At 42.8% G+C, this 143,505-nt stretch overlaps 3 protein-coding genes, 1 long non-coding RNA gene and 11 other non-coding genes across 21 annotated transcripts; 4 read left to right on the top strand and 11 right to left on the bottom strand.

Moving 5' to 3' along the window:
• Positions 1-10,659: 10,659 nt before the first annotated feature.
• Positions 10,660-15,496, bottom strand: RNASE9 (ribonuclease A family member 9 (inactive)). 2 transcript variants are annotated; one of them, XM_063651292.1, is made up of 5 exons: positions 15,439-15,496; positions 14,902-14,936; positions 14,145-14,196; positions 13,104-13,214; positions 10,660-11,647 (listed from the first exon to the last, which is right to left on the bottom strand). In XM_063651292.1, coding segments are annotated over exons 4-5 (630 nt in total). In that variant the 5' UTR covers positions 13,105-13,214; positions 14,145-14,196; positions 14,902-14,936; positions 15,439-15,496; the 3' UTR covers positions 10,660-11,018. The 2 variants fall into 2 exon arrangements, with proteins under 2 accessions (XP_063507362.1, XP_063507363.1); XM_063651293.1 differs by lacking the exon at positions 14,902-14,936.
• Positions 15,497-38,754: 23,258 nt separating this feature from the next.
• RNASE11 (ribonuclease A family member 11 (inactive)) lies at positions 38,755-65,467 on the bottom strand. Of its 6 annotated transcripts, none has more exons than XM_054449061.2 (4): positions 43,610-43,887; positions 43,430-43,492; positions 40,852-40,982; positions 39,550-40,350 (listed from the first exon to the last, which is right to left on the bottom strand). In XM_054449061.2, exons 3-4 carry the CDS (start codon positions 40,863-40,865, stop codon positions 39,729-39,731), a joined length of 636 nt encoding a protein of 211 aa, XP_054305036.1. In that variant the 5' UTR covers positions 40,866-40,982; positions 43,430-43,492; positions 43,610-43,887; the 3' UTR covers positions 39,550-39,728. The 6 variants fall into 6 exon arrangements, with proteins under 6 accessions (XP_054305033.1, XP_054305036.1, XP_054305034.1 ...); XM_054449059.2 differs by having other exon boundaries at positions 40,852-40,986; XM_054449060.2 differs by having other exon boundaries at positions 39,556-40,350; positions 40,852-40,986; positions 43,636-43,887.
• Positions 43,525-63,082, top strand: LOC129012890 (uncharacterized). The gene is made up of 5 exons (XR_008493735.1): positions 43,525-43,590; positions 46,466-46,604; positions 52,506-52,654; positions 58,523-58,642; positions 61,708-63,082. It is a non-coding gene; the product is annotated as an uncharacterized LOC129012890 (long non-coding RNA).
• TRNAP-AGG (transfer RNA proline (anticodon AGG)) lies at positions 65,166-65,237 on the bottom strand. The gene has a single exon. It is a non-coding gene; the product is annotated as a tRNA-Pro (tRNA).
• Positions 65,468-65,930: 463 nt separating the features above from the next.
• On the top strand, positions 65,931-66,012 carry TRNAL-AAG (transfer RNA leucine (anticodon AAG)). Its single transcript has one exon. It is a non-coding gene; the product is annotated as a tRNA-Leu (tRNA).
• Positions 66,013-69,189: 3,177 nt separating this feature from the next.
• On the bottom strand, positions 69,190-69,261 carry TRNAP-AGG (transfer RNA proline (anticodon AGG)). Its single transcript has one exon. It is a non-coding gene; the product is annotated as a tRNA-Pro (tRNA).
• Positions 69,262-69,580: 319 nt separating this feature from the next.
• On the bottom strand, positions 69,581-69,653 carry TRNAT-UGU (transfer RNA threonine (anticodon UGU)). Its single transcript has one exon. It is a non-coding gene; the product is annotated as a tRNA-Thr (tRNA).
• An 11,564-nt stretch (positions 69,654-81,217) lies between these two features.
• On the top strand, positions 81,218-81,299 carry TRNAL-UAG (transfer RNA leucine (anticodon UAG)). The gene has a single exon. It is a non-coding gene; the product is annotated as a tRNA-Leu (tRNA).
• A 5,672-nt stretch (positions 81,300-86,971) lies between these two features.
• On the bottom strand, positions 86,972-87,044 carry TRNAT-UGU (transfer RNA threonine (anticodon UGU)). The gene has a single exon. It is a non-coding gene; the product is annotated as a tRNA-Thr (tRNA).
• Positions 87,045-88,828: 1,784 nt separating this feature from the next.
• Positions 88,829-88,900, top strand: TRNAP-UGG (transfer RNA proline (anticodon UGG)). The gene has a single exon. It is a non-coding gene; the product is annotated as a tRNA-Pro (tRNA).
• Positions 88,901-96,517: 7,617 nt separating this feature from the next.
• On the bottom strand, positions 96,518-97,511 carry LOC129012089 (olfactory receptor 6S1). Its single transcript, XM_054447406.2, is given in 2 exon segments — positions 96,518-97,357; positions 97,359-97,511. Coding segments are annotated over 2 exon segments (993 nt in total).
• A 20,413-nt stretch (positions 97,512-117,924) lies between these two features.
• Positions 117,925-118,018, bottom strand: TRNAY-GUA (transfer RNA tyrosine (anticodon GUA)). Its single transcript has 2 exons — positions 117,982-118,018; positions 117,925-117,960 (listed from the first exon to the last, which is right to left on the bottom strand). It is a non-coding gene; the product is annotated as a tRNA-Tyr (tRNA).
• Positions 118,019-121,260: 3,242 nt separating this feature from the next.
• TRNAY-GUA (transfer RNA tyrosine (anticodon GUA)) lies at positions 121,261-121,354 on the bottom strand. Its single transcript has 2 exons — positions 121,318-121,354; positions 121,261-121,296 (listed from the first exon to the last, which is right to left on the bottom strand). It is a non-coding gene; the product is annotated as a tRNA-Tyr (tRNA).
• Positions 121,355-123,750: 2,396 nt separating this feature from the next.
• TRNAY-GUA (transfer RNA tyrosine (anticodon GUA)) lies at positions 123,751-123,844 on the bottom strand. Its single transcript has 2 exons — positions 123,808-123,844; positions 123,751-123,786 (listed from the first exon to the last, which is right to left on the bottom strand). It is a non-coding gene; the product is annotated as a tRNA-Tyr (tRNA).
• Positions 123,845-126,997: 3,153 nt separating this feature from the next.
• TRNAY-GUA (transfer RNA tyrosine (anticodon GUA)) lies at positions 126,998-127,091 on the bottom strand. Its single transcript has 2 exons — positions 127,055-127,091; positions 126,998-127,033 (listed from the first exon to the last, which is right to left on the bottom strand). It is a non-coding gene; the product is annotated as a tRNA-Tyr (tRNA).
• Positions 127,092-143,505: the final 16,414 nt, after the last annotated feature.

Genomic DNA, 143,505 nt, shown 5'->3' on the forward strand with positions numbered 1-143,505 from the left:
TGTACATCCTTGGTTAAGTATATCCCTAGGCATTTTATTTTTTGTAGCTATTGTAAAAGGGATTGAATTCTTGATTTGATTCTCATCTTGGTCATTGTTGATATAACAGTGCAACTAATTTGTGTGTATTGATTTTGTTACCTGAGAAGTTACTGAATTCATTCATCAGATCTAGGAGTCTTTTGGAAGAGTCTTTAGGGTTTTCTAGGTATAAGATCATATCAAGGTATAAGATCATATTATTGAAAATAGAGATAGTTCAACCTCCTCTTTTCCAAGTTGAATTTCCTTTATCTTTCTCTTGCCTGCCTGCTCTGGCTAAGACTTCCAGTACTATGTTGAATAAAAATGGTGAAAGTGAATATCCTTGTCTTGTTCCAGTTCTTAGGTGAAATGCTTTCAGCTTTTCCCTGTTCAGTATGATGTTGGCTATCATTTATGGCTTTTATTATTTTGAGGTGTGTTCCTTCTATGCCTAGTTTGTTGAAGTCTACTCTGTACTTCCATAAGTTCAACTTTTTAGATTTCTAGGCTCCTGGGCTCAAGGATCCTCCTACCTCAGCCTTCTGAGTAGCAGGGACCTCAGGGACACACTATCATGTCCGGCTTGGATATTTATTTTATTCCGAGTTAAAACTCACAGCAGTGTAGACTTCATGAATGTTAATTCTATTCTGAGTTTACATTCAACACTGTTTTTTAAATGTATTTATTTACACTTAATCTCCAATGTGTTGGTATTTTAAAATTTATTTTGGTGCTAAAGTTGTTCTAGCTTTGGTCATTAAGTGCTCCTTCAGGTCCTTATCCTTTTTAGAATATTTCTGTATTTTCCAGAATTACAAGATACTATAGGTTCATCTCACATTTTTCCTTCCCTAGTCCTGAGATTAGTTTCTGTCAGGAAAAAATCGGGCCAGTCACGGTGGTTCATGCCTGTAATCCCAGCATTTTAAGAGGGATTACAAGGAGGGCAGATCACCTGAGCCCAGGAGTTTGAGACTAGTTTGGGCAACATGGTGAGACCCTCACCTCTAAAGAAACAGAAAAAAAAAAATCTAATTTCTCAATTAAGTTTGTAGAAAAGCTTACGATAGCTAGGCCATGCGGCTTACTGTTACTTTCAAGTAAAAGAATTTGACAAGGACAAGCAAAAGAAAGCTTTGCCCCATTTCCAGCCAAAACCAGAGGGATGATAGTAATGAGAATAGAAGGAGAATACGAGAGCAAAACCATTAGGCATACATCTCTCAATTTCGTCTGGTGAGGCTTAGTCTTGGAGAATGAAAAGTTTCATTAGATAAACTGGAGATGACATTGAGGAAAGAGTCCTTAGGTTACACCCTCATCAGAATAAAAGATGAGGCACATCACAGACAGTCAGAGGGGATGCTCAGGCTTCTTGGAATGCATTCAGCCTCCATGTAGCCTAGATGATGAGTGGAGAGGCAGGTAACCTCTCCGAGATAACCCTGCACAGCAGAGGCTGAGCTGGACTTCCAGATGTAGTCATGTTACCTATGAATCTGCAGTCAAGGGGAGCCAGGGTAAGGCCGAGTCAGCCAGGGAATGCTACTGGGCCCCAAACAAGCTGATAAAGTCCAGATAACATATTACATCAACCACACCAGGCACACTGCAGACAGAGGCTACAGCTCTGCAAACAAAGGGAAGGAGGGGGCAGAACACCAGAGGGCCATGAATCTCTACAGCTACAATGTAGAAGCATACATATTTCCCTCCCCGTATACTTTCTTTCCATATAAGAAGGGAGGTTTGGGAGGGAGGAGTTTTTGAGAGTTTGGACGTATTAATTAATCTCAGTGAGAAACTGTTTTCTAAGAGGCTGTTTAATGTAGTGAATGATCTTTAGTTGGAACTGTACTGAATATGTAGTTCATTTGTTTTTCAGCCTTCTTAACAGTGGTATCTCAACAGAATGTCAGATTAGTTATCAACAAAATAAAGACATTGCAATTTTTTTCCTCCACAATTTGTAGTAGAAGGAAAATTTTGAGATCTTTCTGTATGAGGATTATTGTAGTCACGTTAGAGATTTGACAAAAATATCCCTAGGAGAGGCTGGCTAGAATTATTAAGGTAAGAGCACCACAATTGAGTTTCTGTTTTTAGCTTTGCTTTTCAGAAACTTGATTTTTATTAACACACCCATAGTTAAGAAAATTCTGACATTTTGCTATGTACCATTCATATATCAAATCGTAATGCAGGTCTATGAATTTATAGGGAGAACAAGACTGCCATAAAGACTCTCATTCCTCGGTTACTTTTGTTGTTGTTGTTGTTTTGTTTTTGTTTTGAGATGGAGTCTCGCTCTTAATGCCTGGGCTGGAGTGCAATGGCATGATCTTGGCTCACTGCAACCTCTGCCTCCTGAGTTCAAGTTATTCTCCTGCCTCAGCCTCCTGAGTAGCTGGGACTACAGGCGCCAGCCATCACGCCCAGCTAATTTTTATATTTTTAATAGAGACAGGAATTCACCATGTTGGCCAGGCTGGTCTCGAACCCCTGACCTCAGGTGATCTGCCAGCCACGGACTCCCAAAGTGCTGGGATTACAGGTGTGAGCCACTGCACCCAGCCTCGTTGGTTATTTGTAATAGGTTGCTTAATTTCAACCAGAGCAAGGAGAGCTAGCTAGATGTAGAATGTTAATAGCTATTGTCATTCATCTGTGATAGCCTGATGCATACATCTTTAGTAAAGGATATATTGGATATATCTTATCCAATATCCATCTTATATTGGATATAATATCTTCTCGATGGCTTGTTTTAGTATTAGACTTCTGGCGTGACACTGACCAATGATCCGAAGCTCTGGCTGAACCTTTAATTGCCTGTGGCACGTTAAAAAAACACAGATGGCTAGGTCTTACCCACACATAGTGAATTAAATCTCCAGGAGTGGGCCTGAGCTTTGGCATTTTTGTTGAAAGTTTTACAGGAGACTCTGGTTAATTAGGCGGAGTTGAGAACCAGTGAACCAAGCCTTTGCATTTAGGTTTCAGCAGTCACTCTAGGCAGAAATTGTTGGCAATGGATTCTGTACTTCTGTTGCAGTTGACTGAGATAAGACCTTGCAAAAGTAACCAAGACTCTTACTAGCAGCCTTACATAGAGATGCATAGACTAGAAGGCAGTAGAGCAGTGAGTGCGTTCCCAGAATTCCTACAGAGGTCTAGAGTAGGTCTAGGCAGATGTTTAAAGCTGGATAACAACAACAATAAGAAAAAAAATTTCGGCCAGGTGTGGTGGCTCACGCCTGTAATCCCAACACTTTGGGAGGCCAAGGTGGGTGGATCACCTGAGGTCAGGAGTTTGAGACCAGCCTGACCAACGTGGTGAAACCCCGTCTCCACTAAATACAAAAAGTTAGCCGGGCATGGTGGCACATGCCCGTAATCCCAACTACTTGGAAGGCTGAGGCAGGAGAATCACTTGAACCCAGGAGGTGGATGTTGAAATGAGCCAAGATTGCATCATTGCAGTCCAGCCTGGGCAACAAGAGCAAAACTTCATGTAAAAAAAAAAAAAAAAAAAATGAAAAAAAAGAAAAATCATTTTATTAGGTAAGATGAAATGTTTGACAGACTGGTAATTGTTTCCCAGGATACATATTTTTCCTTCTAGAACCAGACTGCATTTCCCAAACTCCCTGCCTTAAACATGTCCATGTCACTATGTTCTGGCCAGGTTGATGTGAGCTGAAAAAATGTGAGCAAATTCTTAGCTATGTCTTCTTTAGAGAAATCTGGTTTCCCTCTACTTTACTTTTTCTTATTCCCGTGCACTGAAAGGCAGATAGATGTGTGGTGAGCTGGCTTCAACCAACCAGACCAAGACACACCTCAGAACTGGGAAATGGTAGAATCACAACCTTGATATACCCCAGTTCCTCAATGATCACATGGAGAAAAGCCAGCTTCCCACCATGATAGATTGCCTTTCCCTGGATTGTTATGTAAGGAAGAAATAAACTTCTTTTTTTTTTTTTTTTTGAGACGGAGTTGCCCAGGCTGGAGTGCAGTGGCACAATTTTGGCTCACTTACAACCTCTGCCGCCCAGTTTCAAGTGATTCTCCTGCCTCAGCCTCCCGACTACAGGTACATACCACCATGCCCAGCTAGTTTTTGTACTTTTAGTAGAGACGGGGTTTCACCATGTTGGCCAGGCTGGTCTCAAACTCCTGACCTCAGGTGATCCACCCGCCTCGGCTTCCCAAAGTGCTGGGATTACAGGTGTGAGCCACTGGACCCTGCTGATAAATAAACTCCTATTTGTTTGAACTACTGTATTTTGGAATCATTGTTGCATTAATTTTTTCTACATCTTAATTACTACAAGCTACAGGACCAGTAGTCTCAGATCTTCACTTACTTGTTGAACTTCTTTCACTAGAACCTTCTCCAAATGCTGGGGTTAAAATTTCAACAAATGAGTCACTAATAAGCTTTCAATGTCCATTTTTCTAAAGATGCAACCTATATCTTAAGTTGGAATAGATTATGGCAACTATTAAGTCTTCAATGCCCCACCAAAAATTAACAAGTGGGCATGTGTGCTATTAGAACACAGGCCTAGGACTTTCTTTCTCCCTCTGCTCTGCCCTGTGACCTCCACGTTCTCCGTACAGAAAGGGGCAGAAGGTATGAAAGTGCAGACATTGGGTAACACTCACTATTGCCTTAGTTCCCAGGTACTAGCAGTGCCCCTTTACTGACCTTACTCTTCTTCCTGCCATAAACACCTCCTTAGAGGTCTTTTCATGTCTAACCCTTGGTCATCTTCCATCCTGCCTCTCAAGCAGGGTAAAATCCCTCATTCTCTTACTCTCGTTTTCTCACTCTCATTTTCTCCTGAAATTCCTCCCTTTCATATTCTTAATGTTCCCTCCTCCTTAGAAGCCCACTATCTATTTTGACGTTTGCTGCACAGGTTCCTAGACCAATATGGAAAGTCCAAAAATGTGCTGCTCTTCCCTTTGTTGATCTCTTACCTGAACAATGAACACAGTGCATGCTGTGGAATATGGGTAAAAAATTAGTTCATCAAAATGTTTATATAATTGAAAATTCTGTATTATATGTAATGTATTTGTTCATTTAAAAATAATTATTGAATATTAAGTGGCAGGCATTAGGCATTGAGGATAGAAAAGAATGAGAGAATGCTTGAAATATTATGCATTTCATTATGGAAATACTAGGGCATTATTACACTAGGGTGTATATTGAAGTGGTGAGTTGCTTGTACCCACTTGTAATGAACATATTTTAAAAAGAGAAGGAAGAAAATCTTTGACAATGGAATAATGTCAAATATTTGATTATTTTGAATTAAGTAAGGCAGCACATTTGTATATATACCCATCACTGCCAATGTTCTTGTTCACTTGAAGTTATAATCTAGTAGCTGGAAAACATGTAAGTGTCATCATTCTATCTTATGGGAAATGCCCCTGAATTCAAAATCTCACTTGGTTAAAGACTAATTTACCTTCAGTTTGATAGGACTCGAGGCACGCTCCAAAAGCTCCAGGTATCTCCTTTGATCTTTCAAGAAGAACTTGATATTGATGACTAGCTCTTGTAATCTTTCAACTATGGAAACTTAGGTGGAATATTTCTTCTTGTATTCAATGCAAATTATGCAACAAATGCATCAAATGTGATGAGGAAGGGATGAGCCATTGCTTCCTTGTGTTTCTAAAAATATGACAGTTCACAGATGTCATGATCTTATGTCAGAGACAAGTGAGAAAGATCCATCTTAGAGAAAGAAAAGAAAGATTTGGATAAAATATGTGATTTCATTTTTTAATCCTTATTTGTTGTGTGACAGGAAAAATAGGAAACAGTGGACAGAGAATATGATCTCCTTACTTGTGACACAAGAGGTAATGATGAACAATCAAAGGGTATATAAAAACACTTTGAAAATTTTATATTATAGAGAAGATACTGTGTGAGGTATTGTGACTGCTACATATATACATTATATATATGAATAAAAGTTATTGGCTCTGAATTTATCAGGAATATTAATTCAACTTCGTACCAAAATATTACAGGGCAAATGAATAGGGTTCAATTTAGCATCATCGATTTTCAAGGAGCAGCACAGGGATAGTTAGTAGCTTTTGTTTTATTCTTTTCCTGATGTCATCTAAGAATATTGGGCTAGAATAGAAAGGTGTGAATGGTTAAATTAGGTGTCAGCTTGATTGGGTTGAAGGATGCCTAGATGGCTGGTGAAGCATTGTTTCTGGGGCTGTCTGTGGGGGTGTTTCCAGAGGAGACTGGCAGGTGAGGCAGTTTCCAGAGAAGATTGGCAGGTGAGACAGAGAGGAAGACCTGCCCTCAATGTGGGCAGGCACCATTCAATTGGCTGCTTGCTCCCCACAACCTCCCCACCCTGTGGCAGCTCTGAGGCCTTCAGCCTCAGACCGGCTTCTCTAACAGCCTTGCTTGCTACCAGCTTCTATCATTCTCTAGCTTGCATATGGCCTGTCGGCCTATTGTGGGACTTCGCTTTTAATCATGTGAGCCAATTGTCCCTAGAAAATTCCCTTACATATATCTATCCTATTGATTCTGTTCCCCTGGAGAATCCTGTCAACTAAAGAAAAAAAAGATCCAACTTTTAAATAATTAAAGTTAGTTTTATTCAGAAGTCTTACTGAGGTCTACAGGCTGGGAGGCCTATAGCCCAGGAGCAGCCCTTTAGAAGGGTTCTATTAGATGGCTCCCATGCAGTATTTTAGTTGACAATTTACAGGTGGTAAAGATTCAGTATATGCAAAATCACATCAAAGTTGCTCAGAAGTTACATTAAAGCAGAATCACATCAAGATTTGGGTGTAAGAGTACATCTGATTATAGATTACAGAAGTATAATCACTAACCTGGTCAGACCTTATTTTATGAGTAAGAAAATGCAAGGACTAGTGTCATTTATCTTTAGGAATATACTGAGTCAGGTAAACAGATATGGAGCATGGGGACCGTGCACTCTATTCTGTGGTATCTTCAAACATTCTTCTCAAAGAGCTGCAGGTTGTCATAGAGTGAGGGGCTTTGTGAAATTATGCTGGCAAGCAGAAATGAGCAAAAATGGCATTTACTACTTTGTCTCACAACTTCCACTAACACAAAGGGATGGGAGCAACTGTGCTGTCTGTTCATTGGACTAGACTTTTCTCCTATTTATTTATTCAATAACATCATATACATCAGAAATTTTCAAAGAGAATAACAATTGGGTTTATTCTGGTTAGGAAACAAAATGCTGTATTTATAGTTTTTCTTACTCTTAGGAATGCTTTGCCTACATTCTTTCACTGAGTAAGTATAATTTAAAATTAGTGTTGCATCGCCACTTCATATCCATTGAAATTGCTATTATATATTTTAAAAAAAAGTATTGATGAGGGTTTTGAGAAACTGGAACCCTAGTGCACTACTGATTGGAATGTAAAATGGTTCAGCCACTGTGGAAAACAGTATAGTAGTTTCTTAAAAAAAAAAAAAAAAAGGAATTACCATATGATCCAGCAATTCCACTTATGCATATGTACACCAAAAAAAAAAAAAAAAGGAAAGCAAGGACTCAAACAGATATTTGTTTGTCAATGTTCATAGCAACATCATTTACAGTAGCCAAATGGTGAAAACAACCCAAGCTTCCTCAATGGATGAACAGATAAACAAAATGTGTTATATACATACAATGGAATATTATTCAGCCTTCAAAAAGAAGAAAATTATGACACGTGAGTAAAACTTGGAGACATCAGGCCAAGTGAAATAAGCAAGTCACAAAAGGACAAATGCTGTATGAGTCTACTTATATGAGGTATCTGGAACAGTCAAATTCACAGAGACAGAAAGGAGAATGGTGGTTGCCAGAAACTGGTGGAAAGGTTGAAAGGGGAATTATTATTTAAATGAGTAGCGAGTTTTAGTTTTGCAAGATGAAAAAAGTTCTGGAGATGGATCACGGTGATGGTTGCACAACAATGTGGATATACCTAATGCTATTGAACTGCACACTTAACATGATTAAAATGGTCAGTTTATGTCATGTATATTTTACTACGATTGAAATAATGGGGTATCATCTCAAGGAACACTAGCATAAATAATAAATTGTTATGTGAGTCAAAGTTGTGTACGATGTTCATTTTAATAATAAAGTTCGATATTATTGAGGATAGAGTATTAATATATGTTGGACAATAACTATTTGAAATATTATAATCAGTGAAGCTGAAATTACAGCTTGGACTTATCATAGGGAATCTGGTGGATAGGGGCCAGGATCTTGGTTTCTTGTGCAATATTAGACTACGGGGGAAATCTGTGCAAATGAGCCTTATTTATTCTATTTCTATGATTCTAATTCTAAAAGGCATTTGGATCAGATTTTGTATTCTGGAGAGAGAAAAGTTCATTGTGATTGTTTTCATGTCTTAATTATTGTACTATACCATACTCTTTCTTTTTTTCTTCTTTTTTTGAGATGGAGTCTCTCTCTGCTGCCCAGACTGGAGTACAGTGGCGCGATCTCGGCTCACTGCAACCTCTGTCTCCTGGGTTCAAGTGATTCTCCTGTCTCAGCCTTCTGAGTAGCTGGGATTACAGGCACAGGCCACCATGCTTGGCTAATTTTTGTATTTTTAGGAGAGATAGGATTTCGCCATTTTGGCCAGGCTGGTCTCGACCTCCTGAGCTCAGGTGATCCACCCGCCTCAGCCTCCCAAAGTGCTGGAATTACGGGCATGAGCCACTGCGCCTGGCCATATTCTTAGAAATATATTTTATATTTTATGTTGTATAACCTCCAAGATCAATGAGATGAACATGACCCAGAGAGATGGTCTGTAGAACACAGCCAGGCTAGCCCATGTGCGGAATTTCTTCAGCTTATGTACAAAAGGTTGGGTTTTAGAAGGTGTCATGGAGATTTCTAAAAGTTGGATGGTACCTTATTCACTCAGACATTTCAATGAAAAGCCATGTGCCTTCAAATGAAGATTGGTGCTGTATTAGTCACGGTTCTCCAGAGAAAAAGAACCAATAGAGCATATACTGATACATGGAAAGAGATTTATCATGTGGAATTGGCCCACAAAATTATTGAGGCTGAGAAGCCCCACAATTTGCCATCTGCAAGCTGGGAAGCTGGTGATGGAGTTCCAGTCCAAACCCAAAGGTTCGAGAATCTGGAGAGCCAGTGTCATAAGTTCTAGTCTGAATATAAAGGCCCAAGAACCAGAAGCACTCATGTCCAAGGGCAGGAGAAGATGGATGTTTCAGTTCAAACACAGAGAGTCCATTTGCCCTTGTTCTGCCTTTTTGTTCCATTTAGGAACTTTACAGATTGGATGATGCCCACCTGCATGGGTGAGGGAGATCTTTATTCAGTCTATGGATTAAATGCTAACCTTTTCCAGAAACACTCTCACACTTACACTTAGAAAAAAATGTTTTACCAGGTATCTGAGCATCCCTTAACCCAGTCAAGTTGACACATAAAATCAACCATCACAAGTGCCTAGAAGCTTGATTTCCTGTGTTCCTCCCTTAGACACTAAAATGGAGTCTAGCAGTCCTTGGTTCTAGGCCCTTACTTACATCAACCTGTTGGTAAATTAGGAGCTCAGCTCTGAATATAAAGACAGGGGTAAGGAATGGGAGGAGACTAACAGACTGGACTGGGGTAAAGCATGCAAAGAGCAATGGATGCCTCCCTACCATCCCCCATCACTACTCTTTACCCCAGTTTCAGAAAGTTTTAAGCAGTAATAATAACAAGATGTTAAGAAGTTTAAAGAAGGCCAGGCACAGTGGCTCATGCCTGTAATCCCAGCACTTTGGGAGGCTGAGGCGGGCGTATCACCTGAAGTTGGGAGTTCGAGACCAGCCTGACTAACATGGAGAAACCCCGTCTCCACTAAAAATACAAAATTAACCAGGCATGGTGGCACACGCCTGTAATCCCAGCTACTAGGGAGGCTGAGGCAGGAGAATCACTTGAACCTGGGAGGCGGAGTTGCAGTGAGCCAAGATCGCGCCATTGCACTCCAGCCTGGGCAACAAGAACGAAACTCCACCTCAAAAAAAAAAAAAAAAAAAGTTTGAAGAAAAGGAGATAATTGTTACTTAAACTGGACAGAGAGGTTTCTTTCATCAGACTGATCCTCCAGCCTCTCTCTGAGGTGATGTATTCTCAGAGGCAGCAACATCTACTGGAAAGTGAGGAAAATAATTGTAGATAATTGTGACTATTCCCAAAAGTGAGAAATAGTTTGTAATTTTGTAAACACAAACATCTAAGCTAAATTAAAGTAAAGATGTGGGAATTCACACAAATAACATTGGACGACTGAAATGTCCTTTGGGGAGTTTGCTTTCCTAAATATAGAAAGGCTTCATCCTGAGCTGCCCACATCTGGATCTATGTATTGCCCTGTAAGAAAGAATAAGACAAGTGAAATAGCCACACACATAGCCCTGGGTAGATGTATTGCATAAATGTCTGAAAGGGATTTGGGTTCTGTTGGTGCCAAATTGTGTCACAAGGAAGAAAGTTCCAAACTGAGAAACCCCACATCACCATACCAGAGCCACTGCACTAGATTGAAGCACTTTTTATTCTTTCTGCTGAACTAGAGAATCACATGGATGTGTCTTTGGAGCACACTTCAGGCAACCATTTCCTTTTCCTCTTGGTGCTGGTCATCCTTCCACTGCAGGCATCTGTATCCATAACACATTCAAGGCATGCTAACTTATGGGACCTGCATGAGACCACATCTCAGAGCACTGTCTGTGAACCTAGCTTAAGGTGCTTCTGTGAGGTGTTGGGAAAGGAAGAAAGGAAGGTGGGTGATTAAAGTGGATGGAAGCAAAATTACCATTCTCAACTTTGATCTATAAGGATCAGTATGGAGAGAAATATTCCTCCCACCCTAAGCTCTTAGAGAACACTCTGCTAGGGCAGTATGACAAAGACACCATCCTCACTGAGGAAACTTCTGTGTTCAGGTGGCTCCACGAGATCATTTATGGTATGAGGAATAAGTTTTTGCATTTCATTTTGCCATGCACAAGTGATAAGGACATAGCCCTTCCTATAAAATGATTCGTATTTACATGCTGGTATTCGAAATGCTTCTGTTAAATTACAATACACTCCTTCTACAAGACCTTTGCTCCTGTTACATTTCCTAACTCCATTCTTGCATGGCACGAATCTGTTGTAACAGATTTTTTGGAGCTCATCGTACTGCATAAGAAGGAAGTAATGTTCTGCCACACAACGGTGTTTATAGTAAACATTTTTTCTCATGATTTCACTATTACAGTAGTCTACATGATATAACGGCATTCCAGGTTCAATAAGGAGAAGTCTTTTGACTTTTTCTTTGGTAGGTGGTCTGGTGGGCCCTGTACTAAAAAATTGTTCCACATACTCTTCAAATTCTTCTCTTTTATCTTCTGGGAGATCATAATCTGTATCCACCTCTTGAAACTGCACTGGCTGCAGCAGCTGCTGCAGCAATAGAAGCAGGGGCAGTGGGTGTGTGGTGATCAGAGTTCTCATCATTTCTCCTGTAGACACTAAAAGAGATAAGGAGATATGTTCTATTGTGATAATGTGCTTGCTTCAATTTCCTGTGCGGGGCACAGTTATGCCACATATTGCTGTTCTGGGCTCTAAGATTTTGGACCATTTTTAAATTGCCAACTCATAATCGATCTGAATACTTCTAAATTATTGACAAAAATGACGTTACTAGGCCTACAGTCAGTCTAGAGCTGTGGTAAGAGAAGAAAAGATGAAAGGAAGGAGAATGAGAAAGGGAGAGAAATAAAGGTAAGGAGAAAGAAAAGGAAACAAGGAAGAAATGGAGCAAGAGAGAGATTAAGGAGAGAGGGAAGGAGAAAGGAAATCAAGACAGCAGTGGGGAGAAAGGGAGGGTGGCAGAGAGGAGGCTCACATGCTCCTTCCGTCTGAAATAAATGCAACTTTTCCCTTTCCAGGAGTTGAGAACTTGCTCTGAAAAAAGCCACCCTCCCCTTTCGAACATTCCACTTTGATAAGAAAAATTCCTTAACCATGTCTTTCTTTCTCCTCTTGCTCTTATCTGACCATAGATGCCCCTGGGGAAGGGGTCAACGAAGGTTCAAGTTTGAGCAGCTGGGATAAATACATTCTTGAAGTCACCCTAAAGTAAAAACAATGATACACAGTAATAGCTAGCATAATGAGGAGTTAAGTGCCAAGCACTAGACTAAGCACTTTAAGTACATTATCACCATCATCCAAACAACCCTATAATAAATATTTTTTTTTAGTATTGTTGTTATTCTAACAATGAAAGTTGCAAAAAGAAATGTAAAGTTATTAACATCTCTCTGTGAAGGGAAGTTGCTTAAAATCTCACATTAGTTCTGGCAGACCCCTAGTTCAAGCCTATTTTTGTCTAATTTCCACACATCTGTTCTTAGCTGCTATTCTAGGGCCTCTATCAGTCTGGTTTCCCTTCCTAAGGCTAGACTGTATCTCTCTCTCTAGGCTGTCAAACACGATGACTACTGAAATGGCCAGTACTAAAACTGAATTTGAGCCCCTAGAGTGCTTTGACAAATTGGTCCACGCTCCATGAAGAACCAATTGTTTAATTGCAGAAGCAATCCCCTGAGTTTTCTTACCTTACCAGGCTCTTTGTAAAAGAAGTCCTACTTCGTGGCAACCTGAGTGATTCTCTAACAGTCGTTACCTGGAGAGCTTGATCTATCAGTGATGGAGATGGACAGCCTCCTGTTCTAGGCTGGATAGTAAGTTTGTACGTATGTGTGTAGAAAGGTTAGAGAATGATGGAATTAAAGAAAGGCAGGTGTTGGGGGACACATCAGAAAGTACAGACAAGAAAGTTGAGCATAGGAGTGCAGAGAATGGGAAAGAAAAGAAAAAGTTGCCTAAAATGGTGATGTGAGAATGGGCACTCTGGGGCGGCCATGTGCCACACTGTCCCTCCCCTCCCTGCTTTTCCTCCCATCCCTGCTTTCACACTCTCATCAGTGTCGTCCAGGAAGTCTCTTCAGAAGAGTGATCCCATAGTGACAGGCCAGAGAGCTCAGAACATATTCTCACGAGAACGCAGAGCCTCTGCAACATCTTGATCTGGAGAGAACATGGACAGTACATGTGTGAAAAGCAGAATTCAGGCAGCTGTGGCCCTGCCCTTTCTACTTCCCGAGAACATGCACAGGGCCTGTCCAGAACACTCTTTTGTTTTTTAAATCTGCAACCTTCTTAATTCTTGATTTATGAATTCAACTTTTGGTTTCATTTTTCTCAAAATCCTTTCTCATCTCAAAGTATGTGAATTTTTTAAATACTGTATTTTGTTACTCTTATAGATTTTTAGAAATCTTTCAACCATCTGGAATTTATTTTAATAGACAGTAAGAAGTTAGTGTGGTCTTTTTTCACACGGTTTATACATAATCTCATCATCAATTATTTGGGAAAAAAATCTATTCTCTCATCCCTAATTTTAAAAGCTACTTTCTATATTTAATAATTCTGTTTCTGAACACTTTATTGTGTTTTGATATGCCAATAATATGCTGTTTTACTTATTAACATTTTACTGGTTTTTTTTTTAAGAGTCATGGTCTCACAATGTTGCCTCGGCTGACTCAGACTCCTGGGTTCAAGGAATCCTCCCACGGCGTATCAAGTAGCTGGGACTACAGGTGCACTCCACTGTGCCTGTACTTATTATCATTTTATAAAACATTTTGATATCTCATAAAGCAATCTACACTCATTCCTCTTCTTATTCAAATGTTCACTACGGAGACAAACAGAAAGTAGATTATAGGGTGCCTGGGACAGGTGGTAGAAATGGGGATTAACAGTAAATGGAAGAAAGAGAGACAGAGGAGAGACAGACAGAAAGAGAGAGACAGAGAGAGACAGGGAAGCAGTGAGGGAGGGAGGGAGGGAGGGAGGGAGAACACAGAATAAATAGTGTTGAAACGTGATCACTCAGTGTTTCTGAAGTTTTTGCCTGGTAATCTCACACAGCAGAAACGCCTGGTCTACCTGTGGAATGTAGGCTTCTTGGTTTTTTCTCAGTTCTCACTAATTGAAATTTCTGTGGATGAATCCAGAAATTTGCATTTTAAACAAATTTAAAGGTGATTCTTAGCTCACTAAAGTTGAAGAAGGAATTTCTTAATATGCATTAAAATGAACTTGTGAAAAAGAAAACATCCTAAAACAGTAGGGAAAATGTTTGGCCCTTTCAGCAAATGTTGTTGGAAGAAGAATGCGATGAATTGCTTCCTCCTTTTGGCTATTGTGAATCGTGTTGCTATGAACATGGGTGCACAAATACCTGTTCAAGCCCCTGCTTTTCTTCCCTGCTTTTAAATTTGCTTGGAAGGTTTATTGCAACTTAGAATTGCAGACTGAGAAAGCAGTCTATCTAGTCTCTCCTATCTAGTCTCTCCTCCTAAAATGCAAGTTCTGAGTCCCAGATCAGAACTCTATATTTAACCACACACATAAGAAATTTATAGTAAAAAGAAAAGATTGGAATGAGTTATGGGCTTGTAGGTGAACCAATATATTTCAGAAGGATTATTAAGTGGTATTTTAAATTTTTAAATGTAAGTTTAAGATTAAAATTTAAATTTAAAACTGATTTAAATTAAATTAATTTTTTAAAAGATTTGTTTGAACACCTTATATAATAAAGCATCAATAAATCATGATCATATAATAATTATATAGCCTCAATCACAAAAGGAAAAACTAAATTAAATCTTTTAAATTGGCAATAATTATAATAACTTACAAACTCAATGCTGATGAGAGTGTGATGAGATGTTTCTGCAGAAAGAAATTGTTATAATTTTTTTGAAAAATTTGAGAAATACAATAAAAAGAATAGCTGATACTTTCCTCTAGTATTTCAATAGCTAGAATTCTAAGTTGCAATGATTTATATTGAAAGACAAACAGCAAATTTTACTTAAAAGGGAAAAAAATTGAAATTTTAAAATATAAATATCCAAAAATGTGGGAAAGGGAAAGGTTAAAATGGGTCGATGTGTTTATAGAAATGACAATACACATTGCAACAATAATTATTATTATAAGAGCTAATATTTATTGAGACAGTATTTTATATTCATAGAATTGTATATTCTTAGAATGGGCTATTTTTCAGAATTTACAAATATATTAATCAATAAAATTTTAGATCATCTGAGAAACAAGGAGAATAGAAAAAAAGAAAAGAAAAACTTTAGAGATATGAAATATTTTGCGATATAATATTATAGTAGCAGGACTCTCTGGTTGACAGTGAGAAAAATTCCAAACAAATTACCTTAAATGCAAGAGGCAGTATGTTGACTCACAGAAGTTGGAAGTCCAAGAGGTAGGGCAGGAGAAGGAAATCAAATTCTTGACTAGACTCTTGTTTTTACTCTCTCCCACTCTACTCTCCTTTGTACACTAACTTTATTCTCATGTAGGGCCTCTCCATGTAATGACAGAGTCAATCACTGCCCCCTTTGTAGCCTTATATTTAGGGTCACAGTAGGAAATGCCATTCTCTGCCACCTTCACCCAACATGGAAAATAACTTTTCTGATTGGCTGGGCTTCTGTCACATGAATAAATCCAGGGATGTGGGGCACTCTGATTGGCTACCTGAAACACATGTCCTCTTTGAGAAGTAAAGGCAAAACTACACAATTAAAACCCAACAGAATTCCAATTGTTGACAGAAGGGCTGTTCCCTATTACACAGAAAAAGAATGGAGACCAAATCCGAAAGTAGTAAACGTGCTTTGCTGTTTAGCTGGGGGAAAATCAAAACACTCCATCTACAGCATGTTCCCAATTAACAGAAATATAGATTACACGGGAAAGAAAAGAAAAAAATGTAATAATAATAAGTTGTTATTTCTGAATGATATATTTCTGGTTAATTTTTTATTCTAATCTTTAAAATTGTCAATTTTACAAATTCGAAAAAATAACAAAATGTCATTGAAGAAGTCAAGTTTTAAGATCTGGATTGGGCATGTTCTTAAATATTAAGTGATAATTTTCCAGACTCCCACACGTTTATATCAGTAAATTCATTTTTCATCAGCACCAGGAAAATCTGTGCCTTAGTTTGAGTGGTTGAGAAAAGACAGATTATAAAACTTCAATCCTCAGAATTAGACTAACCTTTGTTAATAAATCCCAGGGTATCTCTTAGTTAAATCCAGTAGAAAAATATAGGTTTTAACCAGTTTTAAATTAAATTTTCACAAACATTTTGAGGCAATATTTATGTCTCAAACCTTTACACCCATGATTGAACTAAGAATGGTATCAGGATGGGAAAATCTGGAGGAAAAATGTTATCCTTGTGAGTAAATAAGAGAATCAACAAGTTCACTGGTATATCACACCTTTGGCCCAATTCAAGACGTTTCCTCCCTTAGGGCCACTGTAAAAGCTTGAGTGTCAGAGGTTAAAGCAGCACACAGACTAGACATACAGAAAACAAGTATTTCTAAATAATTGAGAATCAACCTTCGGAGCATAAATAGAGTAATTTGCATATCTGATTTTACAAAAATGAAGTCAAACCAGGTCTGGGTTCACAGAAATCTCTTCAGAACTGACTGCAGATTTTTGCAAATTTATTTTACTCATATCTTATTTAGCTTTTTAATTGTACAATTCTGCAAAATTTTAAAAGGACTTAGGTAGATATTTACTATTTTTCCTGTAATGCTAGTGTGAGTCTAGAAGGTATAGACTGAGATGTGGCCTCTGGTTTTGTTTGATTTCCTAAGCTGGTATTTCTCAGGGATCAGAAATAGCAAGAAAATTGAAATATGGAATATGTGAGGATTGGCTCTCTCCTAGATTTGGCATTGGAAAAGGAAATAAACCTGGTGAAATAGTAGGTTCTATATTAAGAAAAAAATAACATACATCCCAGTTTTCATGTCATGCACACACATACACACACACTCTACAATTTATGATGAACTAGAAATCAAAGTAATATTTTAAAAACAATATTAAGGATATTGAATTAAAATATGCAGAATATTTTTCCCACTTTTTGAGTAAATAAAAGATGTTCTTATTAAAAAAAGACAAGAGCACAGTCACAAAGAAAATTACTGAAAGACTTGATTACACACACATAAACTGAATCGCATACCATATACATGAGTGCACAGAAAATTTCACCATAAACAAAAAACAAAATAAGAATCTCTAAAGCCACCAAATATAAACTCAAAGACCATAAACAGCTTAAAAAACACTTTCTAAACATGTGCAGTGTGAATGAGCTTCTCAAACTCAGGTGTAAATAAAGTGTTAATTTCTTCTCTAAATCCAACATATCTGTACCAAAACCCCAACTATTGAAGGTGGCAGCAAAATGTAGTTCAGTTATTATTCTAGGTGTCTTCCACCTTTCTTACAAAATCAGAGAAACCCAGGAATCTGAAGTTGTCCTAGTATAAAAAGTTCAGTACCTTATATGTGAGTGTTGATTGGCATTATCAAAGTTTCTCTTTCTGTTATAAATGGCCTTAATATTGAGCAGAGATTTTCCTCTGCATTTCAGGTATCTAAGAATTTAATGCTAATGCTATTAACTTCCACTTGAGCCATCAAGGCCCAAAGATATGACAACTTCTTGTGTTATAGAAACAAAGAAGTTCTCCCTTTTTTTCCAGTCTTCTACAGCAATAAAAACTAAATGCCAATCTATAACATATGACAAGGTAGAAAATGTCACTTTAAGAAGGCTGCATAATATGGTTTGTATTATGTTCACTGCCAGTCTTTATTCCGATTGTATTCATCGTGAGCCCATCACTCTAGTCTCTTCCTTTCTTCCTCTGGGTCCTTATGTCTGTGAAGAGAAACTAATAGGTCCCAGTCTGGTATAGCCTCAAGCAACACCTGAGGCTCCCTATACTTTCAGAGAACTAAAATACTTTAGATGTGGCTTTGAAAAACAAGATAGAGAGAGAGAAAGATAGCAAAATGGCAGAATAGAAGATTCTCTGGCATCGTTCCCTCCCAAAAAAACGTAACTAGAAACTACTCAAAGACAAAAATACCATCCTGAATCCCTGAATACAACAGAACTTGGGGGAGAAGTGGAGAAACCCCCTTGATCCACAGAATCAAAACAAGCCGCCACCAGTAAGAGAAATAGCCATTTTAGACTGTGCCAACCCTTCTGCAAGCCTCCAAGCCTTCCCCAACCCTTCCCCTTCAACGGAGCATTTCTGTGGCAGGCCAGTTCTCTCTGGCAATCACACAGACAGGCCTGCATGACAGTCACACAGACAGGCCTGCATAGCACTCCACTTACACAGACAAATTTCCACATAGCTGCCTTACCATTAAGCAAATAGTTAAACCTAGAGAAATCGGTGCCCAGACATCAAGGAAATGAAACATATGGTCAGTAGGAGTCTTGCATGAGCTTTTCCCTAACCTGGAGCAAGTCAAAATAATAGGGACAGCCTTACATTCCTAGTGCCAGGACCTGTCTTGGTTGCTGAGATGAGTCAAGGTAACAGAGGCAACTGTTTGAATAGATTTATTGAAGAGTCTAAGGCAGCTCTCCAGACCAAGCTGTAAAGGAGATGAGATAGAAATAATCACTCTGGTACCACAGTAGACAGGCCTTGAAGATACTGGGGCCCTCACAGCTTAATCAGACTTAGCAAGCATTTTTTTTTTTTTTTTTTTTTTTTTTGCCTCTGATCTTCTAGTTCAAACAAAAGTAATTACCAATAGACTTAGACAAGTGCTATACTGCATGTAGACACATAACCCCAAACTATATAAGAAAATTGTAACAGTTTGAGTTGGTCTGATGGAATTATCTCCATTCTTCTCCCTGTATCCTGTAACAGCAATAAATTCCCTTCTTTTCTAGTTTGTCTGCTTCTCGTTATTGGGCCACAGGAAAAAGCAGCCGAACCTGGCTTATTTCCAGGAACATTTCCTTACACCCATAGTTGCTGAGGTGAGAGGGGAGAATTGGAGGTGAACATCTGAGCCCACCACTAGTCTGGGAGTTTTCATGGGAAGCCCCATTCTGGTCCCTTCCCATAGGAACTATTGGGAGTGCTAGGAGGACCAGACCACCTGGGGTGAATTGAGGTGTTGACTGCAGTGACTGGCACATGAATCATGGTGTCTACTCAGTGCTCCAAACAGTGAGGGTACCCCACTGAAGAGATTGGCTGGTATCATAGCACCACAGGGGGCACAATCTGTGGGAAGGCCCAAATTCCTAGCCAGGTTTTTCACAAAGCCCAGGTGCTCACATGGAGCCCTCCTCTGGCCTGGAAACAACTAAAAGACCAGGATTAAGTTGCAGTGCTTGTTTATATCTTTCTCAGACTGGGAAACAATGACTGGACAGTAATTTAGTTCTAGAGCAGTGTTTAAGTTCCAATGTTCTCTATAAATCTTCCCCTAACTAGAAAACAATGCCAGGGCAAAAAGTTAGTTCTAGCGCAGTGTTTTAATTCTAGTGCTCACTATAAGTCTCCCCCAGAACCAGAAGCAACAACAAGCCATATTTAAGTTTTGATACTAAGAAGTGAAGCCCTAACATCACCAAAGAACAACTAGAAAAGCTGGAAGAGGTATCTATCTCCTCAAATGCACAGACGTGAAAGTGAATCAATAATCAAGAACAAAAACCTTATGATCATGTTAATAGATGCCAAAAAAAGCATTTGTTAAAATTCACATCTTTTCATGATGAAAACTTACACAAACTGGGTGTAGAAGGAATATGCCTCAAAACAATAAAGGTTATATATGACAAACCCACAGCTAATATCATACTGATGGGAAGAAAGAGAAAGCCTTGCCTTTAATATCTGAAACAAGGAAAGGATGCCCACTTTCATCACTTTTATTCAACATAGTACTAGAAGTCCTAGCTAGACAAATTAGGCAAGAAAAAGATAAACAAATAAAGGGCATCCAAATTGGAAAGGAAAAAGTCAAGTTATCCTAGTTTGCAGGTGACATAATCTTATACCTAGAAAAATCTAAAGATTCCACCAAAAAACTGTTAAAATTGATAAATGAATTCAGTAAGTTTGCAGGACACAAAATTAACATACAAAAATCAATAGCACTTTTATACATCAACAACAAACAATCTGAAAAAGAAAGTGATCACATTCACAGTAGTTGCAAAATATTATAAAATAATTGAAATAAGTTTAACCAAAGAAGTGAAAGTTCTCTAAAGTGAAAACTATACAACATGGATTTAAAAAGTTGAAAAGGACACCAAAACATGCAAAGACATCCTATTTCCATGGTTTGGAAGAATTAATATTAATAACATGTCCATATTACCCAAAGTGATCTACAGATTCAATGCAATGCCTATCAAAGTACCAGTGACATTCTACATAGAAATAGAAAAGATAATCTTAAGATAAGTGTGAAGCCACAAAGGATCCTGAATAGTCAAAGCATTGCTGAGCAAAAAGAATAAAGCTGGAGGCACCATACTACCTGACTTCAAAATATACTACAAAACTATAGTAACCATTATAGCATGATACTGGCATAAAAGCAGACACATAAACCAATGGAACAAAACAGAAAACCCCAAAATAAATCCACATATTTACAGTCAATTCACTTTTGGCAAATGTGGCAAAAACATACACTAAGGAAAGAATATCCTCTTCAATAAATAGTGCTGGGGAAACTAGATATCCATAAGCAGAAGAGTAGATCTAGACCCTTATCTCTCACCATACACAAAAACCAAATCAAATGAATTAAAAACTTAAATATAACGCCTGAAACTATAAAACTACTGAAAAAAACATTGGATAAGTGCTTCAGCATATTGATCTGGGCAAAGACATTTTGGGTAAGACCTCAAAAGCACAGGCAACAAAAGCAAAAATTAACAAATGAGATTACCTAAAGCTAAAAAGCTTCTGCATAGCAAAGGAAACATTAAGACTGAAGAGACCACCTACAAAATAGGAGAAAATATTTGCAAACTACCTATCCAAAAAGGGGTACCAGAATACATAAGAAATTCAGACAACTCAATAGCAAAAAAAAATTTGATTTTAAAATGGGCAATGATCTGAATAGAAATTATTTAGAAGACATACAAATGGCCAACAGGTATGTAAAAAAAGCTCAGTCACTAATCATCACGGAAATGTAAACCAAAACTATAATGTATCAACAAAAAGAGTCAAACTCTGTAAAATACTTGAAGAGGTTTATCCTGAGCCAAATATGAGTAAACATGGTCCATGACACAGCCCACGTGAAGTCCTGAAAACAAGTGGCCAGGGTGGTCAGGGTACAGCTTGGTTTTATATATTTTAGGGAGGCATGAGACATCAATCAGATACATTGAAGAAATACATCACTTTGGTTCAGAAAGGCGGGACAACTCAAAGCGGGGGGCTTCCAGGCTTTAGAAAAATTTAAACATTTTCTGGTTGAAATTGGCTGAGTTTGTCTAAGACCTGGGATCAATAGAAAGGAAATGTTCAGGTTAAGATAAAAGATTGTGGAGACCACAATCTTTTGATATTCTTTTGATGTTTTATAGTGGCTGCCCTTAGAGACAATAGATGATAAATGTTTCCTATTCGGGTCTTTAAAAGGTGCTACACTTTTAGTTAATCTCTTCAGGATTGAGAGGACCTGGAAGAAAAAGAGCTAGCTATGTTAGTAGAGATTCTTTACAAATGCAGATTTTCCCCCACAAAGGACACTTTGCAGGGCCATTTCAAGATATGGCAGAGAAACATGTTGTGATGGTTAATACCGAGTGTCAACATGATTGGATTGAAGGCTGCAAAGTATTGGTGTTGGGTGTGTCTGTGAGGGTGTTGCCAAAGAAGATTAACATCTGAGTCATATGTAACAAACCTGCATGTTGTGCGCATGTACCCTAGAACTTAAAGTATAAACAACAACGACAACATTTGAGTCGGTGGGCTGGGGAAGGCAGATCCACCCTTAATCTGGTGGGCACCATCTAATCAGCTGCCAGTGAATATAAAGCAGGCAGAAAAACATGAAAAAATGAGACTGGCCTAGGCTCCCAGCCTACATCTTTCTCCTGTGCTGGATGCTTCCTGCCCTTGAACATCAGACTCCAAGTTCTTCAGTTTTGAGACTCAGACTGGCTCTCCTTGCTGCTCAAGCTTGCAGAAAACCTATTGTGGGACCTTGTGATCATGTAAGTTAATACTTAATAGACTCCCTTTTATATATAAACATCTATCCTCTTCATTCTGTCCCTCTAGGGAACCCTGACTAATACAGATTTTGGTACCAGGAGTGGTTCTAGAGGAAGAGAATATCAAGGATGGAATTCTTTTATTGGTTTTGGGGTTTCTGGAGTTAGCTGCTTAATATGATTAGACCCCAAAATGCTAAGGACTGCACTTCTAATAGTATGGAAAACACTGATAGTCCTTGGCATTAGCTGTTTAGAGACTCATGCAAAATAAATGCACTCGACGCTCCTGATTCACCGCTCATGAGAGGCAAGGAGTTTAGTGACTCTATACATAATATCTTTGACTGTATGTGGACAGCCAAGGAACATGATGAAGCTGTTAGTTGCTCCTAAGTTCAGTGGATAAAGTGATGAAAGAAAATTATGAACTCAAGGATTCTGTCTCTCAGCTTCAGAAGCAGATACTGAGCCTCAAATCTACTAAGATTGCTTTGAGTGAGAGTCTTATCTCCTGTAGAAAAAGAGGTGAAATTGTGAAAAAACAGACACAGACTTTTATCATGCGAGTGGCTGAACTGCCACAAAAGGGGCATGAACTGCCTTACCAGGTGTCTACTGTTAAAGTGATGGCATTGGCTGGAATGGGACCCTGCAACTTGGAATGGGGATGTGTGGGAGGACCCTGATGAAGCTGGGGACGCTGAGTTTGTAAACTCTGATGAACCATTTTTGCCAGAAGATACAGCTTTCCCATCCCCAGTAGTGGCAACATCCACTCCCCAACCCATGCTGTCATCAGCCTTTCCACCTTTGTCTGAGGAGATAAACCCTGTGCTGTCTGAGGCAACACTGATGACTCCCCATGGGGCAGTTGCCAGTCAAAATAATGTTGATTCTCCTCAGGAGCCACCCCTAACACTCCTATCTGCTTCTAGACCTATAACTAGACTAAAATACCAGTGGGCCACTAGAGGTGAGGTTGAGAGTGTGACCCATGAGGAGGTATGCTACACTTGAAAAGAACTGCTTGAGTTCTCTAATTTATATAAACAGCAACCTGGAGGGAATGGGAATGGATATTAAGGGTATGAGATAATGGTGGAAGGAACATAGAGCTGGATCAGGCTGAATTTATTGATTTGGGCCCACTAAGTAGAGACTGTGCATTTAACATTGCAGCTCAGGGAGTTAAAAAGGGTTCTAATAGTTTATTTACTTGGTTAGCTAAAATACAGATTAAAAGATGGCCCACTGCAAGAGAGCTGGAAATGCCTGATCTCCCTTGGTTTAATGTAGAGGAAGGGATGCAAAGGCTTAGGGAGATTGGGATGGTGGAGTGGATTCGTCACTTTAGACCTACTCATCCCAGCTTGGAGGGTCCAGAAGATATACCCTTGACCAATGCCTTGCAAAATAGATTTGTAATGGCAGCATCTGCGTCTTTGAAGAGGCCTGTACTTGCTCTTCTCTGTATGTCAGGTCTAACAGTGGGAACCACAGTCACTCAACTACAAAATTTAAATACAGTGGGAATGATTGGATCCTGAGGTGGCAGAGTCCAAGTGGCGTCACTCAGCCATCAAAGGCAGGGTGGGTGTAGCTACCATAATGCACAGCAGAGACAAAGCAGCAATAAGAATAGTCTGACTCATGTAGAGCTCTGGCATTGGCTAATTAATCACAGTGTTCCTAGAAGTGAAATTGATAGGAATTTCATTTCTACTTAATTTATATAAGGAGAAAACACTTCTAGGTCAAAAGGACAAAAGACTAATTTGAATCATAAAAACAGAGAGTCACAGCCCCTTAATAAATTTCCAGACTTGAGCCAGTTTACAGACCCAGAACCCCTTGAATGAAGGGGAATCTGGGTCCTTTTGAGGGAGAGTTTCATTACATTACTGACAATTTATGCAGTGAATCTTTCTCCTATCCTTCCCCAAGGAGACCTCCAGCCTTCTACCAGGGTAACTGTACATTGGGAAAGGGAAATAATCAGGCATTTTGGGGACTACTGGACACAGGGTCTGAGCTGATGTTGATTCCAGGAGACCCAAAATGTCATTGTGGTCCTCCAGTTAAAGTAGGGGCTTATGGAGGTCAGGTAATTAACGGAGTTTTATCTCAGGTCCCACTTACAGTAGGTCCCCAGACTCATCCTATGGTCATTTCCTTAGTGCCAAAATGTGTAATTGGCATAGATATACTTAGCAGCAGGGAGAACACCATATTGCTCCCTGACTGGTAGGGTGAGGACTATTATGGTGGGAAAGGCCATATGGAAACCGTTAGAGCTACCTCTACCTAGAAAAATAGTAAATCAACAACAATATCATATTCCTGGAGGGATTACAGAGATTAGTGCCACCTTCAAGGAATGGAAAGATGAAGGGGTAAGGATTCCCACCACATCCCCATTCAACTCTCTCATTTGGCCTGTGCAGAAGACAGATGGATCTTGAAGAATGACAGTGGATTATTGTAAGCTTAACCAAGTGGTGAGTCCAATTGCAGCTGCTGTACCAGATGTGGTTTTATTGCTTGAGCAAATTAACACATCTCCTGATACCTGGTATGCATTGGTATCAGGCATTGACTTGGTAAATGCCTTTTTCTCCATTCCTGTCCATAAAGCCCAACAGAAGCAATTTGCCTTCAGTGGGCAAGGCCAGCAATATACCTTTACTGTCCTACCTCAGGGGTATATCAACTCTCTGGCTTTGTGTCATAATCTTATTCGAAGAGACCTTGATCGCTTTTCGCTTCTGCAAGATATCACACTGCTGGTCCATTACATTGATGACATTATGCTGATTGGATCCAGTGAGCAAGAAGTAGCAAATGCACTGGACTTATTCGTGAGACATTTGCATGCCAGAGGATGGGAAATAAATCTGACTAAAATTCAGGGAACTTCTACCTCAGTAAAATTTCTAGGGGTCCAGTGGTGTGCAGCCTGTCAGGATAGTCCTTCTAAGGTGAAGGATAAGTTGCTTCATTTGGCCCCTCCTACAACCAAGAAAGAAGCACAATGCCTAGTGGGCCTATTTGGATTTTGGAGGCAGCACATTCCTCATTTGGGTGTGTTACTCCATCCCATTTGTTGAGTGACCCGAAAGGCTGCCAGTTTCTAGAAGAACAGGAGAAGGCCCTGCAACATGTCCAGGCTGCTATGCAAGCTGCTCTGCCACTTGGGCCATATGACCCAGCAGATCTAATGGTGCTTGAGGTGTCAGTGGTAGATACGGATGCTGTTTGGAACCTTTGACAGGCCCCCATATGTGAATCACAGTGGAAGCCTCTAGGATTTTGGAGCAAGGCCCTGCCATCTTCTGCAGGTAACTACTCTTCTTTTGAGAGACAGCTCTTGGCCTGTTACTGGGCTTTGGTGGAAACTGAAAGTTTGACTATGGGTCATCAACTCACTATGCGACCTGAACTGCCTATCATGAACTAGGTGTTTCCTGACCATCTAGCCATAAAGTGGGTCGTGCACAGCAGCATTGCATCATCAAGTAGAAGTGGTATATACGTGATCAGGCTCAAGAAGGTCCTGAAGGCACAAGTAAGTTACATGAGGAAGTGGCTCAAATGCCCATAGTCTCCACTCCTGCCACCCTGCCTTCTCTCCCCCAGCCTGCACCAATGGCCTCATTGGGGGTTTCCCTATGATCAGTTGACAGGGGAAAAGAAGATTAGGGCCTAGTTCACAGATGGTTCTACATGATATGCTGGCACCACTTGGAAGTGGAAAACTGCAGCACTACAGCCCCTTTCTAGGACGTCCCTGAAGGACAGCGGTGAAGGGAAATCTTCCCAGTGGGCAGAACTTCAAGCAGTGCACCTGGTCGTGCACTTTGCATGGAAGGAGAAGTGGCCAGATGTGTGATTATATATTAATTCATGGGCTGTAGCCAATGGTTTGGCCGGATTGGTCAGGGGCTTGGAAGAAGCATGATTGGAAAATTGGTGACAAAGAAATTTGGGGAAGATGTATGTGGATGGACCTCTTTGAGTGATCAAAAGCTATAAAGATATTTGCATCCCATAAGGGTGCTCACCAATGAGTGGCCTCAGAAGAGGAGGACTTTAATAATCAAGTGAATAAGATGACCCACTGTGGACACCACTCAGCCTCTTTCCCCAGCCACCCCTGTCATTGCCCAACGGCCTATGAACAAAATGGCCATGGTGGCAGGGATGGAGGTTACGCATGGGCTCAGCAACATGGACATCCACTCACCAAGATTCACCTGGCTACAGTCACTGCTGAGTGCCCAATTTGCTAGCAGCAGAGACCAACACTGAGCCCTCGATATGGCACCATTCCTCAGGGTGATCAGCCAGCTCCCTGGTGGCAGGTTGATTATATTGAACCTCTTCCATCATGGAAAGGGCAAAGATTTGTCCTCACTGGGATAGACACTTACTCCCGATGTGGATTTGCCTATCCTACATGCAATGCTTCTGCCAAGACTGCCATCTGTGGACTCACAGAATGCCTTATTCACTGTCATGGTATTCCACACAGCATTGCCTCTGACCAAGACAATCACTTTATGGCTAAAGCAGTGTGGCAGTGGGCTTATGCTCATGGATTTCACTGGTCTTACCATGTTCCCCATTATCCTTAAGCGTCTTGATTGATAGAATGGTGGAATGTCCTTTGGAAGTCACAATTACAATGCCAACTAGGTGACAATACTTTGCAGGGCTGGGGCAAAGTTCTCCAGAAGGCCATGTATGCTTTGAATCAGCTTCCAATATATGGTACTGTTTCTCCCATAGCCAGGATTCACAGGTCCAGGAATCAATGGGTGGAAGTGGAAGTGGCACCATTCACCATCACCCCTAGTGATTCACTAGCAAAATTTTTGCTTCCTGTTCCCGTGACATTACATTCTGTTGGCCTAGAGGTCTTAGTTCCAGAGGGAGGAACATTGTCACCAGGAGACACAACAACAATTCCATTAAACTCGAAGTTAAGATTGACACCTGGGCACTTTGGTTTCCTCCTACCTTTAAGTCTATGAAGGCTAAGAAGGGAGTTACAGTGTTGGCTGGGGTGATTGACCCTGGCTATCTAAGATGAAATCAGTCTACTACTCCACAAAGGAGGTAAAGAAGAGTATGCATGGAATACAGGAGATCCATTAGGGAGTCTCTTAGTATTACCATGCCCTGTGATTAAGGTCCATGGAAAACCACAACAGCCCAATTCAGGCAGGACTACAAATGGCCCAGACCCCTCAGGAATGATTTGGGTCACTTCGCCAGGGAAAAAAAACCACGACCTGCTGAGGTGCTTGCTGAGGGCAAAGGGAATACAGAATGGGTAGTAGAAGATCATCAATACCAGCTACGACCACGTGACCAGCTGCAGAAACAAGGACTGTAACTGTCATGAGTATTTCCTCCTTCTTTTGTTAAATGCATGTTTGTGCATGTATACACTATTACTAAGAAAATATCTTCATTCTATTTCCTTTTCCTTTATCATGTGACATAAGATTTATTGACTTCATATCAGCATGTAAGTATTGTTAACTTTATGTAATAGTATTTGGGTTGGGGATCGGTGCGTTTCCCGTTGTACGAAGGATAGTTGTATTATGTTAGCATAATTATAACCTTATTATTGTCTTTATTTGAAGATTATATGTGTTCTCAGGAACTGTGTATGGATTCAAGTTGACAGGGGGTGAACTTGTGATGGTTGATCCTGAGCGTCAACTTGATTGGATTGAAGGATGCAAAGTATTGATCCTGGGTGTGTCTGTGAGGGTGTTGTCAAAGGAAACTGACTTTTGGCAGGGGGCAGACCCACCCTTAATCTGGTGGGCACAATCTAATCAGCAGGCAGAAAAATGTGACAAGGTGAGACTGGCCTAGGCTCCCAGCCTACATCTTTCTCTCATGCTGGATGCTTCCTGCCCTCAAACATCAGACTCCAAGCTCTTCAGTTTTGAGACTCCGACTGGCTTTCCTTGCTGCTCAAGCTTGCAGATAGCCTATTGTGGGATCCTGTGATCATGTAAGTTAATACTTAATAAACTCCCCTTTATATATATACATCAATCCTATTAGTTATGTCCCTCTAGGGAACCTTGACCAATACACGTTTTGGGGTAAAATATTTTTGTTTTCTTCCTTGTCTCATAATGTTATGCCAGAGTCAGATTGGAAAGTAAGTCACGATATATAGGGTTAAACAAAACTCATCTGATGAGAATTTATGGTTTATAGGGCATGACTCCCTAGACCCCTTAGATAGGAATTTGGGTAAGATAAAAAAAATCAGAGCTTAGTCCTCAAATAAGATATTACCTCTCCCCAGTTAATATGGCTATTATCAAGAAGAAAAATATATAGCAGTTTCTGGTGAGGATGTGGAGAAAGGGGAATGTTCATACACTACTGGTGGGAATGTAAATTAGTATAGCCACTATAGAGAACAGTATGGAGATGCCTTAAAAAACTAAAAATAAAACTAACAAACGATCCAGCAATCCCACTGCTGAGTATATACCCAAAAGAAAGGAAATCAATATATCAAAGTGGTATCTGCACGCTTATGTTTATTGCAACACTATTTACAATAGCCCAGTTATAGAATTAACCTAAGTGCCCATCAATGGATTAACAAATAAAGACAATGTAATATATATAAACAATGGAATATTATTCAGCCATAAAAAACCAATGAACTTCTGTCATTTACAGCAACATGGATGGAACTGGAGGTCATTATGTGAAGCGAAATAAGTCAGTCACAGAAAGACAAATATTGTACATTTCGTTCATATCCAGGAGCTCAAAAAGTTGATCCCATGGAGGTAGAAAATAGAATGATGGTTACCAGAGATTGGGAAAGGGTGGAAAGGGAGGGGTAAGAAAGGCTACTTAATGGGTAGAAAAATACAGTTAAGTAGAAGGAATAATTTCTAGCATTCAATAGCATAGTAGGGTAACTATAGTTACCAACAATTTATTGTAGATTTCAAAATAGCTAGAAGAAAAGACTTGGAATGTTCCCAACACAAAGAAATGATAAATGTTTGAGGTAGTGGATATCCTAGTTACCCTAATTTGATATTATACATTGTATGCATGTATCAAAGTATCCAGTGTATCTCATAAATAGATACAATTATTATGTATTAATTAAAAAAGAAAAAAAAAAGACTGGTAACATCTTCCAACAAGATGGATAACATGGACCTGATTTACTTCCCCACCCAAAACTATAAAAAAACTAACAAAAAGCCTTAAAACTTATTTTCAAGACACTGAACTTGAGGCCACAAAACACACTCATCATTGAGAGAGAGGAACCAAACAAGGTGAGCCCTACAATCACTCAGCTTACTGTCTATAGAGATTTTAGGCAAAAGTAAAGGAAGAGTAAACTTAGAGTCTTCAGACTACCTGAGTTCAGGACATGAAACTGAGAGGTCAAAGAAACGTGAGACTTTAGGGTAGAATATGTGAAATGAGAAAGCTGCATGGAGACATAACCTTAGAGATCTGCACAGGGCTCCTGTGATGGTCAATACTGAGTGTCAACTTGATTGGATTGAAGGATGTAAATGATTGATCCTGGGTGTGTCTGTGAGGATGTTGCCAAAGGAGATTAACATTTGAGTCAGTGGGCTGGGAAAGGCAGACCCACCCTTAATCTGGGTAGTAGTGGTTGATAATTAACTCCAGACTAAGTGCTTCTTCAGAGCTGTGTAACAAATCATAAAATCAAAATCCAAAAGGATCAAAGTGGTTCCAAGCAGCTTAAACGTATCCTTGAACAACACTCAAGAAGATTTATAGGAATATACAAATATTCCTACAAGGTAAGCCAACAATGTAGAATTCAAAACATCTGAAATCCAGTCAAAGATTGCCAAGCATGTAAAAGAGCAGGAAAACACAAACCTTTATGAGGAGAACCATCAGTCAATGGAAACCGAACCAGAGCAATTACAAATTTCAGAATTAACAGAGAAACAGTTACCACAACTGAATTCTACATAGGCAAAAGAAAGGGTTGAGTTTTAGATGATTAAAAAAAAATCAAACTTTTAGAAATAAAAACTACAATGTGTGAAATTAAAAAAAAACACTGGTTGCGATTAATGGCAGATTAGAAATTGCATAAGAAAATAATAGTATACAATAAATGCAAGTAGCCCTGGAGTCTTTAAAGGGGAGAACTGGGGAAATTAAAATTTTTTGAAGATATAATGGCCAAAAGCTTTCAAAACTTGATGAAAAGTATACATTCACAGATACAAAAATCTCAGCAAGCCCCAAGAACAAAACATCAAAGTATATCATGCTCCAAGTGAGAAGGGGAGAAAACAATGATAGGGAAAACCTTAGAAGCAATCTTTCAAAAAAAGACATGTTACAGTCAGCGCCAGGCACGGTGGTTCATACCTGTAACCCCAGCACTTTGGGAGGCCCAGGCAGGTGGATCACTTGAGGTCAGGAGTTTGAGACCAGCCTGACCAACATGGTGAAACCTCATCTATACTAAAAATATAAAAATTAGCAGGGCATAGTGGAGCATGCCTGTAGTCCCAGCTACTCTGGAGGCTGAGGTGGACAAATGGCTTGAGCCCAGGAGGCGGAGGTTGTAGTGAGCCGAGATCGTGCCACTGCACTCCAGCCTGGGCAACAGAGCAAGACTCTGTTTCAAAAAAAAAAAGAAGTCTAGGCGCGGTAGCTCACGACTGTAATCTCAACACTTTGGGAGGCCAAGGGGGGTGGATCATGAGGTCAGGAGTTCGAGACCAGCCTGGCCAAGATGGTGAAACCCCATCTCTACTAAAAATACAAAAATTAGCTGGGTGTGGTGGCACACACCTGTAGTCCCAGCTACTTGGGATGCTGAGGCAGGAGAATCGCTTGAATCCAGGAGGCAGATGTTGCGGTGAGTCGAGACCGTACCATTGCACTCCAGCCTGGGCAACAAGAGTGAAACTCTGTCTAAAGAAAAAAAAAAACAAAAAAGAAGAAGAAGAAGATACGTTGTGATCAGAGAAACAAAGATAAACTTGACATTAGATTTTTCATCTGAAATAGCATAAGAAAGAATACAGTGCAAAAGCATCATTAAAGTTCTAAACGTATGAAAAATGAAATTCCTGCAAATTCTACACTTTACAAAAATATCTTCCAAAAACTCAGGCAAAATAAACACAAAACAAAGAATTTATCACCAGTAAATCCACACTGCAAGATATATGTTAAAAAGTTATACAGGCAGGAAGAAAATGGAAATCTGCATCTATACAAGGGAATAAAGAATGTTATAAATGGTAACTATGTATGATTTTTCTCACTATTTAAATTTATTTAAAATATAATTGACTTAAAAATAGCAGTTATTGGCCAGGCGCGGTGGCTCACACCTGTAATCCCAGCACTTTGGGAGACTGAGGTGGGTGGATCACCTGAGGTCATGAGTTTGAGACCAGCCTGGCCAACACAGTGAAAACCCATCTCTACTAAAAATACAAAAATTAGCTGGGCATGGTGGTGGGCACCTGTAATCCCAGCTACTTGGGAGGATGAGGCAGGGGAATCACTTCAATCTGAGAGGCAGAAGTTGCAGTGAGCCGAGATTGCACCACTGCACTCCAGCCTGGGTGACAGAGCAAGACTCCGTCTCAGAAAAAAAAAAAAAAAAAAAGAAGCAATTATTATGTATGGTATAATGTGGTTTACACCATATATAAAAGTAAAATGCATGACAATATCAGCACAAAATCTGAAAGGAGAGAAATAGAAGCATAGTATTGTAAGGTTCTTATGCTATAGAAGTAGTATATCAGCTGGCGGCCGGGCGCAGTGGCTCAGGCCTGTAATCCCAGCACTTTGGGAGGCAGAGGTGGGTGGATCACCTGAGGTCAGGAGTTTGAGACCAGCCTGGCCAATATGGTGAAACCCCATTTCTACTAAAAATACAAAAATTAGCCTGGGCATGATGGCTGGTGCCTGTAATCCCAGCTACTCGGGACCCTGAGACAGAAGAATTGCTTGAATCCAGGAGGTGGAGGTTGCAGTGAGCCGAGAGCACGCCATTGCACTCCAGTCTGAGCAACAAGAGTGAAACTCCATCTCATAAAAAAAATAAATAAATAAAATAAATAATAATATCGGTTGAAAGTAGGCTGTGGTAAGTTACAGAGGTGTACTATAAATCCTAATGCAACCCTGAAGTAACAAAACAAAGAGGTATAGCTAAAAAGCCAACCAAGGACATAAAATGAAATCATAAAAAATACTTGATATGTCCAAATGAAGGCCAAAAATACATCAAAAAACAGAACAAAAATAGATGGGATAAACACAAAAACAGCAAGACATTAAACTCAAACTAACCATATCAATCATCTCATTAAACGTAAATGGTCTAAACACACCAATTAAAAGCCAGATATAGACTGGATTTAAAAAAAGAAGACTCAACTATACACTATCTACAAGAAATGTACATTATATGAAGACACAAAGAAATTAACAGTAAAAGGATATGAAAACATACACCGTGCTGATGCTGGTCAGAAGAAAGCTGGAGTAGCTATATCAATATTAGACTATATAGATTTCGGAAGGAAGACTATTACCCAGCTCAATAAAGTCATTTTCAAATGATAATGGGATCCATTAATCAACAGGACAGAACAATTCTAAAAGCTCAAGCCACTGAAAACATGGCTTCAAATTACGTGAAGCAAACATGGAAAGAACTGAAAGGGGAAATGGACAAATCCATAATTGTAGCATGAGTTTTCAATATCTATTATCCATAACTGGTAAATCAGGAAGGCAGAAAATCAGCAAGAGTATTGAAGACTTGAACAATATTATCAATCAACCTCCCCTAACTGACACTTGAAGAGCACACAATGATAGCAGAGTACACATTCTTTTCAAGTGCACATGGAACATCCACCAGGATATACCATATTTTCTGCCAAAACATAGGTCAAACAAGAAACCAAAAGGGAAGTCAGAAAATATTTTGATCTGAATGAAAACAAAAACAGCATAGCAAAACTTGTGGGATGCTGTTAAAGCAGTATTGAAGAGAAACCTGGTAAATACTGCACATCTATATTAGCTGCAGAGCATATATCTGTGATGAAAGACTATTATCCAGAAAACTCAACAATAAAAATACAAATAATGCGATTTAAAAATAGGCAAAATATTTTAACAGACATTTCCAAAAAGAAGATGTCTGAATGGTAAACACATTTAAAAACATGCTCAAATATCATTAGTTTTTAGGGAAATGCAACTTAAAATCACAATGTGATACCAATAGACACCTATCAGAATGGTTAAAATTAAAATGACCAACTTTAATAAGTATTGGTAAGAATGTTGAGGAACTGAATTTCTCCTAGATTGCTGGTAGAATTGTAAATGGTAAATAATTTACACGGTTTGCATGTGAGTGAAGTTCCTCCCAGCAGGAGACTTTCCAGAGCTGGGGCACAGTGAGGACACCACTCAGAAGGGGATCAGGCTAGAGAACTACCAGAGGGAAAGGGGAATCAGAGAGGGCGATTGTGTGGATGATGTCGCTCAGCAAAACAAAGTAGGCCCCCATGTTCCACAAGCCCTGCATTAGTGTGTGGACTGCTCCCCCAGGGGCTGAAACCAAGACACATTGAATATCAGCCTTTAAATGAAAGTTTTATAATTGGCCTGGCTCCAGAAATCTGTCCAACTTGTCACTTTATACCCAAACAGTGAGTGTGAATGCAAGACACACAGAAAAGAACACATAAAATTGAACAGTGCAAAGCCTAAAAGGAAAATAGAATACAAAAGTCATGGCAGTGTGCAAAAGGGAGATGTGTATTGAGGGCACAATCTCGTCAAGAGAAGAGAGCATGGAAGTTGGATGAGGAAGGGATATAAACAGAAAAAAGGGGAAAGGTAGCATTAGCTGGATGTGGTGGTGCACGCCTGTGGTCCCAGCTACTTGAAGGGCTGAGGTGGGAGGATCACCTGAGCACGGGGTCTAGCCTGCAATGAGCTGTGTTCACGCCACTGCACTCCAACCTGGGTGGCAAAGTGGGACCCTGTCTCAAAAAAATAAAAGAAAGAAGAAGGTGAAAGGTATAAAGAAGGGGGAAGTGATCACACTTTGTGTGGGCTGGGTCAAGAGTTTATCTTCCCAACCCTGCCTCCCACCTCATATTCCTCCTCTAACAGGCATCTGTTTCCTGTACCCAGGAGAGATCTCCGAAGGGACAGTTAATATGAGAGGTCAGACAGCTCAGCCCACATTCTCACAGAGAACATGGGGTTCCTGGAACAGCCTGAGCTGGGGAGGACGAGGGGAACACATGCATAGCAGCAGAACCCGGAAGCTTGGCCAGCTCTTGTGACCATGCCCTTTGACCCTGGGTGAGACAAACCTCAGGGCCTGTTCAAGCCTCCAGTGAGGACGCCACCTCAAAGACCACCTCGGCCAGAGATGACTGAGGCAGGTCTCTTACCTAAAGAAGGTTTAAGAGGAGAGGGGAGTGTCAACAAGGAGGCAAAGCAGCCAAATGTGCAGAGGGCCTGGAAACTAAAATGGGGCTTAGCTCACATTGCTCTCCTCAAAGACAGCAAATGCATCAATTTGCTTCCCTGGGAGGACAGCGTGAGAACAACCCCTTCCTGTACCTATGTCCCCACTACGTTCTATTTTTAATCTTATTTGTGTGGATTGGGTAGGCAAACTATGATAGCCCCTTGATTTAATTTATATTACATTTACATCTTTTTCTTATTAAACTGATGACCTCTTTATATATTAAAGATATCAATTCTTTTGATGTATTGAATTTTTTTCAGTTATCTACTTAGCACAGTGTCCTTTTTTAATCATAATTAAATTAATCATAATGGTTTGCCATTTAATCCTCAAAACAATCCTGTGAGGTAGAATTTTTTCTACCTTTATCTTTCTGTGTGGTTATAAGCAAGTTTGCCGTTTTCCTTCAAATAAAGATGAGTGGCGAAAAGTGTGGCCTACAGAATCAGACTATCCTCGTTTGCTCCTGGGGGACCACCTATTATACACGTGACCCTGTACATTGCCTAAAGTCTTTGTGCTTCTGTTTCTTCATCACTAAAGGGGGAATAATAATAGTATTTGCCTCCTGGGCATTCTTCTGAGAATAAAAAGTAAATAAACTAGTGCCTAGCATATCATAAAAGCTCCACTGTTATTATTATTATTACCATTAAACATCTTCGTAATGATTGTTGTATATGATTTCGAATAAGTTTAGCAGGCTTTGAAACCTGAAGGATTAAGGATTTAAAACAGCCATGTTATCCCAAACCAGTCAGTTCTCTGGTTGCTGGAGTGAAAAGGAGGCATTTCATGTGTGTGACACCTCTTTTAACTTGTCACTGTTTTGGAAACATTAGTTCCTCTTACAGTGACTTCACGTTTGCTCACAGACGTACCCTATAGTGAAGGACTTTCAGTATAAAAGGACTGCCTTGCTAGTTCTGGGAGACTGTGTAGGAGGTGGAAGCTCTTTAAGTTAAATTGAATTATTTTGCCTCAGTGTTGTCTTCAAAAGTTCTGAATATATAGGCAGCAACCTTTTTTCCTTCATCATGATTAGAATGTCCTATGATTAAAAAGAAAACTTTAGTTCATCTAATCCAGTAGTGTTTAAACTTTGAAGCACATCAACAAACCTAATGCACTTTTAAAAGACCCACATATTGCAGTCTTATCTTTGATCTATAGAACCCAAATTTCTGGGATTGGGGCCCAGGGATTTGTATTTATAATAGCTCCAAAAGCTATTGAATTTGTTAGGGTAAGGCTAAGCCCATGGAATGAAATATCAGAGTATAGTGGGTAAAAATATATAAATATTTTAATCTCATATAACAGTCGCAAAATGAGCAATCCAGGCTAGCAAAATAACTGTGCTTAACAATTATTCAGGGATGTGGCCTCCTTCCATTTTACTGTTCAGGCCATTTCTAGGACATTGCCATTATCTGCATGATTAAAGTTGGGGCACACATGTCCATTTTGGCGATCTAGCTGTTGAGAAGAAAAAAATCACAGAGGAGGCCAGTCCAATGTTGTAAGACCTGAACTTGGAAGCAGCATGAAATACTTCTGCTCACAGAGACTGGGAAAGTCAGTCTGGCTGGGCATCCTGTGCCTCACTGCATCCTTTTGCCTTGGGATTAAGGTGGGTTGATTTGGGTGGGCAACCTGAAAACTTTGCCATGGTGATCCTGATGCACATCTAAGCCTGAGAACCCAGACCTAATCCAATTTCCTTCTTGCGTAGATAAGAAAATTGAATCTCAGTGAGGGAAAATGACTTTCTTGGAAGGCATGGTGAGCCCCACCCACAGAACATATGAAGACTTATCAGTGATGTGGCAAAGGCACTCCTTCCTTCAGTACCATCTTGGGTACTTGAGGCCAGGGACTTGTTTCTTCATAATTGTTGCTTAAGAGATATTTAGTACACTTTATTTTGGGAAAACAGAGGGAGTGGTTAGAGACAAGAAGGGTACTCCTTTTAGGCTAAACAACCCCTGTTGGTGTCTTTCACAAACTTCTGTATCCTTCCATCCTCCGTCCATCCTCAGCTTCCTTCTCCTACCTGAGTCTCCCTTCTTTGGCCCTTTTTAAATTGGGTCCATCTCCTTTATCATCCCATCTCATGCCCTCTAATGTTTTCTTTCAGCGAAGGGATATAACACATATTCACTTCTCAGTTATTTTTCTTTTCTTTCTTTTTTTTTCTTTTTTCTTTTTTTTGAGACAAAGTCTCACTCTATCTCCCAGAGTGGAGTGCAATGGTGTGATCTTGGCTCACTGTAACCTCTGCCTCCCAGGTTCAGGTGATCCTCCCACATCAGCCCCCTGAATAGCTGGGATTACAGGTGTTCACCACCACATCTGGCTAAGTTTTGTGATTTTATTTTAGTAGACACCGGGTTTCACCATGTTGACCACGCTGGCCTCAAACTCCTGGCCTCAAGTGATCCACCTGCCTTGACCTCCCAACATGTTGGGATAGGTGTGAGCCACTGCGTCCAGCCCACATCTCAGTTATTTTTCTAACATGTGCAAGAAACATTTGTTGGACTATATCTAGTCAGGTGGAGTTTGTGCAGTTGAGTGGACTGAGATGACAACCTGAGAAAGGGAAAAGGAAGCACATGGAGATAAACTAGCATAGGAGTGAAGACAAGGACACACAAGCTCTGTAGACTCAGAACAGCAGAGATAGGGCAGGTACTGGAGACAGGGTAGGTCAGATGAGGATGGAGCACTGGGGGCCTGGAAAGTCAGCCTGAGAAACAGGTGTGAAGTTACAAGAAAAAAAGGAGCTCTCTGCGGTTTGGGAGCAGAAAAGGGATGTTATAAAAACTGAGTATTTTAAAATCTGAAAACTCATGCCCACCACACTAATGAGGGATCTGAGGATGCACACGATGTCGAAAGTGTGACACGCTTTAAGGATGAGAGGTGCTGGCCCTCAGGAGCACTGACTCCCCACACACTCCACATTCCACCTCCTTCGGGCCTCATTGTATGATGATGGCACAGATCCTGGTACATCAGGGCGCCAAAGTACTGGAACCCAGAGCTCTCGCTTCTTTCAGAGAAGTGGAAGGGTTCGGTCTTAACTAAGCCTCTTTAAAGGATGCTCCTGGCCCAAAAAGAGCCAGCTATTCTGGGTCTTTGTTTTCTCTGCTGGTGAGGGATGATATGAGTACTCAATTTGAAGTAGGCAGCATTTACTTTTTCTTACACATTAAAGAAAACTCTCCCAGAGTTTAAATAGTTAGGCTCTGAGGCTGACATGCCTCTCAGCCAGAGCTGGAAATCTACTGTAGGAAAGAAGTTATTCAAATCTGAACTAAATTTGAACAAGAGGAGACTGCTTAGACTGCTCTACTGTGGATGGAGTCCACTTTTCTTTTTGATGAGTGGGTGGTAGCATCAGACTCACTATGTGGAGCTATCCCTGGGATAGAACTCAGTAAGCACATCTTCCTTTCTGGGTCCTGAGTCCTCCTCCTACAGAGAAGAGACCTTTGGGACCCAAGCATTTTGCTTTATTACTCTGTCCTTTGGCTGCTGAGTGCAAACTGAGCCCTAACTACGTACCTGTTTGGCCAAACCCACCTTGATTATTTAAACAACGCCTACACTGACAAGGGAAAGCCAGCTAAAATGTACAAAAATGTTGCTGTAATGCTGCAAATTGGTTGATTGTAAATGTTTTACAGTTCCAGTATATTGAGAATTCTGCACCAAATATGATAAAGCTTGGGGAAAATGACATATAGAGAATTATGTACAAGATAGATGTTACCATGACATAATTTACATACATTTACATGCATTTATTTAAAATTAGAACATTAAGAAAGAGTGGTCTCAAGATGGAGGGAGGATTTAAGGAGAGGAATAGAAGCACATGGCCACACATCGATGAAGAAGATAACTGCCCATACTTTATGCATAATGTTGAACCACGAATGCTAGCAAATAAATAGCTGGTAGTGAACAAAATTAACTACAGTATCATAAGACATCAAGGTTGAAGACCAGTCCTGCCTGGTACTTAGCACAGACTTTCTATTCCCATCTTTCTGGCTCCTCTGTTCTTCCATGGCTTGCCATTCCTCTCCCACAGCCCCAGGGTATCAAGACTTTGCTTGAATAAAGATTACAATAAGAATTTTCTTCTCTTTACAGCAACCTGTGAAATAGAGATGAGGGTGGAAGAATGGAGATTGCACAGGGCTGGAGCTATTGACACTGAGAGCATCAGCTAAGCCAAAGAATCTTTTCCCTCTGGCATTTCCTGAAGGACAGGCAGACTCTTTGTTGTGTGCATACATCAATTCACACAAGTGTGAGCACATACCCTTTGAAGAGAGTAGTGATAATATTATATGTCACACTCATTCACTATTTTTCTGAACAGTATCATTGGCAGTACAATTAGCTTTTCATTGTCCATCCTGGCTTTAGGCCTTCTTTCCTTACTTCTGCCTAGTTGGGCTGACTCTGTTTCTTGGCTTTATAGCTGAGCTAGGATGAAATTCAGTTTGTTTCACACGCCCCCGCCCTCCCCACCCACACAAACACAGAGAGACAGATAGAGAGAGAAGAATCTGCATGCCAGTATCAGTTATAAATTTTAATTGAATTATCCAAAGTTTTGGATTTTTCACTCCTCCAGTTAGAATAAATAATCAACAGTTTACTATAGTGCTAAAGAGTAGATATTAAGGAAAGGTTTAAACAAGAATGAACATGAAGAGGTCCTTCTTTAGTAAGACCCTAGTCCTAAAGGGATTTACAACTTAGAGCCACAAACTAACCAGCTCATCAGAGAATGACCTGTCAGCACTGTCAGTATCTTCTCTAATGAGGTAACACTATGGTATTGGCACCTGGGGAATTGTTTGCCTGTAGTGAGCTGGCACACTGTATTTTCCAGTTCTGGGCTCTCACAGCAGCTTATGCCAGGATTCTGTACAAACTTGCAGCTGGGGGCCTTGTGGACCCTGCGCATCACTTCCGTGGAGCCATGGATGAAGTTATTGTTCCATTTGCACGATCTGTTTGCTTCTGAAACTTTTCTCCAGACTGTCATGTCATTGCAACACTCTTTGTCATTACCTGAACTGTCTCCTTTGGGGTCACTATAATGTAACCTCCTGAATGTCAGTAATGAGGAAGACATATCATCCTTGGACATGCTGAGGCTGGTATTTTTAACTAACTGGATCGGGTTCATCAATATCTCAATGGTCTGTTTTTCTTGGCCACTTTTTGCCATGTCATATTGCATCTCTTCCTCTATAAATTCTTCTTTAATTATCTTCATTGTGCTTTCTGATGCTTCTGCAAGAACCAGGCCCAGGCTGAGCAGCAGCAGAGGAACGGTCTCCATCTCAGATGTAGTGTAATCTCTCCTGCAGTAAAGACAATAAATGAAAGATAAAATAAGAAGAAGATTAAAGAGGTAGTTCTTTCTTCCTCCTGACAGTTATTCCTGGGAATGACCCCTACATGTAGGTTAAAATTTTTATATCTGTGAATGGAACTATGATATAATAGAAACACAATCAGCTGTGGAGTCTGAAGACTCATGTTCAAGTCCCTGCTTTTCTGCTTATAATTTATTCAACCTTATTTAACCCCAGTTTCCCCATCTGAAAAAAATTGTGAGAATTACGTAAGGTGATATGTTTAAAGATCTACAACCAAGTATTTGTTTCTTATCCTTTTCCCTTGGTCTATAATCTCATTGGTGGGGTGTATAATCTCCATGGTGGGTCAAAATTCTCACTCAACACATCCCTCACCATTACTGTATCTCCTATAGCCTCATATAGAACCTGGCACATGGTAGCCACTTGAACACAAAATAAAACACACATTGCCATTTCCCCATCTCTCATTTCTTTTCTCACCCATTCTCAGTCATAAGATTTCTGTCTTTACCAGTTCCTTCGGCAAGTTGATCCTGTAGAGGAAGATTCCACTTTGTTGCAGAGCTAGAAGTGAAATCGTGTTTGTTTCCTGGGAGTTTCTGCTGTTGTGTCTAACTGAGGCAAGGAGAGGCAACAGAGGGGTAGATAGGGTTGTATGAAATTGATGCAGGAGACCATGTGGAACCAAGGAAGCTCAGGGAGAACTGAACAAAGTGTCCATATGGCAGTCAGAATCCCAATGACCTGGGCGGCACCATTGCTTCTTATTCTGTGAAATCTTGTCTGTCTATTTATACCAAAACCCAGCATGACTTTTTTGTTTTCTGAAACCCTACAGCACAGATTAAGTTGCACTTCATTTTATACGATCTTTTTCATTTTTCTAGTTAGTCAATTCATGTTAATCTTTTCTCCCTCTTTTTAGGCTAAAAATTCCTTGAGCCTGAAACACAGTTTCTGATTATTTATACTTTTATTCATATAGAATCAAATAATGAGCTGTAGATTAATAAAGAATCTGCACTCCAGGATCAGTTATAAATTTTAATGGAATTATCCACAATTTTGCATTCTTCACTCCTCCAGTTAGTATAAATAATCAAGAGTTTACTATAGTGCTAAAGAGTAGATGTTAAGGAAACAGGAAGAAGAGCAGAGCAGAAATTCTCAGTCTTTCTGAAACATGTAATTCAAGTGGGCAGCGTTCATAGCTGCCTGGGTTTTATTTAGTGTGTGTAATTACTGCACACACACTAATTTCTCAACACTATTTGTTAACAACATAACATGACTTTACTAGTATGTAAAATCCTTTACTTGAGGTCAATCCTGGAAAATCCCTAAAGAATGGTTATTTAAGTTAATAATTATTTCTCTCTCTTTAGAATGATTCCATTTTCCTCTTTTTTATCTTCCACCTCTAAAGCCTCCATCCGTTCTACATTGATCTCCTACATTATTACCCTTACTTCCCTCCTAATCACCCCATCTTGACCCTCCAATTTCTTCTATACACTACTTTTCTAAAAACATAACTTGCAATGACACTCAGAATTTTTGAAACATTCCTCTTTGCTCACAGTAGGAAGTCTGATCCCCTGAGCCCAGGAGCCAATGCTTCACTTGGTCTAATCTCAATCTGCCTATCAGGATTTATCTCCCATTATTTTGCTACACAAACCTGCCCTTTTCAATCAGTGTGACTCTCCTTTTTTTTTAATACACCCTATGCCATCTCTCCCACTTAGCTTCTTTCTTGAATGGCTATACTTTCCTGTCTCCTGAAATCCTTCAAAGCCCAGTTCAGATCTCATTCTTTATTTTACATATTTCATCACTGCTTAAGTCTACTAAATCCATTTCCAACTTCTCTGAACTTCTTATCATTCCCTTCTTATACCACTCATTTGATGTTATTATATATGAACTTTTAAAAAATTATATTTGAATTTAAAATGTCTGTGTGAGACTAGAGCAAAAACCTAGCACCAAGAATACATAAGCCTTAATTGGGTTGATGGATTATTGATAGATTATTAAGAATTAAGTATATGCATCCAGGTGTGTGCCCAAGGATGCCTTGACCAAAGACCTGATGCATTTTGAAGAGAGAAAGGATGAGGGATTTATAGGGAATTTATTTTGTTTCCTAAACTTCCATATCCTATACCATTGACATCAGTAGTGAGGTGATATTAGGGAAACAGAAAGACCGGGAGGAGAAAGATAAACAGGAAGAAGAGCAGGGCAGAAATTTCCAGTTTTTCTGAGACATGTATTTCAAGTGGGCAGCATTCACAGCTGCCTAGGTTTTATTTGAAACTGCTAAGAGGTGCCCATTAAAAAAATATACCTGGCTGGGCACAGTCACTCATGCCTGTGGTCTCATTGCTTTGGGAGGCCAATGCGAGAGGATCACTTGAGGCCAGAAGTTCAAGACCAGCCTAGGCAACATAGTGAGAATCCATCTCTACAACAACAACAACAACAACAACAACAAAAAGCCAGTTGTGGTGGCACATGCCTATAGTCCCAGCCACTAGGGAGGCTGAGGGGAGAGGATTTCTTGAGCCCAAAAGTCTGAGACTGCAATGAGCTATGATCACACCACTGCACTCTATCCTGGGCAACAGAGTGAGACTCTGATTCTATATATCTGTATAATATATATGTATATACAAATTTAGATACAGATAGATAGATATAGATATACACACACCCAAACTACAAATGCCTAAAATGTCACAATTCATTTGAATTTGGTGTTGATCCCTGTTGAATGAAATTACTCTGAGGATAGAGCCTATTGGTTCATCTCAGTTATACTTTTATCTGCAAGACACTTTTAATTAGAAAAGAGGAGGTTGGGTGAGGAAGGGGAGAAAAAGCACTGAAAAGGAAAGAAAGGCAACAAAACCTAGGGAGACGGATAGAAAAAGGAATCAGAATTCAGAAAATAGATGTAGGAACCTAAAGGATGCATTTCATCCACTTCAAAGTTTTGCCCAGAAAACGATGCTACCAAGGCCCAACAAATCATATGCTAGGGACCACCTACCTGTTCCTGTTCAGTTTCTATTCAGACGCTGAGGGCTCTGTTTACCTGGTGACACCCAAAATTCTATGGAGACAACAATGACAACAGAATTACCACAGAGAACTAGAAAATAAAACTCAGCTGAAAAACGGCCACCTAAGATGGAAGAAGCCATGAGATGAGTAAGTGTTGCCTACTCACAAGGTTGCAAACTGTCCTTCACTTACAATTATCCGCCAACTCCCCCTCCTAAATCTGATCAATCACATGGAACTTGATGGTTACAAAAGACAGAGCTAACAACTAGCATAAGTGCACCTTCTTCTTTGACATGAACTTGAACTAAGTCCAAATGAGCAATGAACAGCTGAAGTCTCTCAACTGAAAAGATCAGGACAGAGAGTGCTCTCCAAAGCCCGTGACCCACTCATGCCTGCTCTAGGTCACTGTAGGAGTCTCTAGCTCTCACATACAGGATTGAAATGCCATAGTTCAGAATTAGTGACAACATAATCTGGCCTTTATTTGCCAATTGCCCCTTATTTCTTACTACCTCACAATACAAATTCTCCCCTCCAACAATGTCTATAATATAGCCATTTTCTATACTACTTAAGGAATAGAATTATAGACTAATAGACTTGGAAAGAACTTGAAAGATTATCTAATTCAAGATCCTCACTTTATAGACAAGGAAACTAATGAATAGAGAAGAAGATGACTTCATGAAATCCCCAGAATTAGAAGCCTCTCTTTCTCTTCCTTCTCCTTCTAGCTGTAAGGATACTATGCCCATAGCTGAATGTGGGGAAACTAAGCAGTAAGTCCAATCGTAAGAACTAAAAAGAGAAAAGAGTTAGTAGTCCGGCTCAAAGTCGTCTCTGTTCCTTCTGGAGACGCAAAGAGGAGGTCACTGAGCTCTGAAAGTCTCAATCCCTCCCTGGGAAATCCTTATCTGTGTCTCTCTAAAGTCTTTAAGGGAAATGGTTTCAGACCAGTCAGGCTCCTTTCTTTATTTCAAGACACAAAGGGAGCTGCTGAACAGGAACAGATGATGCTTGAGTTGTATATGCTATCTTTAAAAAAGACCCTAAGAGGTCACCTCTGTTGCTTCTACAGCTAGAAGCAGGGCTAGGATTAGGTAGAGGTTAATGAGACACCCACTCTAAGACCAGAATTTAAGAGAGTGCCACAAAATTCAATAATCAAGATAAATAATATTTTAATGCAACAATTTTAGAAAATATTTATTTATTTATTTTTGAGACAGAGTCTTGCTCTGTTGTCCAGACTGGAGTGCAATGGCATGATCTCGGCTCACTGCAACCTCCACCTTCCAAGTTCAAGCGCTCCTCCTGTGTCAGCTTCCCAAGTAGCTGGGATTACAGGCGTGCACCACCACACCCGACTAACTTTTGTATTTTTAGTGGAGACGAGGTTTCACCATGTTGGCCAGGCTGATCTCAAACTCCTGACATCAAGTGATCCACCTGCCTCAGCCTCCCAAAGTGCTGGGATTGCAGGCATGAGCCACCACGCCGGGCCGGAAAATAAATTTAATGCAAAATAATCCCTGATGAACAAATGTTAAAATTTTAAATACCAGGATCTGCACTGCACTACATGTTACTCACATAACTCATCTTACCCTAATCCTAGCCTTGTCGGATTGGATCTTCAAAATTTTGTGATAGATATTTTGAGCATCCAAGATTTTTTTTAAATTTTTTTTTTTTTGAGACGGAGTCTCGCTCTGTCGCCCAGGCTGGAGTGCAGTGGCGCGATCTCGGCTCACTGCAAGCTCCGCCTCCCAGCTTCACGCCATTCTCCTGCCTCAGCCTCCCGAGTAGCTGAGACTACAGGCACCTGCCACCACGCCCAGCTAAATTTTTGTATTTTTAGTAGAGATGGGGTTTCACCGTGTTAGCCAGGATGGTCTCGATCTCCTGACCTCGTGATCCACCCGCCTCGGCCTCCCAAAGTGGTGGGATTACAGGCGTGAGCCACCGTGCCCGGCGAGCATCCAGGATTTCTGCATTAATTTTGATTTTTTAAAAATACTGAAATCAAGGCCGGGCACAGTGGCTCACGCCTGTAATCCCAGCACTTTGAGAGGCTGAGGTGGGCAGATCACCTGAGGTCAGGAGTTTGAGACCAGCCTGACCAACATGGAGAAACCCCATCTCTACTAAAAATACAAAAATCAGCCGGGCGCGGTGGCACACGCCTGTAATCCCAGCTACTTGGGAGCTGCCTCAGCAGGAGAATCACTTGAACCCGGGAAGCAGAGGTTGCAGTGAGCCGAGATTGCACCATTGCACCCCAACCTGGGTAATAAGAGCAAAACTTCGTCTCAAAAAAAGAAAAAGGAAACACTGAAATCAAATATATTCATCTAGGTTACTAGATTTTTGGTCTTCTGGTGCCCTCTTAAGTTTTGCACCTCAAGTGAGTGGCTCATTCACTTTATCTTAATCTCAGTCCTGTTTCTCATCAAAGGACCCAGAGATAAGGGACAAAAAATTGAAACACATGTAGAATTTATGGTTTAATTCAGTAAAGATTATTTTATTGAAGCAGAATAAAACAATCCCAACTCAGCAATATAGGAAGGATAAATTAATTACCAGTGGCTTCCCCTTTGGCTCAAGGCATTGCCCCATGTCCACGGTTCAGGTCTGCCTCAGGCACAGCCAGCTCCAATGCCATTGAGAGAAGAGATCCCAGACTCAGGAGCTGATCTTGAGTTATTTAACATAGCCAAGGAAACTATCTGGCCTCAAGTCATCACAAGTGACAAGAACAAACCCCTCTGTGGGGGAATAGTGGTACCTGCAGGCAGGGTATCTTGTGCCTTCAATGAGTTGACAGACTGTCATTTTGAACTTTGTCTCACTCTGAAAGCAGAAAATGGCTGAAAGGTTTTGGCAAGCAACCTTCTTGGGAGAAATGCAAATACTATTGATTTTTCGAGGCCTCTCATGGATGAAGACATGCTCCTTTTTACAAGTGTGGTCAGGTTCCCTGATAACTCTTTGTATGATCATGTGGTTGCAGTACCTTGCAGGAACGGGAACGTCATTCTGAGGATAGTCCACATGCAAGTGTTCTAAGGTTGACATCACTACTTCATCATTCACCTCATTTTCCCAGAACAGAAGCACCAAGAAAATTATCACCATTATTATCATCAGAGGTAAGAGTGACTTCGCATCTTTGGCTTTGACTGCTGTTGAGTAAGGGAAGACAGAAAATAGCAAAGGACAGTCAGATTCCTCCTGCTCCAACCCCTGGCTGCTCCCCCATCCTTGGAATATTTTGTTTCCTTCTCTCCACTAATTAAAATCACGCTGACCTTGCAAGATCCAGCTGGAGGCATAGTTCCCCAGAAAGCCTTTTTTGACCATCTCAGCTCAGAGTTTGGTATTGAGCTGTTCTCTAAATTATTCCTGTTGTGTTTGTTTTGTTTCTACAAGTTCTTTGACAGCATCTTTGACCACATCTCCTATTTCTCAAATCCTTCAAAGTGCTCAGCACAGAGCTGGACATATAGAAGGTGGTCAAGGTTACTTATATTGCTGAATAACTTTCTTTCCCATAATTTTCTCAACCTTAACTCCACCCAATTGCACATGATTTTAGTACCTTCTACTCATCTATTCTTCCCAATTCCTTCCAAGTCCCTCCCTCTGTCAGTCCTGCTTGGCTCTGTGCTAGCTCCTCTCACCTGTCATTTTCCTGGTCGCTCTCACAGGTAACATAGCCTTTTGATCATGAATTTGAGAAAATCGCTTGTGTCTTGCTGTTGCCTGACAATAACCGATAGAGAACCTGTTGAATGTGGGAAGAGTCAAAGTAGAAAGAGCAGAAGGGAGGGACCTGCACAAGGTGTGCTTGGGCACCACTGGGGAGGAAGAGAAGTTACCTTTAGCAGGAGAGTCGGGTAAGGCAGGTCCTGAATGTGTCCGCATTAAACAAGTGAGGACTTTTCGGAACATTTAGTGAAGGCCAATGTGTACCAGACACAGTACTGTCTCCTTTCTAAATTTTCAATCAGTCCTTATGACAAATACATGAAATTTTTCATTTCATTGACAAATAAATGAGTTGCAGAAAGGCTAAGGTGGAGATGGGAAGTGAGAAGGAAAGCAAGAGTCCCATCCTGTCAGTGCCAAACACTCGGATTCCAGTTTTAGCAAGTTTCATTTCCACGTGGTGTCCAGTACAGGACAAAAACAATTCCCTGGTAATAACGTTAATCTTGATAAAGCCCTGGGCTTCTGAGGAGTGTGGAGATAGTTCCCAAACTGCTGAACATTGGAATCAACGGGAGATTTAAAAAAATATTGGCTTCCACCTTGATACATTCTGCTTTAATTGCTATTGTGTGTGATCTGGGTTGGGGAGTCTTAAAGGATCCCCACGTGATTCTAATATATAGCAAAACTTATAAGGGGAACCACTGAACCGTGGGTATACATGGGAAACCCACATGGGAGATTAGTGGATAAGGGCTTAGTAAAAACATAGTGGTTGAAAGTATTGAGACCAGAGAATTATTTTTGTTGCTGTCATCTCCCAGTTAGTTGATACAGGAATGGGCAAATGGACTTAGTTTTACTACTTCATGCCCTGAAATTATTTCTCTTTTGGAGCGACAGGTACAAAATCTCCTCTGTGCATATCTGTGTCTTTCTAATTGGCAGGAAGAAAATGATCGCAGGGTAAAAAATTATCTAGGAAAAACAGAATCCTGGAGAAGGCTTCAAAGAATGCTTCTCTTTCTATATAAAAACGAAAGCAAAATTTCAAATTGTGAAAAAGAGCAACCAGGAGAATATATTTACTTCCAAAAATGTCCATTCTGGGTGTCCTTTCAGAATTCAAACTATCCTGTTTTGGATATGTGTTACCCAAAGCCACAAAGATATAAGTGCATGCTTAATTTTTGACACGATTTTCAATTAACAAAATTTGATTTTGTACATCTTGCAGAAACATTTCCAATGTATACAGAGAATTATATCTATGTACTGTAACATGTTCATTATTTCCTGCCAGAACTTCCAAGTAGCTGAAGTACAGGTACTTTACTAAGTGTACAGGCAGAGAAGTAATCCCTGTTACAAAGATTTTCCCCAAAGGAGGCAACTAAACCTATCCCTAGGGTATTACACTGCACAAGGAGTTGAGACTGAGTCCAAATGTTAACTAGTGTGGCAGCCTGGAAGAAAATATTTGTAATGCCTAAAACCACCTTTGTGGTTTTAGATTTATATGTAGATTAGCATCTACATATAAGAAACTCCTTCATGTCAGCCCTAAAAAGACAGGAAACCCCAGGGGGAAAAAAAATTGTCAGAGAAAAGCCAGTTTCAGAAGATAAAGCCAAAATGGATAATGAGCAATGCTCCACTTCATTAGTAATCAAAGAAATGGAAGCTAAAATAACAAAGAAATTGTTTATAACCATCAGATTATCAAAAATGATTATCAAGAATTAGAAAAACAGATAATATCAAGTGCTGGTAAAAACACTGCTGGGCATAAAAATTGATGTGGCAATACTAGAAAGGAATCTGGAAATGTTTGGTAAGATTAAGGGTTTGACCTGAGACCTTTTAATCCCACTCCTGGGTGTAGAATCTAACAAAATGCCACAGTATTGCTTCTATATCAAATTAAAACTAATTCAGAATGGGCGCAGTAGCTAATGCCCGTAATCCCAGTACTTTGGGAGGCCAAAGCAGGCAGATCAACTGGGCAACATAGTGAAACCCCGTCTCTATAAAAACACAAAAATTAGTGCGGTGTGGTCATGCACGCCTGTAGTCCCAGCTACTTGGGAGGCTGAGGTGGGAGGATCACCTGAACCCGGGAGGTAGAGACTGCAGTGAGCCGAGATTGTGCCACTGCACTCCAGCCTGGGTGACAGAGTGAGATTCCATTCCCCACCAGGAAAAAAAAAAAAAAAAAAAAAAATTAAAACTAATTCTGAGTCTTTTGGCTTAGAATTAATTTTCCTTGGGGAGAATTTCAACTCATGCCATTATAAAGTTCCCTCTTCCTCCCAGATATCCAGGGAAATCTGGACAGCATATTGTTCTTATTCCTTCTTTATTCTGTGGCACCTGTAGCGGCCAATGGCATTAACTAAGGGACAAACATTCTCATTCACTTCTCTGGTAAAAACACCTAGAATACAGAGTTCAGATCCAGAATCTTGACCCTTTGTTGTAGTAAGATGTGACTTTTTTCAAACACCTACTATATAAAGGATTTTTCTCACCTATTGTAAGGGCCTTTTATCATTCACATATTATTTAATTCAACATATATTTATTAAACACTACCTGTGCCAGGCACTCTTCTAGGCCCTTGGGACACACCAGTGAAAAGACAAATGTCCCTCTCCCCACTACTGACTCTGAATCAGTACCTCAATATGAAAATTGGTAATTAAAATATAAGAATTGTACATTTATTCTGCCATTCCTTCAGGAAGTATATTCCTGGGCAACCAAATCGCTTCCATGTGCTGTGGAAAACTCTTCTTTAGAGAACAATGACAACTAATAAATATGAAAGGAATAATACAATTAGAAAATCGCCATTTTATAATCATTAATGAAATTATTAAGCCAGGCAAAAAGCATTTGCTGGGTGGCAAAAATTATTAAATGAGAGGCTATATAAGGCCGGGCACGGTGGCTCACGCCTGTAATCCCAGCACTTTGGGAGGCCCAGGAGGGCGGATCATGCGGTCAGGAGATCGATACCATCCTGGCTAACATGGTGAAACCCTGTCTCTATTAAAAATACAAAAAATTAGCCGGGCGTGGTGGCGGGTGCCTGCAGTCCCAGCTGCTCGGGAGGCTGAGGCAGGAGAACGGCGTGAAGCCGGGAGGCGGAGCTTGCAGTGAGCCGAGATCGTGCCACTGCACTCCAGCCTGGGCGACAGAGTGAGACTCCATCTCAAAAACAAAACAAAACAAAAAACAAAAACAAAAAACCAAACAAACAAAAAAAAGAGAGGCTATGGGGAACTTTGCAATGGAAGATCTGGCTGCCACCACCCAAACAGAAGTAGAAGGTGAGTTATGATGTGCCTCCTAATAAGGTACTGTAGCACGTGCACAGCACTGTTTACCCAGTAATATTGCCAAAGAATTGAGCAGATTAGTTTATTAAGCCTTAGATTTAACTTCCAGATTATAGGAAATTTAGGGAAAAGAGGTGCAAATTGTATAATACTACAAGGAAGCAATAAGACAGGTCCAGAGTATGTGACATTCTACCAGTTTCTTCACAAAGTCTATCACACAAAAACAAAGAGGGATAAACTGTTACAGATTAAAAGAATATTCAAATTTTGAATCTTACTTGAATGTACATATGGACTGGGCATTAGATTATGTTAAGAACATAATTTTACTTTTATAAGATATTATAATTATGTAGAAAATGTCTTTATTTTTTGGAGATAATATTCAATAGTTCTAAGTGTGAAATACCATGATATCAAGTATTTTCTTCCAAGAAATAAAGAAAAAAGAAAGGAAGAAAGAAAAAGGGAGGAGGAAAACGGGAAGAGAGAAAAAAAATCTGTGGCAAATTTTTTATAATTGTTGCTTTTAGGAGGAGAGGTGTAATAGGATCTATTATTCTATTCTTTCTACTTTTGTGTATATTTGCAAATAAGTATTTTTTAAAAATTAAATTCCTACTTTCATGGAATTTACATCTGGTGGAAGGAGATAGACAATGAAAAATAAACATAATCAATACTTTAGTGTTTTAGAGGATAATAAGTGCTGTGCACTTTTTTTTTTTTTTTTTTTTTTGAGACAGAGTCTCACTCTGTTGCCCAGGCTGGAGTGCAGTGGCACAATCTCGACTCACTGCAACCTCAGCCTCCCTGGCTCAAGCGATTCTCATGCCTCAGCCTCCCGAGTAGCCGGGATCACAGGTATGCACAACTATGCCTGGCTAATTTTTGTAGTTTTGTAGAGATGGGGTTTAGTTGTGTTGCCCAGGCTGGTCTGGAACTCTTGGACTCAAGCAAGTCACCCATCTTGGCCTCCTAAAGTGCTGGGATTTCAGGCGTGAGCCACTACACCCAGCTGGTGTTGTGCAAATTTAAATAGGATGATCAGAGTAGTCCTAGCCGTTATAGGTTTTCTCTTTCTGCCTTTCTAACCAAGTGCTAATATTGTTTGAGAATCTACCAGTTCTCCACATAACCATGAGCTTCAAGGGGACCTGCTGGGGATCTGGGTGTGAATCTGCTGGGCCCTGAGTCAATCAAGGTAATCCCATTCATGTGGGGCCAGTGAGAAGGAAAGGATGCACAGCTGGAAGCTTTTGGGAAGTGTACACAGGGTAAGGATAAGCTGCTGTAACAAAGACATCATCAGGCCAGGCGCAGTGGCTTACGCCTGTAATCCCAGCACTTTGGGAGGTGGAGGCGGGCGGATCACTTGAGGTCAGGAGTTGGAGACCAGCCTGGCTAACACAGTGAAACCCTGTCTCTACTAAAAATACACAAATTAGCCAGGCATGGTGGCGTGTGCCTGTAATCCCAGCTACTCCGGAGGCCAAAGCAGGAGAATCGCTTGAACCCAGGAGGCAGAGGTTGCAGTGAGCCGAGATCGTGCCACTGCACTCTAGCCTGGGCAACAGAATGGGGCTCCATCTCAAAAAAACAAGAACAAAAACAAAACAAAAAAACAAAGACATCATCAGTAATCCAGTGACTTAAAGAAGGTAGAAGGTGATTTCTTCTTGGCTTAACAGTTCAAGGTGAGCACTTCAGATTCTGTTCACACTATCATTTAGAAACTCAGAATTATTCATATATACTTTTCTAAAACGATAAAACACTTTAAGAAAATATTAAGAACTAATTCAACTATATTATGGAGTGGATACCTACCAGGTTATCTAGTCAGACTATTTTTTAATTTAGATTTTTATTTTTAATTGACAAATAATAATTGTATATATTTATGAGGTTCAGTGTGAAGTTTTGATATATATAGTATATTGTGGGATGATTATATCAAGCAAACTAACATATCCATTACTTTTTTAATAGTGCAGATCCTTTTTTAATAGCGAGAACATTTAAAACCTACTCTTTGAATAATTTTGAAATCTACCAAATGGCAGCATGGCCCAGGAGTGTGACTGGCAGTGAAGGAGCTGGGAAGACCTTGGATGCAGGAAGGTCATTTAAAGCAAAAGGTGCTCCCCTAACTCCACGATTTTCTAGCCTTTTCCTACTTCTCTATCACCCAGAAGCTACCTTTGAGCACTTTGAGCACCTCTCTTAAGACAGGTTGAAAGTGCCTCTGAACTGGGACCCGATTTCTTTCCTTTTCTGTTTATTTTCACTAAGAAGCCCCCCGAATCATTTTCACCTCCTACTCTGGTGATGAAAAGAGTCAGATGATATCCTGAGTTTCTTTCTAACAGTGGAAGTAGGCCTTGCTCATGAGGAAATCTAGGCTGGTTCACACACACTCTTAGTCACACAATGCAAGTTCACTTGTCGAGAAATATTTCTAAGAGCAATGCAAAGGCCATGGGACTTTACCAACCCCTCCAGGAACCCTTTCTTAAACTAACCACCCCCGTCTCTTCCTTGAGTGTCTACAAGAAGCTTTTCTGTGTGGTTCTAGCTCATAACTTCCTAAGTGGTGCTACAGGCGGTTTATCTGGCCTTCTTACACGGTGCGAGCCTCTGGAGAGCAAGAGGAATGTTCTTGTTCTGTCTAGCACAGTGCCTGGTATTTCTGAAGAGATTAAAAAATGTTTGTGGAGTGGATGAATGGGTGAAAGATGTCAGATCTTTCCCCTCTTCTGCCAGTAAGTAGCTGTGTGATCATGGGAAAGTCATGTCACTGCTCAGGGTCTGCATTGCTTCCACTCTGAAATGGGGGTAATAAACAAGAATAAAGGAAGCATTTGACTATTTATAAGATCTCGCCCTGCTTTTACAAACTGAAGTTCTGAGCTAAATTAAAATGAACTCCAGGCTGTTCTCTTAAGATGACAATGCTCTGGCTACAAGTTTTATTTTCCCTCACCCTGAGGGAATAGGAGGTGGTCTCTGCCTGCCAGCCTGGAGTGCAGGGGAGCTGTAGCAACTCGGGAGCTGGAGCCTGGGTACCAGACCCTGAAGTGGGAACTCTGACTCAGGAGTGTGGTGGAGCAGTTCTGTGAACTTGCCTAGGAATTGGCATTCGGTCGAAGGGACACTTTCCTAAATCGGGAACACTTACTACCGCGGAAAAAAGGCACGAGACACCCCCTATTCTGGAGGGTTCGTTGTCTACTTTTGGCAATTGCAGAGCTGTTTTCTTGACAAGGTGTGAAATGAAAGATTTGTGCGGTACCCTCACAAGCCCCTGGGCACTGTTCCAAACCCCCTCCTACCACCTCACCTGTCCCCTTGTCCAGGTGGAGTAGACAGACTGGGGCCTGTACGTGTCCAGAACAAGCTGCTCCTGATCGTGGGCAGGACATGTTCTGACGAAGCCATCAATCTCAGCCCTGCAGTTATAGCCCTGTGCTATGCACATGGGAGGTCCTGTTCTCCCTTGGGGAAAAACAAGTCATTTCTTGCTTTATAACTTTCCTCTGTCTCTGAAATGATTGCCACCGGGCAATAGCCCAAGGAAGACCAGGCTAAGGGAAAGTTACCTAAGTGTGTCTTTCTAAAAGCTTCTGGGTAGGCCGGTGCCTTCAGTTTTCCACTTCTGAGAATGCTTTGATCATAGCTTATCTGGCTTCTCCTGTGTGTCCCCAGGCTCAGCCCACAACAGTTCCCTCTGAATTCTCCTTGAGGAAGGACCATTAGCCAGCCTTCTGCTATGGCACCTCGCGGACATTCATATCTTCCATAGCACTCCCAGGCTTGAAATAACATAATTGTCCCCTGACCCCAAATAATCACGAAGGCCCTAAAGAACCCAGATGTGGTAAAAACAGAAACTCCCATGGTGAAACCCCGCCTCTACTAAAAATACAAAAAATGTATTAGCCAGATGTGGTGCTGCGCGCCTGTAGTCCCAGCTACTCAGGAGGCTGAGGCAGGAGAATCACTTGTACCTGGGAGATGGAGGTTGCAATGAGCCGAGATTGCGCTATTGCACTCCAGCCTGGGCAACAGAGCAAGACTCCATCTTGAAAAAAACAAAAAAACAAAACAAAACAAACAAACAAACAAAAACCCCAGAAACTCCCTTTTCATAACCACCTAACTAGAGCAGAATGAGCAGTGAGCCGAGAGTTGTGAAAGCTGGATTCCTGGCTTGACACTGGCCCTGCCACTAACTAGCTCTGTGACCCTGAGCTTCATTCCATGGGTCTCACTGGCCTCCTTTGAAAGTGGCCAGGAGTTGGCAGCATTGGTGGGATGGAGGAGGTGAAAACAACTCACAGTTTTAGAGGTGAAAAAGCACCTCAGACTATACCATTCTCTGAAGCAGGGCTCTATGCTTGTGTATTAGAAAGTTGAAACGTGGCTCTCAGGGGCTCAGCCACATTTCCAGCAGCTTGTTCGGGACACGTACAGGCCCCAGTCTGTCTGCTCCACCTGGAAAAGGGGACAGGTGAGGTGGTAGGAGGGGGTTTGGAACAGTGCCTAGGGGCTTACGAGGGTACTGCACAAATCCTTCATTTCACACCTTGTCAACCCTACTGCACCACAGTGATCTTTTTTAAACACAAATCCAGTTATGTGCCTGTGATATCCACTTTCTCCATCTAAAATGTGTCAATGGCTTTTCATTAGTCTTAAGAAAATGACCACAGTCCTCACCTCTGCCTACCAGGCCTTGCATAGATGGCCTCTCCTCAAACCACTCTCTCTCCATCTTCATATTCCTGCCATGCACTCCTCTTTTTAGTTCCCTTAACCCTTTTGGCTTTCTTCCAACTCAAGGTTTTTGTTTGTTTGTTTGTTGTTGTTGTTTTGAGATGGAGTCTTGCTTTATTGCCCGGGCTGGAGTGCAGTGGTGCGATCTCAGCTCACTGCAACCTCTGTCTCCTCAGATCAAGCGATCTTCCTGCCTCAGCCTCCCAAGTAGCTGGGATTTCAAGCGTGCACCACCGTGCCTGGCTAATTTTTGTATTTTCAGTAGAGACAAGGTTTCACCATGTTGGCCAGGCTAGTCTCAAACTCCCGACCTCAAGTGATCCGCTGTCTCGGCCTCCCAAAAGTGCTGGGATTACAGGTGTGAGCCACCAGGCCCAGCCCAACTTAAGGTTTATTTTGTTGTTGTTGTTGTTGGTTCCACTAAGGTAACCATCAAAAAGATGAATGAGCTTTATAAAGAAAAGCTCTCTGATATTATAAAGAGCAAAATATAGCTCTTTTAGGCCATGACAATACATCATTACATTTACTCAATATTTATTGAGCAAATAGTTGTTGAACATTTATTGTATTCCAGGCACTGTGCTTAGAACAGAGATTTCTACAGGAAAGCAGACAGATGTTGTCTCTGCCCTCATGAAACAGTCAGACAATTTTTTAAAGCTGAGAAATATAATAAATTTATTATGTTAGTGATAAGGACCACAAGGGAAATTACAGGGTTTTATGCAAGCAAAACAGACTGCTTCACTTATTCCGGGTTTTCTGGGAAGGCTTGTCTAAGGAAAGGAAGGATGCATAGGTTCACCAGGCAGAATGGGGAAGGTGAGTAGAGTAAGGAACACTCCATAGTGAGAGAACCAGACTATGTGGCTGCAGCATGAGCTGTGGTACCCAGTGGCAGAGGCACTGCTTGGATGGGTCCCAGTGGAAACATGGGAGGCAGTGGACAGGTCTCCCGCGAGTGTGAAGAAGGTACTGAAGCAACTGGAAGCTCACAGCACCAAGAAGGGGTGCACCTTCGCCAGCAGAGTTGGATGGGCATTTCTGACTGCGCTATGTGAAGTATATGCTCAGTCCCTGCGGGACATGGCACAGCTAAAGGACCTTCAGGCATAAGTTGGGTTCCTGGGGGCCCAAATGCACAGCTTGGAGAAAAACCTGGGGGTAAAGGACCTCCAGGTGCAAGCAGGGCACTTAGAGGCTCAGATAAACAGCCTGGAGTGGGAGCTGGAAATAGCTGTTGGCATGACCTTGAGCCCGTCCTCCAGGCCGGACACTCATGCTTGGTCTGATCCTGAGGAGGAGACTCCTCTGCTGCTGGCTTGTCCTGTGATCCATCAGAAGGTAGAACATGAGCAGCTGATGGGACCCTAGGGGAGAGCTCAGAGGCCCCCCACAGTGGTGGAATACACCTCTTATAGTGCTTCTCCTCCCACTGAGTTGCGGGAATTAGGTAAGCAATGCAAGGAGCACCCAGGGGAGCCCCTGCTGCCTGGCTACCCCATTGTGGGGATGAGGGGGCTGACAGCGTTTCTTGCTCTGCCTCCGAGATGGAGAAGCTGGCTTATATCATAACTCACCCCTCCCTTCATCAGTGGCTGCAGCTGTGCCGACGGTTGGCACAAGGGCAAGGTGACCACATGTTAATCGAGTGGCTGATGGCAGCCATATGGACTGTTAGGAATGATGCTGGAGAGATACCAGAAATTGTGAGTCAATGGCAATCATAGCTGATTTGGTACAGGTACTCCTGGAGATGGGTATGCGGCAGGCTATGTTGGATCTGAATCCCTAGAGGCCAGATGATGAACATTTTATCTCCCACGTGAGGGATCTTGTGCTGGCTGGCAGCCTCCGAGTGCTTTTGGCTCTCTAGCTGCTGTTCTTACTCCACATGTGGGGTGCCGCATACATGAAGTGACTACTGCTATGGCAGCTCTTGAGGAGGCAGAAGGCCATCAGCGGGATTGGGGAATCTGCGCCATAAAGAAGGGGAAGGTGCCCCCATAAAGAAGGGGAAGGTGACCCACGAAATAAAAAGGGACCCCAGCCGGTGACCGGCATGCAGATGTGGATGGATTTACTTGCAGCCAGGGTTGCTCGGGAGGAAACTGACAGGAAACCCAATGGAATGCTGTTGGCTCTGTGGAGGCAATTGTCCCCCCAGCAGCAATTCCGGAAAATACCCGAGGGGGCAAAATACTGTTGCTCAACCCAGCCCCGCGGGGACACGGCAGCTCAAGGACTATTTGCAGACTGGTGAAGAGACCGGGCCCTTCCTGTTTGATTAGGGAACTGGCCGAGGTGCTTGGCTTGGTGGTGGGTGTGCCGGACGACTGGAGGCCTCATGTGGAACTGGGAATCCACTAGTCCCCCACCAATGTACAGCAGGTCCTAGCACTGGTAGATACTGGTGCAGACTGCAGTCTTGTTTATGGGAACCCAGATAAGTTTCCAGGAAAAGCTGCATTCATTGATGGTTATGGGGGCCAGTTAGTGAAAGTGAAACCTGTGTCTCTGCATCTTGGCATTGGCCGCTTGGCTTCCAGCCTGTACGCTATGTATGTTTCTCCTATACCTGAATATATTCTGGGGGTGGACATTTTGCATGGTCTGGACTTACATACCACGGCCAGAGAATTCAGACTCCAGGTTCGTGTAGTAAAGCCGGGACTTCGTGGGCATATACATATCACCAGCCCCAAGTTCTGCCACAACCCTGACAGGTTACCTCCATTCATCAATACCATTTGTCAGAGGGGCATACAGAGATAACTGAGACGATTAAGAAGTTAGAGGAGGTGCAAATAGTGCGTGACATCCATATCCCCTACAGTTCCCTGGGATGTCCAGTCAGAAAGCCTGATGGGACTTGGAGGATGAGAGTGGATTACCAGGAGGTGAATAAGGTGACACCCCCTCTGCATGCAGCTGTACCATGGATTTGAGGGACCACCTGACAACGGAACTGGGACAGTACCACTTTGTAGTGGACTTAGCTAATGGATTCTTCTCCATCGACATTGCTCCAGAGAGCCAAAAATAGTTTGTCTTCACATGGGAAGGGTGACAATGCACTTTTACTGTGCTGCCACAGGGCTATGCGCATAGCCCCACCATTTGTCATGGTCTTGTTGCCAAGGACTTAGATGCCTGGAAATGTCCAAAAGGGGTTTGCCTGTTTCATTACATTGATGGTATCATGTTAACCTCTGATTCTCTTGCAGATTAAGAAGCAGCAATGCCCCTCTTGTGGCAAGGGTTGGCAGCATATGGTTGGTATGTCAACGAATCCAAGGTCCAACGGCCTGGATTGTCTACCAAATGCTTGGGAGTTGTTTGATCAGGTAAGACAAATGCCATACCGGAGGCCATCATTGATGAAATCCAGGCATGCCCCCGACCCACCACAGTGAGGCAACTGCAGACTGTTGTGGGCCTCTTGGGGTATTGGCGGGTACTTGTGCCCCGTTTGACTCAAATGATAAAACTGTTGTACCAGTTAACAAAAAAGGGGGCTACCTGGGATTGGGATGATGAGGCTGAAACAGGCTTTCTGGCTGCCAAGCAGGCCATTCAGCAAGCACCGGACTTACAAGTAATTGATCAGGGGCACCCATTTGAGCTTGATGTACTTGTAACCACAGATGGTTTCAGCTGGGGCCTACGGCAGCGCACGGAGCACTCTAGAACGCCAATAGGTTTTTGGTCCCAGCTGTGGAAGGGAGCTGAGCTCCGGTATTCACTGATAAGAGAAGGATTTAGCTGCTGTATATGCTGCTGTTCAGGCCTGTGAGAGCTTGACAGGAAGGGTTGCAGTTGCTGTGCGGATGACTTACCCAATGGCAGGGTGGGTGCATTCATGGGTAACAACCCCCTAGACTGGGGCAGCACAGACATCCACATTAGCAAAGTGGGGTGCCTACTTAGTACAGCAGAGTATGCTGAGTACAAGTCTGTTAGCAGCAGAGTTACAAGAGGTCTTAGGGCCTGCAGTCCTAACGCAAGATAAGGCCATGGGACCTGAGGCACCCCAGACCTTGAGTCATCACCATTTAAAGAAGGGCGCCCTCCCATTCCTGATGGGGCATTGTATGCAGATGGCTCCAGCCGGGGTGCTACTGCTAACTGGGCTGCTATAGCAGTCCAGCCTAGCACCGATACCATATGGTTTGATAATGGGTATGGACAAAGCAGCCAATGGGCTGAACTTAGAGTGGTGTGGACGGTGATTACTAAGAAGGAGTCACCTATAGTACTTTGCACCAATAGCTGAGCAGTCTGTCGAGGTTTAACTTTGAGGCTGACTACCTGGAAGTTACAGAATTGGCTTGAAGGCCATCGGCCCATTTGGGGCCAAACCACGTGGCAAGACCTCTGGGAAACAGGTCATCAGAAAGATGTAACTGTCCATCGTGTGTCAGGTCATGTGTCTTTGGCCACCTCCGGTAATGATGAGGCAGATGCCTTAGCCAGGGTCTGATGGTGAGAGTCAGCACCTATACAAGATGTAGCCTTGTGGCTACATAGGAAACTGGGACGTGCAGGGAGTAAACTGATGCAACAGGTCAGTAGGCACTGGAGTCTGTCTTTGCCTTCACAGGACATTTTGGAGTCCTGCTGGAAGTGCCCAGCGTGTGCTCAGGCATACCCCAAACGGAGGCAGCCGCCCCATGTAACACAGCAAGTGACGGTAGGCCAGATGCCCTTAACCAGATGGGAAATAGATTCCACTGGGCCACTGCCAAAATCACAGGGCTACACATACGGCTGTAGACACAGCCACTGGCTTGTTGTTTGCCTACCCTTGCAGGGCGGCTGACCAGCAACACACCATTCGAGCCCTGCAACACTTATGTGCCTTATACGGCCGTCCCCTGGCTGTTAAAAGTGATAGAACACATTTCACTGGACAGCAGGGACAACAATGGGCACAGCAGATGGACAAACAATGGGTGTTTCATGTTTCTTATAACCCACAAGCCGCTGGCATGATTGAGCAATATAACAGACTCCTGAAGAATGGGTTACAGTTGCATGTTGCTCCCCCATCTTTGCGGGGCTGGAGTTCCAGGTTGGACCAATTACTTACAAGTAATTGATCAGGGGCGCCCATTTGAACCTGGTGTACACGTGACCACAGATGGTTTCAGCTGGGGCCTATGGCAGTGCATGGAGCCCTTTAGAACGCCAATAGGTTTTGGGTCCCAGCTGTGGAAGGGAGCTGAGCTCCGGTATTCACTGATAGAGAAGCATTTAGCTGCTGTATATGTTGCTCTTCAGGCCTGTGAGAGCTTGACAGGATGGGCTGCAGTCGCTGTGCGGAACGACTTACCCAATAGCAGTGTGGGTGCATTCATGGGTAACAACTCCCCGGACTAGGGCAGCACAGACATCCATGTCCAGGTTGGACCAATTACTTACAAGTAATTGATGAGGGGCCAGTGCAACACATTTGCCATCTGGCTGAGGGCATCTGCCCTACCATCACTTAAAATTTTGTGTTAAAATTTTGAATGAGCGACCACGGAAAGGTGGCCCAGGCCTGGTGGAGACACTGTTATCCTGGGCCACCGTCCCCATCCAGCTACAGATACACACCAAGAATGACCTCCTCTGACCAGGTATAGGGACAAATGGTAATCTATTGTTGCCTGCCCCAATGCCCCTGAAGGCAGGGGAACAGAAAACCTGGCGTTGGCCATGGACCCTCCAAGCCCCCCCCATTGCAGATGGTTAGCTATTGTAGCCCCCTGGAGGGAGCATCTGCAGTATGACTTACATGTGACTCCTTGGGTATTTAACGTGTGGCCTACACGAATGACCATTCGTAGGGGAATGGCCAGGGAAGGGACCCTCCTATATATGTACTGTCTGTGTGGCCTATTTTGAGCTCCCCTGTGACTTTGGCTTGGGTACAAGACCCAAAAGAACCATGGGGAGCTGAGAAGGTGTGGTATCATCACCCAGGGCAGGAGCCTTGGCAGCTGCATTGTTATCCAGAGATGAAAAGTTAGCCTGTATTGGCTGGGCGCGGTAGCTCACGCCTGTAATCCCAGCACTTTGGGAGGCTGAGGCATGTGGATCACCTGAGGTTAGGAGATCGAGACCAGCTTGACCAACATGGTGAAACTCCATCTCTACTAAAAATACAAAAAATTAGCCAGGTGTGGTGGCACATGTCTGTAATCCCAGCTACTCGGGAGGCTGAGGCAGGAGAATTGCTTGAACCCAGGAGTCAGAGGTTGCAGTGAGCCAAGCTCGTGCCACTGCACTCCAGGCTCAGCAACAGAGTGAGACTCTGTCTCAAAAAAAAAAAGAAAGAAAAAAAAAGAAAAGTTAGCCTGTATTTTGCCTGAGGGACGTGATTTACCCGTTAATACCTGTGCCTGCTTTGTTGTTCTGGCTGTAGGTTGACATGCTCCAACAGCATTGTGGACTGGGCCCACACCTACGCTGAGGTGACCATTGTCTCCAACTGTTGGATCTGCTCCACCTTCCAGCAGCAGCTGCGGACAGTTTGCCCTGGAACGTGTATCCTGCTTCTGTGAAGAACTGGACATGGCTAGAAGCTTGGGGTCCCACGGACAATGGGTGGGATGCCACAGGGTGGGCTTTGGATAGGAGGCATCACAAAACCCATGGCAAACCTGCCCCTTGGCTGACTCATAGTGTCCATGATGGATGGAGCTGGCTAATGGGAGAACACGTGGTGCCCCCATTGCAGGTATCACAATGTATAGAGCAGCACTGGGGTAAAGTCACTGTGGGATGGTTGCCTACTGAGGTTTGTGCAAACATAACATGTGTCACCACACCAAGGGTGCAGTGGAACAAGCGGCCTTACCAAGGCCAGGCCCCCATGGACTTTGTGCCCCCTGGGAGTTTATGGGTCTGTGGGGACACAGGATGGCCATATCTCCCAGCCAACTGGACTGGACATTGTACCTGGGGTTGGCCCTATGTGCCTGCCACTGTGCTTCCCACATTGGCTAGTCGCCACATAACTGGGAGCCACTGTGTTCCTGCTTTTTGCCAGTGCAGCAGGCCCTCTAGTGGTTCTATCCCTTAGCAACGACTATCCCTGGAGCAGGCGTCATTACTGTAGAAAAGCAGGTTGCAGCCTTTGCAGACCACACAGCTCGGGCCCAAGTTGCCCTCCTTTTGTTAACTGATGAAGTCGATCAGATCAGGAAGGTGGTGCTGCAAAACCGGATGACCTTAGACATAGTCGCAGCTGCCCAAGGTGGCACCTGTGCCCTTGTAGGGACACAGTGTTGTACATTTATCCCTGACAACCACTGGAATATAATGGCAGCTTTCCAAGGGGTGTCATAGGAAATTAAGGTGATTGACCACCTTACTGATTACCCCCTGCAGAGATGGTGGGTGTCTTTGGGCTCTGGCCTACATTGGGCTCTCATAATCATAGGTAGCATAGCAGGAATATTAGTGGTAGGTTGTTGCTCTCTGTGTTGTTGCTGCGGCCTATGGGTCCAGGGTGCTGCCATATGTGCACGGGTCCCCACCAAGAGGATTCCCTGGCCTAGGGGGTGGAGTGTAAGGAACATGGCTGTGGGCAGCCAAGCAGGCTTAGGCCGAGGTAAACAGCCTAGATGACTCAGTGGGATTGGGGTGCAAGTGCACAGTCCCATATCTTATATAATCATAGCCACCTGGCTCTCAGTCAAGCTCCCCACCTGGCTCTCAGTCACTATCGTTTGTGTAGTGTATAAATGTAACACTGACCCTGTGAAGGGGCTGCTGAATAAAGCCATGTCTCATTTACCTGCTGTCTCTTGAGGGTTCTTCCAGCTCCCTGCCCGACGTCCACCCACTCCCCTCAGCCCTCAGCTGGGGCTGGAACCTAACCCTGAGCATGACAGAGATGCACAGAGGGTTGTAAGCAGAGAAACGACAAGCTCTTAGGATTTGACAGGATCATTCTGACTACTTTGTGGAAAAGAGATTTAAGGGCACAAGGACAAAACAGAGAGACCTGCTAAAGGGCTGCTGCAATAGGGCAGATGAGAAATGCTGATGGCTTCGACTACAGCAGTGGTGGTGGAGGTGGTGAGAAATGTTTGAATTCTGGAAATATTCTGATGATAGAGCCAACATCATTTGTTAAGGGATTGAACATGAGTTGTAAGAGAGAGGAATAAAGGATAATTCCAAGATTATTTGTTTCATAGTTCTTCTAAATATCTGAAGAAGTGTCAGAAGTTAAATACTCAACAGTGTAGCTAGGAATGAAGTGAAAAGTACCTGTGATTTCTAGTTCTTGTTCATCAGATGAGTCAGGACACATCTGGCTGAACTATAGGATGTAAACACTGAATACCCCGCTGGTAGCGGGGGAATAGAGATGAAGAGGGTGTTCTGAGGGTCTAGCCGTTGCGTAGAAAGTGAAAGCCTTCCTCCCCCAACACACACAGCCACATACCCTTCTCAAATAAGCAGGGTGAACCACTAGGCTGTCTTTTCCCTCTATGAGGGAAACACATGTTACGTTTGCACAAACCTCAGTAGGCAACCATCCCATAGCACAGTCCATTTCTGTGGCTTGGGAAAGTAAAGAGGATTGCAGAGGCAAAATAATGTGGCACACAGTTGTACCCAAAAGAAAACTTAACTAGGGAAGATCAAGTACCAGCTAGAAGGGGGTGATTCTGAGGAACGCAGAGTAAGACACAGGGTTCTTACAGAGTTACCCCGCCCTGCATGGTCTCCAGCTGTGTCTTGTAGAGGAACTTGGTAGCATATTAGCTCCCAGGGCAATTCCAGCTACATCTTGGGAGCTTTTTTTCTGAAAAATAGCCACTCCTAGGCTGGGCATGGTGACTCACAACTGTAATCCCAGCACTTTGGGCGGGTGGATCACCTGAGGTCAGGAGTTCGAGACCAGCCTGGCCAGAATGGTGAAACCCTGTCTTTACTAAAAATACAAAATATTAGCCAGGTGTGGTGGTGCAGGCCTATAATCCCTGCTACTTGGGAGGCTGAGGCAGGAGAATCTCTTGAACCCAGGAGGTGGAGGTTGCAGTGAGCCCAGATTGCACCACTGCACTCCAGCCTGGGCAACAAAAGCAAAACTCTGTCAAAAAAAGAGAAAGAAAGAGAGAGAGAGAAAGAGAGAGAGAAAGAAAGAGAAAGAAAAGAAAAGAAGAGAAGAGAAGAGAAAAAAGAAAAGGGAAAGAAAGAAAGAAAATCATTCCTAGGGTCCCATCCTCAGAGATCGCAGTGTAATTGTTCTGGGGTTGGACCCATCAGTGGATGGTTAAAAAGCTTCACAGGTGACTCTAATATGCAGATACGATCGCAAATCCCTGTTGAGAAGTTCATTCCCAAGGGGCTACACCACCGAGTTCCCCACCCCCACGCACACACAGAAAGGTTCAGTGAGCTCAGGCTTGAATGACGGAGCCTAGACTTTATTTGTGACAAGAACTTCGCCACATCTGCTGGCCCCTGTGCTTACAGAGTGAGGGTTATGTGAAACTATTAAACTATGACTGTCCTGAATGAACAATTCCTGGATAATAACAAAGAGCTGCAAAAGTGAAAAGCTGGTTGATTTAAAATAATGATTATGTAAAAGAAATATACATGATATGTGGTAGCACCTGGTATTTATCCTCATAATGTAATACCATGACAAAGAGCATTTTTGCCTAAAGATGAAATACATATATTTGAAATAATGGAGCATTACATGGTACTCACATACTAACTTCAGACGGTGCTTACTTTGTGCGATGGTGTTTAACGTGAATAAACCTGTGGTTTTATTGGGATGTCCACTGACAGAAAAATCTGTGACTTTATGGGAGCCAGCTGACTGCGAGAGGGAAAAAAAAAAAAAAAAAAGGGCTCGTCCGGGATTTGAATCCGGGACCTCTCGCACCCTAAGCGAGAATCATACCCCTAGACCAACGAGCCACTCGGGGAGCGGGTCTGGGTTACTAAACTTTAATAAGGAAAATTTCAGCCACGTCTACAGTTGGTCACTCTCTTCTTTTATAACTATGGGCATGGGTGACACCTAGTGGATAAAGTAAACCACTGCAGGTTTTCTCACCTAAGTTACGGAAGGCGGCGCCTTGTGACTGCAGATCCCTTTTAGGAAAAATGTTCAGGCGTCAGTGGGAATAATTTAGCTGCATGTTTTCACTTCCGAGTGAGCCAAAGATGCTGTAGGACAGGGAGCAGGCAAATCAGGGACCGTCCCGAGTTGTCCGGTGGTCGGAAGGCATCTCGTCCTTAACAGGCACCGACCGCCGTGCCCGCGGCCGGCGAAAGCTGTTGCCGCAGGGCGCCCTCCGTGGAGAGACCCCGAGGCAGAAGAGGGCCCCGACGCTGCTCGGTGACCTGCCTTGCCTGGCACGGGGCTGGCGCTCCAAACCGTTAGACCTCACAAGGTTGCCCTCCCTCTCTCGGGACGCCTTTCAAAACATGTATTATAACTCTTCCCACCAATTTCAAATAGTGCGGCTTAAAAGATGAAGGAGAGCTAAACAAACCAGAAAGAAAAGAAAGAAAAAATCTGGTAAAACTACAAATACAGGATCATGAAGTTGGCAGGTGGAGAGGGTAAAAGAGGGTAGAAACTATGTCTCCCGCTATTAGCTAGCAGGTAGCGTGGCCGAGCGGTCTAAGGCGCTGGATTAAGGCTCCAGTCTCTTCGGGGGCGTGGGTTCGAATCCCACCGCTGCCATGTGGTTTTTTTTTTTTTAGGGAAACCATCCGTGTATTCCGATTACTGTACTGGTGCTACCACGTTAACACAGCCTCTTCACCTTTCTCTAGCACCCAATCTCGTATCTCCAGTTGGTAAAGAATATAGCTGTGCGCTATTTTGGAACGTCTCGTATTTCTGAGTGTTTCATAACGTGAAGTACTTCATAAAGACAGCAAAATCCTCTCAAGATCATAAAGATGCTTTTGAATCCATGGTTTCCCAAAGGAGGGAAAGTGCTAGGACATTAATATAACTCATGTGTAGCCTTCGCTTTGCCTTTAAGTGGACAAGCGTATTTTGAGCTCTTTGCCTTTAAGTAGACGAGCATAATCTGCACTGTTCTAGTTATGGAGGAGTACAGAAAGATGAATAAAGTAATGCCTGCCCACAAGGGAAACTCACAGTCTACAATGGAAAAATAAATCCTACAATTACAAAAAAAAAAGACGGTCTGGAAACATTGTAAAACATCATCGAGTAGAAAACAAATGAGGCATAAGGAAGGTCGTGCAGTGATTTGGGAAGGATGGTGAAGGGACCGTGGGCTGGGCTGTTAGAATGCAAGGGGTGGCAATTCTCACATTACTAACTGTGTGACTTGGGCAAGCTGCTTACCTTTTGTGTGCCTCTATTTCCTCATTTGTACAATGGAGATAATATATACCTCTATTATGAAAATTAGTGAATACGTGTAAGGTGCTTAGCGTATAGTCTGCAGAGACAAGAAAGATCAATTTAGGTATCCATTTGTAACATAATTCCATTGCCATGGCTATTATCCCTGGGAAGATTCCAATCTGACTCTACAGAAACTGGAAATAAATTGCCATTTAATTGTGGCCTCTGGAGACCAGCAGGTGTGCCCAGAAGTGTGGTAATATTCGTCCATCCATTCATCTATTCATTATTAATTGCCAACTACATATAGTACACATTGCTAAGTGCTGAGGGTACAAAATCGAGCACAACAAAAGATCTGCCTTCCTGGAGCTTATATCCCAGTAGGGGAAACAGAAAAAAAGAAGGAAAGAACTGCATATAATAATATTAAGTAGTGATAAATGCTGTGAACTGCCATAAATTAGTGTAGGGTATAATGGCAATTGGAGGCTATTTTGGAAAGAGTGGTCAAGGAAGTTGTCTCTAAAGAGGTAACATTTGAGCACAGAAGGAGTGAGAGAGAGAGAGGGATACAAATATTTGAGGAAGTGAGATGTTCTAGGCAAAGGAAACAGTACATGAAAAGTCCGGAATAAGAAACAAGGCACATGGATTTGAGGAACAGTGGGAGGGCCAGTATAGCTAGAAGAAAGTGAGTGAGAAGGAGGAGGAGGGGGTAAGCAGTTGCAATCAGAGGGACAGACACCACCAGAACACACAAGGGCTCGATCACAGATTCTGTTCTAAATGTGAGAAGTTATTGGCTGCTTTTAAGTGGAGGAGAGCATTGTTTGGCTTACATTGTAATAGGATAACTCTGGCTGTTCTCTAGAATAGGGAGTAGAGAAAAAGTAGGAAGATGCGTTAGAAGGCTATCATGGGATTTGTAAGAGATGAAAGAGAGTTTAGACTAGGGTGATAATGAGTGTGTTGGGAAACAGACGAAGATAGAACAGTGGATTGGATGTGATGTTGGAGAAACTGGATAAATGATGGATCTGTTTCCTGAGATATGGGTGGTGGTTAGACAGCAATTGGAAGAGGAGTGGCAGGAAATCAAGGGTATCATTTGAGACAAGTTAATTCTGAGATGCCTATAACTCGTTCACATGCTGGAGCAAGCAGGTGACTATATCTACAAACCTAGGTCAAGGCTTATGAATAGGAATCATCAGTATACGATGCTATGTTAAGCCTCATGACTTGATAAGTATAGAGAGATAAACAAACAAATGGGCAAGGGGAGAGCAAAATAACACTCAAATATTGAGAGGTCAGGAAAGGAGCCATCAAAAGAGACTGAAAAGTAGCCTCCTGAGATGAGAAATGAAGTAGGACGAAGACTGAAAAGTGACTTTTAGATCTGGAAACATCAAAGTCATTGGTAACCTTGACAAAAGCCATTTCAAGTGGTGTGGTGGAGAAAAAAGGCCTGATCATAATTAGTTGAAGACAGAGCATGAGGGGAGGAAGTTGAGATACACAATGCATAACTTTTAAGAAGTTTTTTTTATCTATGCAGAAGAAAGAATTGGGAAGAGAGGTTAAGAAGGAATTTTTTTTAAGGATTGGTGATACTGCAGCTGTTTGGTGTTTGTATGCTAATGGAAATGATTGGCACACTGGGGAAATAGCTGCTGTGTGTGTTGTTAGGGGCTTGGGGGTGGAGGTGCGGAAGTAATGTTGATTTCAGAAACCAAGTCTTTACCCAAAGGAGAGGAAATGGGAAATTCATCTGATGTGAAACTGAAGGAGCTGCCCTTAAATATGAGAAGTGAAAGATGGGCCTTGAAACAAGACAGAAGACAGAGATGATGAGTGTCGATGTGGGTAAGTTAGTCCATCTGTTGCCAGGAAGGGATATAGTTCACTTCTAACGGAATCGTTTTATTCTGTAATAGTTATTCACACAATAAAGAAAGTTGCTAAGGATCCACAAAACATTATTTTTAAAGTTAACGTTTCAAAATTTGCCTCTGGACATACACTTTCCCTCATCACTCTATTGCTCCACTGGAATTAACAGAATTCATTGCCTACCTTACAGTACAAAACAAACAAACACCAGAAAGGGTGGGGAAAAAGGAAAGAAAGGAAAAGGAGAAGAAAAGGCAATATTATGTAATAACATATAAACCCCTTTTTAAAAGATAACACATCATACAGTTACACACGGTGACAATGTTAGTACGTGTCCGCTCCCAATTCATTCCCAGGAAAGAAAGCAGCTCCTTGTGTTTATCAAGGGCTAAAATTTCCGAGCAACTTTGCATAGACTTTGACTTGACAGGATTGCTAGAGGTAGGCAGGGAGAGGACGATGTGTTATAGTTTGTCAGAGAGAATAAAAAGGATCACCTGGGGGTTTCTCTGCTGTGCTTCTTCACATCTCTGGGGAGTTAACGGCTGCAATTTTTCAAAGAATAGTATATAGGGACAGCAAAGTACAATCGCAAAGTTTTCAACAAGGAATACCTTGTTAAGTTGAAAAGGGGGGCTCGTCCGGGATTTGAACCCGGGACCTCTCGCACCCTAAGCGAGAATCATACCCCTAGACCAACGAGCCGTGCTGAAAAGGTGCTTACGTTTTGCTCTAAGGCTCATTCAGATCATCAGGCATTTTTCTGATGATCTAGGTTCTTGGGTGCCTTCTATCGGCAAGAATGCGTACTTATTTGCACAGCAGAGGTAAACCACACGCCCCAAGAGTCACTGAGACTGGCAGCTTCTGTAGCAGGCGTGAACCCGCCTAGCCTAAATGACTGCCGAAGCGACGCCGAAGACATGCAGATGTGCCAAGCGACAGCCACACTGCTGCCGCGTTGTCCGACCCCGATTACCTTCTGATGTGGAAATCCCTGTGGGTAGAAGGGAAAAAGGAACACAGGCCCCAGCGAGAATTGAACTCGCGACCCCTGGTTTACAAGACCAGTGCTCTAACCCCTGAGCTATGGAGCCCTCCCCGGGTGCCGTTTCTCTACCTTTCATCTTATAGATTGTTATTATGCTTCTAGCATTCCAGCTACTGAATAGGATGTTAGCTTGAGTAAAATTCCAGGATATTCTCCTACAAAATGAAAACATTTTCGTGCTCTGTAAATCCCTCGAAAAGATTCTGCTTTGAGCAGAGCAACTACCAGGCTGTCTTCCCGTTCCTCACCCTGATACTCTCTTGAGACGTTGCCTACTGTGCCTCTGTGGTGCATGGAAATGGTGTTCATGTAAGAATTTCAGATCTTTGGGTACAAGGGCGACCCCCCACACACACACCTCCCGAAATATGAGGCGTCTATGGAGGGCGTCTGATGGACAAGGAAATTGTAGTGCACGCCTTCCGCTTAATATGGTGGTAAAATCCAGGGACGGAGGTAAGAGATTTTCCACGGCTTTTTCCTTTCTCAATCCAGATCCCTAGACCTCTAAACTTGCCTTTCTGGAGTTAATCCCTCACTCTTCCAAGGTCCAGAGGTAGAAGCAAACAGGGAAAAGGGGTGTTGAGGAAGAAGAGTTTAATCCTTCCCTGAAGACATACACAGATTTACACATAGTTGGTATGAAAATAATACGACTTTTTAGAAAAGATTGTTTTCAATTTTTAGAAACCTTGTTTATATAAGCTGGTGAACAGAAACTAAACAATTATTTAACTAAGAAAGATCTCGTACCCATTTCTTACGGCAAATAAGCCGTAGGTGAGAACATTGGAAACTAAGCACTGACTCATGAAACCCCAAGAAGTGACGCGACTCTACTTAGTAAGATTTAGACCCTCTGACCGCAGCTCTGCTCTTATACTCACAATTTTTTAGTGCTTTCATGTCCAAGATCACAAAATTTGTAAGAAATCTGTAAGGTTATTATGATTCATTGTCTCCTTTATTTTTCATTATTTAAACGTAAAACATGATGCTGTTGACCTTACACATTTTCAAGGAAGAAAAGTGCTCTATTTAGATAGGCAAAGTAAGGCATTTGTGGCAGATTTTCTTGGATTAGGGATGAGTCAGGAAGAGGCCTTACGATGTTGTCCTAAGGTGAGATGAATACATATCTTTTGTAGACTGACAAGGGCTGTTGCTTCTACTGCTCCCGGGTGTTTAACCCTCAGTCTCCTGCTCCCAAGAGAACTACAAGGCTTTGTTTTAACTGATTGAATTAAAAATTGAGTCTCTATGCTCTATTTGCCTACACAAGACACTTCACTGGAGAAAACCTCTAACGTTCTCTTTGGGCCTAAACACACACCTCATAGCTTAAGGAAATGGCAGGTTGCCTACATTTTTTTTTTTTTTTAACGTCAGGGGAACACAAGTAGGCCTACCTTTTTTCTAGAGCAGAAAAGTCAAATTAAAATAAACTTTTGGTCATAGTTAATGTGTGATTGTTGGCATGTATAGACATAGAATATGTAGTGCAGTGGTTAGAAAAAACCTAAATCGGTTATCTAACTTTGCCAGGTCTCAATGTCCCAGTTTTGGAAATAGGTGTTTATTATTATCATCATTGTTAGTATTATCTTCATTATTATTATTTTCAGAGAGACTGGCCATAGGCAAAATTACTAAGCAGTGCAAACTGTCTCTCAAACGGCCTTCTTCCTCTGTGCTGTTTCTCCTGCTCTCTTTGCTTGTCTTTCTCTGATGGTATTCATGATGGCTCCTCACCTTCTCTTAGAATCTGTCCTCTCATTCTCACCCTGTCACAATTTGGCAAGCTCACTTCTATTCCCTACATGAATTGATTTCTTCTCTTCTATCCACAGACTGTTATACATTTAAGAATAATTTAAATTTGGGAGGCTGAGGCGGGTGGATCACGAGGTCAGGAGATTGAGACCATCCTGGCTAACACGGTGAAAACTCATCTGTACTAAAAATACAAAAAATTAGCGCATAGTGGCACGCGCCTGTAGTCCCAGCTACTCGGGAGGTTGAGGCGGGAGAATTGCTTGAACCCAGGAGGCGGAGGTTGCAGTGAGTCGAGATCGCACCACTGCACTCCAGCCTGGGCGACAGAGCCAGACTCAGTCTAAAAATAAAAAATAAAATAATAATAATAATAATAATTTAAAATATTCAAAGTATTCCAAGGAGAGAAGCCAGGGCAACAACCATGGATCTGATGTTTCCAGTTTCTCCTAGACAGAGGCTGGCTTTGCAGAGAGGGTTCTCACTCCTCTATCAGTACAAATAAACCTTTGACCAATTGACCCTATCCACATTCAGCCCACCTCCTACCATCAAAGGTTGTCCCAGGACCTTATGTTACATTCTCATTCTTCCAGCCCCTTACTCCACAATTCACTCAAGTTGGCCTGTCTGACTCTAGGAAACTCCAAGAACTCCTTCTACTAGTTTATTAGACTTAGCATCAGCAAACCTGGTTGTGCTCCAGTGTGTTCTGGCCCATCCTGAGCACTTCCTCTGCTGAGCAACTTGACCCCTAGTTGTAATCTTAGCAATATTTTTAATTGCTTTTTTTGTTGTTTGTCTGTATTTCTTCCATTTCCTCTCAACTTTTCATTTGGAAAAACTTTAATCCTAATGTGGAAATAAATGAACACCCGTTAATGAGAACAAGCAAAGGCTATTCAGAACTTTCTATAGCAAAGGAATTAGCAGCCTTCACTTGTGATTTTTTAAAAATATAATTTCCATATTATTTTTCTCTAGAGAGACTTTTTCTTTAGTCCTTAAGGACTCACCTTCTTATATGGGCTTTGGTAGGGGTCATGTGGCAGCACCCATAGGTCTGAATCAGGGTGGGGGTGTTCGGTCCTTGCAAGCTTCACAAGATTAGTTCCTGTCTACCTTGCTGTGAATGACACAACTCCCATAGTAACAGAATTTCACGAACAACTTGGGAAGCCCGTAGGCGTCAAAGATACTAGCTTCAGAAATGTCCCTGACAGGTGCAGTCTCTACTACGTTTTGAATGATGAACTTCTTAATAGTCTTGCCTTTGGGTAGGCATAGGGCATAGTTCATGTAGCAAATGGGCTGCACGTGGCTGTGGCCCTTTTTGGCATGACCATTGTTATTTCTTTTCTTTGCCATCTTGGAAGTGGGGACCCAAAAAAGCATCACTTGTGATTTGGCAGAGACTCAAAGGCAAGCTGAGGAGTGGGAAAACTTTATAGTGGACAAAGGGAAGCCTTCAAGTGTGCCCTGACTGGAGACTGTGGCATGGGGACACGGTGGGCAGGCTAACTAGAAGCGGGGCGTCCTATGTGATTGGTTAGGGATGCATATTTGGCTTTCTCTGGTTGATGCTAACTTGGAAACAGAAACAAATAATAGGAAAGGTGTTAATTATTCATAAATTCCTAGCTATTGGGTCTGGTTTTTACAGAGGTTATTGTTTGGCTTCCTGGGCTGGTTGCTTAGAGATAGTGGTCTGACTTCCTAAAAGTCTGGCTTAAAGACAATGGACTGGCCAGGCGCTGTGGTTCACACCTGTAATCCCAGCACTCTGGGAAGCCGAGGCAGGTGGATCACCTGAGGGTTGGGAGTTCGAGACCAGCGTGACCAAAATGGAGAAACCCCGTCTCTACTAAAAATACAAAATTGGCCTGGCGTGGTGGTGCATGCCTGTAATCCCAGCTACTCGGGAGGCTGAGGCAAGAGAATCGCTTCAACCCTGGAGGCAGAGATAGCCAGTGACAGGCGGTGAGCCAAGATAGCACCATTGCACTCCAGCCTGGGCAACAAGAGTGAAAATCTGTCTCAAAAAAAAAATAAATAAATAAAAGAGAGAGAGATAATGGGATGGCTTCCTGTGCTGGTCACTGTGGGTTGACTTCCTGCACTGGCTGTTGTAGGTTACTACTGGTCAGAGGTCTATTTTTATATATATTCTGGCCACTGTCTGTTTGTATAGTGATACCCTAGGGAAAAGTTTAAAAAACGGTATGATAAAAACTGTATACCCTTTAACTAGAACACCCATTATTAGGAACATTTGCATCCTTCTTACCTCCCCTTCCCCCTGTTTATATGTACTATCCAAGAGCAGAATATTAGTACCATATCACACCCAGGAAAATTTATAATTCCTTATATGCTAATAGATATACAGTCCATATTCAGATTTCCCCACTTGCCCACTCCCTATTAAAATAATTTAAATTCTAACAATATTTCTCACTGCATTTAGTTGTCACGTCTCTTTGGTCTCCTTTAATCTAGAAAATTCCCCTCCTCTTAGACTTTCTTTTCTCATGGCAGTTGTCTTATAGGAAATCTCACGTTCTGAATGTGATTATTTCCTCATATAAAATTTGGTTTAATATTTACTTATTTCCTCATGATTAGATTCAGCTTAAATATTTTTGTCAAGAACTCTACTACTAATTTTCCAGGATAGATTGTCTAGGGTCTAGGTAGGACTGAATTTCTAGTAAACCAAGCAAAATGAAGTCTAATGAGTGATACTTATTTACATGACAGTGCACTATTTCAAGGAGCTTCTGTTCAGAAAAGGAAACTATTATGTCATCCTTTGGGGGAGACTTCGTAATTTTCAGCTTCATTGGCTATAGAATATTTTTAAAGGTCAGGAATTTATATCCCAGAAAAGTAGGCACAATTACCAGGACTCAACCAATTATTCACTGTAACAACATCCATGAACACCTATGGACAGGCATACTGGTTTCCAAGATACATAGATTGTTTATCTCAGATATCAAGGAACGTGACTTTGCAAAGCTTTAGCCACACACACACACACACACATACACACATACACACACGTACTTGCCTCGATTTGTACTTTCTCAAAGTTTTCTTCAGATTTCTACAGACATCTTACCTTCTGGAAACTGAGGCTACACTCACTCTGGTGATTATCAGTTACCACTTGTATTGCCGTCTAACTGTAGCATGTGTGTCTCTGTGTGTTCATTCTTCTGGGTTCGTATTGTATACATTGTAAAAGGTGGAGAAGATATTTTCTTTTATTCAAATTCAAGTTCCCAACGAGCAAGGATAATAATCTTGTTTGTCTTCTGCTCCTCCCCAAACCTGATCAAATGATAAGCACAGATTTATTTGGTGGATGTGAAGTGGGCAAGATTCTATTTCCAAGTCCCAAAAGGCTTCCTGGCAGATGCACCCCACTAGCTTGCCTCAAATGTTTAAACCCATTATAAACACTCCTGTGTGTTCACGTGGAAGCTGACCATGTTTTGAGCACTTGGTACACTATGGAATTAAAGTCAGGGACTAGGAAAAGCAGTAGAGGGAAATCAAAGAAGAAATTAAATTGTACATCAGACACGATAGTTTTAAGCCCAAAGCACCAAGACTGTTAAAATATTTGTGGGGACTGAGTAGGTGAAGGAGGACAATGATACCAGAAGGATGAACAGAAACAAAGAATAAAAAATGCCTCATATCCTTCCCCTTTCTATTCCTGTTGATCTTACCATAGTTCAAAGATTGCATTTCTTTTCACCTGAAGGTTGCAGAGGTGATTGATTTCACTGGATTACTCCATGAAATCCCTCTTGTCCCATGTCTCCAAAGAAGTTCAGTGAAAAGTGTAAAGACAAACACAAACTAGAAATAAGGGGCTTAAATCTCCCTGCTCAATACAAGGAAATTTCCCCTCCCTCTTCTTACTTTAGAAAACTTTTTTTTTTTTTTGAGACAGAGTCTTGCTCTGTTGCCCAGGCTGGAGTGCAGTGGTGCGATCTCAGCTCACTGCAACCTCCGCCTCCTGGGTTCAAGTTATTCCCCTGCCTCAGCCTCCCGAGTAGCTGGGATTACAGGTGTGTGCCACCATGCCCTGCTAATTTTTTTTGTATTTTTAGTAGAGACGGGTTTCACCATGTTGGTCAGGCTGGTCTCGAACTCCTGACCTCATGATTCACCCTCCTCAGCCTCCCAAAGCGCCGGGATTACAGGCGTGAGCCACCGCACCCGGCCTAGAAAACTTCTAAGTACATCACAGTACTTTGCTTTACTGTGATGGTCAATGTGATAACCATATGAAACCATATTAGAGCTAAGTAAGTGGGGTTCAATAAATGCTGAAAGCATTGACTATCTGATGGAGTCATCAAAAATATTATTTAATTTAAATATAGTATTTAATTTTGAGCAAGATTTTACAGCACATAGAGGGGTCCTCAGGCCAATAGGTGGACGGCTTTTTTTTTTTTTTTTTTTTTTTTTTTGAGACGGAGTTTTGCTCTTATTGCCCAGGCTGGAGTGCAATGGCACGATCTCAACTCTCCACAACCTCCACCTCCCGGGTTCAAGCAATGCTCCCGCCTCAGCCTCCCAAGTAGCTGAGATTACAGGCGCACACCACCACGCCCGGCTAATTTTTGCATTTTTAGTAGAGACGGGGTTTCACCATGTTGGTTAGGCTGGTCTCGAACTCCTGACCTCGTGCTCTGCCCGCCTTGGCCTCCCAACGTGCTGGGATTACAGGCATGAGCCACCATGCCCGGCCGGGGGCATGGCTCTCTATTGGAGCTAGGAACAGAGCTTTACATTGCAATGTAGTGCGTGTCTTCTGCTGCAGACTGATCCAGAAAGATTCTGGTGGGAACTTTCAGATGCTCTAAATGAGCATAGAACATTTGATACAGAAGTTGGTACATAGAGTATTTCTCAAGATTTAATGCATACTCTAACTTTTGGGGAGTTTGTTCAGATTCTGATTCAGTAGGCCTGAGACTCTTCATTTCTAATCTGCTACCAGAAGATGCTGATGCTGCTGGCCCCCAATCACACTTTGCATATTAAGGCCTTAAAGTAAATCTCTTGCTCATCTATAAATTTTCATCATCTGGACTATTAACAAGGTATGGATAGCAAGAAATTCAAGGTTAAACTCTCCGACAATATTACAGAATGCTAGAGCCTAGAATATCAGCATTCTGTGCTGAAGACTGAAGGAATAGACATGTGCCAGCCAGACACATGCAATGTGTCTGCATGTATTTGTATCAGGCATCTTTCCAAAAGGGTGGTTATCCATTTGCTTTAGATACTGGGCAATCAAGTATGCAGCAAATTTGGCATTCTACTAAGAAAACCAAGACACCTGGCTTATGGGTCTCAGGGCACTTACTGTTTGTACTGTGCAATCCAACATGTGATCCACTTCTTGAAAGGAACAGGCCAAGTTTCCTCCCTCCCTACTGAAGGATCCTGTGAGCACAAGGCAGGAAATAGGTACTCCAGCAACACTGAATAGGAAATTGAATAGGAGAAGCTATGCGCACTTGTTAGCAAAGGAACTTCAGCCAGGAACAGGAGAGTGTGGTACTTTCTTGATAAGAAAGTGCTCTGACACCTGTCAGTTTGAGGAATTTGAACCTGCAGCATTCCAGGATCAAAGAGGGCTCTGCTGTGATGGCTAAGTTCTTTCCTGTTGACTGCTTCCTTTTATTGCCTGATCTGGCACTAAAACAGATCAAAATGGGCTCAGGTCACTTCCATCACATGAGAATCTTCATATTAAAAAAAAAAAAAAGTCAACACATAGAGAAACTATGGGTTGTTTAAATGAGTATTATGAGTTTTTTTGTTTGTTTTTGTGTTTTTTTGAGATGGAATCTCTGTTGCCCAGGCTGGAGTGCAGTGGTGCGATCTCGGCTCACTGCAACCTCCACCTCCTGGGTTCAAGCAATTCTCCTGCCTCAGCCTCCTGAGTAGCTGGGATTACAGGCACATGCCACCATGCCCGGCTAATTTTTGTATTTTTAGTAGAGATGGGGTTTTGCCATGTTGTCCAGGCTGGTCTCGAACTCCTGACCTCAAGTAATCTGCCTGCCTTGGTCTCCCAAAATGCTGGGATTACAAGTGTGAGCCACCACACCCGGCCAAATGAGTATTGTCTTCATTCGTTCTGTGTTGCTATAATAGAATACCTGAGGCTGAGTAATTTAGAAAGAAAGAGATTTATTTAGCTCACAGTTCTGCAGCCTGGGAAGTAGGAGAAGCATGTTACCAGCATCAGCCAGGCTTCTGGTGAGGGCCACTACACTAGGTCAAAACAAGGCAGAGAAGGTCAAAGGGGAAGCAGACACATACAAAGAGAAAAAAAGAAAAAAAAAGTGGGGGCATCTTGGCTGCATAACAACCCACTCTCCCAGGGAACTAATCCATTCCCAAAGGAAGTAATCCAATCTCACCAGAGCCAGAACTCACACACTACAGAGAGAAGGGCACCAAGACATTCATAAGGAATTTACTACTGTGATCCAAACACCTCCCTCTAGGCCCCATCTCCCAACACTGACACATTGGAAATCAAATTTCGACATGAGTTCTAGTGGGGACAAATTAACCGTATTCAAACCATAGCAGGTATGTTTATCAGACTAGCACTGAAACACAAAGAGACATAAATGTTACTGTTAAATCTCATCTGGAGATCTCATCAAAAGTTTCAATATGAGACCCATTCATGGGCCCTAAGTCTCTTGTTGGCTCAATACTAGGCATAATAGTTCAACAGATATTTTAAATATTTGTTCTCTCCCCTCCCATTCACCCTGCACAGCTCTTTCAAGTCATAAAGAACCCAGGATCTTTCTTTTTTTCTTTCAAGCTGATGCTTCCTCGGCTTATACACTGAGATGGTGGCACAGGATTCCTAGGATTCTCTCTAGCTTAAGAACAACATTAGTCTTTCCACTTCTGACCCTGGCAAAGACTTGCGTGTAGATGGAGGCAGTAAGCTCACTCCTTTTACCCTAAGGCTTCCTCCAAAGCTTGAAAACACAATGTGAAATTTCTTAGTAGTCATACATTCAGCCAAAGGGGCTGGCGACGGGTATTTTAATCTCTCCGTCTTAAGTGAATCGTAGGAGGCCATATCTTTGACCATCCTGCTGGATTCAAAACCTACGAGATGCTGCCTGCTGGCCTTGGGTGCTGACCTCTTCCTTCTAGGGAGAAAGAGACCTGGTCAGGGCCAACGGTGGGTACCCAGTGAGCTTAGACTGCCGGTGAGCTGGACGTTGGGGAGGAAGGTGCTGGCGCCAGAGGGCGACAAGGAGTGAAGAGGGGGATGTAACACGGGGTGAGTTTGGGAGGCACCGCGGGGAGCCCGGACTAGAGTGGGTGGGGGCGCGGGAGGAGAGCCTGCCTCCGACCTCCGAACGTCCCTGCCCTTTCCTATGCCGCTCCCGCTTCCCTGCCCGGGTTCTACGTTTATCCGGTGCTCCCTGAGCCCTATTTTAAAGCTGCTTTTTAAGAACTTCCTTTCTGCTCGCCTCCCCCAACTCCTGGCAGCGGTGACTGTGAACTCGCAGGACCTTCGCCCCCGCGAAGGCCCAGGGAAGAACGCTTTTTTCCTCTCTATTCGCCCTCAACCTGACCAGTTGGGCCACCAGGGCTTGGGGAGAGACCTCAGAGGCCTAGAGCCAGGAGAGGCGAGAAAGGGTTGTGGTTTTTTTGAGTGATTGAGATGGGGGACAGAGGGAGCACTTAAAATTAGGCAACTTTAATTAGACTCCCAGGAGAATTTCTGGATCCACAGACCGAGGAAACAGCCAAGTGGGAACAGCAACAAAGAATATAAATAATACATAATCCAGGGCTTTGCGCCAAGTGGGGTTGTTCGCAGGTCAGTAATTCCCGCTCAGGGTGCGGGAGACCCCAAGTATCACCTCTGAAACTGTTTTCTAGCTTTCCCTCTGCTCTTTTAGAAAGAAATGGTACAACACATGACTATCTCAATAGATGCAGAAAAGGCTTTCTGCAAAATTCAACATCCTTTCATGTTAAAAACCCTCAATGATCTAAGTTTAAAAGGAACATACGTCAAAATAATAAAAGCCATGTGTGACAAACCCACAACCAACATCATACTGAATGGGCAAAAGGTGGAAGCATTCCCCTTGAAAACCGGCACGAAACACGGATGCCCTCTCTCACCACACCTATTAACATAGTATTGGAAGTTCTGGCCAGGGCAATAAGGCAAGAGAAAGAAATACAGGGCATTCAAATAGGAAGAAAGGAAGTCAAACTCTTTCTGTTTGCAGATGACATGATCCTGTATCTAGAAAACCGCCTCATCTCAGCCCAAAAGCTTAAGAAAGCTGACAAGCTGCCGGGTGGGGCGGCTCAGGCCTGTAATCCCAGCACTTTGTGGGGCTGAGGCGGGTGGATCACCTGAGGTCAGCAGTTCGAGACCAGCCTGGCCAACATGGTGAAAACCCATATCTATTAAAAATACAAAAAATTAGCCGGGCGGGCGTGGTGGCGGACGCCTGTATTCCCAGCTATTCAGGAGGCTGAGGCAGGAGAATCGCTTGAACCCTGGAGGCGGAGGTTGCAGTGAGTCGAGATGGCACCACTGCCGTGGGTGTCGCCTATCCAGCCTGGGTGACAGAGACGCCGTCAAAAAACAAAACAAAACAAAAAAAACACAGCAGGCAAGTAGAGAGCCAAATTAGGAATGAACTCCCATTCACAATTGCTTCAAAGGGAATAAAATACTTAGCAGTACAGCTAACAATGGAAGTGAAGGACCTCTTCAAAGAGAACTACAAACCACTGTTCAAGGAAATCAGAAAGGACACAAACAAACGGGAAAACAGTCCATGTTCATGGATAGGAAGAATCAACATCATGAAAATAGCCATACTGCCGAAAGGGAGGGAGACAGAGAGAGAGAGAGAGAAAGGAAAGAGGGAAGGAAGGAAGGAGAGAAAAGAAAGAAAAGAAAGAAAGAAAGAAAGAAAGAAAGAAAGAAAGAAAGAAAGAAAGAAAGAAAGAAAGAAAGAAAGAAAGAAAGAAAGAAGGAAAGAAGGAAAGGAAGGAAGGAGGGAAAAGAAAAGGAAAGGAAAGGAAAAGAAGAAGGAAAAAAAAAGAATGAGCAGCACCAGGGCTCCAGGGAAGCCCGGGAACCACGCTTTCTGCGCTGGGGATACCCTTGGAATGTGACCTCCCTCTGGGGAGCCGTGCTACTACCGTGGGCGTAGGCGTCGGTCTACCCGAGCGTGCAGAGCCGCCTTCTTCCTCAACAAGAAACCCGGCAATTACACCCAACCTCTCCATGCTCAAACTGCAGGATGGAGCGACCATGGAGTTTCCTTTGAACAAGGTGACAGGCTTACAGGTCTGTGAACGAAAGGGCGCCTAATAAGTGACCTGAACTTCGACCCCATGGCACTCTAAGCAATATTTGTACCCACAGAACCACGATCCAACAGCAAGGAGTTCTTATTCTTCAGTCTTCTCGAATAACTTGCAAATCACCAGTAGGATTTTTAAAGTTTCCGTGTTTTATTGCCTAGATTAAAGAAAAGATAAAGGTCTTCCAAAGACATTGACGCTAATAATCTTCGATTACCTGCTAGCCCACTTCCCAGGGCGAGTGAGAATTCAGTAATTCCTCCTTTCTTTGGGTCTGCTTAGATCCCTAAGGATGAATGAAAATGCTATCTGGAGCCCTGCTTCTGCGAAGAAAATTCAGAATTTTGCACTTGTACGCTGGGGCAAAACGCTGAGAGAATGAAGAAAGTAATTGCAAACCGTTGCAACGCGTGTGGTAGTGTGGCCGAGCGGTCTAAGGCGCTGGATTTAGGCTCCAGTCTCTTCGGGGGCGTGGGTTCGAATCCCACCACTGCCAGTGGTATGTTTTAGTACATCAAGGCTTCTGAAGTACTAACACATTCTAACTACTAAGGTAATTAAATCTTCCCTCTCCAGGACTGTCGCGGATTACACCGCTTCAGTTCCCTCTGAATTCTGCGTTCGTGATTAAAATCCTAATTTCCAGTTGGGGATTCTTTCGTTTAGGCAGGGAGGCTTCCTCGCCCGCGGTCTCTCCTACCTTACTTGTTGAACTGACTCTCTGGATCCCAGTTTTTGCACTGCACCATTTGGGTTCCCGCAATCAGGAAAGCTCAGTTCTCTTCTAAAATACACGTTCACATTGAATCATTTTCATTACCTAGTTTAAGCATAAGGCGGTCAGGAAGTTTTTGCAGAAACTTTCCCATTGGTCCTATCAGCCCGCGGCCGGCACTGCCTTAGGAGTTGCAGCTCTGTGCTCGTGAAATATCCTGCCCAGACCCTGTTTTGGTTCTAATCACGTTACTTTTGTAATTGAACATGATGGATGGATGGATGGACGGATGGACGGACGGACGGACGGACGGATGGATGCAGAAAGCAAAAACTCAGCAGCCGGGCGCAGTGGCTCACGCCTGTAATCCCAGCACTTTGGGAGGCCGAGGCGGGCGGATCAAGAGGTCAGGAGATCGAGACTATCCTGACCAACATGATGAAACCCCGTCCCTAGTAAAAAAAATACCAAAGCCGGGCTTGGTGGCGCGGACGGACCTGTAGTCCCAGCTACTCGGGAGGCTGAGGCAGGGGAATCGCTTGGGCGGAGGTTGCAGTGAGCCAAGATCGCGCCACTGCACCCTAGTCCTGGCGACAGAGTAAGACTCCGTCTAAAAAATAAACTCAGCAAGGTTCATGCTCTCATTCAGGCATCGTTACCTCATGGTGAATGGGGAGAAGACAAGTTTGTGATTCAAAAACACTTCAAAGCGTATTCTTGACTAACTCCATTCATTGGGCCCAGGGGGCGTCTGTAAATGTTGTGGGTTTAGTCACCCTCCTGCCCCTTCCCAGTGAATCAGGTTACGGTGGAGGCGACTGTTCAGGTTTCTGAACTATCCAGCTACAATACTAGCGTAGAAACTAACCCACTGTGGAAAATTAGAGGGGATACACTCAGGGCCTATTTAGTGGTATTGTCTCAGAATGGTTGTCCTACTGCATTTTTCAGCCACTACAGCCCGTCACCTACAGAAGTGCTCATGGATTTGGCCGGACAGCTTCCTCGGGGAGAGATTTCACTGCCGTGACATGAGGAATGAATGAAAGAAACTGAGCAGAGAACTGCGACTCTGTGCAAGAACCAAGTGTCATGCCACCCAGGCTGGAGCGCAGTGGTGCGATCACTACTCATTGCAGCCTCCATCTCCCGGGTTCAAGCGCTCCTCCCCCCTGTCTCCCAAGGAGCTAGGATCACACTTCTGCACTACCACGCCCACGCCCGGCTGTCTGCTTGTTTGTTTGTTTTTGGTAGAGCCGAGGGGTTGGGCGGGAGTGGGGAGGGGCGGAGGAGCTGATAATGGTCTCTCTATGTCGCCCAAGCTGATCTCGAACTCCTGGGCGCCCAGCCTCATGCCACTTTTTGACCCTGCCCTCCGTTTTATACCTTCCTCCCTCCTCATTCAAAATCCTCTTTCGGGCACTCCCATAACATCTTCCATTTCACTTTGATGACTCCTCCAGACCAGTTCCCTTCCTTTTCACCCACCTATCACCAAGAAATATCTTGGGCCCCCAAGATCTTCACAAAAGAAGCCTTTTGTTTTGTTTCTCTCAGAAATCGAGAGACAAGGCATGTTTTGCTCCCAGTGCCTAGTCGGGGGAAAATATCTCTATATCTGTGGATAAATTGGACCTTCCTGGCACTTTTATAAAATTCCCTGTTTGCATAATTTCCATATCATTGTTCTTCCTTTTTCCACAAGGCAATTGTTCTGTCTTCCAATTCTGTTTTATGAAAATAAATCAAATTTAAAAGTTGTTGGAACCACCCCACCCACCGCCACAATGCTCTAAGCCTTCAGAGAGATGTGACTGCGATCTGAGTCACATATGGTTACAACTTCTGTTCTCAGATTATAGATTAACGTACTTTCTTATTTTTCTTGTTCTGTGTGTACCAGAGAGAATTAAACGACATCAAGAACAAAAACCTACAGTCTTCTTAATTAATGACCCTCGTTATAGGTGAATTTCCCTTGTCTTGTCCTGCTTTGTTTGCTTAGACCAGATAACAGAAAACCCATGATTATTATGCCCTCTGCAAAAAATGTTAAATGCACCCTTGCCAAAAAGAAACACTGCCTATAACCAATCAAATGGCTGTAACTATGTGCCAACCTTGTATGAATAGTGTATGAATAATGAATAATGTTGTAATCCTGCTGAAAACTCCCCTGTCTCTGCCTGTACAAATGAAACCTCAACTTTCCTACTTCGGAATGCTGACCCTATTCCTTTGGAGTTGGTTTTTCCAGGTGGCCCATCCTCACAGTTTCGGCTTGAGTAAACTCTCTTTAAATTAGAGTCTTACCCTTTTGATTATTTCAGGCTGACGGTTTGTTTTCCCTTCTTCCTGAAATGTAATTCTGTGCATTATCTTGAGACTGGGTTAATTTTTGTTTTTCTGTTCATCTCCCTCTAGTGACTCCCAGAAACCTGATCTACCTAGCTCAATGTTTTCAGCTGCATAGAGGCCATCATTTCCATTGAAACAAAGTGAACTGAAACTTCCTCCATTCCTTCTCCCACTCCTCCTCCCCAGTCAGGCCAGCATTTTCCACACTCCAGCATTCTCTACATCCACCAAGGACACTAGCATTCCCCAGACTCTCAAGAGCACCACCTCGGAACGTTTTTGTTTATATTGTTTTGCTCTTTTCACTGTCCCTTAGTTTCAGTTAATTCCCTCTCCTGTTGATGGAAGGATGCCGAGTTGTTTCTATCTCCCCTCACTCATGCCATTCACCATCCCTGCCTTTTTCCTGCCTGCATCACCTCTGCACCACCAAAATGATCCTGAACCCCTATCCTTCCTTCTGTCCCCTTGTCTTGTTCCTCTTGACAGTACCAGCCGCTCCTCCAGCTCTACTCTACCACCCCTGCCACATCGCCTACCCTTACTCCTCTCCCGCACTCTGACTGGCATTTCCCCCAACACATCTGTCTCCACACACACATATCGGAAAGCTCCCTTAACTCACTTAAGCATGCGTCAATATTCCTGTCAAATTCTAGCTCAAAATTCAACTTCAGGAAGCTCTCTTCAGTTAGTTTCTCCTCACCATTCTGATCACTCCTTTTCATTGTCTTAAATGTGGTCCTCTGTCGTTTTGTAAACGTTTATGGCAGTATCAATATATCAACACAGCATTATCTATTCTGTTACTTCAACTAAACTGTGAATTACTTAAGTCACCAAGTTTTTTAAAAGTTAACAGATTTTACATCCAAGAGCAGTTTTAAGTTTACAGCAAAATTGGGTGGAAAGTACAGAGAGTTCTTACATTCTGCTCTCTGTCCCCACAGCCTCCCTCATCAAGGACATCCTGCCCCAGTATGGTACATTTGTTACAACTAACATTGATACACCATTATTAAACAAAGTCTGTAGTTTAAATCAAGAGTCACTCTTGGTGCTGTACATTCTATGAGTTTGAACAAATGCATCATAATCATGACATATATACACTATTGTAACACCATACAAAGTAGTTTCACTGCCCTAAAAGTCTTCTGCGGTCCACATGTTCATCCCTCTCACCTAACTCCTGGAAACCGCTGATGCTTTTACTGTCTACATTGTTTTGCCTTTTCCAGAATGTCATATAGTTGAAATCATACAGTATATGGGCATTTCAGATTGGCTTCTTTTACTTAGTAATATGCCTTTAAATTTACTTCCATGTCTTTTTATGTCTTGATAACATATCTTCTAAGGGCTGATTAATATTCCATTGTCTGGATATAGCACAGTTTATCTATTCCCCTGTTAAAGGATATCTTTGTTGCTTCCAAGTTTTGACAATTATACATAAAGCTGCTATAAACATTAATGTGAAGGGTACTGTGTGGACATATGTTCAACTCATTTGGGTAAGTACCTGAGAGTGTGATTGCTTATTGTATGAGAAACATGTATTTGGTTTTGTAACAAACTGCAAAAATTGTCTACCATAATGGCACTGGGTATTTTTAAACTTTGTTTTATAAAGTAAAGAAATGTTTTTTTATGTAATGTATACAAGTGGCACATTTTGAAAAATACATAAAAGTATAAAGAATATCAGTCACCCACAGATAAACAGATTTTGGCATATACCCTTTTTCATTTTTGAATAATAAATTTCTAAAAGTAGAAACAGAATGCTTGATAAAATACAATATCTTTTTAGAGTTCTTGATTTATAATGCCCAACTGTCCTCCAGAAAGCCATGACATTCTACAAGAATGTTCTTATCAGTATTAGATATTAATAAATAGTTTCCAATTTGATTTCTTATTAAGGAAGGAACATTTTCCATATGCATACTTGACCTTTTGCTTATTCTCGGTATCGTTTGTTTAGATCCTTTTGAGGGGCAGGCCTTTCTAAAGTATTTCTCCTTAAACCCCGAATTGTCCAGTATGAATTATTCACGGAAATGAAAAAGTGTAGGGTTTGGGGGTGAGGTTGAGGGATGTTAGCCATTATCCACTCAACGTTAACTAGTCTTACAGATTAGGAGATGGATTCAAATCTAAAAAGAATGTCATTAATTCACACTTTGTGAGTAAACAGAATCACATCTACTGCAGAATCACAGAGGACGCATAAAATTAGGGTTCATGGTCAGCAAAACGTTCTTTTGTTGCCTGAAAATAGAATTCTAATTAGTACTTCATCAGTAAAACCTTCTGTTGGCTGAGTAGACTGAAGCATGAAAACACAGCGGGAATCGAACCGGCGACCTTAAGGATAGCCACAGTTGCAGATTTCTAGAGTACTCCGCTCTACCAGGTGAGCTATCAGAAATCGCTCGTAACCGACGTTAGCGTAGATTTTTGTGCATTGAGTAGCGGCTGGTGAGACTCCTGACTCCTTTGTATTTGGGCTCAGATTACTGTTCAAGAAGTTTCCAGAGAGCCAGGTCTATAGTTAACTGAGTCCCAGGAGCAGCCCCGAGGCAGTAGGAAGTGAGATCTGAGTCGGAGGTAGTGAGAATGGAAACAGAGCAGAAGCCACCGGCTTGGGGTGAATCTGCATAGCTTCTGAACTAGGCTGCCCTCAGAGTAATCTGCGAGCCAGTTTTCGCCCCAGGAGCGCAGGAAGGGACCACCAAGCAGGCTACAAGTGGAGAAGTGCGCAGGACTCCGGGGGTCATGGCTATCGGCAGATTAGATTAGATCTCTTCCCCACAAACACAGAGGTATGGACCAAGTCTAGCATTTTTCTCCCAGCGACGTGAACAGTCTAGTTTCTTCCTCGCTTACTGCAGAGTACAAACACCTATTTTCCCAGTATCGTTCATAGGATCCCGACGCTGTACTTTTTCGTCTCAAATCCAGGATATGGCTTTCATGGAAAGATCATAAAGTGCTTCCTTTCTTCACTAGTTTGTTTCAGCATTGAAAAGGCTAAAAAGCTCCTGCTGTTTTGCTTGGGAAAAGGGGAAAAAAAATTCTAACAGATAAGGCCCCAGCGAGATTTGAACTCGCGACCCCTGGTTTACAAGACCAGTGCTCTAACCCCTGAGCTATGGAGCCGCCACGAAAACTGCATACTTAACAATCAATCTATTATGCAGTTAAAATCCTAGGTAAATAGTATTTACGTCTAAATAAAGTTTAAGAAATAAAAGGAATTTTTGAAGGACGTGCCTCTTAACGTATAAGAAAGAAACATTTTCTTGACCAGGAGCGCACTGGAATGCAAGTCACTGTAAGGGTAAAATGGGGAATAACAAAATTATTTAATAAAAAGTAATGATTATTTATTCCAACTTTTAAATTCTGGATTATTTGCTTCTTTGGAGATAGTTGAATTATTATCTTTTGAAAGTGGCTCTGTTTTTATTACAAAAATTAAAAGTATGTGTTTCGATAGACAAATGACTTACGTTCTTTAAAAGAGATGAGTTTTCAGCTTGCTTGCTCATCAAAAACGAACAAACAAACCATAAAAGACATTTAATATATATTGTTATCTTAACAACGCATGCTCCACGGTACATGCTCCCCAGCTTCAGGCTTGACAAGTCCCAAGTGTCGAGCAACATCAGGGTCAGGGTGCGTTTCATTACAGAAGAGAATGCAATAGTGATCAGAGACATTCTCCCCAACCCGCTTGGATTCTTAGTCCAACTCTTAGTCTGAGATTGGGGTTGTTTTTAAAAGGGAGGCGGCTGTCTTCAAGCACAGGACGTACCCCTCGGACCTTCAGAGTTTAGGGGTGGACACAGTGAGGGCGTGAAGGCTTCCAGATCTCCCCCAGCCTTTCAGCGGAATCAGGCTCGGTCACAGATTCCTCTAAGTTACCTGAAGCAGAGGTGGCTAGAAGGGGTCCAGCCCTTTCCTTGGTCCTTTAACGCTCCTCTTCCTAGCATCTCGGAGTCCGGGCGGCAGCTCCTTCTCTTCGGGCCTCCAGGCTTTTCTAAGCGCCAACTTGAAGTCCAGAAAGAATAAAAGTGGCGTTGTCGCATGGGGAGGTTGGGGAGGAAGAGTTTCTCTTCTTTTCTCTCCTTTGGTGTCAGCCTGACCAGGAGGCTCAGTCATTCACTGGACAGCTCCCACTGGCCAGGAGCCAGCTTGGCGCAGGGCAAGCAATGTGATCAATCAAGGCAGACACTGATGCGCCCTGGAGAGGTTAGAGCAAGAGCCCGGGAGCTTCGGTTCCCAAGCAGAAGAGGCTACAGAGTAAGGACAACCGTCCCCCCCGCCCCCACCACCACCCACCCACCACCTTTTGAGTGGTAGAGAAGTGGGCTTCTATAGAAGAGAGTGTGGGCAGAGAGCAACTTTTCCCTGACAGCACCTCCTGGGCGCCCTTGAAAGGCGCCTTAAATCTAAACCTATATAATACATAGGTAATCAACTAAAGCTGAAAGGGAATGGCCAAAGCACCCACGTGGAGTGCTGGGTGCTGTAGGTGAGAGGTCTGAGGTGGTGGCTTTTAGAGCTCAACATCTTTGGTAACGTTGGTTCGACCTTTTCCCCTGCCAGTCCCGCGGTGACCTTTATCTTTCGGTGAGTGAAATTGGTCGTTCTTGTTTTTCCTGGGTCCTCCAACCACAGGCCACCTGAGATGGTCCTAGTCCCTTTGAGTACTCAGACGCTTCCTGTGCATTGACCGACACAGTTCGGCCAGGATCCTGAAATGAACGTTTCTACCTTCGGAACGCTGCGGCTCGGATCCTTCTGAACCTGCATATTGACTTTCCTGGGTTCTGGAGAAAATCACTGGATTCTAAAGAAATCAAAACTGTTCAAATGTTGTGCTACAACTAAAAAAATAAATGAACACTCTTAGAAAAAAACATCGTTCCAGTTCTGGCTCGTTGGTCTAGTGGTATGATTCTCGCTTTGGGTGCGAGAGGTCCCGGGTTCAAATCCCGGACGAGCCCGGTTTCATTTCTGTTTCATCTTTCTCTCTTTAAAGTCAGTAGCTAATAAATACTGCAATCGCGGCTACGGCTAGGTCACCTATGCCTCTTCAACGTCGACCTGTGGGGGATGAGATTGTTGAGCAAATTGCGGATGCTTTTGCTGAAAGAATCAAAGACAAAGAAGACGCTGCGAAGGGCCAAGGTCTTCATCACAGATCAAGGCTCCCTGACGGACTCTGACAGGATCTTTTGTCAAGAAGAGAGTGTTCGGGCAGTTCTTACCCAGTATTTTGTGTGGAACAAACTAGTGCACTTTTCACTAGGTCACTTCGCATGGAAAAGATTGCTACCTGAGGGCGTGTTAGGGTCACAAAGTCCCAATAGAACCCGCTTTCTGAGACCCTGACTGTGCGGTGATCCAGCCGCGGAATGGAGCCTAGCCCCTGCCCTGGCCTTGACGCCTGCTCCGCAGCGCACTGTTGCACTCTTGGTTGTTCTAGTGAGACTGCCTTTCCCACAGTTGCAAGCGCTGTTGCATCGTTCGAATGCGAAGTCGCAGCCCTGGGAACTTGAGGGCTTACAGGACACAGACATTCATTTTGTTCAAGGAAGCGCAATTGGATTATTTCCAGGTGTTATTTTCGAAAACACAGTATAACATAGGAATAGTTTTTTTTTTCACTTCTGGCAAGAATCCACCAGACCCATTAGTGCTCTCTGATGGCTCACCTGAAAAATCAACAGGTTCTACTGTTGGGTGTCTACGTATAATCCTTGAGTGTGGTTCGATTCTGGAGTGAAGAAGTTGTCCTCGAAATGAATTGCTGGGATGACGGACGCCTCAAAGTTGCTTGTCTTTCTAAACTGCTTGTTTAGAAAGAAATCTTTAGGCCGGGCGCGGTGGCTCATGCCTGGAATCCCAGCACTTTGGGGAGGCCCAGGTGGGTAGATCACCTGAGGTCAGGAGTTCGAGACCAGCCTGACTAACATGGTGAAACCCCATCTCTACTAAAAATACAAAATAGTCAGCCGTGGTGGTGCACGCCTGTAATCCCAGTTACCTGGAAGGCTGAGGCAGGAGAATTGTTTGAACCCAAGAGGCAGAGATTGCAGTGAGCCAAGATTGTGCTATTGGGCTCCAGCCCGGGCAACAAGAGCAAAACTCCATCTCGAAAAAGAAAGGAATCTTTAACAGGATTTCTGTCTAGCCCAATTATATTTGTCCTTTCTGAGGTTTCCCCTGGAAGAGTTATGTGTCCAGAGGAAAATAAAGGGTTTTGTGATGATTAAAGGAAGGAAGGAGAAAAGGAAGAATCTGTCAACATGCCCTGACTTCCAGGTTGGTTGGTGGGTGGGAAAGGTGAGGTGTCTAGCCTGGTACTTTGCCTTTGCTGAACGACTACCAGTGGATATGCCCAACAGGAAGTTGGATATAGTGTCTGTGATACCTCACATAAACAGAATTGAAAATAAAAATCATATGATTATCTCAATAGATGCAGAAGAAAGCATTTGACGAAATCCAGCATCCCTTTATGATCAAAACCATCAGCAAAATCAGCATAGCAGGGACATATCTCAAGGTAACAAAAGCCATCTATGACAAACCCACAGCCAACATCATACTGAACACGGAAAAGTTAAAAGCATTCCTCCTGGAACAAGGCAAGGATGCCGTGCCCACTTTCACCATTTCTATTCAACATAGTACTGGAAGTTCTAGCCAGAGCAATCAGACAAGAGAAAAAAATAAAGGGCATCCAAATTGGAAAAGAGGAAGTCAAACTGTCGCTGTTCGCTGATGATATGATCGAATACCTAGAAAACCCTAAAGACTCATCCAAAAAGCTCCTGGATGTCATCAATTGAATTCAGGAAAGTTTCAGGATACAATACAAAGTACACAGTTAGTAGCACTGCTATACACCAACAACGACCAAGCTGAGAATCAAATCAAGAACTCAATCCCTTTTACAACAACTTCAAAAATAAAAAATAAAATAGTTAGCAATATACTTAACCAAGGAGGTGAAAGATCTCTACAAGGAAAATTACAAAACACTGCTGAAAGAAATCATAGATGACAAAAACAAATGAAAACACATCCTGTGCTCATGGATGGATAGAATCAATATTGTGAAAATGACCAGACTGTCAAAAGCAATCTACGTATTCAATACAATTCCCATAAAAATACCATTGTCATTCTTCACAGAACTAGAAAAAAAATCCTAAAATTCACATGAATCCAAAAAAAGAGCCTGCATAGCCCCCAAGCAAGGTTAAGTGTAAAGAACAAATCTGGAGGCATCACATTACCTGTCTTCAAACTATACTGCAAGGCTACAGTTACCAAAACAGCATGGTACCAGTAAAATAAAACGAAACAAAACATGTAGACCAATGTAACAGAATAGAGAACCCAGAAAAAAAACCAACTACTGACATTCAACTTATCTTTGACAAAGCATACAAAAACATAAAGTGGGGAAAGGATGCCCTATTCAACAAATGGTGCTGGGATAATTGGCAAGCCATATGTAAAGGAATGAAATTGGATCCTCATCTCTCACCTTATACAAAAATCAACTCAAGATGGATCAAAGACTTAGATCAAAGACCTGAAATCATAAAAATTCTAGAAGATAGCATCAGAAAAACTCTTCTAAACATTGACTTAGGCAAATAATTCATTACCAAGAACCCAAAAGCAAATGTAGCAAAAACAAAAATAAATAAGTGAGACCTAATTAAACTAAAAAGCTTCTGCACAGCAAAAGAAATAATTGGCAGAGTAAAAGACAACCCACAGAGTGAGAGAAAATATTCACAAACTATGCATCCAACACAGGATTCAAATATCCAGAATCTACAAGGAAATAAAACAAATCAGCAAGAAAAAAGCAAATAATCCCATGAAAAAGTGGGCAAAGGACATGAATAGACATTTCTCAAAAGGAGATATACAAATGGCCAATAAACATGAAAAAATACTCAACATTACTAATTATCAGGGAAATGCAAATTAAAACCACAATGAGATACCACCTTGCTCCTGCAAGAATGGCCATAATTAAAAAATCAAAAAATAATAGATGTTGGGGTGGATGTGGTAAAAACGGAACATTTTGTACACTGCTGGTGGGAATGTAAACTAGTACAACCACTACGGAAAACAATATGGAGATTCCTTAAAGAACTGAAAGTAGAACTACCGTTCAATCCACCAATCCCACGACTGAGTATCTACCCAAAGGAATAGAAGGCATTATATGAAAAAGACACTTGCATACACATGTTTATTTACAGCAGCACAATTTGCAATTGCAAAAATATGGAAGCAACATAAATGTCCATCAACTAATGAGTGAATAAAGAAAATGTGCTATATTGGCCTGGCATGGTGGCTCACTCCTGTAATTCCAGCACTTTGGGAGATGGAGGTGGGTGGATCACTTGAGGCCAGGAGTTCGAGACTAGCCTGGCCAACATGGTGAAACCCTGTCTCTACTAACTGGCTATGGTGGTACACGCCTGTAATCCTAGCTACTCGGGAGGCTGAGGCAGGAGAATCACTTGAATCCAGGAGGCAGAGGTTACAGTGAGCCAAGAATGTGCCACTGCACTCCTGCCTGGGTGTCAGAGTGAGACTCCGGCTCAAAAAAACAAAAATAAAGTGGTACATATACACCATGGAATACTACTCAGCCATAAAAATGGACACAATAATGGCATTGGATGGAGTTGGAGACCATTATTGTAAGTGAAGTAACTCAGGAATGGAAAACCAAATATTGTATGTTCTCACAAGTGAGAGCTAAGCTATGAGGATGCAAAGGCATAAGGAGGAAATAAAGGACTTTGGGAACTTGGGGAAATGGTGGGAGGGCACTAAAAGATAAAAGACTCCATATTGCCTCCATATTGCCTACAGTATACACTGCTTGGGTGATGGGTACACCAAAATCTCAGAAATTACCACTAAAGAACTTCATGTAACCAAAAACCACCTGTTCCCCCAAAACAATTGAAATAACATACATAAATAACAAAGAACACACTGACTATTTCAAATAAGAGGAGAAGATCAGTTGTGCCAAACTCTGCTGAGATAAGCATGAAGAGTAACATATGCTTGCTGAGTTTAGCATCACTGTCATTATCAATGATGTCATTACAAGCTTTATTTATTTATTTAATTTTTGAGACAAGGTCTCACCCTTTGGCCCAGACTGGAGTGCAGTGATGCAATCTTGGGTGACTGCAGCCTCAAACTCCCAGGCTCAAGCAATCCCCCTTGTTGGCTTCCCAATGTGCTGGGATTGTAGGCATGAGCCACTGCACCTGGCCTTATTAAGAGTTTTATATGTGAAATGATGCAAACAGAAGCATTTTCTACTTCTTCTAAATTAAGTATATTCTGTCTTAACTGTATATTTAAAAAGAAAATACAAATTTCATGTCAATGAAGGTAAGACCTTAGAAAGGAAAGCTTAGAAATGAACATCAACAAACAGATTTTTATTTATTCTTTTATTTAATCACAAACTTTCATGGACACGCAAGTTTGTATCACTGTTATATGCATGCACACACTCACATGTGCACTCAATCTACACATACCATCATACCAAAATTTCAGGCAAATTTATTTCATATAATAGTTTGAATAAAGACACTTATCATGGTACCTTTATAGAAATTCGAAGCTGGGCGCGGTGGCTCACGCTTGTAATCCCAGCACTTTGGGGAGGGTGAGGCGAGCGGATCACCTGAGGTCGGGAGTTCCAGACCAGCCTGACCAACAAGGAGAAACCCAGTCTCCGCTAAAAATACAAAATTAGCCAGGTGTGGTGGCACGTGCCTGTAATCCCGGCTACTCGGGAGGCTGAGGCAGGAGACTCGCTTGAACCCGGGAGGTGGAGGTTGCAGTGAGCTGAGATCATGCCATTGGTTTCCAGCCTGGGCAACAGAGCAAGACTCCATCTCAAAAACAGAAAAAAAATTATATATTTATGTATTCATATGTATTATGTCTACCCCAAAAGTCTATGAATTCATTGATGGCAGGGGCCAATATTTGTACCTCTAACATACCAACTTACTTCCTAGAACACAGTATTCAACAAATTTTATTGAATTAAATTGAGCCCAAAGTTATTTTTCACAATGAAACACATGTTGAAAATGGATGATTTAATGTGCTTTATTGCCATAATATGGGGCAATTACTTCAAGAAATGCTGTAAATGGTTCCATGAATTCCTTTCCTTGGCCAGTGGCTGGAATAGACTTCAGATTTTTATGTTTCATGAAACTAGGTAATTTTTAAGGCAATATTTCATCTCCTCTCTGGGCAACACTTCTAGATCACTCCAGAAGAGTTATTTTTACCTTCCAATCATTCTTTCCATTCCTTTAGCACTCAGAAATATTTTGGAATAAAATTATCTAGTGTGTTTGCATGCATTATGAATAGAACTAGATAAATACATTTCTATTTTCCATGCCCACTGAAGCTTATGGCTAACTCTTTTGATGCTAATACTCAGTTTGCCAGTTTTGCAGCACTATTTTGAGTTTAGTATGCTGTCTATACCTTGATATTTATGTGTTTTGTACATTGTTCCTATGTACACAAACACACTCTAATGTGACAAATCCTGTTTAATGAATGATGACCCCTGTGAAAATTTCTCTAACAAGAAAATGCACTAGGAAGAGTAAACCAATTTTTATAAGATCTCCAATGTCCTTTTGTAAATCTCCTTATCATCCACATTCCCTTAAATTATTATCTGTCCTTTAGTTCTCCCCTCTAAAGTTCAAGCTGCTTGAGGTTAGAAACAATTTATTCTTGTTCATCTTAGTATATATTCGTATATCACAGTGTTCAACAAAGATTCTTCACAGACCTTTGCTGAATGAATGAATAAATAAATAAATAAATAAATATTTGTTTCCAAAATTTCCAAAGGGATTTCCATGAATAGGAATCCCTTTTCAAATGTCCAATAAACTAGATAAAATTTACTACAAAGTTTGGTTCTTGGTAGATACAACAATATTTGGCATTCTTTTTTTTTTTTTTAGATGGAGTTTTGCTCTTTCGCCCAGGCTGGAGTGAAGTGGCATGATCTTGGCTCACTGCAACCTCCAACCTCTGGGTTCAGTGATTCTCCTGCCTCCTTACATAATGCCTCCTTATGTAATGAAATTATATAAAATTACCCTTTTTGGTAGCTGGGATTATAGGCGCCTGCCACCACGCCTGGCTAATTTTTGTGTTTTTGTAGATGTGGGGTTTCGCCACGTTGGCCAGACTGGTCTATGAACTCCTGACCTCAGGTGATCCACCTGTCTCGGCCTTCCAAAGTGCTAGGATTACAGGCGTGAGCCACCGCGTCCAACCTATGTGGCATTCTTAACTCTTTAATATTAAAGCTCCTTATTTTACTAAAAACAAAATAAGATTTAACACAACAGATACAAGAATGTAAAAAGATGAACAAATGAATGAAACATAATCCAATGACAAAACGAGTGGAGATGGGAGATGTCTTTATCATTGTAATAAAGTGCACACTAGAAGAATACAGTAAATGCTATTACTCATGAAATCCCTCATTGATCTGCTTTCCCAAAGGCACCTGGAATTACCATAGAGAAGTAATTAAGTCCCTTTATTAAATTTGCTTCACCTCTTTTTCCTCTAGCAGTAAATGTAAATTTTTCTAACAAGCGTGTACAAAAATATACAGATAATCTATTTTTATTTCATTTTATATCTATAAGGAAGTTTGTCTTAAAATTCTTGACTTGCATAAACAGTTGGAAGGCTCTACTTAGACTCTCAATCAGTTTTTAGCTTTTGAGGAGAGTGCACAAATGGATTTAAATGTTGAATTAAAGCTACAGTCCCTCTTCTCAGACAAATGCATGTATATTCAAGCACATAAAATTTAGATACCTATTGGGCATATAAATTTTCTGAAACCCATCCTTAGATTCCCTGTATGACCATGGGCCCATAGGTTAAGACTCACAGGTTGGAAGGTCTTAGGAAGTGGCGATGATATTGATCATGATATATCAATAATAATAATAAGTATTATTATTATTAGGTATGATCTAGGATCAAGAAATTTTGCCTGAAAGAGAAGAAGTGTGGATTGATGACCTGGGAATTCATTAGTAGTTCCAGAATTCAGTCTTTTGGTGATATCCATAATGATGATGGAAAGGAGCATGATAATGAGAATGTTTGGACTTTAAAATATGATTTTTAAAAATGACAACAAGACCAGGCGTGGTGGCTCACACCTGTAATCCCAGCACTTTGGGAGGCTGAGGTGAGTGGATCACTTGAGGCCAGGAGTTTGAGACTAGCCTGGCCATCGAGCGAAACCCCATCTCTACTAAAAATGCAAAAATTAGCCAAGTGTGGTGGTGGGCACGTGTAATCCCAGCTACTCAGGAGGCTGAGGCAGGAGAATTGCTTGAACCCAGGAGGTGGAGGTTACAGTGAGCTGAGATCACACCACTGCACTCCAGCCTGGGCGACGGAGTGAGACTTTCTCTCTCTCTCTCTCAAAAAAAAAAAAAAAAAAAGACTAGTTACCAGACTCTTCACTTTCACCTTACTGCTTTCTCATTGAGATATTTATCAAGTAAAAGATTCCCTAAAAAGCCTGCCACTACCTTCCTAAACATGTCCTTCAAAGCTTCCTTGACTTGCTCATTACGTAAGGCACAGATGAATGGATTCAGCAGTGGTGTCACAAATGTCGTTATTACTGTCACTGCCCAGTTAGTGTCCACAGAACCACTCTGCGATGGCCGCACATAGAGAAAAATGGCACTTCCGTAGAAGAGGGTCACCACTATCAAGTGGGACGTACCGGTAGAGAAGCTCTTCTGACGGCCTGAAGCAGAGGGGATGCTCAGGACAGCCAGCACAATGAGGCCGTAGGACACAGCAGTAATCAGCAAGGAAGATACAATGACAAGGGAGGCCAGGACAAAGTCAGTCTCCTCCAGCTTCTTGGTGTTGGTGCATGCCAGGCGGAGCACTGGGCCACTGTCACAGAAGTGCTGCACCACAGCGCCCTGCTTACAGAAAGGAAGCAAGGCCACAGCCACTGTGGGACCAAGCACAGGGACGAGTCCCCCCACCCAGCAGGCCAAGGCCACATGAAAGCACACAGCCCCACTCATGAGCAAGGGGTAGCGCAGAGGATGACAGATGGCCAGGTAGCGATCCACAGACATGACAGCCAACAGTAAGAACTCGGAGGCCCCGAGAAAGAAGTAGAAGTAGAATTGGGTGATACATGCAGCAAAGGAAATAGTGTGTTGCCTTGAGAGGAAATTGCTCAGCATCTTTGGAATGATGACAGAAGTGAGCAGAATCTCTAGGCAGGACAAGTTACCCAGAAAGAAGTACATGGGGGCCTGTAGTCGAGTATCAGCCCTTAACCACCCCCACAATCAACACGTTGCCTATCAGAATCAGGAGATAGACAAGAAGAAACACAGAAAATAATTCCACTCTTGCGCTGTTGAGATTTGGGAACCCTGCCAGGACGAACTCTGTTGGATCACTACTGTGGTTCCCATCAGGACTCATTGTCTTTTCCACCTGTCCATCAGTAAAAACATGATCCTGGTAAGAGCAGGTCCTCTGCTTACAGTCCTGAAACTTACTTCATCATGGTATATGGGACTCATATCCCCAGTTTATCCAGTTGCAGGTCCTGTTAAGATCTGAAGCACTTAAGGTCATCATCTGATTGATTTTAGCACTGGAGAAGATTTTCTCTAAAGGGTAACAAAACTTAGGTATGAAAATGCCAGGAGCCTCCATCTCCTCCATCTTCACATCTCCTGTTCTCAGATCTTAAATAATGACACCTCATTATTGTAATAACAATATCACTGAGCATCTGAGTTGGGCAAAAATATCTGAAAAAGGATTTTGTGAAGAATATGATTACCATTCAACTGGGATCAGAACTTGAGTCAGACTACCTAGTTTTAAATTCCTGCATCTCCTCTTACTGGCTGAGTAGCCTTGGCAAGGTTACTTACCCTCTCTGTGCTCCTCAGTTGTGAAATGCTGTAAGGAGCAAATGATACAATAGTGCAAAGAATTTAAGAGTTTCTAGTACTTAACTTAAAAATTATGTGGCAGAGAAAGCCCCTGGCTATAAGTTAGGACACCAGAATCTAGGCTTGGCTTGCCATTACTCTTGGAAGATTATCAATTTGTATTTTAACCGTCCAACTGTACAATGAGTCACAGGAATCTAGGCCATTAGTATACCTAATGAAATTATATAAAATTACCCTTTCCGGCAGGACGCAGTGGCTCATGCCTGTAATCCCAGCTGTTTGGGAGACCGAGGCGGGCGGATCACTTGAGGCCAGGAGTTCGAGACAAGCCTGGCCAACATGGTGAAACCCTGTCAGAGGTTTATCAGAGCCAAAATTATGAATTTCTGACCGCAACTATTAATAAAAAATTATGTTCCTATTCTTTGATTCTTATTCTTTGATTCAAGTCCTCCCAGTTCTGAGGACCACCACCAGTTAGAAAAATCAAGTCAATTATATCCAGAAAGCTTGTTTAAAAATGCCTCAGGTATCAGGAGAATCCTTACTCCCTTTTGACAGAGCAGGAGCACCATCGTCTTGGACAAACACTGCCACTTTAAGTTCCATCTCCCTTTCTAGCCTCATGCATTTCAAAGAAATCACTTCTCTTCTAACTACAGGCAGCCAGAAAAAGCAGACAGTAACACACAAATAAGACAGCTCGGGCACAGAGGGAGGTGAGGGGAAATTCTTTTGGGTAACTGCCAAACTTCACCCTCATACAATGGGCCCCAGTAAAACGGTGGGCCTTAATAAGCACCTTTCTTTCCCTTCAGGTGCACTAATATAGGGAAGCTAAAAGCAGACTCCGGAGTATGCCTGCAGCTACAGAAAGATTATGGGAACAGACACAAAACTCTCCCTCCCAGATAAGCACAACAAAGAGACACAGAAGCAGTCCAAGCCTCTGATAAACTCTCCCACCCTGAATCCTTAAAAACTCCTAGTCTGTAAGAAAGAGTGCCTCTGACCTAACTTGGCCAGAAGTTCCTCTCAGGTTTGTTTTCTCCTCCCAGGTTTGTTTTCTCTCTAAAATAAACTTGTCTTGACTGGCAAGCCACCTTTCATGTTTCTTTCCTCTTTCTTTAATTCTTACACCTGTAGCCATGCAAAATATAAGAACTGATCTTAAGACTCTTGGTTCTCTGTCAGCCCTATTGTTCTCTTTTGTTGTTGTTGTTGAGATGGAGTCTCACTCTGCTGCCCAGGCTGGAATGCAGTGGCACGATCTTGGCACACTGCAACCCCCACCTCCTGAGTTCAAGCAATTTTCCCGCCTCAGCCTCCTAAGCAGCTGGGACTACAGGCACATGCCACCACACCTGGGTAATTTTTGTATTTTTAGTAGAGACAGGGTTTTGCCATGGTGGCCTGGCTGGTCTTGAACTCCTGGCCTCAAATGATCTGCCTCTCCTCGGCCTCCCAAAATGCTAGGATTACTGTTGTTAGCCACCATCCCCAGCCAACCCTATTGTTCTCTAGCACACCCCAACAGTCTTTATTCTCAGCAAGCATTAGACTCTTTACTTAAAATTTCTCTCCTGTGGGTCCCGCAGGTCCAGACAGGAAAATATCTGGAGCTTTTTTCTAGGATAAAGCAGTTCTGTGGTCTTTCTCCCTGAGGATTCATTCAGTCTCCCCTCCCTCCAGCTTCTATAGAAATTGCCTGTTGTCAGTAAAGTCATTCAACTTTTGCTGCGTATTTATTATGTACCAGATGCTGCTGTACTTGGAGATTCAGAGATAGAAGACATTGTTACTACCCTCATGTAGCCCACTGCCCACTAAGAATGACAGAAAAATTAAGATGTGTGACAGGTAGAATGTTGCAGGGAAGTATAGGGTACCAAAGGGAAACAGGAAAGGAACCAAACTGAAACTCAGAGAGACAGGCAGTATTCTGGAGAAAGGCAATGCCTGAAATAGTACTAGAAAATGAGTATGCATTTGATAGAGAGAAGGAGGCATCTTCAGTGGAAAAGAGCAGTGTGTGAACACAGTACCTTTGGGCTATAGCACAGAACATAAGGGGTGGAATATAAACAGATGAGACTGGTCACCCCAAAGGGGACTCCGTCTGGCACTCTGTTGCTCCCTGTGAAAATCTACCATTGAGCTGAACCTAAACTATATCTTAAGTGACAGGAAGATGAGTTACCAACTTTGAGTATGGAAAGGATTCCTCCTACCTCCTCCTGAATGTCCTTGTTGTCTCCATGAGGGTGGGGGTCACCCTGAAAAAAAATTTTTCCCCTTTTTATGATTCAAGGTCCTGTTCCATCTGGGAGTCCTTCCCACACCCTGTACCGTAAGGCTGACAATAGGCTCACATCCTTGGAGTTGGGGAGGATGGGCAAAGCAATTGGGAAAACAAGGAGAAATTGGATAATCTCCTTCTTCTCCTGGGCTTTCCTCTCATGTTGTCATTCTGCCTTGTGAACAAGGGGGCTTTCTAATCCTGAGCAGGATGTGTCATGCTGCCTTTCTTATGGCCATGAGTAAGCCATCAGGACCCACCCTTCCCTCCCTGTAGAAAGAACGCCTTCCGCAACCGCACCGTGACCACTGTCTTAGATTTCCACAGGCATAATTAAAGTGAAAGACAATTATCTCAATTATCTCACAAGTGAAAGACAATTATCTCACAAGAAATGTTACTACAAAAACAACATGGGGCTAGAAGGCAAGGGGTACATATGGAGGGGTTACACCATTTACCTCCTATTTTTGAAAAGACTTAGCCCACTTAGGTAGTTTGTTTCATCTCTAGTTGTGGAAAAATGTTCCACTTAAAGCCATGTCTTCACTTTTTTTTTGCTAATAAAACTTTTGTACAAAGCATCAGTTTTCTTCTTTTAGATCCCTACCTTCCCTGACTCCTGCTATTAGCCTGAGGGCAGGGAGGGAGAAGGCTGAAGTCACTGGGTGGGATCCTTCGTGCATAACTTGAGTTTCCATTGGAGATATCTTCAGATGAGAACGAATCTGGGCATCAGAATTAATCTGGACATCAGGAGCCCAGCTAGCAGCAGTGCTTTTTGGAGAGAGGTTAACCAGGTGGCGAGAAAGTAAGACCATAGAGAAAGAAAAAAAAAAATTCCTAAAAGACCCAGGGGAGATTTGCCATTCAATGGAAATTTCCTAGACTCTGTAAAAAAAAAAAAAAAAAAAAAAAAAAAAAGCTGACCTTTTGTTCAAGAAAGGGTGATTGGGACTATTTCTCCATTTGTCTGTCAACTACATCAAACCAGGTCACTGCAAAAATTTAGGAGCGTTAACGATGAGAATGAAGAAGAGGATGGAGTTTGATCAACCATGGAAGGCTATGACCATCATCCACCTTTCTCCTGCATGACACCCAGGGGAGATGTTTATATCCCAAGTAACACAGACATTGTGTTTTCTCCCTGATGACTTAAAATGATATTGGGAATCCCTCCCCTGGCTTTGGGGTTAGGAAATAATGGGAGCCCCATGGGCTTGATAAGACAAGGGAAATTTCCCAGTTTCATCTCTAGCTAATTCTACTGCTTCTCCCAGCCTTGCTTCTTATCTCCTAGTGGTAATATATATGTTCCACATACCCAAAGAATTATTCAGAATTCTGGGCCATTGATCACATTTTTTCCATTTGTGATGGCCCTGACTAAAATCTTGACTCTTCCTACTCGTGTCCTAAGACTGTTCTGAGTCTAGTGCACATCTGGTCTTCTGAGACAGCTTCCCCTACCCTCCATCCTTAGTCCTACCACCCTACTCACTCTCCTACCCGGGGTATGGCAGGTTCTGTTGATCTCAATCTTAATATTTAATCCATTGTATTATAACGTTGCTTTTCTATCTGTATCCCCTGCTAGACTCTAAATTCCTACGGCAGGAATATTTTCATCTCTGTATTTCTGGCACCAATCACAGTGCCTGGCACATACTAGGTGCTTGACAAATGGCATGTGAACTAGACTGTTCTGAACCCCAGACTTAAGGAGCAGCTGCCCTTGTCAGATGAGCACCAATTAAGTTTTGAACTGAGAGGAGGAGTGCACAGGGCTCCTGGGAACTAGTTTAGCTGAATTACATCCTTTCTAGACATACTCCTTTCTAGAAAAAAGAAAATATCTAGAGGGAAGGAAGCATGAGAAGTGTCATCACTAGATTCTAAAGGAGTGACAGCAAAGACTGGGAGAAACTGGCTGAGCTAAGCCAAACAACAACAAACTAAACTAGAAACTGCAACTGCTGTTTGTTAAGCTGAGGGAAGGAGGGGGTCTGAAAAAGAGACCCATGAAGTCTAAGAACTAGTAAAGCACATTTAAGCTCCCCCCACCTGCTTTTTTTTTTTTTTTTAGACAGAGTCTTGCCCTGTCACCCAGGCTGGAGTGCAGTGGTGCAATCTCGGTTCACTGCAACCTTCTCCTCCCGGGTTCAAGCAATTCTCCTGCCTCAGCCTCCCAAGTAGCTGGGACTACAGGCGCCTGCCACCACACCCCACTAATTTTTGTATTTTTAGTAGAGACGGGATTTCACCATGTTGGCCAGGCTGGTCTTGAACTCCTGATCTCAGGTGATCCACCTGCCTCAGCCTCCCAAAGTGCTGGGATTACAGGCATGAGCTACCACGCCTGGCCAAGCCACACATGTTTTTAAACCTTAATCAAATCTTAAGGACCAAGGAAACTGCAGAAATAGATGAGATCAAAGACAGATAATTTGTTTAAAACAAACACACAGGCTGGGCGCAGTGGCTCAGGCCTGTAATCCCAGCACTTTAGGAGGCCAAGGCGGGTGGATCACCAGAGGCCAGGAGTTCGAGACCAGCCTGGCCAATATGGCGAAACCCCATCTCTACTAAAAATACAAAAATTAGCTGGGCCTGGTGGTGCCTACCTGTATTCCCAAGTACTAGGGAGACTGAGGTGAGAGGATGGCTTGAGCCTGGAAAGTGGAGGTTGCAGTGAGCCAAGATAGCGCCACTACACTCCAGAGCAAGGCTCCGTATCAAAAACAAAGCAAAACAAAAAACACTATTTGCCCAGTTGACATTGGCTTTGATATTTAGCTTATAATACTTTTTCTTTCTTTTTTTTTTTTTTGATACAGCGTTTTTGCTCTGTTGCCGCCTAGACTAGAGTGCAGTGGAATGTTTTCGGCTCACTGCTACCTCCGCCTTCCGGGTTCAAGTGATTCTCCTGCCTCAACCTCCCGAGTTGCTGGGATTATAGGTGTCTGCCACCATGCCCAGCTAATTTTTGGAGTTTTAGTAGAGACAGGGTTTCACCATGTTGACCAGGCTGGTCTCAACTCCTGGCCTCAAGTGATCCGCCCACCTCGGCCTCCCAAAGAGCTGGGATTACAGGCATCAGCCACCGCAACTGGCCACTTATAATACTTTCAAACTAACTTGATCATAGGAATTTCCTAGTTTTTTTTTAATGAAAGTAAACCATGTTAGAAGAAAAAATTGTATTTATTTTTAAAGCACACTCACATGGTTCAAAAATAAAAATGTATAAATTGAAAAGTTCTAGTCCACCACATTCCTATTCACCCCATCCGCCTCGCCTAATTAACCATTTTCATTAGTTCATTGTCCTCCTTCCAGTGTTTTTTGTGTATAAACAAGAAAATAACAAAATGTTTATTTATTTACTTCAGACTTTCTTACACAGTTCTGCACCTTGTTTCTTGTTTTCCCCTGGAAAACTTTCCCTGTCAGAAAATAGAGAACAAAACAAAAATGTAGAAACCAAGAAGACTACTAGAATGACACATCTATTGAATGAATGAGTTGCAACATTCTTGAATTACATGTCTGCTTTAATCATTGTTTGATATCTCTTTTGCTTCAATTTTCCTTACAAGTAAAAATCCTATTGTAATGGAAATTGTATCAAAAAATCTAATTGACACTTTGTAAATAAAAATGAGCTAAAGTAAAATGAAATGATATCTGGAATTTTCTTCAAAATAAAGTGAGGGCTATAGATAAAACTTTCTTGGCCATGAACTGGTAATTCATGGAGCTATATGTCAGCTATAACTGTGACTCATTATACTATTTTCTCTATTTTTAATATGCTTGAAATTTTTCATAATAAAAAGCCTCAGAAATATGTAGTGAAAATCAGGCATCTACTTCAAGAAAACTCTAAATTTTTAGAATACGATTTTCCCAGTTAAAAATTAATAAAGGTGTGAAATACTTCCCTGAATTTGGAGACTCTAGTTCCACAAAATTAACCAGCCAGCCACTGGAGAATGTCAAATACCATGTGGGCTACTCAGAGCCAGAAAGTGTAAAACTATAATGAACTACCAGCTCCAAGAGGAACTTAACTTTCTCAGCAACAACCTGCCTTCTGGTTCAAAAGGAGTGGAGGCAATATAGAAACACACATACACACAGAATCACAGTCTAGAATAAGGTTTTTTGTTTTTTGTTTTTTGTTTTTGTTTTTTTTTTTTTAGGTTGAATCTCCCTCTGTCACCCAGGCTGGAGTGCAGCGGCGCTATCTCAGCTCATTGCAGCCTCCACCTCCCGGGTTCAAGCGATTCTCCTGCCTCAGCCTCCTGAGCAGCTGGGATTACAGGCATGAGCCACCACGACCGGCTAATTTTTGTATTTTTAGTAGAGAGGGGGTTTCGCCATGTTGGCCAGGCTGATCTCAATCTCCTGACCTCAAGTGATCCACCGCCTCGGTCTCCCAAAATGCTGGTACTACAGACATCAGCTACCGTGCCGGGCCTATGGAGATTTGATTGAGTTAACAGATTTCAGAACCTATCTTTTTCATTATGACAAATTCTTTAATATAAAATTTAAACTTTTTTCCTTTTCTTCCTTTCTCTTTTTATTTTTTAACACATAGGAAAACAAGACAGTGCTATTACCAAGTCTCGTAGTAAGAGGATGTCTTTGTTCAGGCTGCTATAACAAATTACCATAAACAGGTAAACAACAAACATTTATTTCTCACCATTCTAGAGGCTGGAAATCTGATATCCCAGAGCCAGCATGGTGGGGTTCTTGGTGGGGCTCTCTTTCTGGTTTACAGAGGGCAGTCTTCTTTCTGTACCCTCACATGGAGGAAAAAGAGCTAGCTAGCTCTGTGGCCTCTTCTTATAAGGAGACTAATTTCGTTCATGAGGGCTCCAGCCTTACATGCTAATGCTTTTCCTAAGGTCCCATTTCCAAATACCATCACATTGGGGTTAAATTCATTATATGAATTTAAGGGGACATGGCCATTCGGTCTATTGCAAAGGAACTATTAGGAGGAAAAAATAGCAGAGGGAATCGAGTTTTTTTTTGTTTTTGAGATGGAGTCTCGCTCTGTCGCCCAGGCTGGAGTGCAGTGGCGCGATCTCGGCTCACTGCAAGCTCCGCCTCCCGGGTTCACGCCATTCTCCTGCTTCAGCCTCCCGAGTAGCTGGGACTACAGGGGCCCACCACCACGCCCGGTTAATTTTTTGTATTTTTAGTAGAGACGGGGTTTCACCGTGTTAGCCAGGATGGTCTCGATCTGCTGACCTCGTGATCCGCCCGCCTTGGCCTCCCAAAGTGCTGGGATTACAGGCGTGAGCCACCGCGCCTGGCGGGAATCGAGTTTTTAAAAAGAGAGAAACAAACACAAGTCTAAAATACAAACAGGAGAAATCTGCTCCATAGTCCTCAATTCATCTATTTGAATTGACATGCAAATATTACCAGGCCTTGAGTATAACCATAGTGTTAATGAGAAGGATAAAAATGAACAAATAGAATGAGTGACCTTAGAGGAAACAGATACTTAAATGATGGAAACAATCTTTACATTTCCAAATTTATATTAATAAAATAATGTAAATATTAACAAACCAGGAATAGATGTTATGAAAAAGGAACTTCTAAGAACCAAAGAGTTCTTTAAATTAACAATGATATCATCAAAATTAACATAATATATACACACATATCAATCATAGTCATGCCCTGCATAACAATGTTTCCATCAATGACCAACTGAGTTTACAACAGTGGTCCCAGATTATAATGGAGTTGAAAAATTCCTATTGCCTAGTATTTACTATACCATATTTTTTGTTTATTTTAGAGTGTACTTTGTCTACTTATATATTTTTAAAATGTTAACTGTAAAATAGTCTCGGGCAGGTCCTTCAGGAGGTATTTCAGAAAGCATTGCTCTCATAGGAGATAACATTTCCATGCGTCTTATTGCCCCCAAAGACCTACCTGTGGTGGCCGGGCACGGTGGCTCACGTGTAATCCCAGAACTTTGAGTGGCCAAGGCGGGCAGATCACCTGAGGTCAGGAGTTCGAGACCAGCCTGACCAACATGGAGAAACCCCATCTCTACTAAAAGTACAAAATTAGCCTGGCTTGATGGCGCATGCCTGTAATCCCAGCTACTTGGGAGGCTGAGGCAGGAGAATCGCTTGAATTCGGGAGGCTGAGGTTGCAGTGAGCTGAGATCATGCCATTGCACTCCAGCCTGGGCAACAAGAGCAAAACTCGGTCTCAAAAAAAAAAAAAAAAACACCAAACAAACAAACAAACAAACCCACCAGTGGGGCAAGATATGGAGGTGAAAGACAGTGATATAGTGATATTGACAATCTTGACCCTGTGAGGGTCTAGGCTAATGTGTGTGTCTTAGTTTTTTAACAAAACAGCTTAAAAAGTAAAATAAAATAAAAAAAATTTAGATAAAAAAGCTTATAGAATAAGGACATAAAGAAAATATTTTTGTATACATATACAGTGTGTGTTTTAAGCTAAGTGCTATTACAAAAGAGTAAAAAAGTTCTAAAAATTAGAACGTTTATAAAGAAAAAGTTATAATAAACTAAGGCTAATTTATTATTGAAGAAAAAAATTAAATAAACTTTTTTTTTTGAGACGGAGTTTTGCTCTTGTTGCCCAGGCTGGAGTGCAATGGCATGATCTCGGCTCACCACAACCTCTGCCTCTGGGTTCAAGCGATTCTCCTGCCTCAGCCCCTCGAGTAGCTGGGATTACAGGCATGCACCACCACGCCCGGCTAATTTTTGTATTTTTAGTAGAGACAGGGTTTCTCCATGTTGGTCAGGCTGGTCTCCAACTCCTGACCTCAGCTAATCCGCCCGCCTTGGCCTCCCAAAGTGCTGGGATTACAGGTGTAAGCCACTGTGCCCGGCCCCATTTTTTATCTGTAGCTTTTCTATGTTTAGATACACACAAATACTTAACATTGTGTTACAATTGCCTATAATACTCAGTACAGTAACATGCTGTACGGGTTTATAGCCTAGAAGTAATAGGCTACACTATATAGACTAGCTGTGTAGTAGACTATACCACCTTAGTTTGTGTAAGTATACTCCATTATGTTTGCACAATAATGAAATCGCCTGATGATGCATTTCTTAAACCATATCCTTGTTGTTAAGTGACACATGACCGTATATAAGAGGCTTGGCTGAAGACAATCTTCTAGAATATAGAACTAAGAGATGAAATATATGAGAGAAATATTAAGAGACATGGAAGTTAAATCCAGGATGCTCAACATATATCTAATAGGAACTTCAGAAAATAATAAAAATAGAGGAGATAAAATAAAGAAAGAATAAATAAGTTGTCTGAACTAAAGAAAGACACTTCTGAAATTTGGGAGACCAGGCAGTGAACAGTATTAAACATAAAAATACCCACAACTATATACAGCTTGGTGATGTCTCCAAAGTCCAAGAATAAAGACAAAAGCTTAAACGCTTCCTGAAATGTAAAAGAAAAAAAATTATCTATAAAATAAGAAAAATCAGTTTCATCATCAATGAAAACTCTGTGTAACAAGAACAATGTCAGTCATCTTCAGGAGTAAGAGGGAAAATGATTTTGAGTCTAGTATATTGGTTTTCTAGGGCTACCATCATAAAATACCATAGACAGGGTAGCTTTAACAACATGAATTCATTTTCTTACAATTCTAGAGGTTAGAAGTCCAAGATCAAGCTAGTGGTTTCTTTTGAGACCTCTCTTTGGCTTGCAGATGGCTACCTTCTCTCTCTGTCTTTACACGGTTCATCCTTTATTTGCATACATCACTGGTGTCTCTCTGTGTCCAGATTTTTTTCTTCTTATAAGGGTATTAGTCAGATTGGATTATGGCACACCCTAACAGCCTCTAACTTAATCACCATGTTAAAGGTGCTATCCTATAGTCACATTCTGGTGTAGGGTGATTGGGGCTTTAGCATATTAAATTTTGTAAAGACACAGTTCAGCCCATAATACCTACAATTCTATTTTCAGCATAAATAGCAGTCAAAAGAGAGTCTACATTGAGGGCACTCGGTGGGGGGCTGTTCTAGAACTTATATATTCATTAAGATCCATGGATGCATTCTAAAGGAATTACTCAAGGTTGAACTCCTGAAAATAAAAAATAAAATCATAAAACAGTGAGATGCAAAAAAGTTATGAGCAAGGAAAGAAATAGAACTTATATGTAAATGTAAATAATTGTTGACATTGTTTTAATATACCTGAATTCAATTTTCTAACATTTTATTCAAATATTTCATCTAGTTTCATAGGAATATCAGTTATAGTGTCACCTAATGGCCATAAAAATCAATGCCTTGGAGATAAAAATCACAGATTATATAAAAAATTTGAAGATAGTAGAGAAAGTAATGACTTGAAAGCTGAGATTCTTTCTCACGTTATTCTGAGTTAAATTAACCATAGCCATTGATAGAAACTGTTAATTTATATGTATGTTAAAAATGTAAGGAGAACTTCCACTTTTGGCCATGATGGAGTAACAGGAACTGGATTTATCTTAACCCTAGTTAACTGTAAAATGCACAAAATATGTGAAACAATGACTTCTAGAAATTAGACAACAGGCAGCGAAGGACTGTGATGCCTAAGAGAAGAAAAATAAGAGTGAATCCTATGAAGTATTTCCCCAGCTTTCAATTGAAAGGCAATTTCCAACCTTAATTACATAGAGGCAACCCAAACAGACACATCATTCTTGCTAAGTTGAGAAGACAAAGATTAGAGCTTGAGGAGGTCAAGAAGCAGAATACTGGAAAAAAGGGAGCTTCACAAATAAAAAACTTCTGACATCTGCAGATGAGAGACACTTTGAGTCTTTCACTGAGTAATGACCTATGTGTGAAAGGAAACTACCAAGGCCAGGGAAAGAATCACTGGAAAACAGGAGACTCAACAATTCCCAGATCCCACATAGGGGTAAAAATGGTTTATGTTCCCACAACCAGAGTATAAAGACCTTGCAATATCCACAACTTTGGGTAAACACCAAAGAAAATGGTGAGAATATGCCGGTGCTGCAATAAAAGCTGCTCTGTACCTGCCCATAATGTGATTTTTCCTCTGACTGTTATGTAAGATTTTTCTCTTATTACTGGTCTTAAGCAAATTGATGATGATGTACCTTTGATCAATTTTCTTCTAGGGGTGTGTGTATGCATATGCACATACTTGAGATGCATTAAGCTACTTGGATCTGTGAGTTTATAATTTTCATCATATTTTGAAATTTTTCAGTAACTAGTTTTTAAGTTTTTTTGTCCCCCTTTCCATTTTTTTCATTTTCTTGGAAGCCCTAATTTAATATGTGTGTGTGTGTGTGTGTGTGTGTGTGTGTGTGTATGTGTGTGTTAATATTAGAGAATGTAGTTTCAGGCTAAATACTTTTACCGGACACAAAGAATGGCATTTCAACATTGTAAAATGATCAGTTAATCAAGAAGACATGGCCAGGTGTGGTGGCTCATGCCGTAATTCCAGCTTGGGAGTCCGAGGAGGGAGGATTGCTTGAGTCCAGGAGTTTGTAACCAGTCTGGGCAACATAGACAGACCTATCTCTACTAAAAATTAAAAAATTAATCAAACATGGTGGTGTGTGCCTATGGTCCCAGCTAATTGGGTGGCTGAGGTAGGAGGATCACTTGAGCCCAGGAATTCAAGGGTGCGGTGAGCTATGATCACAGCACTGCAATGGAATAATATTAAATGCTCAATTAAAGCCACAAAAGGCAGAAAAATAGTAGAAGACAGAAAAAAAATGAACAAGGGCAACAAATACAAAGCAGTTAAGATACAAAATATGGTAGTTATTAATCCAACTATATAAATCATTATTTTTATTGTGAATGGTCAAAATACACCAATATAAAGACTTTCAGGGTGGATTGAAAAGACCCGACTATATGTTATCTACAAGAAATCTACTTTAAATATAAAGACAGAAAGATACTCCATGCTAGTACTAATCTAAAGAAAGATAGAGTAGCTATGTTAATTTCAGACAAAGAAGTCTTCAGAGTAAGAAAATTGTCAGGATTAAGAGGAAATTACATAATGATAATGGGGTCAATTATGCAAGAAGACATAACAATCCTTAATGTGTTTACGCTGAATACAGCCTCAAAATATATGAGGCGAAAACTGATAGAACTCCTAGCAGAAATCAAAAATCCACCATTATAGTTGGAAATTTAAGCATACCTCTATCAGTAATTAACAAATCTAACAAATCTAGCAGGCATAAAATTAGTAAGGGCATAGTTGAACTCAATAGCACCGTCAATCAACTGGATTTATATGGACATTTATAGGTAAATTTATACAACCACAGCAGACTATACATTACTCTCAAGCTCACATGGGACATTCACCAAAGTAGACCACATTCTGGGTCATCAAACACACATTAAATATCTTAAGTGAATAGAAATCATAACAAGATGTGTTCTCAGACTGCAATGAAATTAAACTAGAAATCAGTAACAGAAGAAATCAGTAACAGAAAATCCAAATATTTTTAGATTAAACAACACACTTCTAAGTAACACATCGGTCAAAAAAGAAGCCTCAGCATTTGGACTAAATATAAATAAAAATACAACTTATCAAAATTTGTAGGGTGCAGTAAAAGCAATGCTTAGAGAGAAATTTATAGCATTGAGTGTGTATATCAGAAAAGAAGAAAAATCTAGAATCAATGATCTAAGCTTCCACCTTAGAAAACTAGAGAAAAGGCCAAGCACGGTGGCTCACACATATAATCCCAGCACTTTGGGAGGTCAAGGAGGGAGGATTTCCTGAGCCCAAGAGTTTGAGACCAGCTTGGGTAACATAGTGAGCCCCATCTCTACAAAAAATAAATAATAAATTACTCAGGCATGGTGGTGCACACCTGTAGTTCCACCTACTTGGGAGGCTGAGGCAGGAGGATCACTTGAACTCGGGAAGCAAAGGTTGTAGTGAGCCCAGATTGCACCACTGCACTCCAACCTGGGCAACAGGGTGAGACCATGTCTTAAAAAAAAAAAAAAAAAGAAAGAAAGAAAAAGAAAAGAAAAAAGAAAACTAGAGAAAGAAGAACAAAAATTAAATTCAAATAAGAAGAAAAGTAATAAAAATTAGACAGGAAATCAATCAAGTGGAAAAACAGGAAAATAATAGAAAAAATTAATGAAATCAAAGGATGGTTCTTTGAAATGGTCAATAAAATTTATAAATCTCTAGCCAGGCTAACTGAAAATAAAAGAGAGAAAAGGCACAAATTACTAATATCAGAAATAAAAGTGGGAAATCACTGCTTGCCCCACGGACTTTAAAAGAATAAATAAATATTATAAACAACTTTATGCCCATAAATTTGATAACTTAGGTGAAATGGGCCACCTCCTTGAAAGACACACTACAAAAACTCACATAAAGAGAAATAGATCATGTGAATAGGCCTGTATGTATGCATGAAAGTGAATCAGCAATGTATAATCTTCTGAAACAGAAAGCAACGGACCCATATGGGTCCACTGATAAGCTCCATCAAACGTGTAAGAAATGATGCAAATTCTTTACCATCTCTTACAGAAATTAGAAGCAGGAGGAACACTTTCTAACTTACTCCATGAGGCAAGCTTTACTCTAATATCAAAACTAAAGACACAACAAGAAAGGAAAATTACAGATCTATATATCTCACAAATACAGATACAAAAATCCTCAACAACATATTGACCAATCAAATTTAACAATGTATAAAACAAAAATACACATTACAACCAAGAATGATTTATTGCAGCTATGAAAGTCTGGCTCAACATTCAAAAATCAATATAATTCATCCCTTGAACAGGCTAAAGAAGAAAATCTATGTAATCATATCAATTGATAGCGAAAAAGCATTTGACAAAACTAACACGTATTCATAATGAAAACTTTTAGAAACCATAATAGAGAGGAATTTCCTCAACTTGATAAAGAACACCTACAAAAACCCTTCAGCTAACATCATACTTATTGGTGAGAAATTAGAAGCTTTCCTGCTAAGATAGGGACAAGACAAGGATGTCCCCCACTTACCACTTCTGTTCAACATCTTACTGAAATCCTGGTTAGTATAATCAGATAAGAAAATAAAATAAAAGGCATGCTGATTGGGAAGGAAGAAATAAAACTGTCTTTGTTCACCAATGGCATGACTGTCTATAGAAAATCTGAAAGAATTGACCAAAAAAACCCCTCTTGTAACTAGTAAGTGATTATAGCAGGCTTTCAGGATAAAAGGTTAATAAACAAAAGTCAACTGCTTTCCTATATACCAGCAGTGAACAATTGGAACTTGAAATTTAAAACATAATGCAATTTACATTAGCACCAAAAAATAAAATACTTGGGTATAATTCTAACAAAATATGTACAAGATTTATATGAGAAAAACTATAAAATGCTGATGAAAGAAGTATAAAAGATATAAATAAATGAAGAGATATTTTGTTCATGAATAGAAAAACTATTGTTACGATGTCAGTTCTTCCCAACTTGATCTACAGATTCAACATAATCCCAGTGAAAAGTTTAGCAAATTGTTTTGTGCTATCAAATATCAACACACTGGTTCTAAAGTTCACATGGAAAGGCAAAAGCCCAGAATATTTCACCCAATGCTGAGGAACAAAGTCAGAGGACTGACACTACCTGACTTCGAGACTTACTATCAAGCTGCAGTGATCAAGACAGTATGGTATTGGCGAAAGAATACGTAAACAGATCAGTGGAACAGAATAGAGAACTCAGAAACAGACCACACAAATATAGTGAACTGATCTTTGACCAAGCAGGCATCTTTACTCATGATTCAATGGAGAAAGGATAGTCTTTCTAACAAATGGTGCTGAAACAGCTGAACATACATATGCCAAAAAAACATGGATTGTCCTTCCATTTATATAGTTTTTCATGACTTCTCCAATAATATTTTGCTGTTTTTGCCTTGACATTTTATACATTTTAAGAGATGTTTCTAGGTATTTCATTGTTTAATGCTATTATAGAGGTAACCTTTTAAAAAGTGAACATTCTAACTGGTTGATTATGACATGTAAAAATATAACTGATCTTTGCATGTTGACATTTGGTGCCACAAATGTATCAAAATCATTTATTTCTAATAAGATAACTGTATATTTCTTTAAGTTCTCTTTTTATACAGTTACTTCTTCATTTTTATTTCTTCTAACAAAAGCCTTCAGTATAATATTTAATAGGAATGAAGGCCAGTTGCGGTGGCTCACGCCTGTAATCCCAGCACTCTGGGAGGCTGAAGCGGGTAGATCGCTTGAGGTCAGAAGTTCAAGACCAGCTTGGCCAACATGGTGAAACCCCGTTACTACTAGAAACACAAAAATTAGCCGGGTATGGTGGCAGGTGCCCGTAATTCCAGCTACTTGGGAGCTGAGGCAGTAAAATCTCTTGAACCCGGGAGATGGAGGTTGCAGTGAGCAGAGATTGCGCCACTGCACTCCAGCCAGAGGGACAGAGTGAGACTCCATCTCAAAAAAAAAAAAACAAAAAAAAACCTCCCCTCTCCAAAAAAAACCAAACAGCAAAAAAATAGGAATGGGGTGTCAGTCAGTCACCCTAAGCTTGTTTGAATCTCAAACAGAAATCTAGGACCATTTCACCATTAACTATGCTGTTTTCAGTAGTCTCTAGTCATTACTCCAGGATGTCACTCTGTGCAGGGTGCTGTGCAAGGTACCGATGATACCAAAATGAACATGACATTGTCCCCGATTTCAAGGAGCTCACTCCTGAGAGAGATATTAACGCATAATATCAGTATAGAGTGATAGGTGGGAAGATGCGGTAATCAGGGAGTATCAGAGACAAAGAGGAGGAGAACCAGATTAAGACTTGGGAGTTACGAAAAGGTTCTGGTAAAAGATGATCCTGCCTTGAGTGACAGAGAATGAGAAGACTGACAAAAGAGGAGGCAAAGGGATCAAAGCAGGGTAAGCACCCTGTGACCATCTTGTGTTCATAAGCCCAGGAAACATGGTACATTTTGGCTGAGTCAAAGAGTCTGGGTGGGAGTGGGGAAAATGAAATTGATTAAGCTGGTTACTTCAGAGGTGCCATTTCTGGCTCTCCAACATTTTCAGTAAAATATTAAAGCTAGAAGAAGAGAAATCTCGTCTGTAAAAAGAATACATCTTCTGGGACAGTGTTGACCTCCCATTGATGGTGGGTCATGCTGTAAGACAGAGGAAGCAACTCACTTGCCCTTTTCTTTTGTGACTCAAATTCATGCCTTATTATCTGAAAGACCATGAGGCTGCAACATGGGAAAACAGGAGCTATGCCTAGTAAGAAACTGCTTGCTTTTTAGGCTTTCCTCCTAGGCACGGCTTCTCAGACGCTGTTCTTCTGCCTTATAAAAAAGAAAGGAGTGCCTTCGGATCCTGAGGAGGCTGAGACACCATGTTATTTATTTTGGCTACCAGCCTCTATGACCCCAGTGTGTCCTCTTTTAGAGAATGTTTATCTTTAAAGTGCTTAATAATTTTGCCTTGAGGAGGCACTGATATTTAAACAAGGAGACTGCCTCAGAATGTCTCAAGGTATTTCAGTTTGTATATACTGTGGGACCGGAAGGCAAAGGGTAGACCTGAAAGGATTAAACCTCTCGGCTTCCATCTGAAAAATACTCTAACACTTATCCACTGTCCTTTTACCCAATACAGTTCGGAATATGTTGCAATTTGAGGTCAGGTCTTATGTTTCTTGCTTATGTATTTTACATATAAACAGTCATTTTACTAGTGTTGGACCACATCCTTCTTGATTGCCGATATTAGTCTGAGTGGAGAGGTAGAGGAGAGTGACAAAAGCCTAGGTTTCTAATTAATCCCACTATTTAAAGGTAGAAAATAATACATATAGTCTATTCATACCATTTAGTTATCACTGAGGATGTTCCGCATAGGAACCGATATTGATCTAAGCATCAGGACCCCAGTTAAGAGTAGTACTTGCTGGAAAAGGCCACCCAATTAGTAAAGAGATCATATGATAAAGTTTGAAAAAGAGAGAAGACAATTTTTAGAGATCTTGAAAGAAGCTTTCCCAATTCCCCATTCCTGCCAAATCTGAAAAGCAGGAAAAGCAGTCATTCAACATAAGATTTTTCTCCCTTGGCATCAGTCATGCCTTCGTTTGTCAGCTGACCTAAGCCAGGCAGCTGCACAAAGCATGTGCAGAGGCAATGACAATGGGAGTGGAGATGAAGGGAGTGGAGGTGAGTGAGGAAGAACATGAACATTATGTACTTTTTCTCCTGCTTGTCGCTCTGGGGAGTAATATATATATGATAATATATATACATACATACACACACACTCACACATACATATATACACACACGCATATAAAGCTTCATAGCTACAGTGCCCTGTCTATGAGGACTCAAAGAGATGTAGGGCAATCTTCTCTGTTTCTGGGGTGAGTAGCAATTGGAACTCCAGGGATGTAATGACATAGAAAAAATTCCATGCGCAACTTTTAAAATCCTCGTTTCCTGATACTCTTGGATTTGTTTGTATGTTCTAATGATACTATATATAGTTAGTTACACGCATGATCAACACTCTTCAAAGTGCTGGGATTACAGGCCTGAGCCACTGCACTCGGCCTCCTTTACTGTAGTTTTGAGCACACTATATTCTAACAGTCTGCTTCTAAGTCCCCTATGGACATTAACATATGTTTGGTCAAATGTATATTTCAATCCCTGTATCCCAGAATCTGGGACAGGACAGGTGCTTAGTAAAAGGTTCGTGAACAAAACTTCCCTGAATGCCAGTCTCAAGGAGGAGCAGCTCTTATAAGTCAACAAACCCTGGGTTCTTGAGCTAAGAAGAGGATGTAGGACTTACTACACCCATTATTGATGAAGACCTCCTTGTAGTCATATTCAGTAAGCACATTTTTGGCTCACTGCAACCTCTGCCTCCCAGGCTCAAGCAATTCTCATGCATCAGCCTCCTGAGTAACTGGGACTACAGGCACGTGCCACTACACCTGGCTATTTTTTTTTTTTTTTAATAGAGTCTCACTGTGCTGCTCAGGCTGGTTTTGAACTCCTGGGCTCAAGTGATTCTCCTGCCTCAGCCTCCCAAAGTGCTGGGATTACAGGCACACAATCTCAATAGAGTTAAAAAAAAACATCTAAATGTGGTTAAAGGCCAGGCACGGTGGCTCATGCCTATAATCCTAATACTTTGGGAAGCTGAGGGTGGAGGATTGCTGCGCCCAGGAGGTGGAGGCTGCAGTGAGCCATGACCTCACTGCGGCACTCCACTCTGGGCAACAGAGTGAGACCTTGTCTCTAAAAAAATAAGTAAATAAAAATAAATGTGGTTACAGCATTGCCCCAATTTAATCAAGCAATAAAATTCTAAGATGTGCAAGAAAGTCCAGAGGTTCCATCTTGGGTCACATTTTGAAGATTTATACAGATGGTGACATTGAAAACTGAGGTATCACCGAGGCTACAGAGCTGTAGAATCCTCATGAAGGCCAATGATGTATGCCCAATGGCAAACCGTGGTGTGAGAGACCTCTGTTATCCCAACATGAGCTAAAACCCCCTTGTGGCATCTGTAACAACTGCAGAAAACAAGAGCCAGGAGCTTTCCCAGGAGCCCCCCAACTGTGCCCAGACCAACCTGTAAACTGAAGAAGCTACTGAAAGTTCTCATCCTGAGACTAATGTCACACAGACAGTACTGCAATATTTTATTCTGGCAACTAACACACTTAGAAAAAAAAATTGTCAGAGATTTGCATTAAATAGGGTAATAAGTTCAAGTTATGTCCAAAATGTAGATAAAGCAGAGCCCAGAAGACCAGGGTAAACTCTATACATGTCCATCCATTGAGAGAATTGAGAGAGAAAAAGAGAGTAAAAAAGGAAAAGACCGACACAGAGAGAGCAAGAGAGAGAGAGAGAGAACAGAAAACAATGAGACAAGGTCAGGTACCAAGGCAGTTATAGAACCCCTAGAACATGAGAAGGAGAGGGTGACTTTTTACCAAGGATGCCACGGTTGTCCGTGACCCTGCACTGTCTTCTTGTAGAGTAGTCTGCCTCCAGGAATCTTGACCTTCCGGACTTGTCTTGGGCCTACCACTTTGCCCACCTCCATGTCTGGAGGGCTCCGTCAAAGGTGAACACAGCGGTGTTGCCACAGCCCCTCAGCAGTGCTCAAGCCCTAAAGCTGTCCATGAACAAAAGTGAAAGAGTGAGGTGTGGTGGGGGTGCTGATTAAGAGGATTGGCTGGGTCACAAGACAGAAGCAACAGGCACTATGGTGCTGACAAGTACATGTCTCTGGACTGCGGGAAGAATGAGCAGACTCCCAAGGCCACAGCATAGGCTGTGGGAAGCTGGGTGATCCGGAAAGGCCTTGCTAGGTTTCGCCCGGGAGAGTGTGGATGCTGGCTGGCAAAGCCTTTGACCAGGCAGAGATGCAGCCACGTAGTTTTGGTGCGTGCGTGTGCAAAAGAATAAGGCACCTCCTTCGAGCCGGAATCGAACCAGCGACCTAAGGATGTCCACAGGTGTTTCTACAGGCTACAGTCCTCCGCTCTACCAGCTGAGCTACCGAAGGGCGCACGATTCTGGGGTTGGGTCATTGATCTTTCAGCAAATGCAAGAAGCTAAGTCCTTGCAATTCTAGTCGTCCAGTAAGCTTTAAGTTGGTTGGAACTCGCCTTGGAGAGATAACCCTGCGCCGATCGCCACCGCGCCCCTTTTGCGGCGGAACGAAACCATCTGGGTGTGGTTGACTGGCTTCCCTCGGCATCGATAACATCGACCCATGAGGGGCGAGCCGGGTAGGGGGCGTGGGGGTAGTGGTGGGAGTGTGCTCTCACTTATTATCTTCTTCCTCCTGTGCATCCCCCTTTCTACAGGGCAGGATGACAGACCTCAGTGGCCAAAAAAAAAAAAAAAAAAAAAAAAAGTGAGACGGTGAGAGGCAGAGGGGTTGGCGAGGTGGATGCAGGGTGCAGGGATCCAGTGAGGGAAGGGTTGCTGGAGGAGAAAGGAGGAGAACTGGAATGGACACTGGTAGAAGGCTTCCAACCTCAGCCGAGCCGCAGGGTCTGGTGGTGGCCGGTAATGAGGCCCTTCCCTAACACTCTGACCTCCCTACACCTTCCACTGCTCTCCCACCCCCTCATCCCCACCCCGCTTCTTCCTCCCGATGCGCTTTCTGCCTTCTACCCACAGTATCCTAAGTTCACTTTTTGGCCCGTTGAAGTGTGCTGGGAAGTGGGGGAAAGAACAAATAGAATTAGGTGAGGAGACCCCTCCCAGGGATTGCAGAGGCACATGTGATACCCCTCCTCCCTCGGGGCCAATCTGGTGGTTGGCTTCCCTCCTCTGCAAACCGACCAGAAATATTTTGCCAGTTGCAACTTTTAGAAGTAGGACAAGGCTCTGTGGGCTCTGAAAAAGCAAAGGGGCAAGGACCAGCCTGAGCAACATGGCAAAACCTTATCTTTACAAAAACTACAAAAATTAGCTGGGTGTGGTAGCACGAGCCTGTAGTCCCAGCTACTTGGGAGGCTGAGGTGGGAGGATTGCTTGAGGCCAGGAGTTCAAGGCTACAGTGAGCTATGATTATGCCCCTGAACTCTAACCTGGGTGACAGAAGAGACCCTGTCTAAAAAAAAAAAAAAAAAAAATTGGGGGTGGGTGAAGTAGAAGACAGAAGTGTCAGTGTTGGACTGCTTACCCTGACCCCATGTCTTTAACAATGTTTCAGATCTCATCTGGTGTGTGCCACTACCCCAAGACCACTGGGACACCCACCCCCCAGCTGAACACCTAGCGGAGGTGAAGCAGGCCACATCCAAGGGACCTGGCCACCACTGAGTTTAAGTCCACTCCCTGTCTTATAGCAAGTGGGTCTGGATCTCTGAGGGCAAGGGTCAGATGCTCACAGAACCCAGCTACTCTCTGTCATGGCTCAAACAGGAAAAGTTGGTACCCAGGTTTCAACCTTGCTTGTGCTAGCCACCAAAGCCCATTCACTGGCTCACCTCTGATTTTGCCACCAAACCACTAAACAGAGGTTCCAAAGAACCTGGGGTTCTCTATATCCCATCATAAACTTATCCAATAAGGGACAAGGTACTACATTTGGTCTGTGTTCGCTGGTCTGTGCCTTTGGTGTCATTGGAGGCAGGGATCTCTCTGCGGCTCCAAAGCCATAGAATCATCCTGGGCACTGGCGATGCCAGAGCTTGGCCTCCTTCTGTTAGCAATGAGAAGCAGGAAAGGCTGACAAAGCCGGGGGAACGCTGGGGGAAATAGGGAGGTGGAGGGAAATCATGAGCTGCTTCCCAAGAGAGGAAGACATGTGTAGTCTTCAGTGTGAGACCTGCAATGAAACAGCTCTTGTGGCCACAGCAGGTAGTGGAGGCAGGTGTCCCAGTCCCCAGAGGGCTTCAGAGGGCCACGTTCCCATGGGCCATTTGGCTTGGAGTGCTCTCTGTGATAGGTTGCATGTGTGCATCAAATCTCTGGAGATTCTTTCTGAGATGGTGAGATGAGACCAACGAATGCTTGTTGGCTTTCTTCTCTGCCCCACACCCACAGAACCCACTCCATCTCCCTGGAGGTGAAACCCCTCTTCGTTGGAGAAAACCTAAGTCCATTTCCTGCTTCATTCTCTCTGATTGGGCCTCAGCACGTTTTCCTTCAGGGTGAGAGTAGAGTCCAACTGTGCCTCTAGTCCCAAAGCTCCAAACTGCTCAGACCCACCAGGCAGTGGCCTAAGGCAGCGAATTCGTGTGCCCCTGTATAATGACAGCTGTCACTCAAGCTTTACTTCTGCTCCCTGCCATGGACCCAACAGCCCCTAACTCTCCAGGATCACTGAAGCTCTTTTCGAGCCTGCACTTTTGTACTCCCCTTCCATCTCCCTTACCCTCTCGAGTAGCAGGGCACTCAACACAGGTGTTTTTGCTGGCTTCGAACTGAATGTTAGGTCCTCGCTTTTCCAGCAGAGGCCAAACTCGGCTGTAGCAGCATGAAAAGTTGTGAAGGCTCAGAAAAAGTGAGGCTTGAGGGATTTGGGAAAAGCTGTGGGGATAGGGGATAGACTCACCTTGTCCTCAACCTAAAGGGCAACCTGACCTTGCTAATGGAAGTTCTTAGGATTAGGAAATTCTCAGGGTGACAGCTGTCTCCCCAAAGTAGACACAGCAAAGTAAGTATGAACACTTTCTTTATGCCTGTATAGGTCTATACATTTCCAGCCAAGGAGAATGAGAGGGGCAGGCTGAGGGCTCGGGGAGAGAGAGAGGGAGGCAGAGACACAGAGACAAAGAGAAATATACAGAGACAGAGAAACTGTGAAAGAGAGAAAGAGAATGAGACAGAGACGAACATGAGACTGTCGGATCTCAATGCAGTGATAAAGAGCCTGAGATGGATGAGAGTGAGAGGGTGAGTTTTCACAGAAGATACCACGGTTATCCCCACTTTACACCCTTGTCAAATAAGCTTGACGTTCTCCAGGGAACTTGACCTTCCAGGCTTTGCCCACCTGGTCAGGAGAGCTCTGTCAAAGGTGAGCACAGCGGTTTTGTCACAGCCAGCGGCGATGCTCAAGCCTGAGAGCAGTCTGTGAAGAAAAGCGAAGAATCGCAGGGTGGGGAAGTGGGGGGCACCATGAATAGAGGGATTAGTGGGGTCACAAAGCAGAAACAAGGTGTGGGAAGCTAGGTGATCAGGAAAGACTTCGTGGGTGTTTTGCCCGGGAGAGTGTGCTTACTACTTGGAAGCTGCAGGGCTTTTACTTGGAGGCTGCAGGGCTTTTAACCAAAAGCATTAGGCACTTCCTTCGAGCCGGAATCGAACCAGCGACCTAAGGATGTCCGCAAATGTCTGTGCAATCTACAGTCCTCCGCTCTACCAGCTGAGCTATCGAAGGGTGCGTGCTATCAAAGCTGGGTCATTGGACTTTCTGCAAACAGAGGGAACCACATCCCTGGATGCTTGAGGTCCAATACGCGTTGGGTTGATTGGGACCCACTTTGGAAGAGAACCCTGCGCCGGTCGCCACCACGCCCCTTTCGGGGCAGAACAAATCCTCTGGGCGAGGATGCCTGGTGTCTCTCGGGCTCTGACAGCCACCATCCACGAGGAGGAGCTCTCATCTGTGACAGCCTTCCTCTCCCTGAGCATCCTCCTTTCTACAGGTGAGGATGACAGCCCCCAGTGGCCTGAGAGAAAATGAGGTGAGTCAGCGAGGGCACAGGGATTGGCGAGATGGTTGGGTGGGTCTAGTCGGGGAGAGAACGCTGGAGGAGGAAAAGAGGAGAACCCTAATGGGCGCTGGATAGGCAGCTGACAACTCCAGCCCAACCTCAGGGTCTGGTGCAGGTCTCTAATGGGCGCTTCCATAATAGTCTGGCCTCTCTATTCCCTCCCCTACCACACACACAGGGCCCTCCTCCCCAGGTGCCCAGCCCTTCTCCTCATAGTAGTCTATGCTCACATTTTGGTGCATTGAGGTGCACTGGGAAATGAGGTGAGGAAATCTCTCCCAGGCTTGCGGATGCACATGTGAGATACCCTCTTCTGCAAACAGGCCAAGAAGTCCAATCAGAAGCTGCCGATTTCTGAAGTAGGGCAAAGTTCTGTGGGTTTCCTTGAAAAACAAGAAGGCAGGTAGAGGACAGAAGTGTGAGCTTTGGACTCCTTATCCTGACCCCACATCTTTGACAAAAGTTTCAGATCCCATCTGGTGTGTGCCCACCACTCCAAGACCACTGAGGCACCCTCTCTGCAGCAGAACACCTAGAGGAGGACAGGAAGCCACATCCACGGGACCTAGCCTCCATTGCGTTTATGTCCACTTCCTGTCTTATGGCAAGTGGGTGTGGATCTCCGAGAGTGAGGGTCAGATCCTCACAGACCTCCTGCTACTCTCTGCCATGGCACAGCTGGGAAGAGTAGGCACCTGGGCTCACCTTCACTTGTGCCAGCCACCAAACCCATTTGTTGGCTCACCTCTGGTTTTCCCCCAAAGCACTGAGCAAAGGTTCCAAGGGCTCTGGTGACTCCATGCCCCATAAGGAATATATCCAATGAAGGCCTGAGGTGCTACCTTTGGTCCCTCTTTGTTAGCTGGTCTTTGCCTTTGGTGTCACCGGAGCTGGGATCTCTCTGTGCCTCCAGAGCCATAGAATCATCCCGGAGCACTGGTGACACCAAAGAAGAAAGGTTGACACAGTCGGGATGACGTTGGGGAGAATAGGCAGTGACGGGATACCAGGAGCTGCTTTCCACGTGAAAAAGATATGTGCAGTAATATGTGCGGTATCCAGTTTGAGAGGCACAATTAAACAGTTCCTGTGGACCCAGCAGGTAGTAGATGGGGCAAGCCAGTCCTAAGCAGGCTTCAGAAGGCCATGCTTTCCTGGGTCATTCAGTTTGGAGTACTCTCTGATAGGTTGCATCTTTACATCAAACATCTGGAAGCTTTTTCCAAGATTATGTGATGAGACCAAAGGATGCTCATTGGCTTTCTTCTCTGCCACATACCCACCAAACCCACTTCAACTCCCCAGAGTGGAAGCTTCACTTGATTGATAAAGCCCAGTCTATTTCTGACTCCATTCTCTCTGACTGGGCCTCAGCACATTTTTCTTGGGAGTAGGAGAACCCAACTGTGCCTCTAGGTCCCAAAGCAAACGCTCGGAACTGCTCAGACCCAAGAGGCAGTGGCCTGTCTAAGGAGGCAAATTTATGTGCCTCTGTATAATGACAGCTGTCACTCAAGCTTTACGTCTGCTCCCTGCCATGGACCCAATAGCCCCTAACTCTCCAGGATCACTGAAGCTGTTTTGAAGTCTGCACTTCTGTGGTACTCCCTTTCCCTTTCCCTTACCCTCCCAAGTGGGCAGGGCACTTGGTGCAGGTGTTTTTGCATACTTTGAACTGAGTATTAGATATCCTTACTTTTCCAGCAGTAGCCAAACTTGGCTGTAGCAACATAAAAAGTTGTGAAGGCTCAGGAAAGGTGAAGCTTGAGGGATCTGGGACAGGGGGATGGGTGGGCAGTTTGTAAATACAAGTGGAAAGGCGTAGGATGGTGGGGGCACGAATTGGGGTCTGGCTGGCTCACAGGCAAGGGGCAATATTTTGCGCTGAAGACTACGAGGATTCGGGAAGAATGAATAGGCTCCCAGGCGTGTGACCAGGAAATGCAGGATTTTTGCTGGGTTTTCCCGGGGAAAGTGTAGTTATGACTGGAAGGCTGCAAGGTCTTTGACCAGGAACAGGTGCAGCCAGGCAGCATTGTGCGCAAAAGAGTCAGGCACTTCCTTCGAGCAGGAATCGAACCAGCGACCTAAGGATGTCTACCAACGTCTCTGCAGCCTACAGTCCTCCGCTCTACCAGCTGAGCTATCGAAGGATGCACACTGATGAGGCTGGGTCATTGGACTTTCTGCAAATGGAGGAAGCCAAGTCCCTGGACGCCGGAGATCCAATACTCGTTGAGTTAATTGGAACCCGACTTGGAAGAGAACTCTGCGCCGGTCTCCACTGCGCCCTTTTCCGGACAGAGCAAATCCTCTGGGCCGGGATGGGGGTTGGCGGTGACTGGCGTCTCTCGGGCGCTGATAGCCACGATCCACGAGGAGGAGCTCTCACTTGTGGCCTTCTTCTCCCTCTGCATCGCTCTTTCTGCTTGTGAAGATGACAGCCCTTAGTGGCCAGAGGGAAAATGAGGTAAGACGGCGAGCGCAGAGGGGTTGGTGAGATTGATGGGTGAGTCCAGTGGAGGAAGGGACACTGGAGGAGGAAAGGGGGAGAACCAGCATGGGCGTGGTGTAAGCAGCTTCCAACCCCAGCCTAGCGTCAGGGTCTGATGGAAGATCCTAAGAGGGCACTGCCCTAACAGTCTGTCCCCTACTTCCCACCACCTCAAACACACTCCTCTCGATGTGCTCGGCCCTTCTACCCACAGTGTCCTATGCTCACTTTTTGGAGTATTGAGGCATAATGGGAAGAGAGGGAGGAAATGCAGGAGGATAGGTGGAGGCTGGGTATGGTGGCTCGCACCGAAATCCCAACAATTTAGCGGGCCGAGGCAAGAGGGGCGCCTGAGCCCAGGCTTCGAGATCAGCCTGGGCAACATAGGGAGAAGCCGTCTCTACAGAAAAACTTCTAAAAATTATCCGGGTGTGGTGGCCTGCACCTGTGGTCCTAGCCACTCAGCAGGCTGAGGTGGGAGGATCATCTGAGCCTAGGTGTTCGAGGCCACAGTAAGCTGTGATCTTGCCACTGCACTCCAGCCTGGGCGACAGAGACAATTAAAAAAAAAAAAAGATATGTGGGGAGAGAGTAGGGCCAGGGGCTCACAGATCACCACGTGATACCCACTACCTCTAACCCCAAAGGCCAGCATAAAAGCTTCGATCCAATCCTCTGCTACTGACCAAGAATCCTTTCCCAGAGGCTGCTGCTTTCTAAAGTAGGGGCCCCTGGAAAGAAAAAGGGGCTGATAGAGGACACCAGGTGAGCTTTGGACCCCTTACCTAGGTCCCAAATTTTTACAAAGGCTTCATATCCCATATGGTGTGTGTCCACTATCCCAAGACCACTCATCACCCACACAAACAGTAAGACAGGTACTGATGGCACAGCAAGCTGAACCCAAAAGACCCACCCTTTATTGAGTTTATAGGGGAAAAGTCAGGGTCAGGGATCACCCACACTTTTGCTGATGACCAAACACCACTCAATGGCCCACCTCTGTTTTTTCCCTCAAAGCACCAAGCCTAGGTTCCAAAAAACCTGGTACTGCCACATCTTATCAAGGACATATCCAGTATAGACTAAAGGTTCTACTTTGGTTTCTGTTTGTTGATCTCTGCAGCAATGTCATTTGAGGCTGGGATCTCTCTGGGGCTGCAGAGCTACAGAATGTTGCTTGGGCACTGGTGAGTCCACAGCTCCGCCCCTTTCCATCAGCAGTGGGAAGTAGGAAAGGCTGATACAGCAGAGAAGAGGTAGGGAATAGGCCGTAGAGGGAGAACAGGAGCTGCTTTCTAGGAGGGGAAGACATGTGTAGTCTCTAGTTTGAGACGCAGAGTGAAAAAGCAGTTATGCCCATCGGGTAGGAGAGAGTGGTCAGTCACCAGGTTCCCAGAAGGCCTCTGAGAACCAAATTTCCATCACTGTTTTGCTTGCAGTGCTCTCTGTGATAACTTTCATCTGTACATCAAGTGTCTGAAGACTTTTTTTTTCCCAGAGCATAGGATGGGACCAGGGGACACTCGTTGTGGTTCCTTTCTGGCCCATACTTTGATGAACCCACTTCATCTTCCCGGAGGTGAAGCCCCAATTGGTGAAAGTCAAGCCCATTTCCTGCTTCATGCTCTCAGATTGTGGCAGCCATCTTCCTCCTGTAGAAGGTGCAACCTTCCAGCTGTGCCTCCAGAGCCCCCACATAAAAGTTTGCATGCTGCTTAGATGCAACAAGCCAGTGGCCTTATGAGGTGAACTTGTGTGCCTCTGCAAGGTGGCAGCTGCCACCCAAGCTTCAATTCTGCTCCCTGCCATGGACCCAACAGCCCCCAACCCTCCCGGGTCACTGAATTTCTTCCCAAGTCTGCCCTTTTATACTCTCTTTGCCTCTCTCACACCTTCACAACTAGCAAGACACTTGGTGTAGGTGTTTTTGCAGACTTTGAACTAAGTGGAAGGTATCTTTCTTCTTCCAGCAGGAGCCCAAAGTTTACTGTAGTAACATTAAAAGGTATGAAGGCTCAGGAAATGTGAGGCTTGGTGTATGTGGGAAGCGGGCACATTTTTGTTCTCAACCTGAAGGAAAATGTTATGGAGCCAGTGGAAGCTCTATTTATTAAGAAAATCTCAGGGCGGCAGCTCTCTCCCACAAATAGACAAAACAAAACAGAAATGGACATTTTCTGTCTGTACACATCTATATATTATAAGCAAAAGATAATGAGAGAAATAGAGTCAGAGAAAAACAGAGAGAGAGAGAGAGAATGCTCAGATAGAAAAGCATTGCTAGAGACCTGGAGAAGGAGATGAGAGAGAGAGAGCATAGAGAGCATTTTTGTTTGTTTGTTTGTTTCCTGAGGATGTCACAGTTGTCTCTGACCCTTTTCTCTTCCAGCAGGCTTGACCTTCTGGGAGATGATGGTGGGCCCACTGGTTTAATAGATTGACAGATCTATCAATGGTGAGCACACAATGTTGCTAGAGTCAGTGGCCCTCAGCACCCAGAGCAGTCTGTGGATAAAAGTGAAAGAGCTCTGGATGGTGGGGGTGCAAAGGGGGTTGGGGAGAGGGGCTGACTGGGTCACAAAGCAGAAGCAAGGGGTGCTTTGCGTTGAAGAGTACCTGTCCCTGGACTGTGGGAAGAATGAGTGGGCTTGCAGGCGTGTTTCCTGGCCACAGCACAGGTGTGGAAACCAGGTGATCAGGAAAGGTTTCTCTGGGTTTTGACTGGGAGGGTGTGGGTGGATACTAGTCGGAGGCTGCAGGGCATTTGACCAGGCACCAGGTGGCATTGCGTGCAAAAGTATCAGGCACTTCCTTCGAGCCGGAATCGAACCAGCGACCTAAGGATGTCCACAGGTATCTATGCAGTCTACAGTCCTCCGCTCTACCAGCTGAGCTATCGAAGGGTGCACGTTGCAAGGGCTGGGTCACTGGACTTTCTGCAAATGGAGGAAGCCAAGTCCTTGGAACGCTGGAGGTTCAACACACTTTGAGTTGATTGGAACCCGCCTTAGAAGAGAACCTTGCGCTGATTGCTACCGCGCCCCTCTCAGGGTGGAGCAAATCCTCTGAGTGTGGTTTCCTCGCGTCCCGGAGCGCTGATAGCCACAATCCAGGACGGGAGGCTCTCACCTGTGGCCTTCCTCCACCTGTGCATCTCCCTTTTTACAAGTGAGGATGACAGCCCTCAGTGAAAGAAAATAAGAGGGTGAGAGGGCTCGGTCAGAGGGATGGTCGAGGTGGATGGGTGGATCCTGTGGGACAGGGGTTGCAGGAGGAGGAAAGAAGAACTCGGAAAGCTTCTGGGTGGGCGGCCGCTATCCGCAGACCATCTTCAGGGTCTGCTGGAAGTCCTTAAGGAGCCCTTTCCTAAAACTCTGGCCTTCCTACTCCCTTCCCGGACAACACACATCCCCCTCCTCCCGATGTGCCCCGCCCTTTTCCCTACAGTCCTATGCTCACTTTTTGACGCATTCAAGTGTGCTAGAAATGAGAGAGAGAACAAATGGCACTAGGTGAGAAGAACTCGCCCAGGGCTTGCAGATGCACTGTGATACCCTCCTTCCTCCCCAGCGCCCACCTGGGGCTTGGCTTCCCTCCTCTGCAAACTGACCAAGAACTCTTTTTTTCCCCCCCAGAGGCTGTGTCTTTTTGAAGTAGGGCAAGTATATTAGTCCGTTTTCATGCTGCGGATAAAGACATACCTGAGACTGGGATGAAAAAGAGGTTTAAGTGGGCTCACAGTTCCACATGGCTGGGTGGGGGAGCCTCAGAATCATGGCTGGAGGTGAAAGGCACTTCTTCTTGTTCTCCTTCTTTCCTTCTTTTTTTTTTTTTTTTTTTTTTTTTTTTTTTTTTTTTTTTGAGATGGAGTTTCACTCTTGTTGCCCAGGCTGGAGTGCAATGGCGTGATCTCAGCTCACTGCAACCTCCGCCTCCCAGGTTCAAGCGATTCTGCTGCCTCAGCCTCCGGAGTAGCTGGGATTACAGGTATGTGCCGCCACGCCCGGCTAATTTTGTATTTTTAGTAAAGACTTGCAGTTTCTCCATGTTGCCCAGGCTGGTCTTGAACTCCCGACCTCAGGTGATCCGCCCTCCTCGGCCTCCCAAAATGCTGGGATTACAGGCGTGAGGCACCGCTCCTGGCCAAGGCACTTCTTACATGGCAGAGGCAGGAGAAAATGAGAGAGAAGCAAAAGCGGAAACCCCTGGTAAACCCATCAGATCTTGTGAGACTTATTCACTATCCCGAGAATAGCACTGGAAAAACTGGCCCCTGTGATTCAATTATCTCCCCCTGGTCCCTCTCACAACATGTGGGAATTTGGGGAGATACAATTCAAGTTGAGATTTGGGTGGGGACACAGCCAAACCATATCATTCCGCCCCTGGACTCTCCAAATCTCACATCCTCGCATTTCAAAACCAATCATGCCTTCCCAACAGTCCCCCAAAGTCTTAACTCATTTCAGCATTAACCCAAAAGTCTACAGTCCAAAGTCTCATCTGAGACAAGGCAAGTCCCTTCTGCCTATGAGCCTGTAAAATCAAAAGCAAGCTCGTTACTTCCTAGATACAATGGGAATACAGGTATTGGATAAATACAGCCATTCCAAATGGGAGAAATTTGCCAAAATGAAGGGGTTACAGAGCCTGTGCAAGTCCGAAATCCAGCGGGGCTGTCAAATTTTAAAGCTTCAAAATGATCTCCTTTGACTTCAGTCTCACATCCAGGTCACACTGATGCAAGAGGTGGGTTCCCATGGTCTAGGCAGCTCCACCCCTGTGTCTTTGCAGGGTACAGCCTCTCTCCAAGCTGCTTTCCTGGGCTGGCTTTGAGTGTCTGCAGCTTTTCCAGGTGCATGGTGCAAGCTGTCAGTGGATCTACCATTCTGGGGTCTGGAGGACAGTGGCCGTCTTCTCACAGCTCCACTAGGCAATGCCCCAGTAGGGACTCTGTGTGGGGGCTCTGACCACACATTTCCCTTTCACATTGTCCTAGCAGAGGTTCTCCATGAGGGCCCCACCCCTGCAGCAAGCTTTTGCCTGGGCATCCAAGCGTTTCCATCCATCTTCTGAAATCTAGGAGGAGGTTCCCAAACCTCAATTCTTGACTTCTGTGCACCTGCAGGCTCAACACCATGTGGAAGCTGCCAAGGCTTGGGGCTTCCACCCTCTGAAGCTACAGCCCAAGCTGTATGTTAGCCTCTTTCAGCCACAGGTGGAGCAGCTGGGACACAGAGCACAGAGTTCCTAGGCTGCACACAGCACTAGGACCCTGGGCCCGGCCCACGAGACCACTTTTTCCTCCTGGGCTTCTGGGCCTGTGATGGATGGGAGGGGCTGCCGTGGTGGTCTCTGACATGGCCTGGAGACATTTTCCCCATGGTCTTGGGGATTAACATTAGGCTCCTTGCTACTTATGCAAATTTCTGCAGCCGGTTTGAATTTCTCCCCAGAAAATGGGTTTGGGTTTTTCTTTTCTATCACATAGTCAGGCTGCAAATTTTCCAAACTTTTATGTTCTGCTTCCTGTATAAAACTGAACGCTGCCAGGCATGGTGGCTCACGCCTGTAATCCCAGCACTTTGGGAGGCCGAGGCAGGTGGATCACGAGGTCAGGAGATCGAGACCATCCTGGCTAACACGGTGAAACCCCGTCTCTACTAAAAATACAAAAAAAAATTAGCCGGGTGTGGTGGTGGTCACCTGTAGTTCCAGCTACTCGGAAGGCTGAGGCAGGAGAATGGTGTGAACCCGGGAGGCAGAGCTTGCAGTGAGCCGAGATCGGGCCACTGCATTCCAGCCTGGGCAACAGAGCAAGACTCCATCTCAAAAAAAAAAAAAAAAAAAAAAAACTGAATGCCTTTAACAGTACCCAAGTCACCTCTTGAATGCTTTGCTGCTTAGAAATTTTTTCTTCTGCCAGATACCCTGAATCATCTTACTCAAGTTCAAAGTTCCACAAATCTTTAGGGCAGAGGCAAAATGCTGTTAGTTTCTTTGCTAAAACATAACAAGAATAATCTTTGTTCCAGTTCCCAACAAGTTCCTTATCTCCATCTGAGACCACCTCAGCCTGGATTTTATTGTCCATATCACTATCAGCATTTTGGGTAAAGTCATTCAACAAGTCTCTAAGAAGTTCTAAACTTTCCCACATTTTCGTGTCTTCTTCTGAACCCTCCAAACTGTTCCAACCTATGCCTGTTACCCAGTTCCAAAGTCGCTTCTGCATTTTTGGGTATCTTTTCAGCAATGCCCCACTCTACTGGTACCAATTTACTGTATTAGTCCATTTTCACGCTGCTGATAAAGACATACCCCAGACTGGGATGAAAAAGAGGTTTAATTGGACTTACAATTCCGCATGGCTGGCGAGGCCTCAGAATCATGGTGGGAGGCGAAAAGCACTTCTTACATGACAGTGGCAGGAGAAAATGAGAGAGAAGCAAGAGCAGAAACCCCTGATAAACCCATCAGATCTTGTGATACTTATTCACGAGAATAGCACAGGAAAGACTGGCCCCCATGATTCAATTACCTCCCCCTGGGCCCCTCCCACAACATGTTGGAATTTTGGGAGACACAATTCAAGTTGAGATTTGGGCAGGGACACAGCCAAACCATATCAGCAAGGTTCTGTGGGTTTCTTGAAAAATAAAAATAAAAAAAAATAATAAACAAACAAAAAAAATGGCGGTAGAGGATAGAGGTGTGAGTTTCTCCTGACCCCACATCTTTGGCAAAGTTTTCAGATCCCATCTGGTGTATGCCCACCACCCCAAGACCACTGAGACGCCCCTCCAAGCTGAACACCTAGTGGGGGTACAGCAAGCCACCCCCAAGGGACCTAGTGTCCATTGAGTTTAAGTCCACTCTGTGTCTTATGCTAAGTGGGTCTGGATGGCCAAAGGTGAGAGTCAGATGCATGAACACCCCTTACTACTCTCTGTCATGTCCCAGACTGGAAAAGTGGGCATCTGGGGTTCACCCTCGCTTGTGCTGGTCACCAAAGCCCACTACCTGGCCCCCTTCTGCTTTTGCCCTCAAAACACCAAACTGAGGTTTCAGAGGACCCGTGCCTCCATGTTCCATCAGGAACATATCTAATGAAGACCTAAGGTGCTACCTTTGGTCCCTGTTCACTGGTCTCTGTTTTTGGTGTCATTGGAGACTGGGGTCTCTCTGCAGCTCCACAGCCATAGAATCATCTCAGAGCACTGGTGAATCCACAGCTTGGCTCCTTTCCACTAGCAGTGAGAAATGGGAAAGATTGACACAGCCGGGGGAACGTGAGGGGAATAGGCAGTGCTGGGGGAGACCATCTGCTACTTTCCAGGAGAAGAAGACACATACAGTCTCCAGTTTGAGACCCACAATGAAGCAGTTCTTGTGGCCATAGAGGGTAGGGGAGGGCAGGGACCCAGTCCTCAAAGGGCTTTAGAGGGCCATGCTCCCATGGACCACTGGGCTTAGAGTGCTCTCTGTGATAGGTTGCATCTGTACACCAAGTGTCTGATGCACATTTTTCTGAGATCTTGGGATGAGACCAAGGGACACTCATTGGCTTTCTTCTCTGCCGCATACCCACAAAACCCATTACATCTCCACAGATGTGAAGCTCCATTGGTTGGTGAAAGCCCAGTCCATTTTCTGCTCCATTCTCTCTGACTGGGCTTCAGCATATTTTTCTCAGAGGTAGGGGAGCCCAACTGTCCTGCTAGATCCTAGTGCAAAAGGTCCAAACTGCTCAGACCCACCAGGCAGTGGCCTTTCTAAGGAGGTGAATTTGTGTGCTGCTGTATGATGACAGATGTCACTGAAGTTTCACTTCTGTTTCCTGTCATAGACCAACAATCCTCAACTCTCCCAAGTCACCGAAGCTCTTTTCAAGTCTGCCATTTTGTACTTCCTTCCTGCTCTCACAGCCTCCTAAGTGGCAGGTGTTTTTGACATCTTTGAACTAAGCGGTGAATGTTAGGTATCCTTACTCTTCCAGCAGGAGCCAAGCCCAGCTGTAGCAAAATAAAAAGATGTGAAAACTCAGGAAAGGCGAGGCTTGAGGGATTTAGGACAGGGGTGAGTGGGTAGACACACCATGTCCTCATCCCGTGGGGCAACCTGACCTTGCCAATGGAGGTTCTTTGCCTTAGAAAATTCTCAGGGTGGCTGCTGTCTCCCCAAGTAGACACAACATAGCAAGGATGAGCATTTTCTGTCTGTATGAGTCTATACATTTCCGGCAAAGGAGAATGAGAGAGACACAGAGTGATAGGGAGAAGGGGCAGAGACAGACAGAGAGAAATATACACAGACAGAGAGAGAAATTGTGAAAGAGAGAGAGAGAGAATGATTTAGAGACAGAGGTGAGGTAGTAATAGCCCAAGAAGGAAATGAGGGGGAGAGGGTGAGTTCACGGATGGTATCATGGTTGTCCTCGACCCTACACTGTTGTCCTGAATGCTTGATGGTCTCCTGGGAGCTTGGCCTTCCAGGGTTTGCCAACCTGGTCGGGAGAGCTTGGTCACAGATGAATCCAGCTGTGTTGCTAGATTCCCCAGCAGTGCTTAGGTCCAAAAGCAGCCTATGAATAAAAATGAAACAGCCTTGAGATGGTAAGGGTTCGGATGGGGGATTGGCTGGGTCACAAAGCAGAAGTAATGGCACTTTGCACTGAAGTGTACTAGCAACAGCACAGGCATGGCAAGCTAGGTAATCTGGATAAGGCTTTGCTGGGTTTTGCCTGGGAGAGTGTGGCAACAGCAGGGCCTTTGACCAGGCAGAGGTGCAGCCAGGGAGCATTGGTGTGTGCACAAAAGACTCAGACACTTCCCTCAAGCAGGAATTGAACCAGCAACCTAAGGATGTCCACAGATGTATACGGTCCTCCACTCTATCAGCTGATCTCTCAAAGAGCACATAAAGTTAGAGCTGGGTCACTGGACTTTCTGCAAATGGAGGACACCAAGTCCCTGGAATGCCAGAGGTCCAATATGTGTTGGGTTGGTTGAAACCTGCCTTGGAAGAGAACCCTGCGCTCTTGTTGCCCAGCCTGGAGTGCAATGGCACGATCTTGGCTCACTGCAACCTCCACCTCCCAGGTTCAAGCAATTCGCCTGCCTCAGCCTCCCGAGTAGCTGGGATTACAGGCATGTGCCGCCACGCCCGGCTAATTTTGTATTTTTAGTAGGGACTTGGGGTTTCTCCATGTTGGTCAAGCTGGTCTTGAACTCCTGACCTCAAGTGATCCGCCTGCCTCGGCCTCCCAAAGTGCTGGGATTACAGGCGTGAGCTACTGTGCCCGGCCCGGGCATCATTTAAACATGGATGGCTTCCGTTTTAATTGTTTTGCATTACTGTTCAAGAATCTCCATACATTGCTGATGATAGTGATGAAGGCAGATGTCCTTGCTTGTCCTAATCTCATAGGGAAATCAGTCAGTCCTTCATCATTAAGTGTATTGTTAGCTGAAAGTTTTTCATAGGTGCCCTTTATCAGATTGAGAAAAGGCCCTTCTATTTCTAATTTGCTGAGAGTTTATATGAGAAGCAAATGTGTAGCGGGCATTGGTGGCTCATGTCTATAATCTCAGAGCTTTGGAAAGCCAAGATGAGAGGATCACTAGAGCCCAGGAGTGCAAGACCAACCTGGGCAACAAAGTGAGAACCCGTCTTTACGAAAAATTTTAAAACATTATCAGGGCGCCAGTCACGGTGGCTCGCACCTGTAATCCCAGCACTTTGGAAGGCCGAGGCGGGCGGATCACCTGAGGTCAGGAGTTCCAGACCAGCCTGGCTAACATGGTGAAACCCCATCTCTACTAAAAATACAAAAAAATTAGCCGGGTGTGGTGGCGGGCGCCTGTAATACCAGCTACTCAGGAGGCTGAGGCAAGAGATTCGCTTGAATTTGGGAGGCAGAGGTTGCAGTGAGATCGCACCACTGCAATCCAGCCTGGGCAACAAAGAGCGAAACTCCACCTCAAAAAAAGAAAAGAAAAGAAAGAAAGAAATATTATCAGGGCATGATGGCACACACTGGTAGTCCCAGCTACTCAGGAGGCTGAGGCAGGAAGATCACTTGAGCCTAAGAAGTTGAGGCTGTAGCGAGCTATGGTTGTGCCACTGCCCTCCTGCTTGGGGAACAGAGGGAAACCCCCAACTCTAAAAATACAAGTAAGTAATAAATATATGAATATGAAATTTTGACTAATGTTTCGTCTACATCTTTTGATATAATCATGTTTTTCTTTTTAATATAATATAGTTTGTTATATAATAAATTACATTGATTAATTTTGAATATCAAACCAAATTTGCTTTTCTGGGGTAAATCCCCCTTAATTCTGATGTATCATTATTTTATATACCATTGGATTCAACTCGCTAAAGTTATGTTAAACTTTTTGGCTTCCATGTTCTTAAGAGACACTGACCTGTAGTTTTCTTTCTTTTGAAGTATCTTTGCTTTTAATATGAGAATACACTGTCCTTATGTAAAGAGTTGAGAATTATTATCTCCTCTCCAGTTTTTCTGCAAGAAGTTGTGTAGAATTGTCATTATTCCTGAAACATTTATTAAAATTCACCAGTGAAGTTATCTGAGCTTGGTAAATACATCCCAGAGCATAAAAACTGAAGCAACTGGAGCCCCAGGGAGGCTGGAACTCACACCTTTGTTACAGCCTGGTGCATTAACCCTTGAGTTGCTGACCTTACTATTTTATTCATCTAGGAGACATCTTCATTTTGTTGATCCACAACCAAGAAAACTAACAGAAGGAAAAAGGAACAGATATTTGTCTCTAGGCTCAAGCAATTGCAACCCTCCTCCCAAAGTCATCATACAAGAAGACAAGGCCCCAGACCAGACTAGGAATACAATCTGCATAAATGTCGCCTGGACAAAGCCCTTGCCCCCATCCCCCTCCTGATTTTTCCTGCATGGCACTTGTCAGAAAAAGGAAAATCTGAAAGAACAATGTTTAAAAGCGGCCCAAGATGGCTGCAGGTTGGGCATATAGGTAATAGAAACTAGACCTATGAACTAAAGCTGAACTCTAGCCTGAAAGGCTAAAGTTTGTCTTTTTTTGTCTTTTTTTTTTTTTTTTTTTTGAGACAGAGTCTTGCTCTGTTATCCAGGCTGGAGTGCAGTGGCATGATTTCGGCTCACTGCATCCCAATGCCTCCTGGGTTCAAGTGATCCTCCTGCCTCAGCCTCCCAAGTAGCTGGGACTATAGGCACGCACCACCATGTCTGGCTACTTTTGTATTTTTTTTTTTTTTTTTTTTTTTTTAAAGCGGAGTCAGGGTTTCGCCATGTTGGGCAAGCTGGTCTCAAAATCCTGAACTCAGGTGAACCACCTACGTCTGCCTCCCAAAGTTTGGGATTACAGACTTTAGCCACCACGCCCAGCCATGTCAGATGTTTTCACTGATGTGTACTGATTGTAACCTTGCCTAGCAGATGAAGCACAAAGGCAGTGTCAACTGAAAAGTCACATAACAGGCACTTGAACTTAAAGAAGTCATGTTTAGATTTATTCTCAGCCAAGTTTGAGGAGTTATGCCTGAGAATACAGACTTAGAATAGACCTACAATAGGTCCCAAAGTAGTTTACATGAGGCACAGTATATTTAAATTTTCTTTTTTTTCTTTTGAATATCTTCTTTTTATTATTATAATATTTTAAGTTTTAGGGTACATGTGCACAATGTGCAGGTTAGTTACATATGTATACATGTGCCATGCTGGTGTGCTGCACCCATTAACTCGTCATTTAGCATTAGGTATATCTCTAATGCTATCCCTCCCCCCTCCCCCCACCCCACAACAGTCCCCAGAGTGTGATGTTCCCCTTCCTGTGTCCATGTGTTCTCATTGTTCAGTTCCCATCTATGAGTGAGCACATGCGGTGTTTGGTTTTTTGTCCTTGCGATAGTTTACTGAGAATGATGATTTCCAATTTCATCCCTGTCCCTACAAAGGACATGAACTCATCCTTTTTTATGGCTGCATAGTATTCCATGGTGTATATGTGCCACATTTTCTTAATTCAGTCTATCATTGTTGGACATTTGGGTTGGTTCCAAGTCTTTGCTATTGTGAATAGTGCCACAATAAACATACGTGTGCATGTGTCTTTATAGCAGCATGACAGGGATATGTGTGGCACAGAAGGAGGGAGAAGTGGTTAGTGAAACAATGGTTACATTCTTGTGATTCTGATGAGTGCTCAGTGACACCATACATAAGGTAAATATGCAGTTGAGTGAGTAGGGAGAAAGGTTAAGCATCTTAGAGTCTGGTGGAGGGAGGGTGACTAATTCCGTTCTGTCTTTGTTCTACATCTGATAAACAGGTTTATGACCAGTCCCTGTCAGTGAAATATTTAACAAACTCCAGTTACACAGGAAAGAGGTCAGCTTTAGTTTATAGGCCTGGGTTTTATTACTCATATGCTCAACTGCAGCCGTTGTGGGCCCATGTTAACATTTTCTTTGAATTTTCCTTTTTCTAACAGCAGGATAATGTCAGTCATTCCCCTCCAAACCCTAAGATGCGTACATACTCATTTACTTGTTACCCTCTTCCTATATATGTTAAACACACATTTGATTTGTCTGTGTATAACATCACTAAACATCAGTCAAAACTGTAAAAATGTCACCTTTGCTTCACTGCCCCCTTCTTTGATTTTTTATTTAGGAAAAACATGTAAATACCGTGCCTCATGTAACCCACTCCTGGACACATTCTCAGTTTGCACTGTTTGTGTTCCAGGCTACTGTTCTTGGTTTGGGACAAAATTAATTTTGATTTCTTTAAGTCCATAGTGCCTATTATTTTAACCTTTTGGGTTGACACACTGGGGAAACATGGGCCCACTATGACTACTTTGTCTCTCCTGAGCTGGAAAATCAGTGTCAGTGCAGACTGCCTGAGACCTTCACTAGACCCAGATTCCCCACCTCCAGCAATCTCCCCAGTTTCTCAGTAGAAGCTATGGGAAGAGTGCCGCTGGTGAAACCACCTTTACAAAAATTATAACAGTGAAAGAAGTCTGATGTAACCAACTCCATCTTTTTTTTTTTTTTTTTCCCGAGACGGAGTCTTGCTCTGTTGCCCAGGCTGGAGCGCAGTGGTGCAATCTCGGCTCGCTGCAACCTCCGCCTCCCGGGTTCAAGCGATTCTCCTGCCTCAGCCTCCCGAGTATCTAGGATTACAGGCGTGCACCACTACTCCCGGCTAATTTTTGTATATTTTAGTAGAGATGGGTGTTCACCATGTTGGCCAGGCTGGTTTCCAACTATTGACCCCAAGTGATCTACCCGCCTTGGCCTCCCAAAGTGCTGGGATTACAGGCGTGAGCCACCGCACCCGGATACCAACTCGATCTTGCTTCTAACCTCCAAGCTTCCTTTGCTCATTTCTGGGCGTATGCCAAGCAAACCATGGGAGGAATTTAGTTTGTAGTTTAACTTTAAGACAAACATGACAACAGCCCCTTCATGAAGCAAACCCCCTCCTTGCTTGGGGTCAGACCTCCTTTCTAAAAGTAACAACTTAGCCCACAGTATTAGAAATTATGACTCAGGAGTCATATAGCCAGAGGCCACAAGATCGTAACCTCCTCAATTGCTCCTATATTACATTATTATTGTAAAAATCTAAGATTGCTGTTCAAGGTATTTTTCAGACTGCATTCTGAATGGATCAGCTGGCGTCACCGAGATGGGTAAACTGGCCCCCTCTCAGGAACTGACTCAGTGAGAGAAGGCAAGCTCCGACTCCCTATGATTTTATCTCTGACCTAACTAATCAGCATTCCCCTGCCTGCCCAAATGTTGCGGGACTTTTCTTTAGTTCAGCTCAAGACAGGGTTCTTTGTCCCCCGGCCACGAAAATTCAGGCTCGCAGACAATTGGAATGGTGAGTAAGACAGGGTTTTATTGGGTGAAAAAGGAAGAAAAGGGGGACTCTGCTAGGCCAGAGTCCCTGCTAGAGCACTTGCCGCCCAGGCCTTCAAATCCCAGGCTCCTCCCAGGAAGAGATGGGGCCAGGCTCCTCCTCGCTGCGAATGGCACTAACTTCCCGAGGTTCCACCCTAGTGCGCATTCGTCCCCGTGCGCAGGCTGGTCAGGGAGTCTGCAGGGACCCCCTTCCACCTGGCTGTCTCACAACTATCCTTGAAAAACCCTAGCCTCGGCCGGGCGCGGTGGCTCACGCCTGTAATCCCAGCACTTTGGGAGCCCGAGGCAGGCGGATCACGAGGTCAGCAGTTCGAGACCATCCTGGCTAAAACAGTGAAACCCCGTCTCCACTAAAAATACAAAAAATGTGCCGGGCGTGGTGGTGGGCGCCTGTAGTCCCAGCTACTCGGGAGGCTGAGGCAGGAGAATGGCATGAGCCCGGGAGGCGGAGCTTGCAGTGAGCCGAGATCGCGCCACTGCACTCCAGCCTGGGTGACAGAGCGAGACTCCGTCTTAAAAAAAAGAAAAACCCTAGCCTCTGAATTTTCGGGGAGGCTGATTTGAGTAATAACAAAACTCCAGTCTTCCATTTAGTTGGCTCTGCATTTACTAAACTCTTCATTGCAATAACACCGTCTCAGTAAATCAGCTTTTCTGGGCAAGGGCAAGATGAACCCATTAGGCAATTATGCTGGTGCTGGGAGCAGCATCTCTCTCCCATCTTTTCTATAAGCTCTGTCACAAAGAAGCTAATACTTTTAGAATATGTACCTCAAGTTAGCCTCTGAGGGTTGAAAATGAATGATTTTTAAGCCAAACTAATTTTAAGCACCCACAACCGACTGAATGGACTCCTGGGATTAAAGGTGTGAGCCATGCCCAGCCTCAGCTGGATAATTTTTTAAAAACATTTTTTGTAGAAATGGAGCTTTGCTATGTTGGCCAGGCTTGGCATATATTATTTTATAAATTGTATATACATACGTATAATTGTATGTACTAGTAATGAACTATCAGAAATTGACATTTTAAAAAGCAATACAATTTACAACAGAGTAATTAAATATAAAATACTTCGGAATAAAATATGTCCAAGACTTGTACACTGAAAAAAAATGCTAAGAGAAATGAAAGGAAACCTAAATACATCAAGAGACATTTCATATTTGTGCATGAACAGACTCAATATTGTTAAGATATTAGTTATCCCTAAATTTATTTATAGATTTAATCTAATTACAAGAAAAATCCCAACAGGGTTTTTTTTTTAAAGAAATTGACATGCTAATTCCAAAATTCATATGCAAATTCAAAGACAGCATGCCCAAAACATCTTTGGAAGAAGCAAAGTTGGAAGACTCACTCTGCCTGACTTATTTATATTTTATTGTATTTATTATAAAACTGCTATAATTAAGACAGGGTCATACTGGCATTAAGAAATTTAAAACAATAGATCTATAGAGCAGGAGTACAGAGATAAAACCACATACATATTGTTAATTGACTGTTGGCAAAGCTTCAAGGGCAATTCAGTGGAGAAAGGTAGTTTTCTCAACAAACTTTAGAAAAATCGCAACAACAAATTTTTTTTTTTTGAGACGGAGTCTCACTCTGTTGCCCAGGCTGGAGTGCAGTGGTGTAATCTTGGTTCACTGCAACTTCCCCCTCCTGGGTTCAAGCGATTCTCCTGCCTCAGCCTCCCAAGTAGCTGGGACTACAGTTGCGCGCCACCATGCCCGACTAATTAAAAAGATTCTTGATCCCTACATTGCTCTACATATAAAAATGAACCTCAAGTAGACCATAGACCTACCAATAAAACCCACAACTTTAAAATTTTTATAATAAAATCTTTGTCAACTTGTGTTGGGGAAAGTTTTCTTAGATACAACACTGAAAGTATGACTCACAAAAGAAAAACACAATTAAATTAACTGCATCAAAATTAAGAAACTTCTGCCTTGGTAAAGACACTGTAAGAGACAAGCTACACACTGGGAGATAATCATCTCCAGAGATGGCTTTGCCTCCTAGGGGACATTTGGCAGTGTCTAGAGACTTTTTTGATGTCACAGCTGGGTAGGGAGGGCATATTACTACTGACATCTAGTGAGTAAAGGCCAGGGGTGCCACTAAGCATCCTACAATACGCAGGGCAGCCCTCTACAGTAGGGGTGACTACAGTAAAGAGCCACATGGATAAACTTATCACTTGCCTACTTAAGGCACCGGCCAATCAGGTTCCATCGCCACCTGCTAACATGAGCTGTTGCCTCCTTCCCAAAGCCTGGAGGTAGGGACAATGCCTGGATTCAAACTTGGATATGATAGACGCCAAATCCTGCCCAGTGCACCTCCTGGGTACCAAAGGTATCACATGGGGTAGGAAGGGCACTGCACTCAAAGGCCAGAAAGTAAGGTTGCTCCTTAAAGAGCTCAAATTCTGACTTCAAACTCATATTTGGACTCTTTGTGGTCCAGGTGGTCTTCTGTGGTTGGCTCAAGCCTGAGCATTGAATCTTCTGAAATATCACCTCCCTGAGCCGGTGACCAGTTGCCTCCCTTGGTGATTTGTGTCCTGCTTAACTCATCTTTTTTACTGTCCTAGTGACAGAACTAGAGGGACAGATACTGAAGGAGAAATGGTGGGTGAGGGAAGGGGTTGTAGCAGGAGATCACAGGCAGGTGAAGAAACCAGAGACAACATCCTGTAGGAAACGCAGGGTGTTCCCAGAGGCAGTCAGTAGCAGGGATGTAGGGATATTTTACATTCTGTGTGTAACTGCTCAGATTTCTTCAGGTTAACACTTAGGAGCAAATGAAACAAAAGCTCACTTCACTCCCTGCTCCCCTCTACTCCCTGCTCTACCTTATCCTTCCCTTTCACAGAACACATACTGCACTTTCAAAGTTATTTCAAGATTCCAGCTCAAATGTCATTTATTTGGCAAGGTCTTACCAGCTCCCTTTCAAACAGAAGTTGGGAATACATCTCTTAGTGGTCTGGGTGTTTGATTGTTAAGAGCTCCCTGTGGGTAGACTGTGAGTTATTCATTCAGCAGCTCCATTCCCCCAGCCCAGTGCTAGGCAGTGAGAAAAATTACATGTTGGGTTTGACATTAGGTCAACCCTCTAGTGAAGACACACTGAATAATTACTACTGATGTAGGAACAAAAGACCCTTGCAGCAGTGGGATTTAAACCCACGTCCCCAAAGAGACTGGAGCCTCAATTCAGTGCCTTAGACCATTCAACCACACTAACAAACTGCTAAGACTAATTGGCCACACCACCAAACCATCTTGTCCTTTTCCAGCGATGTCTTCTGGAAAGGATGATATAATAGAAAGAGCAGGCTACTATTCCAGCTGTCACCGCTCTTTCATTTTGTGCTTTGGCATTCTCCCCCCTTAAGCTTTCTCTGGAGTACTGTTTTCTCTGCTTCTCAGTCCGTGTGGTGGACTATGATTGATGTTATAGCTCCCACAACTGCCATTTCCTTTCTAGTATTGGCAGGCTAATTAATTTAGACCAATCCTTTTTGAAATAAAAATTATTAAAAATATTGCATAAGATTTTTACCAAATCTCAGCTGGGTGCAGTAGCTCACGCCTGTAATCCCAGCACGTTGGGAAGCCGAGGCAGGAGGACTACTTGAGTCCAGTTCAAGACTAGACTGGGCGACATGGTGAAATCCCATCTCTAAACAGAAATAAATAAAATAAATAAATACTTTTTTTTGTGGGGGGGATGGAGTCTCGCTCTGTCACCCAGGGTATCTTCAGATACCCCGTCTCTACTAAAAATACAAAAATCAGCCGGATGTAGTGGCATGCACTTGTAATCCCAGCTACTCGGGAGGCTGAGGCGGGAGAATTGCTTGAATCTGGGAGGTGGAGGTTGCAGTGAGCCGAGATTGCACCACTGCACTTCAGCCTGGGCAACAGAGCGAGACTGTATCTCAAAAACAAACAAACAAACAAACAAAAAAAAAAACAAAAAAAACCCAGTCATTTGTTAATTCCTGAAATGCTGGGCTATATAATTTTGGTAGCCTGTTTGAGTGGGAGAAACAAGAGGATCAGACATCAAGACACAGCACCCACCAGAGGTAGGAAGACTACTAAGACACCCTCCCAATATTAAGTTGGAACTCCAAAGAGCTATTCCCCTAAGGTAAGGGCAAACAAGAAGTACACCTATATCTGTTCTCCTACTTCTAGTAATTGTTCTGGAGCTCAGCAGAAAAAAATTGAGCTTAGCAAAGGAAAATAGAAAGTGTGAGGAGTTTTTCTGAGAAGCTGGGACCACAGGTCAGCATTCTGATTTGCACCTTGGGTTTACATATCTTGGAGGTCCAGAGAATGCCTGGCCATTAACTTTGTTTAGGATCCTCTTGGGCTGATAGAGTGCCAAGTGCCTGGGAGAAAAAAAAGTAATATATATATTTTTAAAGGAAGATAACATTCATCTTGTCCTCAAAAACTCACTGCATGTAATTTTGCAAAGACATTGAGCAGTACACATTCAAAGATGATCAAGTTTTACAAGAAAACAAAACAACATGAATTGACAAAACAACAGCCTAAAATTCAGATATTAGGATTATCAGTTACATATATTAAAACAACTATAATTACTGTGCTTAAGGAAATAAGAGACAAGCTGGAAAATATCTGCAAAAAACAGGAAATAAAAAAATTTGGCCTAGTAGTTTTGAAAAACAATCAACTAGAACTTCTAGAATGGGAAATTACATTTTAACCAAAACAAATGACTTAATGGGCATATCTAACAGCTGATTAAACAGAGCTATAGAGAGAATTACTGATTAGTATTAAAGGTAAGAAAATGTTATCCAGAATGCAACATAGAGAAAAAGACCAAATACATACATACATACATATATATATGTATATATATGTATATGGAAGAGAGGTTAAAATAAATGGAAGACAAGGTAGGAAGCTCTAATAGATGTTTAATTTCAGTTCCAAAAAGAGAAAAAAAAAATAGAGTAAAAGCAATATAGGAGGCTGGCTGGTCTGAGTGCAGTGGTGTTTACAACTAATTGATCACAAGCAGTTACAGGTCTCTTTGTTCCTTCTCCACTCCCACTGCTTCACTTGACTAGCCTAAAAAAAATAAAAATATCTATATAAAAAATATAGGAGAAGATAATGGCTACTATTAGTTAAAATGTATCTCCCCTAAATTTATATGTTGAAGCCCTAATCCCTAGTATCCCAGAATGTAACTGTATTTGGAGATAGGGCGTTTAAAGAGGTGATTAAGTTAAAATGAGGCCATTAGGGTGGGCCCTAATCCAACCTGGTGTCC

Source organism: Pongo pygmaeus, chromosome 15, assembly GCF_028885625.2.
Source record: "Pongo pygmaeus isolate AG05252 chromosome 15, NHGRI_mPonPyg2-v2.0_pri, whole genome shotgun sequence".
NCBI classification, from domain to species: domain Eukaryota; kingdom Metazoa; phylum Chordata; class Mammalia; order Primates; family Hominidae; genus Pongo; species Pongo pygmaeus.

Bases quoted from the DNA above. Each gene is read 5' to 3' on its own strand.
- RNASE11 (XM_054449058.1), bottom strand. From the start codon at position 47,169: ATGTTACCTGTGAGAGCGACCAGGAAAATGACAG. The intron at 46,638-47,135 runs GTGAGAGGAGCT...CTTACTCAACAG, and splicing joins AGCGACCAGGAAAATGACAG to CAGTCAAAGCCAAAGATGCG. The intron at 40,351-46,468 runs GTACTGCAACCA...TCTTTACTGCAG, and splicing joins GACGTTCCCGTTCCTGCAAG to GAGAGATTACACTACATCTG.